The sequence below is a fragment of the Protopterus annectens genome, chromosome 1.part2 (assembly GCF_019279795.1).
Source record: "Protopterus annectens isolate FY-2018-M chromosome 1.part2, PAN1.0, whole genome shotgun sequence".
NCBI classification, from domain to species: Eukaryota; Metazoa; Chordata; order Ceratodontiformes; family Protopteridae; genus Protopterus; species Protopterus annectens.
Genome location: NC_056727.1, coordinates 460,529,207 through 460,673,385, shown reverse-complemented (window position 1 = coordinate 460,673,385; position 144,179 = coordinate 460,529,207).

The following is a 144,179-nucleotide window of genomic DNA, read 5'->3' as shown; positions in this document are numbered from 1 at the left end:
TCCTTACCAATATCCAAACCACCTCAATGCAGAAACTGGAGCAAACATACAACAAAATTGCCAGATTTATTCTAAACCAACCACTCTCTTCACATCACTGCCTCTCACTAAACAAACTGCAGTGGCTGGAATTTCTGCACCTTCTCCTACAATCACAACTCCACACTACCTTTTCCATACTCAACTACCCCTCTGCCTGCCCTGCTCTCTCCTCCCTTGTTACTCCCTACTCTTCCCCCCGGCCTCTCAGGAGTGCTGATCTCTCAGTTTGTAAACCCAAAAGGAATATTGGCAAACTAAGTTACAAACACTCTGTCTCACTGAAGTGGAACAAACTCCCTCGCCATATTAGATCCAACCTTTCCTTTCCCCTGTTTTAAAAAGGAGCTTAAATCCCACCTACTAAACTTGAAATTATGCCATTGCCTTGACCACACGTATTCTTAGTCTGACCTACTGTATAATCTGTTGCATCTCCTAACCTTCTTTGTTAGTAACTTCTGCTTAAACTAACCTCCTAAACCCTCAGCTGTACTACTATAGCCCTGCCATAGCCCTCTCCTTTCTCTCCCCCTCCCATTCTCCACACTATTTATCTTTTCCCCCACTTCCTATCAATGTCTATACATTGTCCTTCTTTTGAACAACAATTATCTTTTTGTTTTTACTCTCATATGTAGTAAATTTAGACCACTGCTATCAGTGCAACCCTTAATGTTCATAATTTTTTCTTTTGTTTTTCTCTTTATAATTAATTTCGTATTTGGATTGTTATAATTAATACTTTTTGTTCTGTATGTTTACGTTTACTTATGTTTGCTGGGGCTCTTTCCCCTTGGGTTTCCACTGAAAATGGCTTGCTTACTATCAATGTAATGCAAATAGCTAATAACCTTTTCTTTTTTACAATTATTTTGTATTGTGATTGTTATTTAATATTTGCATATTGTCACTTTATCTTTACTTATGTTTGCTGGGGCTTTTCCCCTCGGGTCTCCACTGAAAATGGGTTTGTTTTCAAACTCATTTAGACTAACCCGTTTAAGAAATGTAAAATGAATAAATACTGCCTGGTTTGTTTTTCAGGAACCCTACTTGGTGTGTCTTTCTTTTTCTTTCTTTCTTTTTTTTTTTGCCTTTTTTTCGCAGTTTAGGTCTACATTTGTGTGTGTGTGTGTGTGGGGGTGCATTCTTGAGGCTTGTATATCATTTCCAAAAATACTCACTATACCAGTGTGAGGTCCCCTCTTTGAAAGTAGAGAAGAGCAGGCAGAGAGGGGCTATTTATACAATATGGCTGCCATGCCTCCAAGTCATATTTTCTGTGTAGTATTATTACTAATAATTTGTCATCAAAATAGGAATGATTGGTGGTATTGCCCTACAGGAAATTTGGGGAAAGCAGCAGACATTGACTGGGAATGTATACCCTTAACTGCCTTCAGGTCAAATTCATTTGCAATCTAGTAATATGTGGGCAAGGTAAGTCATACCTCCCCAAAGGAGATTCATGGCCAGGAGAAGGAAAATTGTACTCTTATCCCTCACCTGCATATATAATAATATCAGTAATAATAATAGTGCAGATGGCGATGTGCAGCCACTATCAAAGTGGAAAATGATATGCTTGCTCTTCATCTACCTTCAGTCAAATTCTCCTCCATTGTACTGATAACCTTTTGTCAGTAAAAGGCTGGAAGTAGAAAATATCACCTTGGGGTTACAACAGCCAATGACAGACAGAATGGAAAAATCCAAAATTCAAAAAGCAAACACCACCAAGGAGCCAAGCTAACCAGTCTGCTGGAACTTTTATTAACTGTTGTTTTAATAACTTACTAACATTTATTAGAAATTCAAGTTAACCTCCAAATTCAACCCTGGTTGCATAGTCCTATAGTTCAAAATAAACCTGTGTTCCAGTTCTAGCAACTTGTGAATAAAAGCACCAACTCCCCAACTATTTGTAGCTTAGCTAAAACAGTAAAGAAAAAACTCATCCAAACATTTATGAACATGGTGAAAATGCTCTACCACGGACTATCCAGTTTAGTGTTCCTGATGACCCCAAGGTGTTCTAAAATGCATATTTTTACTTTCCTCTTAGTTTGACCTACATACCACCTAGTGGCTTTGCACCCACAACCCAGTATATAAACTACCCCACATGAATCACAGCTGAATTTATCACAAGAAAAAAAAAATTCTCCCATTTATCCTTGTACCAGACAGGTTCTTGATCTTGCTGCAAACTTTGCAACATCCGCATCCATATGAACCTTTTCATTCTCCCCTTGATGGCGAACAATTTTCCCCTTGATGGCGAACAATTCACCTTCAAATTCAGTAATTGTTTTAAATTCAAATATCTGCCATAAGAAAATGTCACCTGTTTGGGAAAAAATGTACCCATCATCTCATCATGCCAAACTACTGGCCAAAGATTATTCACCAGATTTCTCAAAATCCTAGAAAAGATAGAATATTTCGTAACAAAATAAATCGTTCCTTATATTTTTGCACTCTACCTACATTTTCATATACCTCCACATAATTTTTCCATCTTTCTTTCCCTTTACCAGTACTTGAATCTAATATTTTCTTAGCCTTGTCCAGTACGTCAGAAGAATATCCCGTCTGACAACCCACACCTTACTTCTTCTAAATGTCTTTCTGAAAAACTTATTTCTGAAGTATTGTTACTAATACATTTAAATTCACCATAAGGTAAAGAGCTAATCAAGTTGGGGGATGCATATTGCTGGCATGCAAAAAATGATTTACTACTGTAACTTTCCTATATGGGCTGTGTTGCACACACCTGTCCTTATCCACATATAAATCCACATCCCAAAATTGACTCAAACACCTATACATAAGTGAATTTCAGTTCAAAACAATTAATGTTTAACTGATCCAAAAAATATTTAAACTGTAATTCATTACCTTTACAAATAAAAATCAAATTGTCTATATACAGTTTAGACATAACTACATGTTTGGAAAACAATTCTGTGGGATATATACATTTTTTTTCAAATTCTCTCATAAAGATAATAGCATAAGAGGAAGTTGATGATGCTCATATAGCAGTTCCCTCTTTTTGCAAAAAGACTTCTTTTTCAAAACAAAAGTAGTTATATGTAAGACAAAACTCTAACAATTAGATGAAAAACGAGGGGCATGGCCCTTCTTCTGACATATTAATGGCATCCAGATCTCATTTCTTCTTAATGCTAGTATATAAGAAACTGACATCTACAGTTACCCAGTAATAGTCATCTGACCAAGTTATCCCTTTGACAGTCTGACAAAATTCTGCAGTGTTCTTAATGTGTGCTGGAACTTTCTGAAGATGCTTTTTCAAATGAAAGTCCAAAAAAAAAAATACCCAGATTTTCTAAATATGATTCTGCTCCTGATATTATTGGTCTACCTGGGGGATCCAGCAGATTCTTGTGCACTTTTGTAAAAATTAGGGTCTTTAGGTTTTTTAATATGCAATTTTTTAACATCTTGAACTGATGAAAAACCTAGCCTTCCCCTTGTTTCTAATATTTCTAATAATAATTTGTTATACTCAATGGATCTTTTGGAAACCTGTCATAATCTTCCTTATTCAAAAACAAGTCCAAAACTATTTTGTTGTGCTTGCTTAAGACATTGTGACCTTATTTCCCCCTTTATCTGCCTGCCTAAAAACATAATCATTGGAAATATTTTGTAGATGTTTAAGGGGTAAGTACTTCCCCTTCTGTAATTTGTAACTCCTAGTTGTTTTCATGAATTTCAAATATTCCACTTCCATTTTTTTAACACAAAATTCTTTCAAAACTACTTAACGTCACATATGTTTTAGGTTGTATGAACTTTCTAGTATTGGAAAACTCAGGAACAAATATCCTCCCATACTCCGTGCAAAAACCTTTATGCTTATTGCCTACTGAATCTAGGCATGCATTTAAATCACATTCCAAATATCAGAAAAGTTCATTTTCATAAATTGAAACATTCAAGAGGAAATTATTAGAATCCAGACTATCTAAACTATTGTTCATGCTATTTTTCACATCCTTATTCTCAAAAAATACTTTTAAATATAATTTTGTACAAAAACATTTAACTTCTAATAAATGTCTGCTGAAGATGGCGGATTAGTTGATGCAGTTATGAACCTTTAGACAATAACAGTCTAACATCTTCCATGATATTTAAATCAGATTAATTATATTGAACAAATCATCCTCTTTCATGCACTTACTGTGAGAAAAATGAGCATTAAAGTCACCTAAATGAAAATTGTCCATGACATGAGTAACAGTACTGCAAAACAGTTTTAATTCTTTCTCCCTCGTTTTCTGTTCTTCTTCCACAACCGTTTTGTTGAAAAACCCTTCCATTGCTCTGTTTCTAATTGACCTGATGCCTGGATATTATCGTCTCCATTAATATTCTCAAACAATGCACTTTTATTACATAAAGTTGTCTTTGCTGAAGAAACTGAGGAATCCCACGAAGCAGTAGATTTACTTTCAGAAGGATTATCCTTTGACCTTCCCTGATGTGGTTTTCTGTGCTAACAATGTACAAGGTCACTCTTAAAGTCCCCCATATCTCTGTTCAATTTTTTCTTTTTATGAGCAAGGATATCAGTGTCCGCTTTCTCAATTTTTGTCATAATCTCTTTCATTTTGCTGAAAATAAACCAGAAGTAGAGGTCTCATTGAGCAGAGACTCTTCTAACTGCAAAATGCTGTGCTGAATTTTTTCATGAAACCTTAAATTCCGTTTGAAAAGCACCCAGAGAACAACCCAGGGTGCATTCCAAAGAAACCTGCTTCCATTCATCCAACAAGTCAGATTCTTCATCAGTAAAATCCCAGGCTGACGAATGATCTACTCTAAGCCCCCTCGGAGTAATGTTCAGAGTAAGGTATTTTTCTAGCAATTTAGTGCCATAGAAGAGTGTTATCTCAATAAACAGTACACATTTAAGTTACTCGAGTTTTAACTGTTAATCATCACCATTGACCGATGACCAAGGATCATTGGAGCTAGCTTAACTTCTCTCTCTCTTAATAAATCCTTGAACAGGAATTTTTCTTGTTCACCTGCGGTTCAAAAAAACATTAGGAATAGCTTCACCCCCTTCTAAGGACATGACAAACATGATGGAAAAGTGCAAAATTCAAAAACAAACACCACCAAGGAGCAGAGCGAAACAGTCAGCTGGAACTTTTATTAACTGCTGCTGCTTCATTTACTAACTAACATTTATTAAAATTTCAAGTTAACCTCCAAATTCAGCCCTACAGGTTGCATGGTCTTGTAGTTTAAAATAAACCTGCTTTCCAGTTCTTGTAACTTGTGAATAAAATCACCTCCTCTGATTTAAAGTGATTTATTTTAAACTACAAGACCATGCAACCTGTAGGGTTGCATTTGGAGGTTAACTTGAATTTCTAATAAATGTTAGTAATCAAAGCACCAGTTAATAACAGTTCCAGTAGACTGTTGAGCTCGGCTCCTTGGTGGTTTCAACAGCCAAGCCTGTTGGGCTTCAGTGAGTTGTAAGAGGAACCAACTACTGTCTCAATTATCACCTTTCCTTCTCCATGCTTTCAGGAAATAAAGGTAAATTAATTTATTTATTGTTAATAAACTTGCTGTTGATTTTATTTTGTTATACCTGAATTCCATTTGTGCTTGATTTATGCTTGTTTTACATGTGCCATTGGGATGTGTCATAGGTGAGAATGGTCTTTGGACAAGCGTACCTGCCTAGTTAAGTAAAACCATGCAAGCAAAGAAGGAACGCTGCCTTTTGGTCATGTAATTGTATACTGTTTTGAAAGAGAACATGCTGAGATTCATGTCCTGAATGCATTCTCCAAGTATGGTCCTAGTCTTTATTTATTGCTTAGCTTGTCCTTTGGGAATGACTACCCTTTTCTGAAACTAGTCCCTACAGGGTGCAATTGTTCCGCCTTCTGATGGCTAGAACATTACTGTTTGCCCAAGCTGTGATATCTGTGGCAGCTATTAATAGCATGGCATTTCTTGTCATTAAGTTTGAATAGAGATAAAAAAGAAAACAGCCTGAAGTCTTTTTGAACCAAAAGAGTCGAGGAAGTCCATAGACAAAATGACTGGTAAGACAAGAAAAATATATTTATGTAAAGTAGGGATGCAGACAGTAGAAATCGGGGTGTGAAAATAGTGAAGGAGAAGTAATGGAAGGAATACATTTAAAGGAGGTGTCTGTAAATAGACACCAGAATACACAAAGGAATAAATTATAGAGGAAATGCGTAAAGCATAAAGAAGTGAAGTGATATGGCAACCAAGGTAATAAGGAATACAGCATGTTAAGGTCAAGTGAACTTGGCCACAAGCAACATTAAAGTATTAAGTAAGTGATCAGAAGGCAAAGAAAAAAACAAGAAAACAAAATAAAAAATAAATAAATAAAAATTTGATCAGACAGGAAAAAAAATAAATAAATAAAATCTTTGCCAGACTAGTAGTGCTGTCTGTACAGAAAATGAATACATATGCTGTGGGACTGAACAATAGGTTAACAGCATCCTTTTAAATAGCTGCAAGGTAGAAGTATAAATGCGTATACTAGGAAGCTACTAAACATTGCTTCACCATCCTCTTTGTGATCTACTTTCATAATAATTAGTGTTTTATCATCAAAATCACAAATCATGATACATAGACAACAATGATTTGTAGCAGTATAGTGGCACAGTGGATAGTTCAATTCACAGCTGGGGTGCCTTCTGCGTAGAGTCTGCATAGCCTCCCTGTGTTCTTGTGGGTTTCCTGTGGGTGCTTCAGTTACCTCCCACACTCGAAAGACATGCAGTTGGTGGATTGGACACTCTGAATTGTCCGTAGGCGTGACTGTGCATGCAAGTGTGTGGTATGGAAAAACTACCGTGGCAGGGCTAGTCACCTAATAGTGTAAACCTTGGATCTAGATGATTGTCAGTGTTGAAGTGACACCCTGACCCCCTTATGTAAAAATGGGAAAAAGGAGTTGTGGATGGGTGAATTTTCAGCAGTATAATTTTTGCTCATTACAAACTAATTTACTTGAAAAAGGAAGCTGATGTGCATAGTTATGTCAGTTGCTCGTCATGTTTTTTTTATGGGGGGTGGGAATCACTGTAGTACTCTAAAGTCATCAAACAAAATAAGATTTAAGTGGGTTTCAGTAAGTAGTTTGTAAACACCATTTCTTTTTTAATGTTTTAAAAAACTGCTAAACAGTAGTGGGGTGAAATAGCATTGTCTAGCAGAGGTGTTTTATCTCTTAAACAGTAACAAGGCTGAAGTCAGCAGGATGCAAGCTGCACATTCAGCCAGCCAGGAAAAATGGATCTGTTAGCAGCAGTGTCCACTTCTGTGTCTACAGTCGAACACTATGACTGGCCATGACACTGTGTAGATGCTATTTATATAAAGTCTCAGGCAAACAGAATCACAGCGAACATTGTGCCTTAATTATATGATCACTGCTAAATCCACAGGAGCACAATAAATGTGAACGGTGCACATAAATACAGTACAGGAGTTCTCTGTATACAGATACAGGTGGACCAAATAAGTCAGATCACCTCAAAGTCTACATTTACAGAGGGATACCTGCAAGATGTTATGACAATGAGCTCCAATAGTGTACTTGTTGTTTGGAGTGATAGTGTTCTTTAAAATAAAAGCCTATGATTCTGTCCCTACAGAGTGCTGTGTTTGAATTTGTACAGTAATTATGTGCAGGTCATTCCCCTTCTAACCTAGCCCCTGGTCAGTGACACTGTCAGCAGTTTTTGTGATGACAAAATGTGTAGTTGCTGTGATAATGATTGATGAAAAGCAATATCCTGCAGTCGTTGTATTCCCCTTTTAATAGCCATGGGGAATTGCAATGTGCAGAATCTGTAGTCCCTATGGTGGGGGGTAGGGATTCAGTATTCATAGAACACAACTTCAGCTGAGGTCCAAATTCAGGCTGTGTTTAATGCAAGCTAGTCTTCACTTACAAAATCAGGTACAGTTTCATTCCTTGCAAGTCTCTCAATGGCTTTGTATATCCATATCACTTACTGTGACACCACACAATGTCTTAGGTCATGGCCACTGTAACAGCATAGAATTTGAACTGCAGACTCAGCAACAGTGCTGTATTCAGTCTGCATTTTTTTCTCTTTAAATTATATTAGCCTAATCTGTGTGTGTTTAAAGAGATTCTTCAGCACTATTTTACAGAAGGAAACATAAAGACATGGCTGTAGCTTTTATTTATCAGCTTTGCCTCTTTACAATCATTACCATTTTTTTTCTTCATATGAATTGACTTTCTATAAAAAAAAAATCTGTTAATTTTAGTTTCTAACATGGCTACTATTGCTGGAACCATCATTATATGAAATATGCCTTAGGAAGTAAATCCTTTGCTATAAAATATGAGGAGGACATAAAGAAATCTTGGCCACACATACCAGAAGTGTGTTTCATTTTTATGTTTTTGTTCACTATTGGGCACAGCACACTAGCAACAACTGTATAACAAACCAAAAAAAGACATTTTCATTTCTAAAAAGATTTCTATCTTGGGGTAGCTTGTCTTTCAGAATTGCATATCAGTTTGCTTCTATGACAGTTTGAGGAGACAAGACATGACTTGTTTAACAAAAATAATGCAATCCCTTTTACACCAGTGGTACAGAAATGAAAATGTGCAACAGATCCACCTTTTTCCCATAAGCGTCCCAGTTTAACACCAGTTGCTAGGCATCACTCATGTGCCTTCTGACCTTCTCAACTGGTACTACTAATACCAAAGAACCAAATCTGGAAGGAGAAAACGAATGAACAACTGGAGTGAAAATAGCGTAAAAAATCCTTTATTTCCGCTTTCGTCAACAGACTACTAATAGACCTCCAAGAATGAGCTGTCACTGAAGGGAAGGAACAGAAGAGGAATGAAGAGCCCCAAAATTGGTGAATTGGGGAAGGGGAAGTGAATAGCTACTTGGAGTTAGCAGAGTACATGCTATTATTTGTCGAGGCTTTTTTTTTTAATCCTCTCTCCTGCTGACATGCAGTGCTTATGTCATTGAGATGGACATGCAATAGTGTCAGTTGGGAAATGCCTCCATCAAAGTCGCAATGTGTTCCTCATTTATGATGCCTACCTACTGCAATAGTGTCTCTTGTTTATGCCCATGGTATCACCACTGAGACTTGTGAACTGCCTGTACTCACTCCACGTCCTCACACCCTCCTCGTTTCATAAGCTTAATGTAGTGAACATTCTAAGTTCTGAGATTCAGAGTTGTGGTCTCAGAAAGCAGTGTTTAGCGTTCTCTACAATTTCACCAATGACAAAATAAAGTCAAAGTAAATTTTTTGTTGTCATTTAGAACTACACACATGTAGCCTAAGTGAAATTTTGTGCATCAGCTCATTTCTTGAGATTACGGACGACGCAGTGGTGCAATGGTAGCATTGTCGCCTCACAGCACCCAGGTTCAATTCTCGGCAGGAGAGCCTTCTGTGCCGAGTCTGCATGCCCTCCTTGCATTCCTGTGGGTTTTCTCCAGGTGCTCCTGTTTCCTCCCATGTTCCAAAAACATGCATCTGGGGCGTTTCTCCACAGGCCTCCACTGAAAATTGGCTTCATTCCAAGTCAGACTTTCCCAGTTGACAAATGTTAAATAAATAAATAAATAAAGTAATTAATTAATTAATTACAAAGGAAAGTGAAACAACACATACAAGTAAAGGAATAAACATAACTAACAAATATAATACTACTTCCAATACATGCAAGAAAGAGCAGAGACATTTACTAACACTCATGTATGAAAAGAATACCCTCCCCTGAGTTAAATTAACTACCCTATTTAAAGTAATACAAAGCACACTACAGATTGAACAGTATCTACATTATTTGTCTAATATTGCTCTTGAGTGGGTTAAATAAAACTGACTATGGATATAATAAATAAATATTGCACTTACTTGTAATATATGTAAGTATATATTGCATAAATAAATAAAAATTGACTTATTATGTGTCCAGACCCCTAGGATTAGTGTCCAAGTTCAGAATTCTAATCACTGTAGGGTAGAAACTACTATTGAATTTTGTAGTCCTGCAGCAGATGCTGCAATATCTCCTGCCCGATGTCGGATGCTTAAATAGTCCATGTGCAGGATGTGTGGTGTCCTGTATTATTTTGGTGGCATTTTGGATGCTTCTTGCAGAATAAAGTTGTTGTATCGTTGGAAGACTGGAACCTGTTACCTTCTCTGCAACCCTCACAACTCTTTGTAGCACCTTCCTTACTGTAACTGTGCAGCTTCCAAACCACAGTGTGAAGTTGCTGGTGAGGATGCTCTGTATTGCACCTCTATAAAAGGTGGAGAGAATATGAGGGTGAAGCTTAGTTTTTCCAGCCTTCTTAAAAAGTGGAGGCACTGGTGCACTTTTTTGACCAGTTGGCTGGTGGTTCCTGACCCTGGAGTTGATATATAAAGGTAGGGGGGTGTGGGGGCACAGCCCCCCACATTGGGGGTGTGTGGGGGCAAAGCACCCCACCTAATTTTCTTTAAAAGAAGAAAATAAAAGAAAATGTGTACACAATGTACACCCCCCTACCTTTGTATATCAACTCCAGGGTTGCACGACTTTGGGGAGGGGGACAAATCCCTGTTAATTGCCATGAATACTGGTTTTCGATCAAATGTGCTGTTGATCAAATGAGTTTCAGTCAAATGTGCTGTCGATCAAAAGTAGTAGTTCTATATACATATATATATATATATATATATATATATATATATATATATATGCCCTCACATTATTTCCTTGTGAATTGCTTATCCAGTCTCTCTTCCCAATCTTTTCTAACCTCCTCTGATTGATTTCTATAGTTATTGTGCAATATTTTATATACACTACTAATTACTCTTTTAACAGCAACTTCTGTTCTAGATTAAACTAAAAAGACTACCAGAGCAGATCTTTCACTTAGGATTCCCATATCCCTTTTTCTTCGTCAGTACTCAGATATCAAGCCCTGATATGGAAGGCAGTCTCTGGCCTGCAGTCCAAATGTCTTCTTGGCCACTTCCCATTTTGCTACCTTTACCTCTCTAGTTATTTGCTCCAAATACCTTGGCTTCTTTGCCAGTTTTCTCCGGTATATTCCAGCCCCTACTTGCCTAATCTCTGCACCCCTAATATCAGTCATCCCTATCGTCAGAATCTCCTTTTTGCATTCTCATGCTGGCTTAGTTTTTAAAATACTTTCTGTTACTTTATGAATATAGTACTCTATATGTCTGTTGTTCTCAATAAGGATCAGTATCCAAAAATCCCACTCTGTCCTTATTTCTTGCACCCCCCACCCCTGGTTCATCATCATCCCTTTTCACTTTGAATTATAACTTTCTGTTTATTATGTATATGAGCCTTAAGTGTGTAGCTCTAAAATATCCCTTCAAATCAAGTAATCCTAAACCACCTTGTTGTATTGGAAGGATGAAATTATTCCACTTGACCCCTACCCTCTTCTCTCCCAAATAAAATTCAACTCTTTATTAATCACTGTCCACAACTTGCAGTAAATATGTCTGACCTGTATATAAAACTAAAGGGATTAAAACATTTTCATTGCTTGTATCTTGCTATCAATATCCATAAACAAGACTGTAGTTTTACAGTTTTTATATTATCTTTTGTTTAGTGTCTTCCCTTATACCCTTAACAGAATCCTTTTTAATCCTTACTTCCATTGCTCTACTCTTAAAATCCCAGCTTACCTTTAGACTTGCAATAATAAATGCATTTTATACCTTTTGCTGCGGTAGCGTTGTCGCCTCACAGTTAGACGTTGCCCGTTCGATTCTCAGTTAGAGCATCTTCTGTGTGGCGACAAGTGTGAATGGGCATTCCTTAGTTGAAGGTTGTGCGTTAGGCCCGGCAAGCCAGCACATCAAAAATCTACTGCCAGTCATTAGCAGACCGGAGTTCCGCTGTGGCGACCCCTAACCGGGAAAAGCCGAAAGAAACAAACAAACAAACAAATTTGTGCCTACTGTAAACTGCTGTGGAGGTGCTGCCTTAGCGTTGTCGCCTCACAGTAAGACGTTGTCCTGTTCGATTCTCAGCTAAAGCGTCTTCTGTGTGGAGACATGCATGAATGGGCGTACCTTCGTTGAAGGTTGTGCATCAGAGCTAGCAACTCGGCACATAGAAATCTACTGCCAATCATTAGTGGACCGGAGTTCCGCTGTGGCGACCCCTAACCGGGAAAAGCCGAAAGACACAACATTTGTACCTACTGTACATCTCTCTGCCAGCATGCATGCATGCATTAAACATATGACTTTCCACTGTTCTTGGGCAGCAATATCCCTGCTCTTTCAATAAGGTGAAAGTCAAAATAAAGGACTAAGTTACAAAATTATAGTAGGTTTCCTTTACCATCTAGAGCCCAGTGCCACTTTTGCATATTTTAATGATTTCATCATAAAAAGTTTAACAAAACACCTCTGCTTATTGTCCTTCAAGGTGGCTGTGTCTTGGATTACTAAGAGGCTACCAAAATGAATATTCATTAAAGTGCAGGACTTTGACGTTGTGACACAAGCACGGTGTGCCTAATAATGTACTTTGATTCTTACCTACTAATTCACTGACTGACTGAGCTAATAAAATTAGATTTGACAATGTTTGACAAAAAACATTCCACTTAATGAACGTCTATTTAAGGGCTGAAAAAAAAAACACTCATGAGCACACTATAGCATTTTTATTTATGTGCAGAAACAAGGGAAATTGTCTAAAAATGGGACAGTTTCATTTCTTACTCTTGTTAACAGTGAGACAGTGAACAAAAGATACAAATAATGACTGTCTTTCATAGAATAAGATAGGTGGCAACATTAAGCTTGGCCTTTCTGAACAAGACAAATTGCACTTTAGCATGCACAAACTATGAATTTCAAGGTTTGTGTTGCTTCCACTGACACATCAATAATAGCTGATGTGCAAAATTTCTCTATGTTGTTTTATTTACTTGTATGTTACTTTGTTTTAGATTCATGGGTTTGTATTAGGGAATCAGTCCAGCAGACCATTTACAGCCCAGCCTATGAAATTCCCACTACTTGCTCCCTCTATTTATAGGGGCCTGAGAAAACAGACCTAAAGTAAATTTACACATCCCCTTCCACTCATCAAGGTTGACATTAATGAGGTAGGATGCTACTTTGTTTAACATGGAGTGGAAGATTATTTCATAGGTGGGTAATCTTTTGAGGAGATATCTATTCTACCAACTAGTTCTGTTATTATTACAATGCATTTTAAGGCCCTTAGAGTGGGTGTTGGTGGTATTGTAGGAAAATAAGTCCATAACAAGATGGGGTAAAGTGACAGAGCTTTTCGAGGCTCTATATAATTTAAGGAAATCACATCACAGATTTTCTTGGTTAAGAAACAGTGCATTTTTTTTTTTCATGCTGGGCACTGTACTGGATAAGTACATGCCAAGGGGGAATTATATTCTATTATGGGTCTGATTTGAGAAAGTTGAGGGGAGGAATAACTTCTTTGGTTTTGTAAGACATATCTTTAGTAAGTAGTTGGGTAGGAGGGATAATTTCCTAATAATTGTCAATACAGGGCAGTCAAAAACGAGTTCATTGTTAATGAGTATGCATAGGTCTTCAGTGATTATATTAACTTTAATTCATTTTTTATTCATTTAGTTTTGTGAAACTAACAAGTTGCTCTTTACATTTTTTAATTATCAGTATCTCAGCTATGGTGAGATCAGTGATTCCTTGCCATGTTTCCTTCCCTTAAACTATACGAAGAATGACTCTGGTGCTTTCATGACCTCGATAAAGAATAATGGTGCTTTACATCATTCTGTATATTGCAAGGACATGTATCTCACACTGCAAAAGGTAAGACCAATGGCTAAGTGAAATGCCCCCAGTTGTTGTGTCTTTCGGCTTATCCTGGCCAGGGATCACCACAGCGGAACTCTGGTCTGCTAATCTTTGGTAGTGGATTTTTACGTGCTGAGTTACCAGCCCTGATGCACAACCTTCAACGAAGGCATGGCCATTCACGCATGCCTCCACACAGAAGACGCTCTAGCTGAGAATCGAACGCGACAACGTCTTGCTGTGAGGCGACAACGCTACCACAGCACCACTACCGCGGGTATATCAGAGAATATAGCTAACTGTTGGGAGAAAAATACCTTATGTGCTAGGAGACAGCATTCTGGCATGCTAGAGACTTTGACCTTTGTCTTGGCAAAACAATGTACAAGGACCAGAAGATAGGAAGTCTGCTAACTTTGTATGAGGGGGTAGGAAAAAAAGAGATTGTGGGCCTGTGAGTGAGATGAATGGACAATGGCAGCTTTCAGAATAATAATCAAGGGATCACTACAAAAAAAGTTGTATGTTTAATCTGAGCCTGCTATATGTATGTGTTATTGGGCAAGTTGTTTTGTGTTATTCCAGATAATGTAGTTTAACTATAGCTCGTTATTTTATTTATTTATTTATTTTTGATTCTGTACCATGTGTGCATTTATTAGTTTAATAACCTGGAGTGAGTCATCACTGGAAGGTTCCATGCAAAGCGTTATGGTGAGGGGAGTACTATCAGACGTAAGGGTAACTAATGGGATACCTCATGACTCTGTCTTGGAGTTAGTACTGCCTTGGGTCCTAGTACTTTTCAGTGTATGTTTTTTAAACAGAACAAAGTATGTTTGTTTGTTTGTGTCTTTCGGCTTTTCCCGGTTAGGGGTCACCACAGCGGAACTCCGGTCCGCTAATGATTGGTAGTTGATTTTTACGTGCTGAGTTACCATCCCTGACTCACACCCTTCAACGAAGGTACACCCATTCACGCATGTCTCCACGTAGAAGACGCTCTAGCTGAGAATCGAACCGGACAGCGTCTTACTGTGAGGCGACAACGCTACCGTAGCACCACCAACAATGTATAATACATATAATTGACCTCTTTACAGATTACATCAAGAGTGATGCAATCACAGAGGATGAGGAATGTATTTGAAGAATGAACTTGAAATGGGCAGAAAGATGGCTGTTGGGTTTAATGGGGAAAAATGTGAAGTTCTGCACATGACACACACTTGTCCTGCTACTTATTATTAGCTGGTTAGAATGGAATTGCAAGAACAGAAATAAAGGAATGGTTCTATGATTAGTTATTACACCCAGCTTAGGTTACCAAAGGCAAAATGATGAAACCCTACCAAAAACACATAAAATGTGTATGCAGTAAACAGAGTCTAGAAGTAAAATGACCACAGCAGCAGGCAGTACAGTGCTGGAGGTAGTTCTACAGATCATTTAAAGAAAGAAATACCCAGCCGACTGCTAAACAATTCCACCAGAAAGGTAGATAGGATGGGAGGAAAGCATGAGAAAAGAAACTTAAGACATTATGACTCTTCTTATCCGAGGAGAGAAAGAAGCATAATATGTTTGCAAAAGATTATTTAAGGGAACTGTAATGAGATTACCCAAACAAGCAGCATTGAGTGAAGATGACACACATCAGATTGAAACTTCTGACTTCTCTCTACATGTGAGAAATAATTATTTCACAAATAATATAGTTGATTGATGGAATACCCTTCCAAAATGGGTAGTGGAGAAATACCCCCCTTAAACATGTATGTATTTATCGATTTTTTTAACTGGGAAGATGGGCTGATCAACAGGCCATGTTCAGCTATGACCTGGAGCCTAAACCAGTTACTTCATGATTAGCAAATACAAAAGATGTTTTACACAGAGTTATCCAGTATTTAAATGTAAATACTTCAAATATTAACATACAAAGATGCATCACAGTGAAGTTATGGTACAGTGTAAATACGTGGAGTATTGACATACAAATAACACACTGTTATGAGATTTGAACACGATATTATGCAGTCTACAATGACAAGGAATATACATCAAAGCTTTGACAGAAACTTATGATGTGAAATTAGCAAGGATATCCTTCTGTTTAAGTCTGCACAATTAGTGGCCATGTGACATAGATGGCCATTGTATGCATTTATAGGTTTTCATTTATCACAGTATTTGCATATTGCAGAATATTTATACATATGTACCTACAACTGTGATGCAATTTCACAGTGTACTAGGAAGATAATTAATTTTATTTTAAAGTGTACATGCTGCTTTGTGTTGTCTTGTTAACCTGTGCCAAAACAGGAATATTTTAGTTGATTTACTGTTTTCTTTTTGAATATATTACAATTTTAAGTCTTCTGATATTTTATCATAATGAGTTCCAGCTCTTGGGAGCTAATTTGGAGAATGCCTTCTGACCTATGACTTTCATAACCAAAGGAGGGATTTTGGTTATAGCATTATCTGGGTTTAATATGAGGGTATAGTAGGTGTCCCTTTGCTTTTGTTTTGATGTAAGGGGAGGGGGCAGTAATAACAATGGAACAGTTTGAATGCTGTGCAGTTTATTAGGAGTGTTGTCTTTACTCTCATCAGAAGTCACATAGCTTTGTTTAATGTGGTGCAGTGATGTGCATTTGAACTGTCCTGAGACATTAGATTCTGTTTACAATTACATGCAACGTTTGTGTTTTGTACTGAAATGAGTACAGATACTAGCGGACACAACATTATCTAAGGAATAATATTTGGATTGCTGCTGTTTTCTTTGCAGTTTGGTAGCAGGTTAGAGTAGTTGTAGGCTGTCCTAAGTCGGTTTAACACTTGTTTTGTTACCCATTCTATCTGCGCTGAAAAGCTGAGCTGTTAGTCAAAGATAATGCCTCTGTACATTTGTTTGGTTATATTTGGAAGGGGTGTGCCCTCTGAGCCAGTAATATATAGATTTGTTTTTTAAGCCATTGAAACATAGTGCTGGGCTTTCTGCAATTAATGACTAGATTAATATGAAGCAGCCAATTACATATGTTTGAAAGCATTTTGCAGATTTGTTGCAATGTGGACAGAGTGGTGATATAAAGTGTACTGTGCACTGTGGAAATGTCAACTGCTAGCTAGTCTGTTTATGAAAAGTGGTAAGAGTGAAAGGCCTAGAATTGCCCATTGATGAGCAATCGCTGAGATTTTTTTTCTGGTATTGTTGCCATGTTTTATTATGAATGTTCTACCTGTATGATATGCTGCAAACCATCTTAACATTGAGTTACTAATTCCAAAATTGCTTAACAGGACTGAAAGTTTCAGTGACTCCAGTGCTTGCTTTAAGTTTGTAAGTAGTGTCCCTGTAAGTCTGCTTTATTCTATTGCTTCATAGATATAATTGACTAATGTGTATAACACTGTTTATCTGTTGTGTCCTTTCTTGAAGTGATGTTGCTTATCTGAGAGTAAGCCAAACGTCATTCTCAGGTTTTTTGATTGCATAGTAACTTCTTCATAAATTTGAAAAGTAGGCAAAGTATGAACAGTTACAGTTGTGGATTTTATGGGGGATTGTAATCATTGTTGTCTTTTTCCAGCTGTTTAGGATTTTTCCTAGAGTTATGGTTAAATTGTTGATGTGATATAATGGTTCAATATGCAGTGAGCTGCCATTTAAAAAAAAAAGCTATGATTAGGTGTTGAATATTTAGTTGATTTGTAGGTACCAGTGTTTTGTAAAGCTTTTTCTGCCTGCATTGATCTTACACTTGTAAAATAGATGAAATATTGTTTGTTTGTGTCTTTCGGCTTTTCCCGGTTAGGGGTCGCCACAGCAGAACTCCTGTCCGCTAATGATTGGCAGTTAATTTTTACGTACCGGCTTGCCAGGCCTGACGCACAACCTTCAACGAAGGTATGCCCATTCACGCATGTCTCCACGCAGAAGACGCTCTAGCTGAGAATCGAACCAGACAGCGTCTTACTGTGAGGCGACAACACTACTGCAGCACCACCACCGCGGGTCTATCTAAAATAGATGAAATATAATTCAAATAAATGGAATAGTGATTTTTGAGTATTTGTATATATATTGGAATGAAGAAGGGTGGGAGTTACTGGCCAAGAATTAAAAAGGTAGACAATGCATATAGGGGAGCAGTTGAAAACTGAGAAGATAAAGAGCTCAAAAAACATCAAGAGCCGAGGAAAACATATTTAAAATTTTAGACTAGCATATGAGAATCCATTAGTAATAAGCCGCAGTGGTGCAGCGGTTAGCATTGTTGCCTCACAGCAAGAGGTTCTCCCGTTGATTCTCGGCTGGAGCGCCTTCTGTGTGGAGTCTGTATGTCCTCCCCGTGGTCGAGTGACGTTAAAGACATGCAGGTAGGTGCGAGCATGAATTGCCTTCGTTGAGGGTTGGGCATCGGGCTGGCAACTCGGCACCGTAAAATCCACTGCCAATCATGAGCGGACCTGGGTTCTGCTGTGGCGACCCCTAAATGGGAAAAGCCGAAAGAGTAAGCATATGAGAATCCATTAGTGGAGAATGGAAAAGTAGACAGGGTCAGAATGAGAAGGAAGTGAAAGCAGTAGGAAGAGTGCTGCGAGGGGAAAGTACTGATAAAGGAAGAAGGAGGAGGACAGAGAGATACCAGGTATGCAACAGGATACAAGGCAAGACAGGACTATACTGGGCAATATGACAGCAAGTAGACTTGGTGCACAAATGGCCGAGCATAGTGCAGATGCAAAAGTATAAGTAAAAGGTACAAGGATGCTTTCTGATACTTGTGTGGGAGGAATCTCTTATAGTGTATCAGCATTTTAAGAGCACTACATAAAATAACAACAGAGAGAGAGAGAGATTCAGGAACAAAACAGTATGTATAAAGTACAAAATTAATAAATATTACCTGTGGCACGCACCATTTTTAAAACTACAGCCACCCTTTGAGCACTTTATTCTCAGTCCTGCCATAAAACTTACTAAAACTTCTTGAACTGGGGCACAGCTAACTGATAGTTCATGGAAATACAGGGTACCTACCTGAATCTCCACATTCAGTATCATATGTTCTTATATCAGCTTACCCTGTTACCTGATTGTTTCCAGCCCTCTCATAAGAGCAACTAACAGGGTCTCTGCCCACTTCGCTCCCCACCCTGCACCCAATTCCCTCCTCCCCACAGTGGTCCTACCTTTATTACACATGCAAACCCCTCCTATCTTTCCAACAGCCAACCACTGCCCTAAACCCAACACTACCTCCTCCATCTTCCCACTACTGTCACACCTCCTCAACTAACATGTATGAGCATACCTTACCTATGCTCACTGCATGCACTCTCCTTACATATCTTATATCCTACCAAAGCTCTATCATTCCCACACTCAACCACTACCACTGCACTACTACTCACACCACCACTCATGTCTCACCCTCACTCAGCTCCCCTCCCACCAAATCAAGAACCATCCCTATTCACCCCCTACATATTCTAGCAACTATATGACTCAAACAAAAAACATCCCTACAACTTAACATAGTAACACTCCCACCATACCTATTACCCACAGAGCACAATCATAAAAGTTTCCCTAATAAAAAAACACATTCAAAAACTGAGAAAACTAATAACCTCATGCATATCAAAACTATCCCTAAGTGGAGACATCCACCCCGGCCCTAGCCCCACCATCTCCAACTCCACTCCTCATAATCAGACTAGAAACCACAACTTCTCCCAAATCACAGCCAATAGAAAGCCAAGTGACCTCCTTCTACTAAGCCTAAATATTAGAAGTATATCCAACAAGGTCCATGAACTGCATGCCACCATAGACTTGTACTCCCCAGATATAGTCATCCTGACAGAAACCTGGCTAAAACCTCACATATATTTATATATTTAATATTCTATGTATGTATGTATGCATGCTTTTAGGCACAAACCCTGCAAGGATGCACAAATTGAGTGAATTCAATTGAATTTAATTAATCAATTCACTATTTTGGCGCCTAATTGGACATTTAAGAACTCTGTTTGGGAGCTTCTGGGTTCTGATGAAATCTGCTTCGCAGATGAAAGCGCTCAACCTTGTGGACCTTGTGTGTATTGTGTTTTGTTGCAGTACTTAGCACAGCCTTGTGCTTATGCTTGTGGAGTGGATTACGAATAAAGCAGTTGGACAAATCTTTTTGGTACTGTGCTGTTCCTTGTGCATCAAGCCAATTCGTGGAGTTAAAACCTCACATTACCAGTGAGCAAATCCTCCCTACTGGTTACGGCATACTAAGATTAGACCGGCTAAACAAGAAAGGAGGCGGTATAGCTATAATATTTAAACAACATCTAAACATCCAGATCTTAAAATCATCAGCTCCATAAATAGGCAGTGAAGGAATACTATATACCAACCTCAAAATAAACCAAAATAAAACCATCAACACAATTGGATGCTACTTCCCACCTGGCCAAAACATCCCTCCACTAGAAAATCTCCAAAGCTGGACTACCCACCATCTCCCCCAAGAAACTATAATTTTAGGTGATTTCAATATTGACTGGCAATCCTGTTCTGGCAATCATCCAACCCATCATCTAAACCTTCATGGTTTCACCCAACTAGTCCAGTCACCAACCAGGATAAATAAAAACTCCAACAAGCACACTACCCTGGAATGGATACTAGTCAGTAAGAGCCCTGTCATATATAGCAGGCTGCTTATCGGATAGCCTCAGTGATCACTCCCCAACATTCCTACTCAAAAAACACCTATACCAAGTTAAACCTGTCATCTACCGTCAAATACGTAAAAAACTAAACTTTAACCCACTCACATTCATCTCATCCCTCAAAGAATGTAACTAGCATCCTCTAAAGTACCTCAGTCTTGATGACACAGTTGAATTTTTTAATACTACCTTCCTGAGCATCCTGAATTACCACTCCCCCCATAATACTTTCCAGAACCAAAGCACAACCCTCCCCATGGCTATAGAAAACCATTAAGTCAGAAATGAAAAACAAGGATAAAGCCTGGGAGCACTGGCGCAAAACCAAAACCCCCTCAACTAGATAGAAATTCATAGAACTATGCAATAGAGTCAAAAAGCTAATAAAACAGGACAAATTCCAATACTACCAATCTGCCCTAGACTGCTCCCAACACAACCGCAAACAACTCTGGTCCTCCATAAACTCCATCCTCCACCCAGGTAAAGTCAGTACCCCTCCTCCTAACATCCCTCACTCCTCCAAAAATATTGCTACCTCATTCAACACACACTTCACGCAAACCATACTATCACTAGCTAGACAACACAACTCCCCTCCCCTCCAACCCACACCTTCAACTAGTAATTTCCCCACTGTCTTCTCTTTTTCTCCTATTCCTACCTCCAACATAAAAAAAAAACTCTTAACTAAACTTAAGCACACCAAATTAGCAGCAGACAACTTCCCAAGTGAATACCTACAAATCACAGCTGATGCTCTAGCCTACCCAGTATCCATCTTGATTTACCGATCTCTGTCAGAAAGTTACGTTCCCACACTATGGAAAATATCACATATACTTCCCCTCCACAAAGGCGGCCCCTCCACAGAACTAACCAATAACTGCCACATAGCTAGTCTCTCTCCACTCCAAAATACTAGAGAGATGCATTCACTCTCAGGTCTCAGACTACCTCCTTACTAACAACCTCCTTTCCAATACTCAGCATGGTTTCTGACCAAACCATAGCATCACCACTGCCTTACTCTCCTTTACTAACACTATCCTTCAGCATAAAAACAATGGCTTTCTCTCCTCTGCTACATGCTTAGACCTATCTAAAGCATTCAAGATGGTCCCACACAAACAACTCATCTCTGTCCTCAGTAAGCTATCCTTCTCTCAATCAGTCATCAACTGGTTTCAGAGTTACCTGTCTGGCCGCCAACAGTCCGTTGTATGGCAGAATGACATAACTCCCCAACTACCTGTCTCTATAGGGGTTCCCCAAGGATCCATCCTTGGACCCCTACTCTTCTCTGTTTTCACCAATAATCTAGCCTCTGCCACCAAACATGGCACACTCATACAACACGCAGATGACTCAACCATCATCTGCTCAGACCAGTCCCTATCCAAACTGCAAAAAGTCACACAGGAAGCCTTTTCCTCTATGAAAACTTGGTTATCCGATGCCCAATTAATACTCAACCCAAACAAAACTAAACTACTCATCTTCCAACCCACCAAACATACTCAAAACAACTCCCACTTTAACATCACAGCAAAAGACAACACTACTATACACCCAACTGAACACACCAAATTGCTAGGAGTGGAAATAGGCAATAAACTAAAATTTGACATTCACATATCCATGACCATAAAAAAAGTCCACAAAAAACTAGGAGCGTTATACAGAAATAAGCATCTTCTCACCAAAGCAGCAAAGATTTCAGTAGCAAATTCCCACCTTATCTCCACCCTACTTTATGCCTCTCCAATATATACCAACCTAAGGCAATGTGATCTAAACAAGCTCGAGACCTGCTACAACAAAATTGCCAAATTCGCCACAGGGACATCGTACCATAGTCACTACTGTCTCTCACTTGCTGAATTCGGCTGGCTTGAACTCCCTCACCTCCTTCAGTGGTATCAACTCACACTCACCCACAAACTAGTAAACCATCCACTAAAAGTCCCATCCCTCCAGAATCTACTCCAACCCTATCACACCACCAGACCACTAAGATCCAGCAACAAAAATCACTTACAGGTCACTAAAGCCAATAACCCTGCTGGAAAAGCACTATTCTCTTGCGCCATAGCCAAATTATGGAACTTCTTCCACCCACAATTACCTCCGTACCATTATGCACCCACTTCAAAACTTTACTAAAAGCGCACCTAAAAACATGATGTTTATGCCCTTGCAACTCCCCCTCTAATATCACCCACCCCATCCACCCACTACCTTTCTTTCTACCCCACTAACTACCTTGATTATAGCAAGCTCAGATGCTCATAAGCCTAACTACTTATTATACAGCAGGAACTTCTTATTGTAACAATTGTTAATGTCTGTTATGTGCTTCGCAGATGATAAAGATTCTATTTGCCTACTGATGTACTATGTTTTTCATCTGTAACTATGTTTGTAATTGTTAATTGCTATGTTGATCAAATTGCTAATTGCTATGTAAATCCAATGTAACTACTGTCTGTATATTTTAACTATGTAGCTTTTCTCCCCAGGCTTCCGCTGAAAATGGACCTACGTCCAGTCGGATGCTCCTGGTCAACAAATGTAAATAAATAAATAAATAAGAAGTAAGTTAACAGTCCTTCATGGTTTTAAGACTTTAATTTGTCTCTGATTAGACTTCAATGAAGCAGGTTATAATGTGTATAAGTTCTAAAATGAGGGAAAAGTTGTTAGCCTAGGTGCTTAAATGGGGTAAGACTTTAATATACAATGGTCTGTGTGACACATTATATGGATTAAGATATGTGACCAGCCTCTTAGAACAAGGTGATGTGCTGTTTTATCACCTAATATTTGTGCCACAGCATTGTGTGCTGAAATAACTCAGTTTCACTGGCATTTTAAATTAAAAATGTTATTATGGCTTAAAGTACCCAGATGTTCTAAAATTAGTTAAGGATAAAATATTTTGTTTTTATCCCTGTGAGTATACTAAACAGTACCCAAATAAATAAAAAAAATCACATAAGCTGAAGTGAAAACTACATTTTGCCATTTGCCACACATTCTGTTCTCCATCCTGTGACATGGATATATGCTATCATTTTATGACATGTTACTGTTTGGGACAAGTAGTGTTGCTAGTATTTATTGTGTTTGCTCTTGATTATTTTGGAATACTTGGGTAGTCACACTTACACTCCACTCCTAGGATAGTTTTCTCTTTTATAACAGATTTTTTTTTAATTTATAGGAGACTAACTTGTGAGGCACAAAAATTCAATGCCCATTTCACTGAACATGCACGCTTACATACGTGTGTGTATGGGCCCATATAATATAATATATATATATATATATATATATATATATATATATATGGTTTCACTTCATAATCTGGAATTACTGAAATCCCGAATTTCAGTAACCCGAGACTATAAAGTTGAACCATTCACAATACCAAAATCCACAATCCCAAATCAAACAATCACGAATATACATACACCATACACCACATAACACACATACCGTTCTACCCACAGCACACAAACCACACAACCCTACACTACGTATAAGCAGGGGGGCAAGCCCCCTTGCACTCCCCATGTGGGGGGCTGCCCCCCCCACTTATATATACTAACTCCCAGGTCGCATATAACATAAAAAAAAAAAAAAACTCGCACCACACCATCCTCCACTCGCTCGCACACTAATACAGATCACACATACACAAACACCAACAAACCCAACACTCACACTTACACCTCCCTACCCTTACCCACACATACAATGTACAAAAAAACACACAAACATTCACTCACCTGCAATCTCAGGCACCATAACACTTCACGCGACATACCGGAAATGCATAATTTCATAATGTATAGGCAGGTATGACCCTAGCCCTGAGTAGCATCCTGCCATCACCCAGAATGATACCACAGTACAAGGACAAAATGATTGACTTCAACAATTGGCTAAGCTTCTGGTGTCATTCTAAGGGGATCCAATATCTGTCTGCTTGGGATGATCGACATGACATGATCGACAAACCACCATGCTTTGCCAGAGATGGCCTCCATCTTTCGCCCTTGAGATTCCAGATACTGGCTAAGGCTCTTCCCACCCCTATAGTGCCTTTTTTAGGCAAGATTCAAATGACAAATTCACCACTGTAACAGGTACAAGCATCAAGCAAAATCTGAGGGTAATGCTACTTAATGTTAGAAGTCTAAACCTCAAAATGCACACACTCGAGGCACTGCTTAAAATGGAGAACATCGACATCTGTGCAGTAACAGAGACCTGGTTCAAGGCTTCAGAGAGCACCCCTGCATTACCAGGCTATAATTCATACCACACCTTTTGACCACTTAACCTGGACCGAAGCACTAAAGGCGAGGCGTGTCCATATTCATTAGGAATATCCACACCTCCAGGCTAGTTGCTCAGCATAATGCATCTGAGATTATCCAAGAGCACCTAACTCTGGGCAAGACCACAATGAAAATTGTAGCTTGCTACAGATCCTCCACCATGCCCCAGGATTTCCACTCCTCATTTCTTCATACACTGGAAAAGCGCTCATCTGTTATTTCATTAAATTATTTTTACTTGGATATTTTTCTTTGTGGTGGTCCTTCCTTGTCTGTTTTTTCAATATCGTGGTTTTCATCTTGGATCGGACCTTTGGGCAGCTCTATATATTGGTTTTGCTATACACTGGAAAATATTAAGGTACAACCTAACACCCTAATAATGGGTGATTTCAACTACCCCACCATTAACTGGGAAAACTACTCATGTACCAACTCTTGTGCTCAACGTTTCCTGGAATTCATAAATTCCAATGCCTTGAATCAACTTATTCACACGCCCACCAGGGGCAGCAATATCATAGACCTGGTCATTACCAACATGGGCAACCGGTGTTCCACACCAGAGGTCAATTCCTCGTTGGTCAGATCCGACCACAAGCAAATTACCCTAGACATCCACATCCCACCCCCCCCACCCCCAATTAGGGAAACCACCGTAAAAATTTTCTCCAAAGCCAACTTCACGCTTCTTAAGACAGAAGTGGCAAATTTCGCGACACCCATGTTGACGGACAATAGAGGTACGACTGCTGAATCCTATACAATTGCACTTTATAAGCATTTACACAAGTGCATGGATCATGCAGTCCCCAACAGAACCAAGATGCTATCCTCCAAAAAAAGGAAGCCAGTCTGGTGGTCCCCTGCTATAAACAAACTCTACAACAGAAGAAAGAAACTGTTGCAAAAAGAGTAAAATCCCATGATTGGAAGAACTCCGTGGTCAGCCTCAGTAAGAAGCTGAGATCCCTCATAAAATCCTCCAAAGCTAGTTACAAAAACAAAATTGCCACTGATTCTAAAGACAACCACAAAGCATTCTATAGCTATGTCAAGAATCTCAATGGCAACACTCAGATCTGAGTTATGGCACTAAATATACAGAACCAATTGATATTGCCAACATCCTAGCAGATAGGTTCAGTGTTAACTTTACTCCTGTCTCATCCCCTAAAGGACCCATCTCTATACCGGAAGAATGCAAAGTTCCTGTAATCACGGCTGCACAGGTAAAAAACACACTCTTCAAAGCCAAGAACACAGCATCCATGGGACCTGACAACATCCCAGGCTGCATTCTACATGAACTACAGAACGAACTGGCACCACCTAAGTACCATGTTCAATCATAGCCTCACCTCAGGCTTTGTGCCCACTGAATGGCGCACAGTAACGGTTATCCCACTGCACAAAGGGGGAGCCACCACGGACCTCGGGAACTACCGCCCTATTAGCATGACGAGCTTGGTCTGCAAGGCTATGAAACGTATCATCATGGAACTTATAAACAGTGACATTGGTAATCTCCAAACTCTGGACCCTACCCAGTTCGGGTTTGTAACAGGCAGGTCATGTCTGCTAAACCGGATAGACTTCTTTGAAGCAGTCACCAAAGCCGTAGATGAGGGTAAGGTGGTATACACAGCCTATCTAGATCTCGCCAAAGCTTTCAACACCATCCCCCACTCTGGAATTATAGACAAACTCACTAAACTAGGTATAAATCCCTATGTCACAAGATGGGTTGCCAACTAGCTCACTGACAGAACCCACACTGTGAAAGTAGCAGACTCTAAACCCAACTTCAGACCAGTGACAAGTGGAGTACAACAGGGTTCAGTCACAGGTCCTCTCCTGTTTGGTATCTACTTCTCTGAAGTACAGGCTAATACAGAAGGACTTTGGCTAACAAAGTTTGCAGATGACTGCAAACTAGGAGCCATAATCAAAACTGCTAATAATGTGGACATCCTACAAAAGGGCCTCACTGAGACAGATGCCTGGTGTCAAAGTCATAGCCTCAAGCTCAATGCCAAAAAGTGCATTGTCATCCATTTTGGTAAAAACTCTTTACCCATGAACTACCACATAGGCGGTAGTCTACTTAACACCGAAAGTGTGATAAGAGACCTTGGGACACAGGTGGACAGTAGTCTCTCCTTTGATAATCACATTGCCACAGTAGTCAGGAAATCCTTCTATGTGGCACACCTCATCACAAAAGGTTTCTCATCCAGGAAAAAAGAGGTCATTGTTCCCCTCTACTCATCACTCATTAGACCCATTATAGAGTACAACGCCCCTTTTGGTATGTATCTCACAAGACATCTACAACAACTGGAAAGGCCACAGAAATACCTCACAAAGACGATTACCGGCCTCAAACTGATGCCCTACACAGACCGTCTCAAAAAACTCCAGCTTTAGTCTGTCGCATATCGCCTACTCAGAGGCGATCTCTGCCTAACATACAAAGCTATGTCAAACCCAGAGTTGTTGGACATGCTTCACATAAAGAAATCCCAATCCCTCTGTGCTGCATGCTCTAGGGACCTAAACCTTGTCACCACAATAAACAGAACATGCTGAAGGGATAGATTCCTGTCCCAGAGACTTCTCATATTCTGGAACAAACTACCTATCTATATCAAACAAAGCTCCTCATTAGCATTCTTCAAGAAAAATCTTGATGATTGGATGGGAGATAGGAAATTCACCCTGGGGATCACTTCTGTGGCTCTGCTTGACAGGGGCACAGGAAAATAATTTTCTTGGGTGGCAAGAGCTGGGGTGCCATTTGGCTGGGCTTGTGTGGGCCCTGGGGCCGGTAGCCTGGAGCCTGCCTATGAACCTATAAGTGTGGATTTGAGATATTCGAATTCACTCTTATGCACTTTTGGCATTCTGGTTTTCGTCTTCATGGTCTCGGGTTGCTGAAATACGGGATTTCAGTAATTCGAGATTATGAAGTGTAACTATATATATATATATATATATATATATATATATATATATATATATATGGGTCCCCTTGACTTCATCGACACGCCGAAACACCGACACTAAGAAGACCGAGTCGAGAAGACTGACGAGACAGATGATCGACAAGGTGAAATCCCGACAGCCGAAACACCGACATGGGCAACGTGTGAGCATGAGTCGGTAAGTGTGGGATAGTGAGGGATTTAGCATTAGGGAGCGGACAGGTAAGTGTGTGATAGTGACGGATTTAGCGTTAGGGAGCGGACAGGTAAGTGTGAGATAGTGTGGGAGTTAGGGTTAGGGTGCGGGAAAGGTGAGTGTGCGGTAGTGTCAGACTTAGGGTGCGGGTAAGGTAAGTGTGCGATAGTGACGGACTTTAGGTGTAGTGGCGGGTTAAGTGAGTTAGGGTTAGGGTGTGGGTAGGGTAAGTGTGCGATAGTGACGAAATGTAGGTTTAGTGGCGGGTTAAGTGAATTAGAGTTAGGGTGCCGGTAAGGTACGTGTACGGTAGTGTCGGACCTTAGGGTTAGGGTTTGGGTTAGGGTTAGTGCATGTATAGTTGTGTGTAATGTGTAGTTTACGTTTTGTGTGTCGGTGTTTTGGGTGTCAGTGTTATGGTGTTCGGTTTTGTGAGTTGCCGGTTTTGTGCGTTTTCGGTGTTTTGGTGTCGTTGTTTTGAGTGCCGGGTTTGTGGCGTGTCTGTGTTGTGATAGGGATCCATATATATATATATATATATATATATATATATATATGTGTGTGTGTGTGTGTGTGTGTGTGTGTGTGTGTGTGTGTGTGTGTGTGTGTGTGTGTGTGTGTGTGTGTGTGCTCCTGTGTGCATGTGTGTGTGTGCGCACTCACCCCTGTGTGCGTGAGCATGTGTGTGTGTGTGTGTGTGTGTGTGTGTGCGTGTGTGTGTGTGTGTGTGTGTGTGTGTGTGTGTGTGTGTGTGTGTGTGTGTCTGGGTGAGTGTGAGTGCTCCTAGGTGTGTGTGTGTATTTGTGTGTGTGTGTGTGTGTGTGTGTGTGTATGTGTGTGTGTGTGTGTATGTTTGCATATCTCTGCTCTCCATTTCACTTAGTGAAGTATAACTGCTCTACACAAACTAGAATGCATTACCTGTCCTATTACTATGTTTATTGCACTTATTTGATTTTAATCTGCCCTTCAAGGCTCTTCTATTCTGCAGTCGTTAACCAACACGTATAGTTATGTACAGCATTGCATTATAAAATATGCTGTATTAAATGAAGATGAATTCAATATTCTCTCCAATTCTCCACAAATAGGTGTACATTTTCTTTCTTTACAAGTAAGCAATTATCTTGTGATGGTTATAGAGTAAACTCTTAGTTAACTGGCACCCATGGGGATTGGTTGCTGGATAAGTTTAGCTTCCGGTTGCTTGAGAGGTACTATTAAAAGGGGGTCCGCGTGTTCACGAAATGCACACACACTCACACAATTACAGGAGTAATAGTAACTTCTATTTTACATTTTCATCTGGGCCACCTGTTTCTGATTTAATAAAATCTAGAACTCTTTCGTCAAGCAAAAGTCCTTTTCGAGCTGTTTGAATACACCTGTTAGAACCAAATTCATTGCATCTCTACTAGGTAGAGGTTGCCAGAATTAAGAATGACTAAATCCTTGGCTGAACAATGTAGATAGCATGGCTATTGTAGCTGTCCATTCTTTGTCAGTGTCAGTACCAGCTCAAACCTTTAACAACAATAGTAGAGTTGCGCATTATAATTATATCCCACTATGGTGCAGACAGTTTTCTACTGTTTAAACATCACTGTCTTGCCAGCACGTCAGCAGACAGTGCATTCTCTGAACTGACATTCCTTGCTTGCTGCAAAAATGCTATGGAAACTAATTTACTTCTTAAATAAATCTTGAGGATTCATGTTTGTTTTAACTATGGTTTTATTTAGATGAAGGAGTTCAGGATCATTCATAGCATGGAAGACTAAGCAATGACCATTCCAAAGGGGTCTGTATGACAATGAGTACAGATACAGGTCTTTCAGGCCATCAGAGTATCTAAGGGTACTGAGATTGCAGATGTTTTTGGTGAGAGAATCTTGAGGTCTCTGAAGCTGGAGTCATTGTTTAGTGAGGTAGATGCTGAAGGGTGCATTATACTTAATGATGAATCGGTTGTTTAGTGAGGTACATGCTGAAGGGTGTATTATACTTAATGATGAGTCGGTTGCTTAGTAAGGTACATGCTGAAGGGTGCATTATACTTAATGATGAGTTGGTTGTTTAGTGAGGTACATGCTGAAGGGTGCATTATACTTAATGTTGAGTCGGTTGTTTAGTGAGGTACATGCTGAAGGGTGCATTATACTTAATGATGAGTCATTTGTTTAGTGAGGTACATGCTGAAGGGTGCATTATACTTAATGATGAGTCAGTTGTTTAGTGAGGTACATGCTGAAGGGTGCATTATACTTAATGATGAGTCGGTTGTTTAGTGAGGTACATGCTGAAGGGTGCATTATACTTTATGTTGAGTCGGTTGTTTAGTGAGGTACATGCTGAAGGATGCATTATACTTAATGATGAGTTAGTTGTTTAGTGAGATACATGCTGAAGGGTGCATTATACTTAATGATGAGTCGGTTGTTTAGTGAGGTACATGCTGAAGGGTGCATTATACTTAATGATGAGTTGGTTGTTTAGTGAGGTACATGCTGAAGGGTGCATTATACTTAATGATGAGTCGGTTGTTTAGTGAGGTACATGCTGAATGGTGCATTATACTTAATGATGAGTCGGTTGTTTAGTGAGGTACATGCTGAAGGGTGCATTATACTTAATGATGAGTCGGTTGTTTAGTGAGGTACATGCTGATGGGTGCATTATACTTAATGATGTGTCGGTTGTTTAGTGAGGTACATGCTGAAGGGTGCATTATACTTGATGAGTCGGTTGTTTAGTGAGGCAAATGTTGAAGGGTGCATTATACTTAATGATGAGTCGGTTGTTTAGTGAGGTACTTGCTGAAGGGTGCATTGTACTTAATGATGAGTTGGTTGTTTATTGAGGTACTTGCTGAAGGGTGCATTATACTTAATGATGAGTCGGTTGTTTAGTGAGGTACTTGCTGAAGGGTGCATTATACTTAATGATTAGTCGGTTGTTTAGTGAGGTACATGCTGAAGGGTGCATTATACTTAATGATGAGTCAGTTGTTTAGTGAGGTACATGCTGAAGGGTGCATTATACTTAATGATGAGTCGGTTGTTTGATGAGCTTAATAAAGGATGAGTAAACTGGGACTATAACTTCTGTGGACCTTGTGGAGATAACACACAAGACAAGCTGCACATAGCAGAAGAGATGCCACAAAGGATAACCTCCACAAAGTGGAAGGATTTTCTAAACATATCAGTAAACATACACAAGTATGGTAAACATTAGGGATGCTAGATTTACCAGAGAAGCTATGCTACATTTATTGGTGTTTAGAGTAAGTCCATGATTAATACATCAAAGACACCAATCATTTGCTAGTTATAGCCCTTACTGGAGAATGTGAATATCAAAATGGGATTTGGTAACTGCCCCCAGTTTGCAAACTTCAGGAAACTTGGTTAGCGACAGTCTCTTGATATGTTTTTTTTATCTCAAAGTATACGAAAGAAGAAGAGGCCTAGATCCAAGCCCTGTAGTACACTGCTGGTGACATTTTTCTTTCTAGGTCAAATACCCTGCTGTACAAATATGTTACACGCTATTGTATGATTTTAGAGTGTTAATGGTTTCCTAGTATGTAATCATTATGTAAAATATTCTGCAATGTAATTAGACCGTTGCTTAACTTTATATAACCTGTACCCTTCTGACATGTTGTTGTTGTTGTTGCCCTAAGTCATCACTGCCCATAACTGGGACTTTGACCTGACTTTTTACCATTCTGTTCTGCTATCTGTAATTCTTTCTACCTTGTTGACCCTTAGCTTCTTTGCTAAACATATGCTGAATTTTCTTTTTGAGTAATGGGTGCCGAAACAAATAGAAAGCTAGATAGCTAGATGCATAATATTTAGGCAAATCGCTTCACTTGTCAATAGAGCAGTATAAATGAGTAAATAAATAATGACCGAAAAAAATGAATGATCAGATGAATTACTTAGTGACGAAATGCAGCTTGGTAAAGTGGACTGTGGTTGAATGGTTCTTTTGAAATATGCTGGGTATGTCACGTTTTTTTTTTTTTGTTAAACAGTAAAGAATACAAAAGATTCAGCAGTCTGACTTAGCACTTATTGTTTGTTAAAATCACATTTAGTGCAGTTGCAAAATCAAAACATTCCTTTCACTTGTGCATTTAATCGCATTGAAGAGATCTGTGAACATTTCACCAAAGCAGGCCTTCCAATCCTAGATAGTTTCACACCTCATTAGTTAAAATTCCATTAAACCTTGTCTTCAGAAGTAATATAAACTAATCCACTTTACCGTTGCTGTCAGTAATTTATTCATAAGTTAAATAATCTGTAACTGATTACTAATTATATTGCTCTGCTAATAATTAATGACCATCATTGATGAAATTTTAACAGTAGCTTACCCAGTGTTTTCACTGCTCCACAACAATGATTATGCAATGTCACATTCACTTCTAAGTCCTGTAGGCTCCGAGATAAATGGACCATTGGGAAAAAAAAGACCAGTGATACAATACACATCAATGACATGACCATCCATTTTGTTCTTCATTCATTTTTGTGTTTAATGTGAATGATAATGTAGAAAATTGTGTTATAAAAGTCGAATACTGCAGCAACATTCATTGTACTAATGAAGAGCAGATTTTTGTCTAGGATATCACAGATAAATTATCTTGTTTTTATTTATTTTGAAAATTAAACAAAAAAAGCGAAATGTGGAACTGTGAAATTGCATAAACAAAATGAACCACAAGAAAATTGCAATTGTCCCTATGAAATCACCATCTGGAAATGTGAATGTCACAGGCAGTCGATTTAAGATGATTGATATCAGGGTGTATCACACACCCCTGTTCTTGTCTGAGTAGATCCATTATGTGAGGAGCTTGTGGTAATTGCCCATGTACATTTCCAAAATAAGGGAGAAATACAGTTGTCTGGACCTGAAGGGAGTCACCACAATGATCTTATGGGATTCCTTCTGACTCTTAAGAAGTAGCTTGGATATTAGTGGAAAGACATACTCAAACATTCCTGTCCAAAGAAAGGAAGAGTCATTGTTCTTTCAGGCCTTCTTCCATGCAGTCCTGGAACAGAATTTTGCCAGTTGATTGTTCAGAGAGGAGACAAACAGGTCTACTTGAGGAACTCCAACAGATCAAATCATGAAAGACCCCCGGATCTTGTTTCCCATTCACATGGGTCTGCCGTGGCCCTGCTCAGCTTATCTGCCACACATTTTGCTCTGACAGCATATGGGATGCCAGGAGAGTGAGACTATGCTGTGAAGCTATACTGCAAGCTAACATGGCTAGTCTGCAAAGGGGATATGACCTGGGTCCCCCTTGATTGTTGATATACCACATCACTGTGTTATTCTCTGTAACAACTTGAGGAGATCCCATGGACCAAAGATGGTGCAGAGAATTGAGTGCCTAAATGAGGGCAAGCATCTCATTGATATTTATGCACGTGCATCTATCCTTGGTGTCCCCCCTACATTTTTATCTCTCCTGAAACTACTCCGCAAGCAAAATATGAATTATCTGTGGTGACTGGCTGCTTTGGAGAAGGGAGGGAGAAGGAAAGACCTTTACTTAAGGATTTCTGTTGTTTCCTCCAAGTGTTTTCTCTTCTGATAAACCCCAGTACTGGGATGTGAAAAGAAAAATGATGGTGATGCTGGGACCAAAGAAATTTTAGATACCACTATATCTTTCTCATGTGGAGTCTTGCCAGGGGTATAATGAGAATCATAGTTGTCATGAGAATAAAAATCTTGAGGTATTTCCTTATAGTGACGAAAGTCTTAGTTGAAAACCTTAGCAAATGATCTCAATAACAATCTATTTTGTTCCAGTGGAAGAAAAGCTCTTTGAACTGAGCTGTGAAGTTGACATTGCAAGAGCACAGTCTTGTGTGAAGGAGTCAATAAACACTTTTGAATGCTCTCTTGGAATCCCAGTTTGTGCAAGAGATTTCTCACCCAAGAGAGAGATTCCTGTTATTATGAAAAAGACTCTGAAAAGATAAGCAAGTCATCTAAGTACAGAAAAATGTGGGTACTCTGTATAACGAAAAATGTGCTATAACTGGAGCTAAACACCTTGAACATTCTTTTTTACAATAGTTTTTTTTATTTCAAATAAAACCAAACTAAATCCGTATAGATCTTTTTTTTTTGTTAAACGTGAAACATTTTTATTAAATTGTCCCTTATGACATAGCCAATCATATATTTATATAGTTAAAAACAAACCACATTGACATAATCCCAGCTGCAAGCATTTTACATTACAAATAATATTAACATAATCCTAGTTGCAAACATTATTTATTTTTATTTATTTATTTACATTTGTTAACCGGGGGTGTCTGACTGAGCCGAAAAGGCCCTTTTTCAGCAGAGGCCCGGGGAGAAAAGCTCCACAAAGAAAAATTACAGACACATTTAGTTATTTAGACATGATCAGTATACACACAAATTACAAGAGACATCTTTTTACAGTGATATGCAGCACATAAACAGTTACAGTGGAGAGAACAAACAAAAAAATATTAATTTTAAAAATAAAGGTAATTAATAGATTTGTGGTGTACAGCTGAAAATTGGAACATAGGTGGAATACATACATAGTACACAGGTACAGTACATACATTGTAGATTAGCCAGTGTTTGTGCGTAAGATTGAAAACTATTATCAAGTGCTCTAGATTTAGTATGTATATGTTATCTGCTTTCACTAGCCTGGGGAGCAATCATGGCACTGCCATCTTTGCTTGAGATGTTGCCTGATGAGGTCTTTAAAGGAGTCTTTGGATGATGTGTTTTGAATGCTAGTAGGAACAGGATTATACATCAGGATTATGCATCACTTATAATCTACCCAGTCATTGTCAGTCAAGCATTACATAGCTCATTCAAGTCCTGGTTTCTTTCAAACCTCATTCCTCCCCTGTATATATTGTTCCCACAATTCCCATTTTTACTATGTAATTTGCTCCTACACTTTTTTAAAGATCCCATTTCCAGTTGTTTTATGTCTGTCACTATATTCACTACTTCTAGTACAGTTGGTTTAGACTTTGATTTCCATTTTCTAGTAACTGTTTTTTTGGCAGCCACCATAATTAGATTCAGCAAGGCCTTACTATGTCTAGGCAATTCCAATTCTGTGTCATAGCTAGAAAAATCATTTCTCGAGTTACACCAGTTTGCACACCCAGTATCTCTGATAGAGTACACTATAGGGAATCTTTAAAGTCTGCCAACTCATTACACTCCCAGAACATATGTTCCCAATTACCTGTTTCTTCCCCATCATACCTCCAACATTTTCTGTCTACCTGAAGACAAATTTTCTGGAGTCTATTTAGGTTATAAAAATATCTATGCAAATATTTCCAATCAAAAATCCTAACTCTTCTAGATTTTCTTGCATATTTGGGACGCATACATATATCCATCATTGTTTCTTTGTGAATTGCTTATCCAATCTCTCTTTCCAATCCATTCTAACCTCCTCTGATTGATTTTTATAATTATCATGCAATATTTTATATGCTCTACTAATTATTATTTTTTTAATGGCAACTTCTATTCTAGATTCTACTAAAAACTCTACCAGTGTTGGTCTTTTGTTTAGGACCCCCCTATTTCTTTCTCATTGCCTATACTCTGGTATCAATCCTTGATAGGGAAGGGAGTCTCTAATGTGCAATCCAAATACCTTCTTGGTGTCTTCCCATTCTATTACCTTTCCCTCTCTAGTTAGTTGCTCCAAATACCTTGTTTCCTTTGCCAGTTTTCTCCAATAAATTCCAGGCCCTCTTGCCTATTGTCTGTATCCCTAATTGCAGTCATCCCTATTGGCAGAATCTCCTTCTTCCATTCCTGTGTTGGCTTAGTTCTTAAAATACTTTCTGCTACTTTATGAATATAATATTCTGAATGATTATTGTTATTCTCCTTAAAGATCTGCATCTAAAATCCCAGTCTTTTGTTGTTTCTTGAGCTTCCCCCCTATTTCATCATCATCCCTTTCTACTTTGAATTATAGGTTTCTGCTTGTGTTATGTATAGAAGCCTTAACCATGTAGCTCTGAAATACCCCTTCAAATTGGGTATCCCAATCTGCCTTGTTCTACTGGAAGAATCATCTTACCCCACTTGACTCTTACTGTCTTCCCCTCCCAGATAAAATCCTTCAGCTCTTTATTAATTGCTATCTACAGCATTTCCTTTGGTTGATAAATGTATGCCTGACCTATGTATAAGACTAAAGGGAATAAAACATTTTAACTGCTTGTATCTTACTCTCCATATCCATATAACAGATCTTCCAATTTCTCAGTTTTGGCATTATCTTTTGTTTAGTCTCTTCCCACATATCCTTAGCTGCCACACAGGAATAATTGTTAATCCATACTCCTAAGTACTTCATTTTATCATGTCTCCATAAATATGGATATTGCTGAACCAAATCGTGGATGGGTACATAATTTACTGCTATTGCCTTTGTTTTAGCTTCATTAATGTTTGTATCCTGAAAAGATATGAAACTGTCTCAAAATGTTCCACAATACTGCAATGTCATTTTCTGGTTTTGTCTGGTATAAAATAATACCATTTGAAAACAGAGCCAGCTTTTCTTGACTACATACCAATTATATCCTTGAATTTTTAAGTCACTTATTTTCTTTGCCAATGGTTCTAAATATTATGCAAATAACAAAGGGGAGGAGGACACCCCTTCCTGGTTCTTCTGCACAATCAAAAATTATCAAAGAGAACTCCGCCCACTTTAATTTTCCCCTGCGATCCCTCATATATCCTCTTAATCAACCTTATAATTTTATCAGGGAATGCAAATGCTTCCATTGCCCAGTCACAAAATCCCAGCTTACTCTGTCATATGCTTTCTCTGCATCAATACCCACCAACAGTGTTTTTAATTACAATCTGCTTCCCCTCTGGATCATCAGTGTTCTGTTAATATTGTCAAATGTTTGCCTCCCCTCCACAAAACCACATTGATCCATATCTATCAATTTTGGCATCTCTTTTGTCACTCTGTTTGCCATGACAGACATAAACACTTTATAATCATGGTTTAGATTTGAAATCGGCCAGTATGAAGCTGGATCTGATGGATCTGTACCTACTTTAGATATTACAGCTACCACCACTTTCTTCCAGGATGTTGATACTTCTCCTCCTCATAAAATACTGTTAAAAAAATTCCAGATATTTATCTGTTTTCCCTCCTAGCTTCCAAACTTCCACAGGAATACCATGTATACTTGGAGACTTTCCTGTAGATTGGTTATACATCACCATTTTTATCACACCTCTTCATAGCCTAACTACCTCTAACCCTGGCATATTTAATTTTTCCATAAACATTTCCATTTGTACCTTTTCTTGATTTCCATACTTCTCTGCTTTATATAGATTTTCATAGAATTTTCAAAATATTTCTAATACCTCTGCAGGATCTCTTCTCATCTGCCTTATTATAGGATCCATAAGCTTGGCAACAGCTCTTTCTACTTTCTGTTGCCTGAGGAGTTGTGCTAAATGTTATTGTGCTCTATAGTTATTATTAAAAAACATTTGCTTAACAGCAGTCTTTCTAAACTCCTGCATATTATCAAGGTAATCCCTTATTTTTTGTTTAGCATTCTGCAGTTGCTCCTCTTCTTTTTCTGTGAGATTCCCCCTATTCTGTAATACTTTAACATTTGTCATTTCCTATAAATAATTCTTGTTACTTCTTAACCATATCTCCCTTTCTTTTATTTTCACAGCATTTTTAAAGTCCACTTTAATTTTTATCCCACTCCCTAGCAATATTTTCAGAAGAAATTTCTGTCTTGTCTAATAGCTCCTGAATAATTTCCACTACTCATTCCTTAAATTCCACTCTTTTCAACAGATGGGTAGGAAAGTGTCAGTGTTTCAGTTTTATTTCATTGCCATGTGTTTAGTTTAGTTACTATTGGCACATGATCTGAAATAGTTATTGGGTGTATATATTAAGACTTTCAATGAAATGCACATGTTCTTGTGAAATCTAAATTCTGTCTAGCCTTCCCAGTTTTTGTATCTTGGGGAATAATATATAAATTCACTCTAAATTCATAGTACTGAATTCACATCTTTCATGCCAAATATTTTCATATATTTCTTCAAAAATCTACCCTCCTTTGTTATACTTTCCCTCCTTGGCCCCCTAGACACATCTTCACTGCTACAAATCAAATTCCACTCCCCTCCTGTAAGTAATAGTCCTTGCAGAAAGCTGATTATTTCTCCCAGAATTTTCTTAAGCCCCACAGTAGACATTTTAGGTGGAATATAAATACATGCCAATGTAACTCCCCTTGCCAGTAGCCCCTTGGTACTAGAAATCTACCATTATTTTCTTTTTTTATCACTTTCTATTACTATTGCAGCACCTCCTCCAATCAATACAGATACTTTTCTTTTCCTTTGTCACAGGTATTCTGATGAATAACCATCAAGAAAACCTTTTTCTATCAAATTCAGATGTTCAATTCTAAGTGCGTCTCCTATAGCATACCTGTTTGCACTCTACATTTTTATATAGTTCACTATTCTTTCTTTTTGTATTTATCTACGAGACCATTGACATTTAAATACATTACAGAAAGCAGCATTGTATTAAAAAGTTATTATTCCTACCTTTTATGTATTACACATTTTTTTTGTTAAATGTCTAGTTGCAGGTTTTGTGTTACATGAATACACTGTTTGGCAGGTTGAAATTTTATACAGTTGTTTCTTGTCATATCCATATTGAAAGCCCTCAAACAAAAAAAGAACACACCCCCAATACTCCCCTAAAACCTATTAATTTAATACTAACACACAAAACTATGTACATCTTCAAATATTGAAATTATACCCTCCTAATAAGAGCAAATATCCCAAACTGTCAGGTACACTCATAGAATTGAGTTAACCTAAAAGAAAGGTTATCCATGCTAAGACGCATGATGCAGCTTGTGCTTCTACTAATTGCTGTCTGGTTTTGTCTTGTCTTTATAGCATTTCTAGCTGGGAAAGTACCTGAATGCTTTCAGAGAACATAATCTTCTAGCCTATTTCTCTTTTTTTCAGCCAGTTTCTCATTGTCAGTTTGTAGACAATTTTTCCTTATCAGATTTCTCCATGGAGATATGAGGACCAGACACAGAATTGCTACTAAGCATACATTTATTTGCTATAAAAAAACTTATAATATTCAATATTCTTTTTCATTTACTTTCTTTCTCTTAAAACATGTTACTAGATCAAGCTAAGAGCCTTAATCCAGTCATTTCCCCATGCAAGAATGAGAGAAAGCACATTCAGTTTTCTTTTGTCATGCTCTTTTAACCAGACTTTTTTTACATTGCAGTGCCTGCATTTCTTAAAATTGAACAAGGAGAAAAAGCGAAGAAGGGAGAAAAAAAAGAATAAAAGGGACAGCCTGCTTACAATAGTATCCCCATTACACTTAAAACTTAAAAACAACTGAGAAAACTTTACTTTATAGCACACAAAGAAAATCATACACTATAAAAATAGTACTATTAAGAAAAAATTGTTTTATTTACAGTTAACTTTCTCCCTCTTCTTCCCCTCCCCTAAGTATTTTTCTGAACATTAATGACATGAAGTAGGGCAGAGTCCCTCAAGTCCAATAATGTCCAAAATATTCCAATATTTCTAGATTTTATTGTTCTATCATAGTTTACAAATATAATTATTCCTTTGTAATCCCACATTTGTCAACTTCCAAGTTACTGGTTTTATACCAGGTCATCACCATCTCCCAAATCCTGCCTCTGCTTCATTTCCAATGTACTCTCAATTCTTCTAGCCAACTGCCTTGCTCCGTTTCTTTTCTCCAGCATTTTTCCATTGAAACAAAGGTTTCACTGGCACAGTCTTTCTGTGGTCTATATTATCAGAAGAACAAGAATCAGAATCTCTGTTTGTTTCACAGCTCACTTTTTGTTGGACAAATATTTGTATTTCGTCCATAGCATGTACTTTATCAAAAATGTTTTTTTTCTCCAAGGAAGAATATTTTGAAGACAGCTTGGTCCAGCAGTTTGAATCCCATGCCTACTTCTAGATATTTTGCAAATAGCTGGGTACTGGAGTTTGAATCTCATACCTGCTTACTTGACTTTCCCTGAACAGTGGAATAATTTTACTCCTTTTCTGCCTGGTGTACAATGAGTAATTATTCTCTACAAATACTGTGTTGTCTTCCACTTTTAGTACTATGTCCTGCTGTCACAGTTTTTTCAGAATCAACTCCTGCTGGTAGGATTGCATCTTTACTGTTAAAGGAATAGATTACTTTTTCATAGCCAGGTTTGAAGCATATACATGATGTCCCTTTTCAATTAGCAACTCCTGCTTGGAATAGCAGTTGAGTTGCTTATTTGTGCTTTTATAAACACAGTCTGTACCTTCTTGCTTCTCTGATACAGATAAAAATTTCAGGTTTTCCCTACATTCTCTGTCCTCTAATTCTATTAATTTTTTAAACATTTCTTCTTGAGCAGTCTCATATTTAGTCAGCCTTTTCTTCATTTAAACCACTTTTGCAGTTTTTCGTACCTCATCTGAATATCTGTTTAAAGCTTCTACGAATTTTTCCAGCTTTTTTTTTTGCTTGAGTTGATATACTCCATCTGTGTTTCTTTTATTTTAAACAGGTCTGTGTGCAGTTGTCTGAAAGTCATGTCTGGAGCTTGCACTGCTTTTTGCTGAACAGCTGCAGTACCTTTCCCAGTCAGTCTTTTTCCTCACCTTTTGTAGCTGATTTTCCTTCAAGTCCTCTGTATTTCTTTCTTCCTAGCATCCAGGCAGTGCACTTACTTGCCAGTTACTGAAATTTACCCAGAAACACAAAAGTCCACTGGCCTTCTCTGTGGAGTCTCAGCTTTAACACTGGGAGAGCTAGAATTATGCTGTTACTCAGTTTACAGCTATCTTGGAAGTTAACACTGTGAACATTGTTGGTGCAGCAGATAAAACAAATGGTAAGGCAAAGAACTGATAAGGTGATCCAGACACACAAAACCTTAAGAAATGCCTGAAGTCTGGATGAATAGGAATGTGATGATGAGCATCTATTAAGTCTACTGCTAGCAGGGGAAACCGGTGGAATGGAAAGCAATTGGTCAGGTGCCATATGAAGATATTTTAGAGCCTTCCACAGGAAACCAGTATAAACATTCACTTGAAGCTGGACAGCAAGGGAAGGAACAGTAAACTGTGGAAACTCTGATGCAGTCAATGTGGAGGAGTGATAGTCCAGTGAGTTCCCATATGACAGAGCAACGGATGGCACAGGATGAAATTGAACAAAATGTGTCACAGAAAGATAATGGAGAACTTTCTATAGAGTGCCCGCAGGAAATCGAAAACAAAAAATGTGCCCTCAGTTTAGAAGAAAATGAGCTAAGACAAGAGGTGTTTCATTTAATAGACATAGCTAGGCATATTAAGATCAATAAAATAAATAGACTGCAGAAGGTCAATAAAACCCAAAAAGTCAGAAGTCTGATAAGACAAATGAACACAGTAATTAGGATTGTCCATAGAGATCCATGCAATATAATAGAAGTAAACAGGATATATTACTGTGCAGCTAAATGAATAACTGATAAAGTTCTACAGCAAGAACACAGGGTAGTGAGGGAAAGGAAGGGAAGAAAGCGAATATCGTTGTGGAAGTATCGAATAGAGAAAACTATAAACAATTAAGAAGTGTCACTGTTAGAAGAATATAGAAGAGGAAACAGATCAACAAAAATACTAAGAAAGATAGACATGATAAAAGTAATACACAGTATTAGAACAGACCAGGATCTATTATGCACTATTGCAAATAACAAACTACAAATCTCAGCACAGGAGAAACAACTTCGAAGATATGGAGATAAATATAAAGGAAAAGTACAAAATAAACAATTTATTGATGACCTAAAAAAGTTTTATAGAGAACTGGAAAACAAGGTAAAAGGAATTGAAAGGCCACCAAAAAGAAGAAACAGATACATTTTGGAGAAGTTGTTGTTGTGTCTTTCGGCTTTTCCCGGTTAGGGGTCGCCACAGTGGAAAGCCGGTCCGCTAATGATTGGCAGTTGATTTTTACGTGCTGAGTTGCCAGCCGTAACGCACAACCTTCAATGAAGGTACGCCCATTCACGCATGTCTCCACGCAGAAGGCGCTCTAGCTGAGAGTCGAACCGGTCAGCGTCTTACTGTGAGGTGACAATGCTACTGCAGCGCCACCACCACGGATACATTTTGGAGAAGTATCAATGAAAATCCTGGAGCTGGATGTGGCAGAGTTAAAGATGTTAAGATTTGCACTGCGTGTGATGAGGGTAGACAGGATTAGGAATAAATATATTAGAGGGTCAGCCCAGGTTTGACGGTTTGGAGACAAAGCCAGAGAGGCGAGATTGCCTTGGTTTGGACATGTGCTGAGGAGGGATGCTGGGTATATTGGGAAAAAGATGCTAAGGATGAAGCTACCAGGTAACAGGAAAAGAGGAAAGCCTAAGATAAGGTTTATGGATGTGGTGAGAGAGGACATGCAGGTGGTTGGTATGGCAGAGCAAGATGCAGAGGACAGGAAGAAATGGAAACAGACGATCCACTGTGGCGACCCCTAATTGGAACAGCTGAAAGAAAAAGAAGAAGAAGAAGATCAAAGAAAATCCTGTGGAAAATAACAAAGATGTTAAATGAACAGAAGAAGTAAAAGAAAGAATAAGAAGTTTAAAGGTACAGGATATGAAATGGGATAAAGTAACATGCAGAGAAATTGAAACAAAGTTAAGAAAAGCCTCTAATTGGAAAACCCCAGGAATCTGCAAGCTACCCTAAAAATTATAGACTAATAACGTGCCTTTCGACAATATATAAATTATACACAGGAATTGATGCTGACAGAGTTTATAGTCATTTAGAAGAAAACTCAATTATAGCAGTAGAGCAAAAGGGCAATAAAAGAAAGTCATATGGAACAAAGGATCATTTGTTGTTAAAGTAATAGTGGAGAGCTGTAAAAAGGGGAAGAATCTAAGTATGGCATGGATTGCCTACAAAAACGCATTTGATAGTATCCCACATTCATTGATAAAAGAGTGTTTAAAAATGTATAAGATACACCCTACACTAATCGACTATATTACAGTGACCCTGAAACAGTGGCAGATCACTTTGCAATTAAGCCATAATAAAGGGCAATTTAGTATCCCAGGGATAAAAATTCAAAGGGGGATATTCCAGGGTAACTGTCTGTCACTGCTGCTATTCTGTCTTGCCTTTAACCCATTAAGCTGTCTACTTAATTTAGGCTATGGCTATAATTTGGCTCCTAGAAAACAACAAAGTGCAAAGACTTCTCATCTTCTCTTTGTCGATGATTTAAAACTGTATAGCTCATCAGCTGAAGAACTAAAAATACAACTGCAAGTTGTCAAAACTTTTTTAGCTGATATAAGAATGTCATTTGGTCTTGATAAATGTGCAAAAGCAACCTTTAAAGTAGAAAAACTGCAGCACCAGGAAAACATCAGTTTGGAACAAGAATGTGATATAAAAAAACTTGAGCAAGAGAGAGTATATAAATATTTGGGATTTGATGAAGGGTCAACAGTAAAACATGAACAAATGCAAATAAAACTTAGTAAGGAATACTTTAGAAGACTTATATTAATCCTGAAAACTGCATTGATATCTAGGGACAAAATCCAAGTTATAGATTAGATAGGAAAACAAGAAGGATGCTTCATGCTCACCAAATGATTTATAAAAATCAGTGCATATGAAGATTATATATTTCCCGTTCTGAAGGAGGTATGGGCCTCCTTGAAATTGATTACATGTATACTGCAATCGTGAGACTCCACACATATCTGTTGATCCTCCAAGACCCAAACCTAGACATGAGGAGAATAAATCTAAGATGACTCTTTGCTTATTGTAGCAGAAGCATATCAGTGTCAAGCAGGAATGGAAATCAAACCAGAAGTAGATAAAAATCAGGCAGCAACTGAATGCTCCAAAAAACAAAAGAAAGAATATAAGGTGACGGACCAGATGAGAAGGCAAAAAATGTGGAAAATGCATAAATATAGTTGCAAGCATAGAAAACTTCTGGAAGAACCTCATGTTGATCAGAAATGAATGTAGAAATAATTAAGGAGAGGCAAATTCAAGTCAAGAGATGAACGGTTAATGTTGGCAGCCCAAGATAGTGGGCTATGTACACGTTGGTTTACAAAGTCCATTGAACATTTGGAAGAAACAGACAAATGTAGGTTTTGAAAAACCGAATTGGAAACAGTCGCACACCTAGTTGCTAGTTATGGCATACTAATGGCAGAAGGACTGTACGCTGAAAGGCATAACAATGTGTCAAGACTGTTGCACTGGGTATTGTGCAAACATTATGGTGCCGAAGTGGCTGAAAAACACTGGAAACATGAGCCACAAAGCATCATAGAAAATGAAGTTTACATCACATGGGATCACCCGTTACCAACAGTTCAAGAGACAGATGCTAGAAAACCAGATATAGTGGTCCATGAAAAGAAGACAAAAGTAGCATTCATCATTGAAATCACACACCCAGTGACCACAGTGTCTTGCATACAGGAGGGACACAAAGTCATAAAATATCAAGATCTGCAGGCAGAAATGAGAGCACTGCGGAAGAAAGATACCCAGACAGTTCCAACAGTAGTAGGAGCAACTGGTCTTATAAAAAAGAGTCTACAATCGCATTTAGATATGTCACTAAATACGTGTAACCCCGTATGAATTGCAGAAGCCGTCATTACTGGGCACATTGCTGGTGTTACAAAGAGCACTTTTGGCTGACATCAAAAATTAAAACAATACCATTTTCATGAACTTTAATTGTACTTTGACTTAGGAATAGGGTCCATTCCCATCATTGTTTTAGAAACCCAAAAGAATTGGAAAAATTAAAAAAGGGAGAAACTATATGATATCCATAAAGTAGCAGAAGGTCTACAAAAACTATGCGAACTCTGATTGCCAACTCGGAAATGGAGAATGGAGGTTCTGCTATTAGGGGTGAGTGCAATTAAGGCTACAGGGAATAGACAAGAGGCAATAGGAACCAAGGTATTGGGAACAAATAATTAAAGAGGAGAGGTAATAGAATGCGAAGAGGCCCAGAAAACAATTGGATTGTAGGCTAGTGATTGCCTTCCCTATCTGGGATTGATATCAGAGTATAGAAAAAGTGAAAGGGATAGCTGAATCCTACATGAAAGACCTACACTGATTGAGCTTTCAATTGAATTTGGAATAGAAGCTGCTAATAAAACAAGGATACTTAGTAAGGCATATGAATCAGCCTGAAGAAGTTTGAGAAAATTGGGAAGAGAGATTAGATATGCAGTTCAGAAAGAAACAATGAGAGGACATCTGTATAGATCCCAAATAGGCAACAAAGTCTAGAAGATTTAGGATTTTTGCCTGGAAGTGTTTGCATAGATACTTTCAGGCAAAATTTGCCAGGCATATTTGGAAAGACACTAAGCAGACTCCAAAGAATTTTTCCTCCAGTACATTGCAAATGTGGTAGGTGTGGTGTGGAAGAAAGAGGTAACAGGGAATATATGTTTTGGGAGTGTAATTAGCTGGCAGACTTTAAAAATTCCATGCAGATTTCTCTGTCAGAAATATTGAGCAAGCAAATGAGTGTAACTAAGGAAATGATTTTTTGAGCTGGGATATAGGATCTGAATTGCCTACATGTAGTAAGGCCTTGTTAAGTTTAATTTTGGTGACTGCCAAAAAAGAAATGACAAGAAAATGGAAATCAAAATTTAAACCAACTATACTTGAAGCAGTAAATACTGTAACAGAGATAAAAGAACAGGAAGTGGGATCTTTAGAAAATGGTTTGAATAAATTACATTAAATAAATGTAGAAATTCTGGGAACAGTATATGCAGAAAAATGTTTTGGATGAGGAATGAGATTTAATAGAAGGCAGGACGTTAATAATTTATGTAATGTTGATTTGATTATAGGATATATAATAATATATATGATGTATAATATTTGTAAATGTGATCATGTGGTCCTGTTAATGTGGTTTGATTACTTTTTATAAATGTATCTTTGCCTGCATCGCAAGTGATAATTCAATAAAGGTGTTTAAAAAAAGTGTGAAGAAAGGAGCAAGCTGATCCAGGGAATCTCCTCATCAAATTTTGGGGAAAAAACAGCCGCAGCAAAATACAGGTAAACAGATGTTTAAGAAAGTGTGGCAAAGGAGTTCTAAAAAGAATCCTCGAACTTTCCAAAACAAAGAACAGTTCAATACGTCTGAATGACTATTCAAGAGACCTTGTGACCCCTTCTAACTCTGGCCCCTTTTTTTCTTCCATAAAGTCTGAATCTCCACTTTTTTCTTTGGCAAAATATTATTTTAGATAAATGAATTCTGAATATCATTCATCAAGGTTACAGAAGGCAGTGGGAGGAAATTCCTCTTTTTCAAGGGGACATTTCTCATCTTCCATATCAGAATATTTTCTTTCCACCTGTTCTTTGTCACTTGCTGTCCCAAAGGGAATCATTTCCCTCTTGCCAGATGATGAATATTTTATTCAGGGATGATCCTGGTGCCAAAAAAGAAAAATACTTGGAGACCAGTTCTGGATCTTTTTTCCTAAACAAATCACTCCACAACCTGTTGACTCTTCTTCCTTTTTAAAGTTTCCTGGTAAGGCTTGACTTAAAATATGCTGATCATCACATTCCCATCCAGATGTTTCTTACGGTTGTCTGAGTCTGAATCACATTATCATTTTTCTTTCTTATCCATTGGACTAAGCACTGCACCAAAAGTGTTCACAAAGTGCCTAGGTCCAGTTATGGTTCATTGCAGGCTACACGGTATCCACATTTTTTCATATTTAGATGAATTACTTATATTTGCAGACTCTTTTTCAAAGTGTCAGAACTCTCTCTGTTACACAGGTTGGAATTAAAAGAGAACAATCAAAAGTCTTTATTGACTTCTTCACACAGGATTTTGTTCCTGGGATACCAACTAGACACCTACGTTCAAGAAAAAAACAAATATTTAGATTAATTTCCAAGATTCTCCACTCAGACTGTGATCACTGTGAGGAAATACCTCAGGATTTTGGGTCTCATGGCATATGATTCTCATGATACCCCTGGTAAAACTCCACATGGGAAAGATACAGTGCTATCTGAAATTTCTTTGGTCCCAGCATCAATACCCTTTATCTTTTCAAATGGCAGGGCTTGCTCAGAGGAGAAATCATTTGGTGGAGAAAAAGATATCCTTATATTCAGGTTTCCCCTTCTCCCTCCCTGCTCCAAAGCAGTCGGTCACCACAGATGCTTTGGACTTTGCTTGGAGAGCAGTTTCAGGCGGGATAAAAGTTCAGGGTGTGTTGGACACCAAGAACAGAGCCAAGCACGTACATATCAAGGAGATCCGTGCCGTTGCCAAGGCCCTCAAATCTCTGAATCATCTTCAGTTCCCCGGACCTCTTCAAGTGGTTACAGACAATGCCAAAGTAATATGATACATCAACAACCAAGGAGGGACCAGGTTGTACCCACTTAGCAGACTAGCCATGTTAGCTTGGAATGTAGTTTCACTGCACAATCTCACTCTGCAGGCATCCTACATGCTATCAATGCAAAACTGTGTGTCAGACAAGCTAAGCAGGACCAAGGCAGATCCTTACAAATGAAAACTAGATCAGGGTGTCTTCCAAGATTTGATCCATTTTAGGGAGTTCCTCAGGTAGACCTCTTTGTCTCCTCTCTGAACAATCAACTGGCAAGATTCTGTTCCAGAAAGCCTGGAAGACAGATGCCTTTTCTTTTCCTTGGACAGGAATGTTCCTGTATGCTTTTCCACCCTTTCCCCACTAATATCTAGCGTACATTTGAAGATTCAAAAGGAATCCCCCAAGATCATTGTGGTGACTCACTTCTGACTGAGGAAACCATGGGTGTTCTGTAGTCCTATCTCTTCTTCATTCTTACACTTGGGGATCAGAGCTGAACCTTGGCACTGACTTGGCTATTCTCTAGCTCAAAAACGTCTGGTTGGCTCATGGCTAGGAGGTATCCCATAATGCACCACTAACGTATCCCAGATCTCATTTGCTGCTGTTTGAGCTCAGATGTGCTTCTTCTTGGCAGTGGCTAGGTGAAACATTTTCTATATGTTTTTCTAGTTACGTGCTTACTAAGAATAATTGTATTCTCTGGTTTAGTGTTTTATTACATTCCGTGTCTGTTTTAGACATTTTGCTCCTTTGTTTGCTCTGTTTGTACTGTTTGTGCTTTTTTGATTGGCCATTCTTCTGTTGGCCTTGTTGTATCCCTGCATCGCTTTGATTTGCTGTGCTAATTGTTTAATTGTTATTGTCTTTCACTTTTACCTAGGGCTAGGCCCGTTTAAGTTAGAGGACCTAGTCCTTGGTTCTGTTGTTTGTGTCTTCTTCCGGGGCTAGGTCCGTTTAAGTTAGAGGACCTAGTCCTTGATTTCTTTCTATATTCTTCTCTTAGGGCTAGGCCCGTTTAAGTTAGAGGACCTAGTCCTCTATCTGTCTTTTTGTCTTTGCTGTTGCCTAAGGACTAACCGTTAGTGGAGGTAGTCCTTGTTTATTCTTTCATTAGTTGTTTATTTTACTATGTCTAAGAATACTAAGGATCACAAGCCTTTGGGCTTTAAAAAGTGTACTATATATGCCCAGAAATTGTCTTTGATGGATGGGTACAATCTTTGTGTGTACTGCTTGGGTGCTATTCACCTCCAAGAGTCTTGCTTGTTTTGTCATGCCTTTAGTCCCCGTGTTCTTCAAGAGAGAAAGAACAAGGTTATCTTGAAAGGCCTGTTAAAGCATTTATTTTGAGGATGAGTTGGTGTCTTTTTCCTCCAGCTATAAGTCTCCATCCTCCAAGAAAGACAAAGCCAAATCTACAAAAAGGCGGTCTCCCACTCATTCTGTCTCGTCAGAGCCACCAGACAAAATTGCCAAACTGACAATATCCTCGTCGGCTCCACTGGTCTTGGTGCCAACAGAGGCTTCTATTGTGGAGCCATTATTTTCAGCTCCAGGAGTTTCAGAGCCGATAACTGAGCCTGTGTCTCGGAGCCGGTCAGCTGAACTCCGTCTGGTCTCCCCAACTCTTAGGTCATCTATCTTTCAGCGATTTAAGTCCCCCACTTTATCCTCCAGGTTCTCTAGGATCCTTTCTGATGAGGACATTGAGAGAGTGGTGCACAGACTATTACAGACTTCGGCGCTGGCAAATTTACTTTTGGCTCTGTCCCAGTCGACTCCAGACCCTAATGTGCCCATACTCCCTGTCGATGTTCCTCCTCCGAGCCACTCTGCCACTTCGGAGCCGGATATGTCGGTGCCTCGGGTTGTGGAAAGGTCGGTTCCAGCTACCTCAGTTGGTCTCTCAGTTCCGATATCCACTCTGTCCCCTTCGGTGCCGTCCGTAGGGTCTAGGGTCCTTAGCTCTCTGGTCAGGCTCAAGGGGGACACTTGGACCCAAACTTCTTCGGTTCTGAGCCTACCTCTTGGTGCTTTGGCTTGGTGAGTTTGGACCCCACATCTGCCTTGGAGCCTATCTCCTCAGCGCTGAGGACTGCCTCTGCACCTTCAGAGCAGGGGGCATCCTCGGAACTGGGAGGATCGGCCTTCGAGGTGATGAGACGTGTTCTGTCCAGGTCTTCAGTTCCAACCAGAGGTACCGACACTCATCCCCATAAAGCGCCAACTTCAGTCTCAGCTCCCTTTCTCACCCAACACAGCAGAGACTCGCAGACTCAAGAAACCTCCATGAGTGGTCCCCAGTCTTCTGAGGTCTCCCCAGAATATCCTTCTGAGGAGCCCCCTCAGAAGAAAACTTGTAAGAGGAAACATGTTGACTCTCCCGATGAGTCCATTAAATTAGACACTGACCTCGAGGAGTCAGAAGGGTTCCCCAAGTCATCCTCTGATGATATCTCCTTTGCAGATATCCTTGAGATCCTGAAACAGAGAGGTGGCTGGCCCACCAAATCCCCTTCTGATGAGAAGTCAGTGTACCTGAAGGCTTTCGGGTCTCAACCCCCCACCTCTTGGGTGTCTCCACCTTTTGATGAGCTACTGGATCTAGTGAGTCGAAAGGTGTGGGAATCTCCTGATTGTATGGAACCAGTTCCTAGAAGACCTAATAAATTTTTGTCAGCTCCTCAGGGCACAGACTTTCTTGCTAAGGGCATGCCAGTAGATGCCATGGTGGAGGCAGCAGCCACCAAAAAGGAACTTGCTGAAACTTCCTACACTGTCCATCCACCGAACAAGGAGTCTCGAATGATGGATAGGTATGGGAAGTGTATCTTTTCTTCAGCGTCTTTTACACTTAGATTGCTGAACTTTTTGTCTCATTTCACAAGGCTCCAGAGCGATCTCCTAAGAGAACTGGGAGAGACTCTGCAAGGTAATGTAGCTGAAGCAGTGTCTGAGAAGGTTAACGCACAGATGTCTACCTTAAATTCTGTTGTAAACTCCTCCATGAGGCAGATATCTTACGCAGCTGATGGAGCGAGTAGGACAGCGGGTTCAGGAGCTTCTCTTAGAAGACACTCCTGGATGCACTTGTGTAACTTTCCAGAGGTCTTTATGTCTACATTTACTAACACTCCCTTTGATGGAGCCTCATTGTTTGGAACCAAGGTAAAGGACACACTCACCAGGTGCGAACAGGAAGGGAATTCCCTGTCTGCTGTGGGAGTCCATTTTTCCATACCTTCTAAACCCTATCCCAAAGGTCAGAAGGGCGGTAAAATGTGGTTCAAGAAGTCACAGAGGGTTTTCCAGGACACACAAGGTGATTCCTTCTACAGAGGCAGAGGAGGAGGAAATAACAGTAAATGCCACCCTAGAGGCAGGGGAGGCCCGCAGAACGAGGGAGACCATGATTCCTTTTGTGGTCGTCTCTATCAACGCTGTTGGAAGGAGGCCTGACTGTGCATCTCTGGAGCCAGTCGGGGGTCGTATATCCTTATACCCAGAAGCCTGGCATGATATCACTCAAGACAAGTGGGTATTAAGGATAATTACCAGAGGTTACCATATTCCCTTCTCTTTTCCCCCTCCACAGATCAGACAAATCCCAGATGTTCCACCCAATCACAGGGATTTAGCAACTCTAGAAATCCAAAAGTTGCTCGTAAAGAGAGTCATACAACCCATCCCCGCAGACTAAGTAGGATTAGGGACTTACTCCAGATTCTTTTTGGTGCCAAAAAGAACAGGCGACTTGAGACTCATCTTGGATCTCAGCAAATTGAACAAATGTGTACAGAAGTCCAAGTTCCGAATGGTCACCTTACAGTCGATACTCCCATTGTTAGAGAAAGACATTTGGATATGCTCCATAGATCTCCAAGATGCGTACTACCATATCAAGATGGAGAGAGCATCAAGGAGTCATGTATGCTTCCTGCTGGGGTCAGTCATTATCAGTTTCTCTCCCTGCCCTTTGGTCTCACAACAGCCCCCAGGGTGTTCACCAATGCATGGCAGTGGTAATGGCTCACTTGAGACGTCTTGGATTCCAAGTGTTTCCAGACCTGGACGAGTGGCTCCTGACTGCCACCACCAGGCATCTACTGTTATAGGCCAGGGACGCTACCATTTCAACTTGCTTGCAGTTAAGGATTACAATAAATTGGCAAAAATCTGCATTATCGCCCTCTCGGCATGTGAATTTTATTGGCACTGAAATAAATGCCATCTCAATGAGGGCTTACCTTCCCATAGAGAGAATTCAAAACCTCAGGGAACAAATTATGAGCTTACTTCCTCTAAGGAAAGTGAAAGCAAAGTTGGTGCTCAGGTTGTTAGGGACAATAGCCTCTACAATAACATTAGTCCCATTAGCCAGACTGCACATGAAGGTTCTGCAGTGGTTACTTTTTGCTCAATGGTCACTGCAGCATCTACCTCTTTCTCACTCCATCCCGATAACAGAATTGTGCAAACAGATTCTTCGCTGGTGGACCCAGTCCAGCCATCTGACCACAGGCAGACCATTTGTTCTGTCCCCCTCTGTCACCACTGTGACCACGGATGCCACCCAGATAGGGTGGGGGGGGCAGTATCTAGGGAGAACAGTCCAAGGCACATGGCAGGAACATGAGGCTCATTTGCATATCAATGTCTTGGAGATGAGAGCAGTGCTTCTGGTGTTGCAAGCACTTCACAGCTTTCTCCCTCTCGGGATGATTGCAATCCACTTGGACAATATGTTGGTGGTGTGGTACATAAACAAGCAGAGAGGGACCAAATCTTATCCCCTTTGCAGAGAGGCCCTTCGAGTGTGGGAGTAGGCAGTGTCTTCCCAACGTCTTCTGGTTGCAACGCACATTCCAGGGAAACCAATGTGATAGCCGACAGGCTCAGAAGGGCTATTCTGATGCCTCAAGAGTGGTCTCTGAACACACACATTGTGGAATGGATTTTTCGTAAATGAGGTCAGCCTTGCTGCAATCTATTTGCCACCCCCCTAAATGCCAAATGCAACAGCTACTTCATCCTAATTCCCCCGGAAGGGGAGGCACCCAGAGATGCACTCGTTCACGATTGGCCCTTGGGACTTCTCTATGCATTCCCACTATTCTCCCTGATATCGAACATAATTCAGAAAGTAATATCCTTGGGAAGCAAAATGATCCGAATTTCTCTTTACTGGCCTCGACAGATTTGGTTCCCATTCCTCAGACCTTATCTAATGGATGAACCGTGGACTCTGGACCCAGTGCCAGATTTGCTGATGCACATGTCCGGAGTGTTCCATCCCTCTCTCCACACCCTCAATTTGGCAGCCTGGCTTCTCCAATTCCATCCCTAGTCAGGCTTTATGACTTTTCCCCTGATGATGTACATATTCTGCCATCTTCTCACAAACCTTCTACTAGAAAGACTTATACCAGTGAATGGAAAAGGTTTTCATTTTGGGCCCGTGAGAGAAACCTCGATCCTTATACAGCTCCCACTTCTGCCATTTTGGAGTTCCTTACTCAGTTGTTCCATCAAGGTTCAGCAGCTGCCACTATTAAAGTTCAACTGGCAGCCATTTCTACCTTTCACTTGGCTAATGACCTTAACCTTATCGTGCATAGACTGTGTAGAGCTTTCCTTAAAGGGGCCTCCTTATTATGACCTCCAGTCATGGATCTGGTGGCACCCTGGGATTTGAATGTTGTACTCCATAAACTTACTTCAAGCCCTTTCGAACCTTCAGCTACTTGTGACCTCAAGTTCTTATCATGGAAAACTATATTTTTAGTGGCTATCACATCTGCAAGGAGGGTCTCTGAACTGCAAGCCCTTTCCATTAAGCCCCCTTATTTGGTGTTTCACAGAGATATAGTCTCCTTATGGACAAACCCTTCTTTTGTTCATAAGGTTTCTTCTCAGACCAGTATTAATCGGTCCATTGAATTACCTGTTTTCTTCTAACAAGGCAGAGTACAGATTTCACCAGCTTGACGTGCATAGACAGTTGTGCTTTTATCTTGACAGAACTAAGAATTTCAGAAGGTCAGATCAGTTGTTTATTTCTTTTTCAGATGCAAGGAAGGGCCTTCCAGTTTCTAAAACCACATTGTCTCACTGGATTTCCAGCTGTATTTCCTTTGTATATACATCCAGTGGCAAAGATCTTCCCTTCAAGGTGAAAGCTCACTCTACCAGATCTGTGTCTACCTCGGTAGCTTTTCAAGCAAAAATTCTTATAGATAACATCTGTGCAGCAGCAACATGGGCTTCACCTCATACATTCATTACTCACTACAATTGAACATGGCTTCCAAGAACAGGTCTTCCTTTGGTTCCACAGTACTCAACTACATTTTCCAGTGAGCCACCCAAGATAAATGTGCTGGGGATGCTGTCCCAAGTGTAAGAATGAAGGCGAGATAGGACTACAGAACATAAAAAAGTTATGTACTTACCATAACGTTCGATGTTTGTAGTCCAGCTTGCCCTTCATTCTTACAAACCCTCCCTCCTGCCTCCTCCTTGAGGACGAGGGGGTAGAGTGACTACTGCCTTATAGTTATGTTGAGTCCTTTCTACATGGTTTGTTCTTTGTCTCTGTATATTTACTCCTTGCAGCAAACAAGATCTGGGATATGTTAGCGGTGCATTATGGGATACCTCCTAGCCACAAGCCAACCAGGAATGTTTGAGCTGGAGAATATCTGAGTCAGAGCCGAGGTTCGGCTCCAATCCCAAGTGTAAGAATGAAGGGCGAGATGGACTACAAGCATCGAACATTATGGTAAGTAGGTAACTTCTTTTTCTCCATTCTTTGGAAATGGCCAGGGGCAATTATCACAAGTTTCTTTGAAGAACAGATCTACCTACACCAGAACAGGGATGTTTGATATACCCTAACAGCAATCATCTTCAGTTGACTGTCTGGATGATAGGGTCTTAATTCCTTTTTAGGCACCTGTTTATTGAGAACATTCAGGAAGTAGCAATGGAGGCAAGAAAGCCTGCTACTAGAAAGCCACAAATTAGCAAATGGAAAAGGTTTTCTAATGTGCGCCAACAACATAACCATCACCCAGCTGACTTGAGGTTTTTAACATGGAAAATTGTTTTACTGATTACTCTGACCTAGGCAAGAAGGGTGTCTCAGTTGCAAACTCTTATGGTGAGTCAACCCTATCTCATTTTTCATAGGGACAGGGTTTTGTTGAGAACTAATCCTTCTTTTATGCCTTAAGTGGTATTCAAGTTTACTTTAAGCCAAACTATCAATCTTCTCATTTTCTTTCCTGATTCCAAAAATGAGGGAGAAAGGACACTCAATATTTTGGATGTCCACAGACAACTCAAGTACTATCTTGACAGAACTAAATCTTTCCGATCTTCTGATCAATTTTTAATTTCTTGTGAAGGCAAGAAGAAGGGACAACCTGTGTCAAAACAGACTATTTCCAAGTGGTTGTCTAAGACTATTATCTTTTGTAATACTCACCCTAACAAAACTATTCCAGGCAGGGTCAAGGCCGAGTCTATCAGAACCTTGGCTCAATCTTTGACTTCTAGAAAATGCTACTTGGTCCTCTGTGCATACTTTTACAAAACACTATAACTTTGATTTCTTCTCTAGGTGCATATCAGGCTTTGCTAGGATCATTCTCCAGGGTGCCCTGGACTCTTCTCCTTCCACCTCCAAAATGTAGCTAGCTATGGTAATCCACCCATATAGCTAAGGTTACACCATAACAGTAATGTTCAAATAATCATTGCTGTAGTAGCTGGTCCCTTCATACATCCCCCTTGTTTTGTGGCGTGTTTTTTTTACACCAGGGTGTGGACATTTATTTATTTATTTATTTATGTATGTATGTATGTTCCTAGCATTGTCCTTTCAGGGCTCAGCCTCCCTCCCGCTCTCTGTTGTTGTGAAACTCTGAAGGGCTTGGCACCCAAACTTGTCTTTTAGTAAGCTCAGCCCATGCTGCCTGACAGTTTGGGTGCATAGGAGGTGCCCTGAAGCTTGGGAAGTAGCTGGATGACTGCTATATTCTTTGCAGGATATAAGCCATATGTCTAAGGCTACTGCAGCATTGATCATTTGAACATCTACTGTTATGGTAAATTTATTTACAAACCACAAAAGCCTGCTTCAGCAAATACTTAAACATCGACATATATTGCGTGAACCGCGAATACACCGAATGCCTTAAACCGCGAAATTCAAAATCTCGAACCGGCATAGTTGGCCAACCCCACTGCTCGCTACATGCTATCCACCCAAGCAAAATAAATAAACCACATGCATACACTAACCAAAACCCTACTTTTAACCCTAAAGTAAAGCTTGCATATACTACCATGTATGCACTTACCTTAACCCGCACCCTAACCCTAAGGTCCATAACTATCGTACACTTACCTTAATGAGATATACCCAAACAAAATAAATAATCCACACACATACACTTAACAACATACACTTAACAAAACCCTACTTCTAATCCTACACTAAACCTTACATACATTACTATCTATGCACTTACCTTAACCCGCACCCTAACCCTGAGGTCCGTAATTATCGCACACTTACCTTACAAAGCTATACCACAGAAGGGCCAACTATGCCATTTCGAGATTTTGAATTTCATGATTTAGGGCGTTCGGTGTATTCACGGTTTGCGCAATATGTGTCAACGTTTACATATTCGCCGAAACAGGCTTTTGCAGTTATGATATAGACCCTTTCATTTGAGTGCTAAGCAGTGGTGGGACTTTTGTGGGTGAACTGCAAACTTTCCTACTTTGTTATAGCATTGTTCGAGCTTTGAGATATGAGAGACTTGTACGTTAGTAAAAGTAGGAGCTGTGCAGAGAGGTTTTGGGAGTTGTAGGGTAGAGTCTAAGTGTTTTCTGGTTTGATCAATGAGGAAACATTTTGTTCTATGTTAGGAACCCATTTTCTGATAAGTTTTCTTTACTGAATGTTGGATGTGGTAATCAGATTTTTAGTTCTTGTTAATGTAGATGCCAAGCAGTTTAGTATGTGGTACCATTTCAATTTTAGTTATCAAAGGAGAGTGTCTGGGCTGGCAGGTGTCTCAGGTTAAAAATAATAAGTTTGCTTTTTTGAGGTTAAGAAAAAGTTGTGAGGCAGTTAGCTAGACTTGAATGGATAAGAGGTATTCTTGAGTGATTTGTTGCAGGTTGTTAAGGTTTGGGGTACTACATATGGGGGTGGAGTTGCTGGTGTAATGAATTATTATGACTGATTTGGAGGCATCTGGAAAGTTATTAATGAAGATGTTGAAAAGAATGGGCTCAAGAACAGACCTCAGTGGAATGCCTGTGGAGACTGGGAGGAAAGGGGTGGAGTCTTTGCATCATTTTGTGACCTGTGATGTAGTAGCATGATAACTGCTGAACCATTTAGTAGAGGTTTTATCAAATCCTAGAGTTGTGAGTTGTTATAGGAGAATGGGGTGTGAGACTGTGTCAGAGGCTTTGGAAAGGTCAAGGAAAAGGGAAGATTATAGCCTTCCTTCATTCTTATGCATATTTACAGTATTACTGAAATGTAGCAGGGCTGTGCTAGCGCTATGATGGGGGTGGAAGTAGTGTTGGGAGGGGCAGAAGAGGTTTTTTTTGGCAAGGTGTTGGGAGAGTTGGAATTGAATCCATTTTTCAAGAATTTAAGATAAAGGGACAGGATAGCAATTGGGTAGTAATTACTAAGTTTGATGTTTTTACTTTTTTATATAGTGGTAGGATATCATTTTTATCGTTACTGTTATGTTGTATGATTCTGTGTTAGAGTAGTTTATGGAAATGCAATAGGCTATAGCCTTGGTAGCCATTTTTAGGTATTTGGCAGGGAGATTGTGGGGTGCTAAGATGGTGAGTTTTTAGTTTCAAGAGAAGCTTTTTAAAGGTTGAGATGGGAACTGGTTGCAGTCAGAAGAGAACAGATTCACATGTATTGCTGGAGATGGAGGGGTTAGTAAGAGGGGTATGGTGTTTGATTAGGGATGTGATGGAGTTTATGAAGTGTGTAGTAAAGAGAATGTCTGTGTTTTCTGTGTTGTTGAGCACTGTGGGTTTGTATTGGGTGGCATGGCCTGCTTTACGGATTTTGTTAATAGTTGGCCATAATGTGTTTTTGTTTTGATGGTTTTTGAAATGTAGGTTAGTATAGTAGTTTGTTTACCTAATTTAATTTGGTATGTAGTATGATTTATGTGTTTTCAAAATATTTTGTTCATTGGTTTGTGTTTTATTTTGATCAAGGAATTCCAGGCCTTGTTTTTTAGTTTCATTAGATGTTTTGTAGGTCTTGTCAGTCAAGGAGCTGTTATGGCTTTAGCATGTTTTGTTCTGGGGGGGGGGGGGGTAAACTTAATGAAGGGAAGGAACAAAGAGGAAATAAACTTAAGGAAGGGAGAACAAGGGTGACATCCTTGAAAAGCATGCAGTGTCACTGAAGAAAGACAGGAGACAAATAATGGGATTAGCAAGTCTGGGAAAAGTGAAGGAAGTACAGGGGAAATAAATAGCTGTGGAGTAAGGAGTAAAGTTCAAGTGTCTGTGGAGGATGGTTTTCAGACTGTAAGGCTATTAATTAGAAACTAGGGCTTTGGAGCACTCATATGAAGAGTAGCCACTGTGCAGGAAAATATATATGTGGAAAGGACTGTATGCTTTACGTAAAGCACTATGGCAGAGGCGGTAGAGGTGGTAGAAGATTCTGTCCAAAATAAATGGTGGGTGGATGGAGCTGACTCAGACTGTCTTTTGGATGAGCTTGCTGTGTGTATGCTTTAGAGATATTTCCATTGAACCTCACTGCAACTCCCATGCACCCTGCTGGAGAGAGACAAATAAGGAAGGAAGGAATGATCAGGTTAAGCAAAAAGCTGTATCTTTCAATTATGTGGTATGTGTTACTCCTGTTCAAGCAGATGCATTCATAGGAGACCTCTGTAATTAGGTGGACAGCTCACTCTCTCTGTATCCCTCTCATTCAGTCATCACATTTCCACCATAGACAGGAGATCTTTCTATCTAGCCTAGTTAATTTCCAAGGGAAAATCTTCTATATCCAAAGAAGTTATCTCACCACTGTGTCTTTCCTTATTAGACAAATCACTGAATACATTGCCTTCTTTGGTATGTACAAATCCAAACATATTGCACAACTTGAAAAGTAGGAACAATTTTAACCAAAAAAAATTAAAGGCCTCAAATCCTTCATCTATCCCGATATATTAGAGCATCTCTCTTTATATTTAGCAGCCTACCAGCTGCTTCAAGGTGACCTATGTCCCACTTTTCAAGTGGTAGAAGACCCAGCCTGTTTGACCTCCTATATATTCATAAAACCTGAGCTCTACAAACATCAGTAGTAGGTGCCTAAATCTTTTCCAACAAGTTGGACAAGACTTGCTAAAGGACTAGGTTTGTATCTCACTGTATTCAGAGCCAATGAAATAAATTGTCACTGCAGGTCAAGCAAAGCACTACTATATGTACGTATGTGAGACAAGTGGACATGCTCATGTCTCACATAGATGTTAAGGAGCAAATACATGCGTTGCACATATTTGCATTGTCTTGCAATACCATGATCATGGGAAACCTGTAAACAAGTATCTCTTTATCATATTCTTAGTATTAATTGCTAAACATTAGATTATATTATGCACTTACATCATAGTAGATTGTTAACGTGACTTTATGAGAGAATGTAAGTAATATTGTTTTCCATGGAATTATTATACAATCTCTGCTAAAAGCATAGAATTTTGGCCTTCTGATAACATTGATAAATGAATGCATATTACAGACAGTAGTTTTATGCATACCTGGTTTTCTTTATTGTGGTTTCCAGAAATGTAAAATTTATAAAACCTTGGGCATTAACTTGCAATTTGTGTGGACATAACAGTACTTTAGTTCCTATACTTTATTAAGTACAAATGTAAATACTAATTTATTTAAATGTAAGTACTTTATTAAGTACTGATAGAATTAAGACAACTGTACGTTTCACTGCTAAGAACACATTGGACAGAGTATTATAATGTCTGCAGGTTGCTGTAATGCATGCAAATTGTACACAACTTTGTGATACTTAAACGATACATAATTTATAGGTTATAGGAGATGTAAAATGTACACATCCTTTTGTTAGATAATTGATAAGTGATTACTTTGTTTATAACTTGTATACTGTGCAGGTTTTAAGACTGAGTCATTATAGTGTATGTACCGTCTATTTAAAGATTAAGTTAATAGTTAGTAGTTATACTTAGGGTTTACATTTACTAGCATGATTAGTACTGTAGTCATCAAATACTATTCTAAATTATTTTGCATAAATTTTATTTTGATTATTGCTACAATGGACTCTTTAAATTCATATATAGTTTAAAAGATTTGATGATAAATATATACATTACAGTGATGTAACAGTTCTGGGTTATATATTAACTGTACCTCACAAGATCTCATTTTTTTGTTATAACTGTATACAAATATTACAAGTTTATAGAATTATATTTGGCAAAATGTTAAATGATAAAATTGACTGTATTTGTGGGAATGGTTTAGCCCTAAGGACCTTATTTAAATTGATAAGTGAATGTCTTAATGAATTAAAAGAAAATGCTAGTAATATAAACCAAGACAATCACAATATTGAAAGAATAACGTAACTAAAAGTAAAAAAAAAAAGAAAGATAAATAAAACAAGCATTACAAGCAGGAGTGGCCTTAGGTCAACTGGTGCCCTAGGCAAAAGGGCTCCATGGCCCCCACCACCACACCATCTGGTGCCCCCATCTTGGTCTGCCTACACCAAACAAATACTGGAAAAGCATCCCTGCTAGAGTTGTGCCCTAGGCAGTCGCCTAGTTGGAATATGCCTTAAGCCAGCTATGATTACAAGCACAGCTGGTCAATCATCTGTCATTATCTACAAAGAGAAAAAAGTTCTAGTCGGGAATAGGAAGAAGTGAGGTACAAGAGTCTGAGTCATTTATATTGGAAAATGTTAGAGGACTGAAAATTGATAACGAAAACTTGTGAGTAGGTGTTTCTTATATTACTAAAATTACTAAAATTCATAGTGAAGGATTTAAAGAGCATATTTATCTCATAGATGCCCCTTAGCAACCAACTTCTTTAAATGGTGCAGTACATAGGGTGGCCTAATGGTTAAGGTGTTTGCCTTACAAACACAAGGTGCAGGGTTTGAGTCTCACAAGATGAATCTATGAAAGAGTAATAACTTCAAAGGACAATAATTTATACCCTAAAATTATTATACAAAATAATAATCAGTTTTAGGTATTAATCATCTGTTTTAAACATCAAGGAAAGTAATAGGTCAGTTACAGAAATTCGTATCAAAGCATATATTTTTCAGATCTAGGAAACTCACCCGAAACACAGGATAATAGCACACAGGAAAACATCAGCAACAGGATTTAAAAAGAAAAGAAGAAACAGAAGCACGTCTAATGTTGATCCAGATGGCTGGCATACCATCTTCAAAATGGTCAGACTATTTACAAAAGCACACATTTTCAATAGCTAGTTAAGGAAATTGTGCCTAATGTACAATGTCAAACTAGTAACATATGGGGAAGACTGTATATATGATCACTATATACAACTGATAGTATGGATCAACATTTGTTGCTAGCAGAATTTCAAAGCATGTCAAAACTTTGTTTTCGTATTAAAAAGGGAGTGAATACATAGCAATAGTTACAGAAGATCCCATACAGCTCTAAAATGCTTATGTTTTATTGCTCAGACACTTGGAAACAAATTTGATGAGCTAACTGGGTAATGTACACTAACAATTATGTCATTATTGCTATTGTTGATTCATGGACTACAGAAAGCTTACATTTACACAATTACACCAGGCATGAAAATCTACAAAAGAACATGAAAGGAGGTGGTGTAATTTCAAGTGTTCATAACAGCCACAATTTTGATAAAATCTTTAAATGAACTTTAAGGAGTGCTAGTTAAAATTTCTGATCATAGTGAGAACACCTCATTAAATATTGTATTATGTTATTGTAGGCCAGATGTTCACCATGAAAAGCACTCACAGTACTTACCCATACTGAATAAAAACTTCAAACATGAAAAATGCTGTTCTTATGGGAGACTTCAATTAAGTGAAAATTCTAGGGACAACATTATCTCTTACAAAACATTTTGAAAAATAATTTGTAGACATTATCTTATTGCATGGCATGATGTTGATGGTAAATGATAATATAATAGGGAGCAACCTTATAGACATAATTGTTACAGACAGGCCAAATCTAATATGTGATTTAACAGTGACAGACCCTTTGAGCAAATCATATAATAATTCATTGATGCTTAATTTGAATTTTATAGCTTCCAACTTAAAATTAGCTAAGAAATATAACTGAGGACTTATTTATTACACTGAATTGAATATTACTATTAATAACATTGGAGTGTATTCATTCAACTTCACAAGTCGGACACGATGGTGCAGCAGTTAGTGTTGTTGCCTCACAGCAAGAAGCTCTCCAGTTCGATTCTCGTCTGGAGTTCCTTCTGTGTGGAGTCTGCATGTCCTCCCTGTGATCGACTGAGTGTTAAAAGACATGCAGGTAGGTGCGTGAGTCTGTGTGTGTGCCTTCTGTGAAGGTTGGGCACCAGGCTGGCAACTCGGCACCATAAAAACCCACTGCCAATCATAAGCGGACTGGTGATCCGCTGTGGCGTCCCCTATCTGGGAAAAGCCAAAAGACTTTTTAGTAACTGATCTTGTTTATAGTTTGTTACAAAATGTGTTAAGTAAATGCATTAAAGAAACTAATTATAAGAGAATAAATTCTTTGATGATGGAATACCGAAATTTGACAACTGTATAATAAAAAGAAGAAAAAATATAACATTTATAGGAAGTTTCCAGGTAGAGCAAATAAAAGAACTTTAAACAGAATTACCAGAGAATTAAAATTGGGAATCAAAAAGTGGAAAATGTGAAAATAAATAAGTAACAAACTCCATAAATAATAAATACTATTGCAAATATATAAATACAATAAACAATTATAGATCTCATGTGCAACAGTGAACATTAATTACTCTAAAACTACTGCATACCAATTCGACATATAATTTACTACCATGTGCACAGAGATTAAATTTTGTAACACAGCAACACTGAAAAATATATCACTACAGAAGTCTGTCCAATAATTACTTTTGTGTTTACAAAAAGGCCCCTGAAGAAGTCAATAAAAATGGAGCTGCTGTTCCCGATAAAATCCCAGGAGCTTAGGTGTCAAACATTGAACAGAAAATGAGCCTGATTCCAAAAGCCTTGCTCTCAATTTGAGTGACTACTGACATTGAGAGCTGTTTTTTGGAATCTGGCCCCCCAGTGTAAGCCTTTTTATAGATAGGCCTTACACCAACACAAGTCAATGTTGTCAGAAACGGGGCAGACTTATACTGAAAGCTGATCTGTTGGAATCTGGCCTGATAATTCCCATTGTACATCCTTTTTCAGTACATTGTAATTCAGTGGTGAAGTCTTGCAAGTGATTACATATAACTCCAATATACAAAAAGAATAATAACTATGATATAAAAAGTATCAAGCCATCAGTCTTACTATTTTTGTTTTAAGTAAACATTATGAAAGATGCGTTATACAGCATTAGGAAAATAATATTACAACACTTGATACAGAACAGCATGAATTTGTAAAACGTAAATCAATATTAACTAATTTAACTTCCATGATTAGTTGACATTAGCTCTAAAACCTGGGTTGTCACCAGGAGTTATACATTTAGATTTAGCTAAGGCATTCAGCTCTTTGCTACATAAAACTATACATAGATGTTTGATTATATACAAACATCATCACTATTTAATAAAATGGATATTTTTTGATTAACTGAGAGAAATAAAAAGCCAACATCCAAGGATTGCAATCAAAATACATATCAGTTCATCAGAAAGTGCTGCAGGGATTAGCACTGGAACTTGCACTCTTTAATTTTGCATCTGCATCTCTACCCAGGAATGAGAATTTATGGATTTCAAAATATGCAGATGATTGATTGTAAAACTGAACTTGTGATAAAGGAGCCTAAAGTTGAAAGTCTGAATAGTTACTTGAAACAGATAGAAGTATGGGCTAAGAACATTTGAATAAGTTTCAATTTGGAGAAATTGAATATTATGTATTTTAGACATCATAACATAAAGAAAGACATAGGGCTATTATCACAACCTTTGAAAGAGGTAATTGAATATAAGGACCTAAGAAAAATTGTTTCTTCAACACTATCGTTTACTATAAATGCTAAGATGATAGCAGTACAGCAATGAAATAGATGGAACTTATGTTAAGGAACCTTTCAACTATAGACAGGCAATCTTTGACTTCTTTATATAAAACAAATATAAGACTGACAATAGAGTATAATAACATACTATGCATATATTCACTTGGTCAATTAAAATGTCTTGAAAAGGTTCAAAGGAATAAATGAAAAGAATAACATCATTTAAAGATTTAAACTCTATGGAGAAAAGTAAACATTTAAACCCAAATACTATACATTGCAGATACATAAGAGAAGGTATAATTTTGGTGCTTATAGAATTTTTAAAGACCCAGTATTAGAAATCTTATTAAACATGGAAATATATAATACCAATGTTACTCATAAACACAGTAATATAAATTTGGATTTAAAAGTATCCAAAACAATTGTGTGACATAATTACATTAATTAAAAAAATTGATATGGTGTGGAATAAACTTCCACAAAGGATTTAAAGGTCAGAAAATATTAAAGTTGTTAAAACACTTTAGATGTGTGGATGGTTAAAAAATATTTGATATTAACAGCATAAAATGTAAACCAACACCTACAGCCAAAATCTAAACTTATATTAAAATATTTAAAAGATGTGTGTTTTCGGGATTGAACCCTTCATCAGATCTAATTTAGGCATTGCAAAACTCAAATTTTAAATACAATGTATCCAATTGCAGCATTCAAACAATCATCTTAGCTACAAAACTTGCTTTTCTTCAGAATCGGTTTTAAAGAAACCAGTGCATTTAAACCGGGCAAACTATACACATGCAGTCTAGCAATCCATGTCATTTCAGTAACTTCTGTATCAATCACTAAGTCTGCACCTCTTTGTTTTCAGATACTAATTGTAATACCATAAAACTAAAGATATGTCCTGGGTAGTCTGATAATATGTTTTGGTAATGCATTTAGTTGATTATTTTTTTCTGATGTCATAAATATGTTGAAGTATCTGCTGTTTAAACATGGAGTTCATTTTGCCAGCATAGAAATGGTCACAGTGGAGGCAGCTTGCCAAATATACTAGATTTTTTTGGAGCGACTGTCAGCATACAAATTAGGCTGAATTTTCGTTCCATTCACTGGATGAATACAATAATTATTTTTCATGCTATATTAACATACTCTACGTGATTGGCATGGATATGTGCCTATTGTATTTGAATTCACATGTACATTTTTATATGAACCATAACATAACTGTCTCTTTAAATTTAAGCTATTTTTGAAACAAAAACTATTTCATCCTGGCATCAGAGAATCAATGTTCCTTGTTGGCCTTTAGGCCTGAACTTTGTAACTTAACTTATAAACTTATTCTGATTTCCTTTAGTTCTGTGTGCTTCCATCCATGCTTACGAGTCATATCCATCTCCTGTATTGACCTTGTGAACAGCCATCATCATCCACAGAGCTTACTAGGCAAGGAAGGGGAGTGCAAGTAGATTGCCAGGCCTTTCTCCCAAATCACACACACCTATAGACGGTTTCTAAGCTTTATACCTACCTACCACATGGCTTTGGAATGTAAGAGGAAACTGGAGCACCTGAAGTAAACCCATGCAAGCATAAAGTGGACATGCAGAGAAGACACCCCAGCCTTGAACCAAACTAGAGACCATCTTGTTATAAAATAGCAATGCTAACAACTGCACCATTGTGCTGCACCTGAGACCATACCACTTTTTAAATTAGCATTTCTCTATATTATATATTATACTATTATATTATATTTTATTGTATTGTATTGTATTATATTATATTATATTATATTATATTATATTATATTATATTGTATTGTATTGTTTTATATTATATTATATTATTATTTTATATTATATTATATCATATCATGTTATATATTTTTATTTACTCATTTGAAGCTAGCTAATGCAAATACTAAAACTGTACCTTTTTTAATTTTTTTCTTTATTCTGAATATCAGAGAACTGAAGAATCAATGTAATGAGGAAGCTAGGGTCTGGCAGGTAGACTCTTTTGTGTCTAGACCAGACTCATCCAAATCCTTTAGCTCCTGGCACTGCAGCATTATGAAATTAACTACCTGTGCTTCTTTAATCATTCTGTAATTCACCTGCCTTCTTGACTCTCAATACCTTCAGTACTATCTACCATCTTTCATGTATACCTGGGAGTATCTGTGATAGGCAGCTTATCACTGTAACCAAAAATATATGCTTAATATACAAAAAATATGTGGGAACATTATTAGAGCCAGTATAGTTTGATACCTAAATCATTGCCAGGTTATGTGTTAGCATGCAGGTGTACTCAAGTAATCTTTGTTCATGGCGTAGAAGTGTGGGCAAAGCATTCTTTTCATAGGTTCATAGGTTCATACTAGGCTATCTGCCCTGGGGCAATTATAAGCCTAGCCCGATTCTGTATGGCTTACGCCACCCCTTGATTTGAGTATACTGTGCCCTTTTTAAGGTTTAGTTTAGTGCCTCTGTCTAATAGTGACACAGGAGTAATCCCTGGGAAAAACCTACGATCCTCCATCCACTTATCGAGATTCTTCTTGAAAAGATTCAGTGAGGTGCTCTGCCTCACATGAACTGGAATTCTATTCCAGAGCAAAGGGAGCCTCTGGGTTATGAACCTGTCCCTCCAGCAAGTTCTATTTATTTCTGTGCTGAGGTTCAAGTCCCTCGAGCGTGTGGCTCTAAGGGATTTAGATTTACTGAGGTGGAGCATGTCCATTAATTCTGGATTGACATAGCTTTGTATGTCAGGCATAGATCGCCTCGAAGTAGGTGGTATGCAACTGAGTAGAGCTGGAGTTTTTTTAATCGAGCAGCATATGGCATCTGTTTGAGACCCATGATCCTCTTGGTGAGATACTTTTGGGGTCTTTCTAATTGCTGCAGGTGTCGGGTAAGGTACTTCCCAAAAGGGGCATTGTATTCTATGATGGGCCTGATGAGGGATGAATAAAGGGGCACGATTACCTCTCTTGATCTAGATGTGAAACCCTTTGTGATGAGGTGGGCTATGTAGAAGGTCTTTCTAACCACTTTGGCAATGTGGTTTTCAAAGGAGAGATTGCTATCAACTTGGGTCCCCAGGTCCCTAATAACTTTCTCTGTACTTAATGGGTTTCCGCCTATGTGGTAATTTGTGGGCACATTGTATTTGCCAAAGGGTATGACTATACATTTTTGGCATTTAGCTTTAAACCATGGTGCTGGCACCAGTTATCTGTCTCTGTGAGACCCTTTTGAAGGATGTTTGTGTCAGCTGGAGAGTTGATTATGGCGCCTAGTTTGCAGTCATCTGCGAACTTGGTGAGCCATAGTCCTCCCACGTTTGCCTGTACCTCGGAAAAGTATATACCGAACAAGAGTGGTCCCAGGACAGAACCCTGTGGGACGCCACTTGTGACTGGTTTCGAGTCTGACATGGCTCCAGCAACTCTCAATCTGTGGGTTCTGTCTTTGAGCCAGTTTGCGACCCATCTTGTGACATAGGGGTTTATATTTAAGCTGGATAGCTTATCTATGATGCCCAAGTGGGGTATTGTGTCAAATGCCTTTGCAAGGTCCAGATAGGCTGTGTGGACTACCTTCCCTTCATCTATGGCTTTGGTGACTGTTTCAAAGAAGTCAACCAGGTTCAAAAGGCAGGATCTGCCCTTGACAAAGCCGAACTGGGTAGGATCTAGTGTCTGTAGGTCCCCAATGTCTTTGTTTATGAGCTCCATGATGATCCTCTCCATAACCTTGCAGACTAAGCTAGTCAGGCTTATGGGGCGATAGTTTCCAGGGTCCGTAGAGGCTCCACCTTTGTGGAGTGGGACCACTGTTGCTGTACGCCATTCTGTGGGCACATATCCTGTAGTGAGGCTGAGATTGTATAGCTGTTTTATTTGAGGGATTAGTTCCTCTTGTAGTTCATGTAGGACACAACCTGGGACGCCATCTGGTCCCATGGAAGCAGTGTTTTTTGCTTTGGAGAGGGCAGCCTTCACCTGAGCATCTGAGATGTTTGGGAGGCAGCCCTCTGCCGGGATAGATACTTGCTCGTTTGGGGGGTGGAGAAGTTTGCACTGAACCTGTCTGCCAGGATATTGGCAATGTCTGTGGGTTCAGTGTATTTTTTGTCATTTAGAATCAACTCAGAACAAGTCTGGGAGTTGCATCCCAGGTTTCTAATATAACTGAAAAAAGCCTTATGATTGTCGTTGGTGTTCTGTGCAATTTTTCTCTCGAAGCTGGCCTTGGAGGATTTTATGAGGGATCGTAATTTTTTGCTAGTACTGATCAGAGATGCCTTCCCTATTAGGGATTTTGCTCTATCATGTAGTAGCTTCCTCCTTCTGTTGTATAGTTTATTTATGGCAGGGGTCCACCAGACTGGACGCCTGCCTTTGGATGATTGGGTCTTGGTTTTGTTTCGGATAGCATGATCCATGCATTCCTGGAGATGTCTGTAGAATGCGTTTATATAGGATTCTGAAGTTTGGGCCGTAGTTTCCACTTACCCTGGGGCCTTGAAGGATTCCACTTCAGTTTTGAGAAGTGAGAAGTTAGCTTTTGAGAAGTTTTTCACTGTGGTTTTCTGGGCTGGGGGTGGGGTCGGGATGTGGACATTCAGTGAAATTAATTTATGGTCTGATTTTACCAATGAGGGATATACTTCTGGTGTGGAGCATAGAGTCCCCATGTTGGTAATGATCAGGTCTAGTATGTTGTCCCCTCTTGTGGGAGTAGTGACTAGTTGTTCCATAGCATTTGAGTTTATAATTTCCCGGAATCTTTGGGCTAAGGTGCTGGGGCTTGAGTAGTGCTTCCAGTCAATGTTTGGGTAGTTGAAGTCGCCCAATATAATGGTGTTCGGAGAGATCTTCATGTTCTCCAATGTTTTCAGGAAAGCCGAATGGGATTCCTGACTTCGAGAGGGTGGTCTGTAGGATGCTATAAACTGAAAAGCAGTCTTGCCCACTGTTAGTTTCACATGGATGGTCTCCGATACTTCGTGCAATGCCACTAACCTGGAGGTGTGGATATCCTTGATAAATATGGAAACTCCCTCCTTTGTGGTTCGGTCTGGGTTTTGGGGCCGAAAAGCATGATATGAGGTATAGCCTGGTAGTGCTGGGGTGCTCTCTGGAGCCTTGAACCAGGTTTCTGTCACTGCACAGATATCGATGTTCTCCATACTGAGGAGAGCTTCGAGTATGTGCATTTTGAGGTTAAGACTTCTGGCGTTTAGCAGCATTACCCTTAGTTTCTTGTTCCTTGTGCTGTCTATGGGGGTGGGTTTGACTTTTGAACCTTGCCTAAAAAAGGCAGTATGGGGTGGCAAGAGCCTTTGCCAATATCCGAAAGCCCAGTGGTGACAGGTGCAAGCCGTCTCTAGCGAAGCAACGTGGCTTGTCGAGTATGTCATCCCAGGCTGACATACACTGGATCCCCTTTGAATGACACCAAAATTTTAGCCAATTGTTAAAATCGATCATTTTGTCTTTGTACTGTGGCATCATTCTAGGTGAGGGTAAGATGCTGCTCAAGGTCAGGGTCATACCAGCCTGGGCTACATGATCAGAGAGCTCCTCTATGTCTCTTTTCATGTAGTCCAGGGAGGTACGGGTCATTCACACCAGCATGTACAATGACTGAGTCATATTTGTATTTGCTTTGGAGTGACCTGAGCGCTTGCGTTATGTGTCGGATCCTAGCACCTGACAGGCAGCTCACCGTGACCTTCTCTTTATTCAGCCTGGTGAGCGTGATGTCAGTGTGTCTGACAATAGAGTCACCTATAACAAGAGTATCAGGTGTGTTATTCAGCCTTAAGGGCTGTGGCTGCTTGGCACACTGACTTTGTGGGTTATGTGTTGTGTGTGTTTTGTTTTGAGGTAGTGTTTGCTTGGATGTCTGCTTTGGAGGTCTCTGTTGCTTAAGTAGATTTTTATTTAGAGCCTCCGAGTATGTTTTTGTGTATTTATGTGTTTGGTTCGCTGATGTGGTGGGACTATGTGATACTGGAAATGTGTTGTGTGAGGTTACCTTCTCCTCCTGACTGGTTTCACCAGTTTTGAGATGAGAGAGCTCAGCCTCCAGTTTGGCTAAATAGTTGCATCTCTCACATATATTTGAACCTGTTTGGAGGAGGAGAGGGTTGTCCGTGTACATGAGACAGTTGTAACATTGCCTCAAAATTCCCAGATTCACCAGCTGGACTGGAGAGGAAACCATTGACTGACTTTTGGACATGCTAGAGTAATAGGGAAACTGAATTTAAGACAGACCAATAGAGGACAGGGTAATCGTAGAGAGTATAAGAGTAAGTAGTGCTTATGGTTTAATAGTGCTAACTTGTAGGATTACTCAATTGGACCAGTGAAGGGCCTTAGAATGAGAATATGGTGTTTAAATTGAGAGATAGAGCAGTTCTAAGGGAAAAAGTGAAGAGCAGACTTTGTGGAGACAGGAATAGTTTAAACCCAATTAGGCGGTGCTGCCCGCTGTTGCGCTATGCTCAAAAACATGCAAAAACATGCAAAAGAGGGTTTTAAGAGAGGAAGATGAAGGAGTTTTGGAATTGACCCAAAATGGCCAATAAAACTACATGCCCACCTTTTTACATACAGATATCCGCCCCTGTTTATTAGTGTCATTGTCGATAGTGTCTGTCACCTACTGATTAGCCTGTGCAAGCCAACACTAGTTAGGAGGGCTTCTTCAGGCTTATACCTAGCTGGATACCTGGTTTTCAGGTCCAACTGCTGCAACACCAAAATCATGCTGCCTTTGTCTTTCGGTCATAACCATGTATTTCGATGCATAACTTTGGCTAGCATTGCTATAGCTCTCCCTTAGCTGCAGCTTTCACTCTCTAAAACCATCATTTCTATCATCTTGGCCATTGTGCTTTTGGGATAACTCCAGACCTCCCCTGTACCATTGCTGTCCTAAACCCTTTTCAGGGCAAACCATGCAAAACCTTCTGGACCATGTGTCATCATACATGCAGACTCATTGTGTAGATACTGAAAATACCCTTTAACCATCCCCAATTGTTATAATTTAGGAAACTTACTAAACATATTCACCAAATGTAACCTTCTACCAAGTAGTCTTACAAACACTCAAACCTCTTCTATGGTTTGAGTGTGTGTGTGTGTGTGTGTGTGTGTGTGTGTGTGTGTATATATATATATACACACACACACACACACACACACACACACACACACACACACACACACACACACACACACACACACACACACACACACACACACACACACACACACACACACACACACACACACACACACACAGTGGATATAAAAAGTTTACACACCCCTGTTAAAATGCCAGGTTTTTGTGATATAAAAAAATGAGACCACACTAAATCATTTACAAACCTTTCCCACCTTTAATGTGACCTATTAGCTGTACAATTCAATATATACATGTATTTTATTCTGTAGTGCTTGCCCGCATATTAATATTCTGGATTATCATGCCAAGGTAAGTACACTTTTCTCTTCTACAAACCAATATTTTGCAGCACCAATGCCCCAAGGAAAAATTTTTAAAAAAATCAATTCACCCTTAAAATGCAGCCTAAATCCTCTTTTTTAGGTGTTCCTTGTTAGTGTAAATGCATCTAACTACATGTCAAATGTCATCATAATCTATAATTACTTGCAATGCCTTCTTGCCACATTCCCATAAAACATCTTGTATTAAAAGTTTTTACTTTATTTTCACCCTATCTTCACCTGCATCTATATACCCGGACGTCTTACACCTTTTTCATAGTCAAAATTTCAGCATAAGCGATTCCATCCTAATTTTGTCATTTAAACAATATTCCCCACTTTCATTCTCAAGCATGATAAGTTACTGGCAGAAAAAGCTTTTCAGTGGGAAACCATACCAATGAAATGAGACAATTTAAGACATAAAGCAAATCAAGGATGAAAGCACTATATCTATGTATAGATGATGGATATATTTATTTATAGTAGTGGAGCAATAATTGTCTACAGTGGGAGAAGTGTACTGTAGGTCATATTGAATATAACTTCTTTCTTCTCTTTTTTCCTTTTAAAAAGGATAGTGTTTTTAAACTGAGTAGTGGAAAATACAGTGGAAATAAATCACCCCAATAATAATAAACTTTTTGGACATCAAAGACAGATCTTTCAGTAAAGTAAATTTTATAAAAATATGCTTATGTTGTGATAAAGTGCTTGCCGTCTATCTGAACTAAGTATTAATTATTTCAATCTTATGATGTTCCTCCCAGTGTATTAATCTGACTAATATAATGCATGAGACTTGTTACTGTTAACAACTGGTGCTGATATATACTCAGATTACTGTAGTAAACAACTGGTGCTGCTGTATACTCAGATTACAACAGTTAACAACTGGTGCTGTTAAGTACTCAGATTACAACAGTTAATAACTGGTGCTGCTGTATACTCAGATTACAACAGCTAACAACTGGTGCTGCTGTATTCTTAGATTATTCAGATTACAGCAGTTAAAACTCATATTCATGTACTCAGATTACAACAGTTAATAGCTGGTGCCACTGTTTTACTCAGGTTGCAACAGATAACAACTGCTGCTGCTGCTATATACTCAGATTACAGCAGTTAACAACTGCTACTGCTCTATACTCAGATTTCAACAGTTAACAAGTGGTACTGTATATACATATCACAACAGTTAACTGGTGCTGCTGTTTACTCAGATTACAACAGTTAGTAACTGATGCTATTGCATACTTAGATTACAACAGTTAACAACTGGTGCTGTTATGTACTGAGATTCCAACAGTTAACAACTGGTGCTGCTGTATATTCACATGACAACAGTTAACTGGTACTGCTGTATACTCAGATTTGAATAGTTTTCAACTGGTGCTGCTGTATATTCAGATTACAACAGTTAATAACTGATGCTATTGTATAGTCAGATTACAGCAGTTAACTGGTGTTGTTATGTACTCATTAAAACTGTTAATAACTGGTGCTGCTGTATACTCAGATTACAACAGTTAAAAACTAAAAAAAACAAAAAGAGACTCTGCTGATAAAATAAACCAAACCAAAGAATATATCAGTCCAGGAAGACCTCAACCACGCTCTTTATTAATGCCAGTAAATACAAGTACATTTTCGTCAAACACACCTTGACTTCATCAGATACTCAATGGTTGATTCAAAACAAAAACAACTTAAATACAATCATCCACATCGATTAAACAATTAACCAATTAAAATTTAAAAACATATATATAAAAACAAGATCTACTTCCACTATTAAAATACGCATAAAAAACATCCCAAATGCTCATGTGAATGTCATGAAACATTGCATGAATTGAAACAAAAAATATAATATATGACCTCAATGAATTATACAATAAACATTATAAACCATCATTGGATCATATACTAACTGGAAGTAAAAATAGTACACCAAAAATGGTTATAATTTCCCTGCCTTTAATTTAAGGTATGGCGCTATGGAAATAGTATCATTTAAACCAGGACTCTTGTTTGCTTCAAGCAGGATCTGCCAGAACGTTTCCCTGTGTTCTAACTGTGTTTCCCAAGGGCCTCCCCTGTTGTCACGGGTCAAGGACTCAATAACAAAAAATACAAAAATTGCCCCAGGACAGGCCAAGGAATGTCTATATAGGGCATTGTTGGAATTCTGTTTTTCCATTTTATAATGGTGTTCATATATTCTCCGTTTAAGGGGTCTCTCGGTTTTGCCAACATAAAATGCTTGACATGATTGACAAATAACCAGATAAATGACCCCTGTGGTATTACAATTGGAGAATGTGGTAACCCTGATCAATCTGTTTCTAGAGGGGAGAAATATTTTATCAGTGTGCGAAATGTATTTACACTGGGAGCACGAACCACACCTATTTGTACCCTTGCGTAAATTAGAATACATATTTATCCTGGGCTCATGTTCAAGTATGTTTTTGATATTATTACCCTTTCTATACACTGTTTTGACTATTTTACCTTTTAAATTACTCAAATCTGTGATGTCCTGAAAGGAGTCCCATTCACGCTCAACAATGTTCCTAATATAGCCAGCATTTGCACTATATTCCATGATAAAAGCCTTGTTGAACCCAGAAGGGGATTTGCCTACTCCGCCATCATGTTTAAGTACCTCCAATTTGCCAATACCCAGAATGGGTCGAAATCTGGTCAGCCTACCATCCTGTACTTCATGTTTTACACAAGATATGAAGTCATCCGGATAACCCCTTTCTTTAAACATAGCTGTAAACTTAACACATTCAGTTTGATATTGTGATTCATCAGAGGTCATACGTGATGCTCGGACAAACTGGCTCTTGACAATGCCCTTCTTCTGGTACCTAGGATGTGAACTCAAAAAATGAATGTAACTGTTTGAAAATGTAGGTTTTCTGTAAATGCAGGATTGGAGACCAAAATCACACTTATTTAATGTCACATCTAGGTATTTGACCCTTTCTGAGTGTACTTGATAGGTAAAGGTCAAAAATTCAGTGGTAGAATTGAGATAACAAATAAATTCCTCTATGGTGCTAGTAGAGCCCATCCAGAAAATACAGATATCATCCAGAAACCTGGAATAAAATATCCAGTTGCTCCTGAATCTACTGTTGAGAACAAACTTCTTCTCCCATACTGATAAAACAATATCAGCATAGGTAGGGGCACAGTTAGCACCCATAGCCACACCCCTAGTTTGTTTAAAGTATTCCCCTGAAAAGTAGATAAAATTGTTGTATGACACCAATTCGATCAATTCCAAAATGAGGAAAATATCATTTTGGTTAGCCTGGGAACATTCCCTGAGAGCTTCCTCAACCCAAAGTAATCCAATGTCATGGGGTATTACAGAAAAAAGATCAACCACATCAGTAGTGAGGAATTGTAAATTGGGTACATTAAACTCGGGTTGAATCTTACATAAAAATTCCCAAGAATCCTTAAGTAAATGATGTTCCCTACCCCACAGATTTTTTAATTTCCAATCCAGATATTTGGATTAAGGGTGGGTCTTGGAATCCTGAGCTGAGACAATGGGCCTTAAAGGTGGATTCCCTGGGTCCTTGTGAATTTTTGGTACCCCAAAAATCGTAGGTACTCTGGGATTCACATTTTCTAAGAAACGATAAGTACTAAAATCTATAACTTCCTGGTCAAATAGATCCTTAATGGCCAAATCGATTTTCAGGTTCCATAATCCTCACATTGGGATTATGGCCAAGTTCAAGGAGCAGTTCATATTCTGCCTTAGTCAAATTAAAAGAAAAGTTGTTATTGGAAACTGCTTTTCTGATTTGTCTTTCTAATCTACACTCCAAATTCCTCAATTGGGGATGTATAAGGGGATTGAATGTACTAGACCTGTTAGGGGTGAGATCCTGACAGTGTACAGTGTGGCCAAGAATGTTTTCCAAATTGAGTTTTCTAATAAACAGTTTAAGATCTAAAATAACCTGTACGATGTTACTGCTCCTCTTGGGCACATATTTAAAGCCCTTTGTGAATAGGTCGAAGAATGTATCAGTGACTGAAAGGTCACTATAATTGTATATGTGATACCCTGCTTTGGTATGTATACTATAATCACCCCCTTGGAGTTGAGTAATAGTAGCAGGTATTTTGTTTACCATTCCTGGTTCCTGTTCTGCCTCCTGTCCCTGTCGTACCTCCCACCTCCCCTGTGAGGGTAATGACCCATGGAAAAAGAATTAGGACCCTGATAATTACGTTAGTTATGTATTCTTTCAGACCTCCTGGGTAGGGGTTCATTTCCCTGCCCGTTATCCTGTATGGTTGCCTCACCTTTGGCTACCTCATCTACATGTTGTAAGGGTGGTTGTGGTTTAAATAAACCTAATTGATCATTACCCCCTCTGGAAAATCCAGACCGAAGAGGTGGTGGTGCTGGATATTGTCTACCTTCCTGGTATTCACGAAGGTCTCTATTAAGCTTTTTGTACTTTCTAGAAAGTACCACTTCACATTTCTTATCGATTTGTAATCTAATATCATTATACTTTTTCTTTTCCTGTTCTACTGTAAACATGAGGTCGGAAGTTACGATATCATTGTACTTTTAAATTTCTTTATGTAAAATATAAATATCTTTTTCATTTTTATTTACAATGGCTTGAACAATCTCGAGTCCACAGTTATCAAAAGCTCGTATTAAGTCCTTGTTTTTAAATTTTTTTTGGTTAATTGTTTAATCGATGTGGATGATTGTATTTAAGTTGTTTTTGAATCAACCATTGAGTATCTGATGAAGTCAAGGTGTGTTTGACGAAAACGTTGTACTTGTATTTACTGGCATTAATAAACAGTTAAAAACTGCTACTTGTACTCAGATTACAGCAGTTTATGACTGGTGCTGTTATGTAGTCTGACTGCAGCAGTTAACTGGTGCTGCTGTATACTCAGATTACAGCAGTTAAAAACTGATGCTGTTATGTACTCAGATTACAACAGTTAACTGGTGCTGCTGTATGCTCATATAACAGCAGTTAACAACTGGTGCTGTTATATACTCGGATTCCAACAGAGAACTGGTGCTGCTGTATGATTAGATTATGACAGTTAACAACTGATGCTATTGTATACTCAGATTACAAAAATTAATTGTTGCTGCTGTATACTCAGATTACAGCAGTTAACAACTGGTGCTGTTATGTACTCAGATTACAATAATTAACAACTGGCACTGCTGTATACTCAGATTACAGCAGTTAACAAGTGGGACTGCTGTATACTCAGATTACAACAGTTAACAACTGGCATTTCTGTATACTCAGATTACAACAGTTAACAAGTGGGGCTGCTGTATACTCAGATTACAACAGTTAACAACTGGCATTTCTGTATACTCAGATTACACCAGTTAACACCTGCTGCTGATGATTTTTTGAGGTTTAGGTCTATGTCTTCCCGGAGCTTGGTTGAGTTTTTGGGTGTTGAAATACAGAAAATCTTAGAAGGTCTAGCAACAAGTGTTTATCGAAACAAATGTGCATTCTAACCAATATACACATAAGAATAGCATGCATGCACCCCATATTTTGGATGGTATAGTTAAAAGCAAATGTTGAGGGTTAGCAGACTTAACACAGATGAAACCAGATATAAAGAACAAATGTTAGAATTAGTGCAGGAGTTTAAAGAGAGGGGGTATAATGAAGATACTTTACATAATATTATTAATGAGATGATGAGAAATAGTGTATGTAAAGCAAGGCCCTTCTTTAGGAAAAGAGAGGGGGCACAGAGGAATGAAATTAGAATAAACACAAGACATGATACATTAAGGTGATCAGTACTGATCCCTGAAGGAACTTTTCACCGAAGCGCAAACAGCCGGGCATACTTCTGTGAAAGTGCTTTTTACCAAAAAGCACCTTCGTGGAAGTATGCCTGCAGCTAGAGGGAGTCGTGGGGAAATGACTGTTGCGGAGATCTTACTACTGTGCGGATAAGTGAATAGTCCCTTTTCCTCACTGTAGTGCCATCTCAGAGTGAGAATATTAAAGTAGGGGGGTGTGGGGGGCACAGTCCGCCACATGGGGGGTGCAGGGGGGTTTGACCCCCTGCATAAAAGTAGATTTATTGTTTTTTTTTTAACATACTTTAACGAAAGCACTTTTTTGGTGAACGTGCTTTCGTTAAAGTGTTTCGGTGGTTGTAGATTCGGACTATTGAACTTTCGTTCAATAGTCCTACATCCACATTAAGATATGTAACTACATATAATAGTAGAACAGCAGAAGTTAGAAAAGTAATATCGATGAACTGGCATATTTTGAGAAAAATGCCTGGTATGGAACAGCTGATTGCAGATAAATTGAGTTTTGCCTACAAAAATTGCAGGAATTTAAAACAGAGGTTATGTTATAAAGAAATGAAACAGCTGTAAGTTAATGAAGGAGCTACAGGTGCGAGGCAGGGCACTTTTCCATGTTACAATTGTAGTTGTTTTAAACATATTTTTACCAACAGTAATGTTTGTATACATCCTGAAACATTAAGAGAATTTATATTTCATTGTTTAGCAATGTGCAATTCTGTAAATGTTGTGTTCCTTGCAACCTGCACTAAATTTACTGCATTTTATGTAGGCAAATGTAACCAAAGACTAAAAGATTGTATTACTGAGCATCGTTCTAATAGAAATATTTCTACTAATGCATTAGCCAATCATGTATTAGGATATGGTGTGAGTCATGATTTTAAATATAGGGTCATAGATATGTTTATGAAGAAAACTAGAGGTGGTAATTTTAATAATGCTTTGGAAACTAAAGAATAGGAATGGATGTTAAAGTGTGCAGATAGATATCTAGGTATTAACGTAGCAGTTAGCATAAGACCAATTTTAGTTAAAAAACAAATGCAGTACAGATAGTGGATTCATAAGTGTTTTTTATAAATATGTTTTTTATAAATGTTTTAATTCTATAAATGTATTTGTGAATGTTTTTTGATAAGAATCTTTTTTGCTGTTTGTATTAATTAATTAATGAATTAAGTAATGTTATTGGTGGGTTGTGTCACATGTTTTCTATTGGAAGAATTTATATGTAGCTGGTAGAGCTGATTGTTGATTATGCACTGAGGAAGGGCTATGCCCAAAAGCTTTGCACGTCTAAGTTAGCTATTTTAATAAACTTTCTCAGCCTGAGTTTTGTTTTGTTGTATACTCAGATTCCAACAGCAACAATTGGGGCTGCTGTATACTCAATTTACAACAGTTAACAACTGATGCTACTGTATACTTAGATTACAACAGTTAATAACTGGTCCAGTTATGTACTCAGATTACAAAGTTAACAAATAGTGTTGCTGCTGTATTCTACAGTAAAATTAACATCACTCCTTCAGTATGAATAAACATGATGATTAATAATGACCATATTATATCATTGTTACTAATAAACACACACAGAATTTTGTCACATTACAGCACATAAAAGTTTATTTTTTATTTTGTTTTTAATTTTATTACATAATAGAAATGCAGTTTTCTTTCAAAATCACAAGTAATAAGGGTTCACCCCATCACCATCACACCACCACTCCAAAAATAATATTGCTAAAGTCATTATTTCCCATTTGCTTTTATGGATTAAAGTCATGAGGCATTACAGATTTTAGAGTTGGTAGGTGTGAGTGTGCCTAGCAGTATAAATCATTTGACTTGTGTTACATGCACTAAGGGACACATATTTTATAGAATTGCATATCTTCTGGTACAAGTGACATGCTAGTATGAGTCATGAGTACTGAGTGTTCCTGACTGGATAAGGCAGTTAATTTCTCTGGGAGTGACAGCACCTATCTATTACAGAATTGTAGATTCACATCAATGAAGATTTGAGGGCATGAGTCTTTTTTAATCATGTTTCATTGTGAGTCAGAACACAATTCAAGGCACAAGTCTGAAGTAGTGCATAAGCTTTACACTCTAGGCAAATATCATAACAAATGGAAACCTGGACTTTCTCTATACATCACCAAGTTTGTGACATTAGTGCTGCACAGAATTTATAAAACACTGCATCAGTGCCTTTGTTAACTTTAGTAATGATGGAACTAAGATAGAAATGCATCCTACAGAAAGAACGGAGACAGAGAAGTCTGAGAGTAGATGTTTTGTGTTAGTCTACTGATAATGTGGATGGTGTTGATGACTGCTTTATGTCAACGGCATAGGTTCATAGATTAGTACTAAGCTAACTGCCCTTGTGAGCCTTTTTAAGCCTAGCCAATTATCCCATGTGAGACTCAAATCCTGCACCTTGTGTTTGTAAGGCAAACACCTTAACCATTAGGCCACCCTCCCAACCCCAGGCTGTGTCATACTGTGACATAAGTATATGCCACTCAGTGTCAACATGTTGTTCTTATGGTGTTAGTTTAACCAAAGCACACCTTGTTACTATTCCTTCACTTGTGCATTGCTCACATAGCTTATATATACTTGATTATTTTTGTTTACTTTATCTTATGGGCATTAGAGTAATATAACTTAGGAAGTAATATGTCTTGCAGAAAGTTGTATTTTCCTTGAATCCTACATGTGCATAATTGCAAAAAATTTAAGTTGCTAGAAACTGGCTAGCAACTTAAGAATCCACACAGGCATCTGGTGGAGTAGAATGTAATATCCATTGGCTTGCCAATATCAGGAGGTGCGAAACGAGATTACCCAATGTTGCATCAGTACTTGTAAACCAAAGAGAGAAAGACAATGCAGCATCAAGTTATAAAAGGAACCAGAAAGCATTGTTAACGAACAAAACACTATTTCTCCTGAGTATCTCTACATCTGGAAATTAAAAAAAAAAATAAAATAAAGCATCAAATTTGTTTATTTTAATATTTCAGTTGCTAGAATTGTTTTAAAATCTTTTACTGTGAGTGCATTAGTTCTTTAACTGAAATAGTTTTTTCAGTCAGGTAGTAGTGCTCACAGATTTGTAGTACATAACCTTTGTGAGAGTGATGTTATTCCTGCAAGTTTCAATGTCTGATTTTGTCTAGTTTGTTACAGATATTTTATTTATGTATTTTATTGCATTTGTTTACCGGGAAAGTCCACTGGGCCAAAAAGAGCCCATTTAAAGTGGAGGCCCAGGGAGAAAAGCTCGAACAAGAACATAGATACAGAAAATAATTAAACATTAATCGGTATAGAAATAAAAACAGATACATAGTGATTACAGTAATATATACACAATATATACATAAAGCAGGCATTTAGTTGGTTAGATTATGGTAATATATACAGAATATATACAGAATAGCAGGAATTTTGCTAGATGCCAGATTAATTCAATCAGAGATGCATAAACAGATATATATTAATCAGCATTAATGTACCAGTATCAACAAGTGATGAAAAAATAATTAATATGGAGAAATATCATTAGTCAACAGTAGCAAAAGGCATAGGAGTTTAGTGATCATAAAAGGAGAAGGAAGAGGTTAGGATATAGAGCAGGAACATAGCCAGGAAGGGTTGTTATAGAGCAGGAACATAGCCAGGAAGGGTTGTTATAGAGCAGGAACATAGCCAGGAAGAGTTGGGAAGATTTTTCAGTATTTGTCTGAAAGTTTTGGTGCTGCCTGTGTTTCTTATAGAAGGTGGAAGTGAGTTCCATAGTTTGGCGACAGTGAAGGAATAGGGGAGTTGACCAGTAGGTAAAGTGGGCTTTTCTGCTTTTAGAAGTAGATGATTTTCAGATATTAGATATAATTTGCTGATTTTTTTTCCTCAACCTCATATCCTGATCCTAATGTGACTTTAAAAGTTAGTGTCTCTGTTGTTGTCTGCCCTTAATGTTAATTTGACTACCAAATTCCCTTCCTCTCCTTTTATTGGTATAGAACAGTATTAATTGTGTACGCTAAAAAATGCTGTGGAATACAAAGATGTGTGTAGGCTGCTAGAGCTATGACATTCCATCTTACAAAGGTGTTAATGAATTAAATACTTTTACCCTCTCATTGTTTTCAGTAGCTCTGGAAAACTGAGTATGCTTTTAGCCAGTCAGTGTCGCTGTTGAACTGAATGCCCTTACTATAAATTGTCTTGAGAAACTCCTCCCAGTCTTATCTTATTTGCTTGTACTAGTGGGCACTGGTAGGACAAACTGGGAAGTTTCTTCCTTTAGACTGGAAGAAAAACAACTAAAGAAATGCCATGTTGGTCCATTGACAGAAACCACAAAAACAAAGGAACACAGATGTGATGTAATATAGCAATAACAGACGACTGGGTGTTGTATATTGACAATGCTATCATGCAATGACATTATTTAAGAAAAAAAAATCTTACTTTTCGTAAATAATGTCTCTGTATGATGGCACTGTGGTGTTCTTCTGTGTTCTTTCCATATTCTACTGCTTTGTTGATGCACTGTTCATGCGTATGGGACATGCTTACGCAGTACATCAGTGCTTTGGAAGGCAAACAAGGGAGAAAGGAAGATCTCTGTTGCTTCTTTTTTTTAACTAAAGAAACTGTGAAATCCGGACATCTTAGAGGTACAAGAGATGGTAAAAATACAAGGCTAATCAGGTATGTTTCTATAGTTTTGTATAACTTACCTGATTGTCTGTCCTCCATATGTGCCTCTCGACCTCTTAGCTCAAGAGAACTGCAAAGCCTTAGCATACATTAGTAGAAGAAAGTCCAGGTGACCAGACTTTTGCTACTGGTATATGCTCAGTTTGCAGTGGGCATGGTGATTGGGCTGACCCATCAGTGTGCACGTTTTTGAATGTTAATGAACTACCATTATATAATACCTATTATTTGACCAACATGGATTTTGTAATTACTTGAGCTTTCAAGCTCGCTTGTGCCTTTCACTGGGAGTTATTAAGTTATTGATATTAGATGCAGTGCTTCTAAAAAGGGAAGTACATAATTTATTTTCAACTGGCTAAAAAAAAAGAAAACTTGAAAAATTTTAGCGTGGAAAATAATGCAGCTCTGACTACACCTTAGAGACCCACAGTGTGTGTGTGTGTGTGTGTGTGTGTGTGTGTGCACGCGTGTGTGTTTGTGTGCGTGCTCGTGTGTGTGTGTGTGTGTGTGTGTGTGTGTGTGTGTGTGTGTGTGTGTGTGTAAAATACCCCGCTAACCTAAGTGATTTGTGTGTGTAAAATTCTCCATTTAGCTAAGTGACTTGCTTCGAGCCAAATCCTGTACCCTAGATACAGAAGGCAAGAACCTTAAATCAGCTGTGGTGTTGTTTTGTTAACTTTTTAAGTGATTTAGAGTAGTGTGTTCTTATCTCTCTGGTTTTGCATAACATCTCTGATTTTGCTTCATATCTATTCTTTCATCTTGAAGAAATGGAAACAGATGATCCGCTGTGGCAACTCCTAATGGGAGCAGCCAAAAGAAGAAGATCTCTTCTTTCATCTTGAGCAAGAAACTTTACCGGACAGTGCTTTGACGCATCTGAAAATTTGGGATAGGCCCCTCAGTGGTTCTCTGGACTGCATGTTTATTTACTGATTAAGAAATAGAATAGAGTATTGACAGTGTAAAGGAAAGAAATTGATTGTAATAAACTAGAGAACTGTCATATTTGCCATCTTCTTTGGATGTCATCCTTGGTTTTCTTATTGCTGACTTTGTGTTTATTATGTAACTGCAAATTGGACAGCATGAAGTGTCTGAGTTTTTTAAGTATGAATAAATTTGTAATTTAGCTTGGTTTTGCAGGCATACAAGTGTGAAATGCAATGTTTAGGCTACCACAATTTATCTAGCACTTAGTTTAGAAGAGTAAGGCTATGAGCTGTTAAAGAGCTGCTTCCTGAAGTACATGGTTTGATTTCCTCAGCTTTCATTTGTCTTTTATAGCACCCTGACAAATTACTTCACCAGACAGTAGTCCTGGGCTACTCTAGAAAAGAGACACTTGTATCCAGTGAGCTGTCCCAGGTTGCTATCAAATGCTTTACACATTTGTTTTTTTCATTTCCTGCATCCTTCACATCAGTGCTAATAGTACTTCTCTATATGCTATTTGAGTATGAATCTCAGCACACCTTTTATAGTTTAATTGATTGCCAGCTGTATTTTCAATAAATATACAGAGGATTATGGTCAGGTCGCCAGTCATAACCCGATTATTAAAAGTTTGAAACATGGATGCCAAAAAGCTCTGGAGGTGAATCTTGGTATCCATGTTGAGAACACATAATTAAAAGTTATGACCAGAGACCTGATCATAATTCTTTGCAGTACAAACAGCTTTATCTGCTCCATGTATTACTTGTTACAGAAAAAAAATACTAAGTGTTTTGCTGGCTTTCAAAACCATAAAGCACTTAGTGAGCCCTGCCAGAAGGATACTGTAACATAGTCCCATTATGTTTACACTCACATTACCATGCCTCTCAAATGTCAAGATTTTCATATAATGTCCAGATTTCTGCCTCATACATATGGTCTGTTCCTCATAAAATCTCTGGTTTTCAGACAAATCTCTGAAGATTGAAGTCACTAAATAATGACGTATTTCAGTTTCAGACTTTGTGTCCTCCAGAAAATGCCCGTAAACACACATTCTGTTATTATATCTACTTTCTAAGTTTACAAGAGAAAGGGAAACCTTATTGGTATGGACAACAAGGGACACCTTGTCGGTATGGACAACAGGCAGAAACAATTTTTTTTTTTGCAGTACTGTCTTATGCTGGTTAGTACTAGCAGATATGATTGCCTAATGTGAGACACAACCTTAACAAGTTAAGCAAAGGATGTTTAACATTTATTAAGATCGGGGCATGTGCTATAGTAGCACTTAACTGATTTGTCTTTTTTATCATAGCATAACCACTGTGCTCCATGCACTACATGTGTTTTTATTTTTTAATTTCTGTCAGTGCTTTTTCTGTAAAAATTGAAATAAATGAAATCCAAATCTCTGTGATAATTTTAAAAGTAAAGAAAAAATATTATGTCCACTGCAGAACAGTGTTTATGATAATTAGAGAGAGACAGCAAAGTAATGGGATGTTGGTATGGTTGGCATGTCCTGATTCATTACTCTGCACAGGGCCCCAATTTCCAGGATCCAACTGTGTTGACTTTGTAGGTGTAAGCTGCAACAATACAGCATTATTAGCCATTTACTTAGGTCAGATTTCTACTGAGTTATGTCAGAGGAGACAGTTATTCTTGATGACAGAGAAGACATAAGGAGGTCAAAAATAAGGTCTAGGTGTCCTGCAAGCATGTACACCCCCCAAAAAAACTATGTTGCATGCAGTAAGATTTCTGACTTTTGTATGACCTGTAGGTTGTTGAAGAGAAACTGCTGCAGCATTTATATTGCTTTTAATTGTTTTACTTTATTAATTCCAGTAAAGGATCAATTAATTTATTAATAGGAGTAGAATGTATAATAGGCTAAACATGTTGCATAATCTGAATGTTACATTTTTTTAATATATTTTGCAGTACCTTCTTTATAGCATCCAGCATCTGCTAAGGTGTTGACATTTGTCAGGTCATATTTGGAACAATGATCAGAATCCTCTGATCTTGAGCATCCATTACATAGTCATTGTTTCATATTACTGTGATACATAGTATTCCCTACAAGACTGGATTATAAATAATTTCTGCATTTAGTTAAAATTGTTACTATAACAGCTGGCACAGAGGACTAAATCCTTGACTTGTTAATGAGCTGCTTCCTGCTGCAAGGGTACAGGTTTGATTCTTTCTACTTTCATTTACGTACTGTGTGATATTGAGCAATTCACTTAACCAGACAGCGCTTTGGAATAATTAGTAGTTTGGGCTAGGCTCCTTAAAGATCTCCAGGACTGCATGCCTAGTAACTATGAACCTGTTGCCATTGTTTGCCAGCCATTCCTGTTGCATAGCCTGTCTTGTTCAGTTAGGGCATCATCACCAGCACACCGATTGTTTTAATACAACATAGGCAATTTATTCTTCAAGGGCAGCAGGCACTGCATTTGTAGATGAGGAACTGAAATGCAAAGTTTTTTTTTTTTGCTAGCAGCAATCTCTGCATTTGTAATAATTCTCTTTAATGTGGAGTTATTCAGATGGCTTTTACTTCTGTAGAAATTGTGCATATTGACATAGCATATGTTATCAGGTGGTTGAAATTTCTCTTGCTGTCATCATCGGTACTGTTCTATTTAAACTTTGCTGCACATGGATGGGTCTTATGATGCGATGCTAGTGATCTTAATACAATGTAATACAGTTCATCCAAAGCTACCAATGAATTACAAGTGATTTATTTCTTTATAACAATAAGGGTTGTACACGGTCAACAAAGTGGCTATAACTGCTGGGGGCAGCAGGGGCTCTCTGTGGATGAAAGTACCGTATGGTCTTATCATCTGGACATTTTAAAGTCTTTAATCTGGTTTTTCAGTACTAGTGTGTGTACATGGATTAAGTTGGAATACTTTGGCTACTGTGTGTGAAAATAATTTGAAATATGTGACTTTGGTCAGTATTATTATTATTATTAATTTTTTGGCACACATCTGAGAAGGATGCAGTCAACAACATAGCTATAATTGTTGAGTTTAGAGGATGTCTGCCTGGTTAACTGATAAAAGCTAAAGTCATTGGTCTGTCTGACTTGTTATTTACTAATCAGAGACTCATTAAATTAATTTGTCTGAACTAGTCATTGAATACATCAGACACTTGGCACACACGAAAATATAAACCACATCTGTGCATGAGTGTCTTGATCTTGATAATATAAATCAGTGTTTTTTAACTTAATTGTGCATATATGGGTTGGGTGGTATTCCTGAAAAGACTCAAATATTTTGTCATTCAGACCAGCTGTGCATGCATTGCCTTCATTTGATAGGGTTATGGCACAGAAGACAGAAATATGTGTCATTCATAGCACTGTTGCTTGTATTATCTTCCCTGCCTTCTAACCATTCCCATGAAAAGACAGTGTACTAGTCACTCCTTCTCCTCACTCAACCCAAAACCCTGAGAATTAATCCCAGTCAACATCACAAATCAATTTGTAGCCCAAATTCAGGTCTAAACTTAAAATATGCCTAGAAATTCTTCTAGCTTTAAAGATATCAACTCACACCGCCACCCTACACTAGTAGATTGCATCACTTAAAAACACAATTTTCTAATTGTGCTTTACAAAATCTAGACATGTCAAGTCACTGATATTCATGAGAGTTCTCACTTTAACTTTGTCCTTAATACCACACTTTAGGCTTGCTAACTTTATCCCTACACCCTCTTCCTTCACCTAAACACTAAAACATAAATCAATAATAAAGTATACTAATTACATTACAATACAAATTGTTCTGTTTGTAACTAAAAGTAAATATTTGCTTTAAATTTAATGTCCTTTGTTTATAAATTATTTTTATTATTTTATTTAAAATACAACATGAGCCTTATCATATAGTAATAGTGATAATTTTGCCTTGTACAGTATTATAACATTCAACAGTTTTGACTCTATCATTCATTTACCTCTCTCTCTAATAAAGAATTTAATTTTGATCAATACTGGAGAATATTTTTGATTGCAGTTGTATAACTTCCCTTTCTTTTTTTTTTGCATGCTCCATTGTCTAATCTTGGAAAAATCTTGAAAAAATGGAGATGTTTCATGTTTCCATTTTTTTGTTATTAGTTTCCTTGCAATTGCAAATAAATGTCATAATTATTTTTAATTCATCCAGGAAATGGAGCGTTAATCATGATCATCAATTTTGAAAGTGTGTAGTTATTCATCACAATGCTACACAAATAGCTGTATGTTTTCCCAAAAAGTGTTTAATTCTTTGCAATCTAAAATGAGTTGCCAATCTGTTTTAATGTTTCATTACATCTCCAACATATTGTATACTTTTTTATATTTTGTGTCTTTCAGCTTTTCCCGGTTAGGGGTCGCCACAGCGGAACTCCAGTATACTAATGATTGGCAGTTGATTTTTATGTGCCAAGTTACCAGCCCTGACGCACAACCTTCAACGAAGGTACACCCATTCACGCATGTCTCCACGTAGAAGACGCATATATTTTAGTAATTTTATGAGGCGTTAAAAGCTATCTGAGTAAATATTTTCATGTGAATATTTTCCATAACCAGAGCCTGATCCAGCACTGTGTGACCTCAGAAGTTGCCTAGGGCCCACTGGTTGGGAGGAGGTTAAAAAAATACATATTTCTTTAGGGTATTCTTTAAGAATGCCATTACATCCTTGTGTGCATGGATCCAAGCAACACATGAACACCTTGCTTGCTTCTTTTGCAATTCTACATGTGGAATTTAAACCACAACATTCACACAGAGCAAAACAAAAGATATATCATTAAAGTGTGTGTGTGTGTGTGTGTGTGTGTGTGTGTGTGTGTGTGTGTGTGTGTGTGTGTGTGTGTGTGTGTGTTTGTGTAATGCCCTAGTTAACAATAGCAGATTAGTTAATTTACCCAGGCTCAAACCCTGTGCCTTAGCTACAGGAGACAAGAGTTTGAATCCTCTACACCAACTTTGACACCAACTACCTCACTGCATTTTCAAGGAATTGTAAGGTTCAATGCATTTTAAGGAACTGTGAGTTTCAAGAGAACAGATGCTTACTGCTGCTCATGTTTTTATCAGTATACAACTGTTTTGTTTAACAAATGGTCATCACTGGGCTATAGAATTTGAAAGCAGCATTAGTAGCGCAACAGGTAGCATACTTACTTTTGATGCAGAAAACTGTGGGTTCTACTCATACCATATAGACGGATTCCTGATACTGTGTTGTACTTTAAGGGGTGGGGGAAGGTGCTACAGTCCTGAGGGCATCCTCCTTTGGATGAGATGCCTAGTAACTAAGAACCTGTTGTCAGTTTGCCATCTGTTCCCTATTGCAATACTACCAGCTTACCATTTTTAATACGACATGGACAATTTATTCCTTAAGGGCAGCAGGCACTGAATTTGTTGATGAAACAGTGAAATATAAAGTTATTTGCTAGCAGTAACCTCTTCATTAGTCAGAGATTTTTTTTAATGTACAATTATTCATATGATTTTATTTCTGCAGAGATTGTGCATATTGACTAATGCTGGTGGATTGTAATGTCAGACGTTTTAGTGGCCTTTTATAGTTAAAATGTTCTGAAATGGGCAGTTTTGTCATTATTGGTTCATACATTTTGTTTCATTGTATATTGGAAAAATGTTCAAAACTACAATTTTAAAACACACTCTAACGAGTAACGCTGTATTATACAAGGAATATAATTTAATACAATAAGAAAGGTAAATCAAGGAACACATGCATGTATGCTTGGTATGAAAAATGTGTGCAAGGGGCCTATGGTTTGAAAACAGCCCAAAGGTAAGCTTAAATCTGCTGCTGGCCAGATGCATTTTCTTTGAATGTGGGTTTCAGTGCTGTTTCAATGAATGTGAGATTCAAGGGCAGACAGGTTTCCTGTTAATTCTAAGTTTGTTTTTGTGAGACTGTATTGTTTTTAACAAATATCAGTGTTTGTGCTATAAAATTTGAAATAAAAGTTGTAAAGTAAATCTAAATATCTGTATTCATTGTAAAAGTAAATATGAAAACAGTATGCAGACTGACAGTTGTTTTGGGGGGACTATTGTATGGAGGGGCCCGATGCATTATGCTGCGTAGGGCCCCATTCAAGCATGATGCAGCTCTGCCCATAACATGAAAGATGTTATTAAACTAGCAGATTTTAAAATGAATTCCCTGTTTCCTTCATTGCTTTTATTTAAAGTCATTTTATAAAACAAAACAAAGAAAAAAACAAGATTTATCTTTAATATTTGTAGTATTGCATACATTTATTTTATAAAATCTATATAAACTGTTTGAATGTGTTTTTTTCTGTGATGTGTAATGCTGTTTGAAATGCATTTAGTATATGAGTATTGTAGATTATACTTTTATTATTTGTTTTGTTTGCCTGTATGTATGTAATATTTTCTTGTCTCAGGCTGAACCTGAAATAGGTCCACATGGATCAGTGTTCTACCCCAGCTAACAAATATAAAATAATACAAAATAAATAAATAAATGCATACTTTTATCTACTTATACAGTTGTATGGTTGGATGCTTGAAATTTTACAGTAAGGCATATTGTGACCTTCAAAAAATAATAATAATCATCAAAAGAAAACTATTAGATGCTTTATGTAGCATGGATACTGAACATTAGGGGCAAAGTCAGATGTGTGGCTTCACAGTTTTTACACTGGCAAGTAATGATACATATGAGTTTTTCCAAGTGTTATACATTTCCTTTTACCAAGTGGTAGCTTAAAGCATATGGGATTTTATTTGCATACATGACCTCTGTCTCAAACAGTGTCAGTTTTCAGCAATGTCAAGTTCATAGATAGTAACACTTCTGTAATGAAACAGTGTGGGTGATGAAACTATAGTGCTAATCATGAAGATCCTAAATGAACATTAACGTTGAGCAGTTATCACAGCATTCAGTTAGCATATTTTTCTCCCATAATTTTTATTATTCTGTCCTCTGACTAAATTGACTGTCTTCCTCTTTGCCACATTATAGCTGAAAGTAGCACTGAACAAAAAAAAAAATAGAGCAGCAGCGCTTTGAATGCTGGTGTTGCTTATGGCTTTGGATACACTTCTAGTGGAAGTTTATTGCTGTATTCATACTAGAAGTGCTTTCTTGCATTATGATGACTTTAGGTAGGGGCACCTTGATTAAAATTGTCCATTAGGCAGCAAGAAATGCATTGCAAGGTAAAGTGAAGGCATCTGAACTACTGGAGGGACCACAGGCATTCTTAAAAAGTGAATGCATCTGAATTGAAAATAACTCATAAAAGAAATTGTATAACATGTCTGTCATAACAGAAGTACCCTAGCAGTAAGCGATTTTCATGATGACACTGGAATTCAAGGCCATGTCATGATATTTCATTCACTATCTTCAAATGTTTATTGGAAACCATAACTACTTGTTGCAAACAACCCTGCTTCCTCCTGTAAACTGAAAGCTAATCAGTAATCACAGCAAAGTTGGGAGGAACTTGCAATCCTTAATCTACTCTTATTTTTTTCTGTACTTTTATAGTTAAAAATAATCAGTTATGCTTTTGAATTTGCCAGAAACACCCAACAGACACTTGTATAGTTATTTGTGTTGTTATAATTAGTAAGTAAACCATCATTTTTATATGCCACCTGCATGTGTTATCTTATTCATGTGCATGTGTGTGTGTGTGTGTGTGTGTGTGTGTGCATGCATGCGTACGTATGTGTGTATGTGTGTGTGTGTGTGTGTGTGTGTGTGTGTGCATGCATGCGTGTGTGTGTGTGTGTGTGTGTGTGTGTGTGTGTGTGTGTGTGTGTGTGTGTGTGCATGCATGCATGTATGTGTGTGTGTGTGTGTGTGTGTGTGTGTGTGTGTGTGTGTGTGTGTGTGCATGCATGTGTGTGTGTGTGTGTGTGTGTGTGTGTGTGTGTGTGTGTGTGTGTGTGTGTGTGTGTGTGTGTGTTTTAGGTCCATGTCTGTTAGTGAAAACTTAAGTTTTGGCCCTACCATCTTGAAATGAACTGTTTTGTGAAAACATCCCCCACCCCAGCACTCATTTTATTTAGGAAGAACATTAGGAAGGATTGATGTGCCTTTCCATAAAGTTTATTTTGTTGTACTGCTTTAAGGTGTCATCTGCAGAGCACAAGTAAGCACCAGCATCAGTGAGATGAACTTATGCAGCATATAAACACATCTATGTAAAATACATCTGTTACATATTTATCTGTATTTGTAAATGGCCTTTATGAGAAAAAAATGTTTTGATTTCAGAGCAAGAGAGCAGCAGAGATCTGTGCCACTTTCAGAATAGTCTAGGAATTTAAGGGACCTGCATCTGCAGTGTTAGCATCAGCACATGTCATTCTTTGGTACACAACATGGTGCCTAAATAATTGGAGTGGTTAGGAGATGTTATCTCAAGAGGCAGTCTGTCACTGCAGCATATCCTTTAAAGTGCAGGATGTAGCTGTCACTGCTTGGCGGCAGAACTGGAGGATTCACTGAAGTATCAAACTGCAGAATACCGATAGAAAGACTGTGTGCCATCTTAGCATGCATCGTCCTCCCTAGCTCTATTCATAGACACACCTGACATCTGCAATAAGCAAACTAATAGTCACCAAATGTAGCCTGCGAGGAGATGGATGTTGTTCCTTATACACAGCTTTCTGTAAAAGTAAATAGCTGTGCATAACAGAATATATCTCTTCTCTTTCTTCACATTCACTCCACATAGTCTCTTTTCCTTTTGCACTAACATGTTATTTCAGGTAATGTAGAGTTAACTACTCATCAAAATCTGGTTACAGCATAAATTCTAGCTTCCTCAGTAAAACAGTCAGACATTGGTCTAAGGTCAGCAAAATTCGCCACCTTTGGACTTAGGAGTATTATAGTATTTGCTGGTGTCCTAGCAATGAGATTATTTTGTATGAATGGCTTAACCCCACCTCTTGCCAGCAATGTGAGAACTTGCACAGAAGCTGCCTATTCCTCCTCTGTTCATAGATGCATTGACAAAGTTTACTGTCACTAGATTTGTCTGTTAAATCTGGTCACTTCTTTAACACAGTCACCAAAGCCATGGACGAGGGGAAGATGGTGCACACCACGTACCTTGACCTGGCAAAAGCCTTTGGCACTATTCCCCACTCAGGCATAATAGATAAACTCTCTCAACTAGGTGTCAATCCATATGTCAACAGATTAGTAGCAAACTGGCTCACTGATAGAACCCACCTAATCAAAAAAGGGGAAGCCACCTCAAGCAGTAGACCCGTAACGAGCAGTGTACCCCAGGGATCAGTGTTGGGGCCTCTGTTATTTGGGATATACGTCTCTGAGGTGCAGGCCAAAACCAGTGAGCTATGGCTGACCAGGTTTGCAGATGACGGCAAGCTGGGCACAGTCATCACTTCCCTAAGTGATGTGGACATCCTCCAAGAGGGTCTCACCCAAACAAATGACTGGTGCCAGAAACATGGCCTCAAGCTGAATACCAAAACATGCAGCAGCATCCCCTTTGGGGAATGTGATGTCCCCACATATTATCACATTAATAACAACGTCCTAAGCACGCAATCAGTAGTGAGGGATTTGGGCACCCAGGTTGATAGCAACCTGACTTTTGACTACCATGTTGCTTCCGTTGTATGGAAAGTTTTCTACATGGCCCAACTCATAAGTAAGGGTGTCTCATCCAGGGACAAGGTCATAACATCCCTGTGTTCTTCCCTTATAAGGAATTGAGTACAACACTCCCTTTGGCATGTACCTTGCAAGGCACATGCAGCAGCTGGAGAGACCACAGAGGTTCCTTCCCAGGAGAATCCAGGGCCTCAAACATCGACCCTATACCGATAGGCTAAAAGCCCTGTCCCTCTACTCAGTTTAATACAGACTCCTCAGAGATAAACTCAGTCTGGCACACAAAGCAATCTCAGACCCCATCTTAATGGGACTGCTGCATATCCGCAAGTTAAGCTCCACTCAAGTAACCTGCACGCATGACCTCAACCTGGTCTGTGACATCAGTAGGACTTGTTGGTGGGACAGCTTTGTGTCCCAGAGACTCCCCCATCTGTGGAATAGACTCCCTCTCCACGTTAAGCAGAGTACCTCATTATCCCTTTTTAAGTGCAACCTGGATAACTGGATGGGAAACAGAAATACACCCCTGGGATTTCACCTGTGTTCCTGCTGGACAAGGGTTTTAGGTGCTGACTTGTGTAAACATGGGCTAAACTCTTGGCTAGGCTTACAAGGGCTTTGGAGCCAATAGGCTACTAACTTCCTATGATCCTGTGGTAGTTACACCCACATCTTGGCTCCTCATATCATGGCAATCCTCCACTCTCCACATGAGAGAACATGCCAATTGTCCATTGTGTTTGAACTAAGATGACCTGGACCATAGTCACGGCTTAATCCCGCTGCAGAATAATAAGGATACTGAAATGTTATTGGTTAAAGGGCTACATTAAGATACAACTAACTTGCAAATAGTGTTATAGGCTGCTGAATTCCAGTGCAACCTTGTTGAAAGAAAAGTGCTGAGCACAAGGACATGAACAATGTGATTTTGCATATACAGATAGCTCAGACAAATGGGCAGAAAGGAATACTATGACGTATATGTTGACAAGCACAGAGTCTTGCAGGAGCAAGTGGTGTCATGAGTATGAGGGGATATGAAATTAATTCAGTAGACTGAGATCTTCCCTTAAGGAGATGGCATAGCCATTTGAGAGATCTTTGAAATTAGTGCTGTATTTAAGCACAATCAGGCATCAGACTTGCCTGCCTATTAGTGTGTTTTTCTATTCACCCATTTCTGTCAGCATGACAGTTTTTAATATCTGCTTGTGTTAAACACCACATTGTGTATTTTAACCAGTTTGCAGCTATCATGGATTCTGGGAGAAATGAGTTTGAGCATTCAAGTTTCGTTAAATGTTTGCCTGTGTTTGTGTGTGCTATACATATATATATATATATATATATATATATATATATATATATATATATATATATATATATATATATTTAGAGAGAGAGGGAGAAAAAGATCTAGTTACAGATCTATATATCTATAGGGAAATAGAGATACACACACACACACACACATATACACACACACACACACACACACACTACTCCTCAAATAGAATTTTACATTGTAGACAAAAATCGCTCTATATTCATATAGCATAGCTAAATTATGAAACCGAATTCCAATACCACCGAAATCCTTTCAGAATTCAAACTCATTTAAAACAAACACAATTAAAACTTCATCTCTCAGCTCAATGGATCTTGTCTTGTACATATGCAGGTTAAATGTCAATGTTATCTTCAACTTGCCATATCATATATCCAGTTCTGTTCTTTCAGAATCATATACCCTGCAAACAGTCTTCACAAATCCATGAATAGTTTTACTAGCATCTCAAGCTATATACAATATTTTGTGACAGTGCTCACGCCCACCTCTGTACTTCTAATAATAAGCCTTATGACAGCATTATGTATAATTGTCTATGAACCTGCTTTACACCTTCCCTCACCCTTTACTACAATATTAACATTTTCTGCCCTACCTAGTTCTTCCCTCACTTCTATTTATTTGAATTTCTAAGCAGTAATTGCATGAGTCCAGATTCCAAAAGACTTGCTGTCAGTGTAAGGGACTTACTTCAGTGTAAGGCCTATCTATAAACAGGCTTGTATCTAGGGCCTGATTCCAAAAGGCCTGCTCTCAGTATAAGTAGTCACTTAAACTGAGAGAAAGTCTTTTGGAATCGGGCCCATGATCTATTATCTGCCTGACAAATCCACTAATACACTCTTCAAATTTTCAGTGTTCAATATCTACTAATGTATCAGTAATTTTTTATACTGTATTAGTTGCCTCTGCTTTCATACAAATTTAATCTAATTAGCAAATGTATGTGTTATTGCTACTATAGATTATTTAGTGTCTTTTCATGTAATTACTGAATTTCAGTTTAAAAATGTAATATAAGAGAACTTTTCTCTCCAGGCTTCACCATACTTCAGACCATTGAAACACCACAATATCGAATTACAAAACAGCGAGATGGAATCAACGAAACACCATAACATTGACGGATGACATGCTCGAACCATAGAACATTGAAACAAATCTATCAAGCTAATATACCTGATACAACATTTTTGTGGGGGTGAAGCCCCCCTGCACCCCCATGTGAGGGGCTCCCCCCCCACACTCCCTACAGTGGGGTAAAGGTAAATTTCCCAATCCCCAGTGTACCACAATCTCCATTCCATACTACTGTGTACTACCTGACATCCACACTACCTAGATCAATGATCAATGTTCCGTGGTTCAAGCATGTCATCGTCGATATTCTGGTGTTTTGTTGTTTCTGTCTCAATGTTTTGTAATTCAGTATTGTGGCATTTCGATGGTCTGAAGTAGACCCATATATATATATATATATATATATATATATATATATATATATACATATATGTATATATGTATATATATATATATATATATATATATATATATATATATATATATATATATTTATATGTTGTTGTTGTTGTGTCTTTCGGCTTTTCCCGGTTAGGGGTCGCCACAGCGGATCTCCGGTCCGCTAATAATTGGCAGTAGATTTGTACGTACCGAGTTGCCAGCCCTGACGCACAACCTTCAACGAAGGCACGCCCATTCACACATGTCTCCACATAGAAGACGCTTTAGCTGAGAATCGAACAGGACAACGTCTTACTGTGAGGTGACAACGCTACCGCAGCACCATCACTGCAGTTACATTTATATATATATATATATATATATATATGTGTGTGTGTGTGTGTGTGTGTGTATATATATCTATCTATATATATATATATATATATATATATATGTGTGTGTGTGTGTGTGTGTGTGTATATATATATATATATATATATATATATATATATATATATATTTACACACACATACACACACACACACACACACACACACACACACACACACACACACACACACACACATATGCACATAGTGTGCATGTATTGTTAGTGGTTTATAAGAGAAGTAATTATAATCTGTCACTGATGTTGGGGCTTTTTTGTTCATTATTTTTGGCTTTGTCCAGATTTCTTGTTGAAAGGTATGGCACCATTAATTTTCAGCCTTGTAGATGCCACTATATTAGCATATACACACATATGTGTAGATGATTCCACTTAAATTCGTCAACTTTTGTTTAAGTCAACAACTTTTCTGCCTGCTTAATTTGGTCAGCAAGAAAGCTTTTAACGTTGATGTGAGATCATGAGAATACCAGGTATGGGGATTATCTCTTTTTCTCTGTAGTGTGCTGTTTTCGAGTTATTATATTTATGTAGCAGGGGTGTGGCTTACACCATGCAAAAAATATTTCTTTTTATTTTCGTGGTTTAGAGTTATGTCGTGGACCATGGTCAGAGTTGTGTAGATACTTTTTGCATGTTTCGGACATCAGCTGGCTTTAAAGACCCTGTGTTTCTAAAGTGTAGCCAAACAGTCCACCTATGCGGTTCTGACAAGTTCATGAGAAGTCTGAAATATGCATGTCCACAGCTAGTGGAGTTTGGGTTTATTGGCCTGAATGTATCCATGAAAACTTAAAAAGAAAAAGTGAAAAGTCATTGACACTCAGAAGTTATATAGCTGAAACACTTAATGTCCTTAAGGAGTCATTTGCATATATCCCATGAGCCTCTGTTACAGGAGGCTTAAAGTATCATGCAGTGAAAACTTTTTGTAGTATTTATCTAAACATTAATGTCACAATGGGGGGGGGGGCAGTTGGGAGGGACGCAAACGTTTTCATCTGAACATCCTAAAGCTGGTTTTAATTAGTTGCAAAATGTTCACTGTAATTGCTGTAACAGTAAATCTTTACATCTGTGTTTATTTGCCTTCTGATTCTCTCATTAACAGCAAAGATTTCTCTAAACAGTGGCATAATGCCTACTCAACATTTCTGAGTGTAACCGATCCCCGGTCATGATAAAATAATTTTATGTATGTAGTGGCTTGTGTAACTCCTGTGTCTTATTTTCTTTTTTCATTAACTATTTTAATTGTTTCACTTTCTCATGACTTCTTTTGACTTTTTGCTTGTATGGATAAAGGACTGATGTAGGTCCATAAAATTAGTCAACACACTTGTTATGGTAAGCTATTAGCATCCAAAGACTTTTCCTGCGATGTTTACTTTATATAGGCCTTGACTGTTCTGTAGATGAGTATGAGCACAGAACTAAATTTAAAGAAGCAACAAAACTAAGAATGATTAAAGTCTTGAATTAATTTCTTAAAAGAGTCTCCTGAGAGAAAAACATAAAGAAACGTACACACACACACACACACACACACACACACACACACACACACACACACACACACACACACACACACACACACACACACTACTTCTGTTTCCCAAACTGCTACTTGGATTACCATAATTTAATGCCAGGAGACAAACCACTTGGCCACCAATGCTTTAAAACAAAACTGACGCAAATCTAACCCCTCCCCCAACTAAACATAGCAACTCCGAGATCACAGTATAGTGGAGAAAAGGGCAAAGGTCACCATGGCGGCCAAGTGGTTAGTTTCCTGGCGTTAAATTATGGAGATCCAAGTGTTCTTAACTTTTTGGCAACCTTGTCTCTATGTTTTGTCGTTCAATGAATTGGCTGTTCAGGAAATAGAAGTAGATCTGTGTGTGTTTGTGTAAGTATGGCAATTGATCGAAATAGTTAAAATATCGACAGCTCCACCTCTTAGCACAAGAAAGCTTCACAAAGCCTAAAATATTGGGGGAAGGAGGGGAGGGAGAAAAGCCCAAAAATAGGTACAGATTTTAAATACAGAGAACAAACTTAAAAAATAAGGCAGCTTGGTGGAATTCAAACATAAACATATCTTACACCAAAAGGCAAAAAGTCATAGATAAAGTTAGGAAGTAATGTGCCCAGCAGGATAAAACCTCTTTGATTAGGCTAAATAAACAACTAAAAGAGCAAATTAAGTCTACCAAAGCCAATTTTTATGTAAAGATAGCCTCCCAAGCCAGGGAAAACCGCAAGACTTTATTTAGCTATATCAGAAACCTCAAAAGCGATACATATCACTGCATTGAACTGGTTGCTAATGCATCTGCTTAAACAGTGAAGGAATATATAGCAAATCTGCTGGCCAACAAACTAATTTGCAGTTTTACCTCGCCCTGGCCACCCCCCAAGTAATACCATCAAATATATCCCCCCTCCCCAGCTACCAGTAGGGATCAGGTCCTAATTGCATTCTCAAAGGCTAAGAACATTGCATTAATGGGCCTTGATAATATCCCAGGATGCCTCCTAAATAGCCTGAAACATAACCTGTCTGGACTCCTGGAGTCACTATTTGACCATAGCCTCCATACAGATTTTGTGCCAAGTGAATGGAAGACTGCAATGGTCATCCCTCTGTACTATGGTGGTCTGTTAATGGACCCTGGAAACTGCAAACATGTAAATCTGACTAGTCAGTTATGCCCAGCCATGGAATGAATTATAATGGATATGATTAATAATGACACAGAAAACCTTCAGACAATAGATCCAACACAGTTTGGCTTCCTTAAAGGCAGAGCATGTCTACTTTACCTGGCAGAATTCTTTGAAAAGGTCACCAAGGCAATGTATGAGGGCAAAAGGTGCATACTGCCTACCTTGACCTGGCTAAAGCATTTGAAACAATACCACACACGGGAATTGTAAACAAACAAACAAACAAACAAACAGAATTAGGTATTAACCCCTATGTTATGTACTGGATAGTCAGCTGGCTCTCAGATAAGACCCAGGAAGTTAGGACAGGGGAGACTACCTCTACAAAGATGACAGTAACTAGAGGAGTTACTCAGGGCTCAGTGGTGGATCATTCCTTTTTGGTATTTATTTCTCAGAAGTCAAAGCCAATGTCAAAGGACTCCAGGTATCCAAGATTTTCAGATGATTGCCCAAGACACTAACATCCAGCAGGAAAGACTAACACAGGCAAATGACTGGCACTAATGCCATGGCTTACAACTCAATGCAGGCAATGCATAATAGTACTCTTTGGGAAGTTAGACACCCTAGGAAACTACTTCATTGATAACACATCTCTAAGAATGAAAACGGTAGTCAGGGATTTGAGACGTATGTGGATAGCAACCTGGCTTTTGACCAACATGTGTTTAAGGTAGTAAGGAAATCATTCTATTTTGCTCAACTTATAAGCAAAGGCATGGCATCCAGGTCCAAGGAGGTCATCGTTCCTCTGTATTCAGCCCTCATCAGACCCATTATTGAGTACAAAGCCCCCTTTGGTATGTACCTAATCAAGCACATTCAGCAACTGGAATGTCTATAGAGGTTCTTCACAAAAAGAATATGGAGTTTTAACAACATGTCCTATGAAGATTGCCTCAAAGCTGTATCTCTATACTCAGTTTTCCTATAGACTGATGAGAGGTGATCTGTGCCAGGCATACAAGGCATCCTTAGATCCTGCCCTGATGGGCACTTAAAACTGCTATTATGGAACTTAAGAAAATTTTGGGAGAAATAATCAGCTTTCAGCAGAAAATATTACTTATACATGGAGACTGGAACTTGATTTACAGCAGTGAGGGTATATCTGGGGGACAAGGGAAAATATAACAAAAGAAGGCAGATTTCTAAAGAAATTTATGAAAATATTGTGTATGGAAGACGTGAATTCAGTATTTGGAACTCTGAGAGAATTTACATATTATTCCCCAAAGTATAATAACTGGTCTAGACTAGAGAGAAATTATATCACACAAGAACATGCATTTCATTGAACACTTTGGCACACATCAATTAATTATTTAAGATCATGCACCAATAAGAACTAAGGTAAAAATTCAGGGTAATAAAGTAAGAATGAGACACTGGTGCTTGTCCACCTAGTTGTTAAAGAGAGAAATTTAAGGAATGGATAGTGGAAATTATTCAGGAGTTATTAAGAAAGACAGACATTTATTCTGAAGTTATAGCTTGTGAGTTGGATAAACTGAAAATGGAGTTTAAAAATAAGATAGAAATAAAAGAAAAAGAGATATGGTTAAGAACTAGCAGGAATTATTTATAGGGATTGACAAAGGTGAAAGTATTGTGGAATAAGGGAAATCTCGCAGAACAAGAATAGCTGCAAATGCAGAGTGTGAAAGACAAAATAAGGGAGTGTCTGAGAGTTTAGAAAGCTTGCTGTTAAGCAGTTTTTTGATAACTCCAGAGCACAAAAAAAAACTTTTAGCACAATGACTTAGGCAACCGAAAATAGAAAGGGTTGTTGCCAAAATATAGAACCTATAACAAGAAAAATAACCAGAAATCCAGTAAAAGTATTACAGATATTTCATAAATTTTATGAAAGTTTTTATAAATAAGCGAAATGTGGAAATTAAGAAAGAGCACGAATGGAAATATTTAAAGAATACTTAAGTGTGCCAAAGTTAGAGGTAGATGAGGCTCAGTTAAGAAAGGAGGAGATGAGATAAAAATGGTGACATATTATCCATCTGTAGTAAAGTTCCCAGAAATAGATGGTGTTCCTCTGAAAGTCTGGAAACTAGGAGGGAAGAAAATGGTAAAGATCTGGAAGGATCTGTTCAACAGTGTTTTAAAAGGAGGAGAAGCACCAACATCCTGGAAGAATGCGGCGGTGGTAGTAATACCCTAAAGATGGTAAAGATCGATCAGATCCAGCTTCATACAGGCCCATTTTAATTCTAAACCATGATTTTAATGGGTTTATGTCTATAATGGCTAAACGAATGGCAAAGGTGATGCCAACGTTAATAGATGTGGATCAGTGGGGTTTTGTGAAGAGGAGACAAAACATTTGATAACATTAATAGACTGATGATGATCCAGAGGGAAGCAGAATGTAAGAAAGTACCATTGTTGGTGGGTCTTGATGCAGACAAAGTGTTCAACAGAGTAAGCTGGGGTTTTATGAACAGGGCAATGGAAGCATTTGTGTTCCGTGTTAAAATGATAAGGGTGATTAGAAGGCTATATGAGGGATTGGAGGTGAAAATTAAAGTGGGAGGGTTCCTCTTTGACAAGTTGTATCTGAAAAAGGAACCAGAAGGGAATATCCTCTTTTCATTTTGTTATTTGCTTTATATTTAGAGCCACTAACAAAGAAAATAAGAAACTCAGAAATTCAAAGATTTAATTGCTAGGGTAATCAAGAAAAGTTGTCTTTATTTGCAGACCATCTTACTTTGCACCCGATAAAACCAGAAAAGGGCATCTCAGTGTTGTAGAACATTTTGAGACAGTTTCAAGTCTTTTCAGGATATATAAAACAAAGGCTATAGCTGTAAACTATATACCCACACATGAATTGCTTCTACAATACCCATATTTACAGGGACACAATAAAATAAAACATTTAGGACTATGGATTAAAAAGGATTTTATATGGTAGCTAACGATACATGGGAAGACACTACAAAAAAGATAATACAAAAACTGAGAAACTGGAAGCTCTTGATTATGAATATGGATAGCAAGGTACAAACAACGAAAATATTTTTAGTCCCTTTAGTTTTATATACAGGTCAGGCATATTTTTTATCAACCAGATGAGAAGTTGTGGACAATAGGAATCAAGGGTTTAAGGAAATTATCTGGGAGAAGAAGAAGGCAAGAGTCAAGTGGGCTAAATTGATCCTTCCAGTAGAACAATGTAGTTTAGGATTATGTGATTTGAAGGAATATTCTAGAGCTACACAATTAAGGCTCATATAAATAACAGAAACAGAAAGCTATAATTCAATGTGGAAAGGGATGATGATGAAGTAGGGGAAATTCAAGAAAAAAGGAGCGATTGGGATTTTGGATGCAGATCCTTAAGGAGAATAACAGCCATACAGAATGTTATATATATTATTTATGGTTAAAAGAGTGATAAAAAATGTATAAGATACACCCTACACTGATCGGCTACTTTACAGTGACCATGAAACAGTGGAAGACTACTTTGCAATTAAGCCACGATAAAGGACAGATTGTTATCCTAGGGATGAAAATTCAAAGGGGATATTCCAGGGTGACTCTCTGTCACTGCTGCTATTCAGTCTTGCCCTTAACCCATTAAGCTGTCTACTTAACAGCTTAGGCCATGGCTATAATTTGGTTCCTAGAAAACAACAAAGTGCAAAGACTTCTCATCTTCTCTTTGTCGATGATGTAAAACTGTATAGCTCATTAGATGAGGAACTGAAAGTACAACTGCAAGTTGTCCAAACTTTTTCAGATGATATAAGAATGTCATTTGGTCTTGATAAATGTGCAAAAGCAACATTTAAAGCAGGAAAGCTGCAGCACCAAGAAAACATCAGCCTGGGACAAGAATGTGATATAAAAGAACTTGAGCAAGAGGGAGTGTATAAATATTTGGGAATTGATGAAGGATCAACAATAAAACATGAACAAATACAAATAAAACTTAGTAAGGAATACTTTGAAAGACTTAAATTAATCCAGAAAACAGCGTTGACATCTTGGAACAAAATCCAGGCTATAAACCAGTTTGCTCTTCCTGTCCTAACTTACAGTTTTGGAGTGACTGAGTGGCCCCAAAACGTGATGGATAGATTAGATAAGAAAACAAGAAGGATGCTTCATGCTCACCAAATGATTTATAAAAAATCATTGCACACCAAGCTTATATATTCCGTGTTCTGAAGGAGGGATGGGCCTCTTTGAAGCTGATTACATGTATAGATCTGCAATCATGGGACTCCACACATATCTGCTGACCCCACAGGACCCAAATGTAGTGAAAGTTTTGAAACATGAGAATAAATCTAAGATGAATTCTCTGCTTTATCTAGCAAAAGCACATCAGTGTCAAGTAGGAATGGAAATCAAACCAGAAGTAGATAAAAATCAGGCAGCAATTGAATGTGCCAAAAAACAAAGGAAAGAATTTAAGGTGAAGGACCAGATAAGAAGGCAAGAGATGTGGAAAATGTATAAATATAGTTGTAATTATAGAAAACTTTTGTAAGAACTCATGTTGATCAGGAACAAAAGCAGAAATGGTTAAGGGGAGACAAATTCAAACCAAGAGATGAAAGGTTAATATTGGTGGCCAAAGATAGTGGGCTGCGTACACGTTGCTTTACAAAGTCCATTGAACATGTGGGAGAAACAGACAAATGTAGGTTTTGTAAAACCAAATTGGAAACAGTCACATATCTCATTGCTGGTTGTGACATATTAATGGTAGAAGGACTGTATACTGAAAGGCATAATAATGTGGCAAGATTGTTGCAGTAGGGATTGTGCAAACATTATGGTATTGAAGTGGCTGAAAAACACTGGAAACATGAGCCACAAAGCATCATAGACAGTGATGAAGTTTACAGTACATGAGGTCATCAGTTACCAACAGTTGAAAGATAGATGCCAGAAAACTGGATATAGTGGTCCATGAAAAGAAGACAAAAGTAGCATTGATCATTGAAATCGCCACACCCAGTGACTACAGTGTCTTGCGTACAGAGAGACACAAAGTCATAAAATATCAGGATTTGCAGGCAGAAACAAGAGCAATGTGGAAGAAAGATACCCAGACAGTCCCAGTAGTAGTAGTAGCAACAATGGGTCTTATAAAAAAGTATCTACAGTTGTATTTAGATATGTTACCAGTACATGTAACTCTGTATGAAGTACAGAAGGAGTCATTACTGGGCACATTGCAGGTGCTGTGAAGAGCACTCCTGACTGACATCAACGATTGCAACAGTACTAATTTCATGAACCTTAATTGTACTTTGACTTAGGAATGCAGTCCATTCAGTCATGGTATTAGAAACCAGAAAGATTTGGAGAAATTAAAAAAGGAGAAACAATATTATATTCATAAAGTAGCAGAAAGTATTCTGAGAACAAAGCCAAGCTGAGAAAGGCTGTCTACAGTTAGGGATGGAATGTACTGGAGAAAACTGGCAAAGGAACAAAGGTATTTGGAGCAAATAACTAGAGATGGAAAGGAAATAGAATGGGAAGAGACCAAGAAGACATTCTGACTGCAGACTAGAGATGGCCTTTGCCATCAGGGACTAATATCAGGGTATAGACAAATAGAAAAGGATAAGGGAAGCCTTTGTGAAAGACCTGCTCTTGTAGAGATTTTAGGTGAATCTAGAACAGAAGCTGCTGTTAAAACAGGGATAATTAGTAGGGCATATAAAATACTGCACGATAACTATAGGGACCAATCAGAGGAGGTTAGAAAAGATTGGGAAGAGAGATTGGATAAGCAATTCACAAGAAAGTAATGGGGAGGGATATGTATGGCACCAAATGTGCAACAAAGGCTAGAAGACTTGGGATTTTTGCTTGGAAGTGTTTGCATAAGTATTTTTATATCCCATGAAGACTGCAAATAATTTTTGTTGAGGTAGATGGCAAATGTTGGAGGTTGGCATGTTTCAGGAGACTAATGAGTTGGCAATCTTTACAAAAATCACTACAGAGTACTGTGCTAGAAATATTGGGTGAGCAAATGCATGTAACTAAGGATAGTATATTTTGAGCTGGCATACAGGATCTGAATTGTCAAGACATAGTAAGTAAGGTCTTGTTAAGTTTAATTTTGGTGGCTGCCAAAAGAGGAATTAGTAGAAAATGGAAATCAAAATCAACTATATTTGAAGTATTGAATATTATAACAGAGGTAAAAGAACTAGAAGTGGGATCTTTAGAAAGGGTAGGAGCAAAGTACATAGAAAAAATTGGACATTGTGAAAACAATATATGCAGAATAATGTTTTTTCTGAGAAGTGAGGTTTAAGGGAAGGGAGGAACTGAGCAATTTATTTAATGTTGGGTTGATTATAATTGTGCAGTAAACTCTCTGTTAACCGGCACCCATGGGGATAGGTAGATGACGGATAACTCTAGTTTCTGGTTGCTTGACAGTTACTATTAAAAATAGGCCTGACTAATACTGTACCCTATATTATTTGTTTGGTTTGACTTATTCTTAGGCTGGCGAGAGAGGGAATTTATTCCTATCGTCCTTTTTAAAACTCTAAAACTCTAAAAACATAAGGGATGTTTCTGCGGGGGGGGGGGGGTTAGAAAGTGCAACACATGAAAATTGTACTGTATTTCTTCAATTCTTTTTTTCTGGTTTCTTGAGAGTTCTGGTTGCTTAAGTTCCATTTAACTGAGAGTTTACTGCATAAAGGAATGTATGGGACATATAATGTTTGTATCTGTGAACTTATTAATGGGTTTTGCTTTGTTTCATATAAATGTATGTTTGCCTGTGTCTTAAGTGGTAATGAAATAAAGGTGTTAAAAAATAAACTAGTTAAAAAAGAAATGTCTTGGAATGTCTTCAGCTGATCAAAGTAGAAACAAGGCACCAAGCCCAGGCAGGAAACTCAAATGCCAAGACTGAGTAGAAAAGGTATGTACATGATTTTTTGTGTTCCTGGGTCCTTATATAAATAATCATTCTGAATAGAGCTACTGCTTGTAAATTGAGTTTAACTGCCAAAAGTGACGAAATAAATGCTGACCTGCTTGATGATGTTGAACTCTTTAAAGGCAAGTCAATAAAGATTCCTTATTATGCCTTAACTATATACCCAAGGAAGAGTATCTTTCCAGTTTCTCTGTAAGGAGGAAGTCATGTTAAAAATGAATACAGTCTATTCAAGCAGACTGTATTCATTTTTAACATGACTTCCTCCTTACAGAGAAACTGGAAAGATACTCTTCCTTGGGTATATAGTTAAGGCATAATAAGGAATATTTATTGACTTGCCTTTAAAGAGTTCAACATCATGTTAAAAATGAATACAGTCTATTCAAGCAGTACCTGCGGTAGTGGTGCTGCGGTAGCGTTGTCGCCTTACAGCAAGATGTTGTCGCGTTCGATTCTCAGCTAGAGCATCTTCTGTGTGGAGGCATGCGTGAATGGGCATGCCTTCGTTGAAGGTTGTGTGTCAGGGCTGGTAACTCGGCACGTAAAAATCCACTACCAAACATTAGTGGACCGGAGTTCCGCTGTCGCGACCCCTAACCGGCTTAAGCCGAAAGACACAGCAACAGTCTATTCAAGCAATGGAATGAGTTAGTTACAGAGTCTGCAGACTGGTGTGTTTCAGTGCTGTCAGTAATAAAGAGAAATGAGAAAATAAAAGTTTGTGTTGACTTAAAACATCTGAATGATGAAGTCAAGAGGTAGAAGTTCATCCTAGCTACCTTGGAAAACATAGCAAAGAAGTTACTTGGTTCAAGGATGTTCTCAATATTAGATTTACTTAGTGATTTGTGGTAAATACTCCTTGACTAAAACAGCTGAAAGCTGCCAACATCCACTATTCCAGTGGAAAGATCATGTTTTAGACAGTTACCTTTCAGAATCACTTCAGCACCTGAAATATTTCAATTTGCATTTGTAGTGCCCTAAACTGTTATACACATACCCGAAATATCTTAACTCTGTCAACTTATAAAAGCACATCCGTATGCAAATTTGCTAATCTAATCTACCATTTTAAAGTCATCTCCCTACCACTCTGAAATACTTCCACAATATTTAACTAATATTCAAAGCTTAGTATATTGCAACTCAACCATAATGTTACAAGTATTAATAACCACAGTAACATGTTATATACAAACTAGAGAGAGACTACAGAACACAGGATAGCCCTACTAATAAGCATTGTTCACAAACAGCCAGTCCAGGTACTTCCAGTTACCATGAGCTTAATTCACCAGTTTTATTCCTTCCACAAGTAGCAGTCCCTTCAACTTGAAGTACTGTCCATTTGTAAAATGAGTCTGTTCAAAAGTCAGAGCCATGAGAACAGAATCACCCTGAGATGGAAGCACATTAGATGCCCCTTATTTCATACAGTCTCCCCATTATTAGTGTTCCTATTCCAAGTGGTGCGATATTGATATAAACTCTGATGTTACTCCATGTATTGGGGTCTGCAACCAGCATATTACCATGGTAAAAGGCAAGTTATCAACTGCTAACTTGTGAATCCTGATGGCACTGCCAGTTAACTAAATCTGGTGGACCAAAGGCTGTCTGCTCATTCATCTAACACAGTGCTCTTACCAAATCATGGATTAAAGATACTGCATCATCTCTACATCACCTCCTAGCAGGATATCACGCTTTGTCTGATGCCAGGTAAGATGAAGGACTGGAAGCTTAAAAATGCTCCTATCAACTTATGTCAGGAAGCTATGAGAGTGTGGAAATGTACCTTTTGCAACCAAGTCATTTTTAATTCCCATTCACATCCTGGGACAAGTCAGCTATTTAGAAGATGGGGAAAGCTGCTGTTTGTTGTGTCTCCATGAGTAATTTTCATTCTTTCTGCAGCCAGAACAATAGTCAAAGAAATGAAAAAGCCCTGTTGTGACCTGTTTGCATCCACAACCAATTCAAAATGCAGGAACCTCTTTTACATTATTTTTCTCTTGAGAAGATAGCCAAAGATGCACTCATCCAGAAGTGGCGCACTGAACTAGTTATGCTTTCCCCCTATTTCCCTTTATTCTCAAGTTCCTTATCAAATACAAATTTTGAAGGCCAGAGACATTGTAATACCTCCATTTTGGAGCTGAAGTTCCACGGCTATAGTATCATCTCTTGGACAGGCCTCTACATCCAAAGCTATTTAAGAAACTGTTGTCTCACCCTTCAAGCAAGCTTCACCCAGACCTTCATTCCCTATGTCTGACTGTATAGTTTCTCCAATTCCACTGATGGCCAGAGACCCTGCTTACTCAGATTGAGTGGTCCAGATACTTCCGCTCAGTGACCTGACAGAAGAAGAACATATAAAAGTAAACGGAAGCATTTCTTTATTTGGATACTGACCTGGGGCATATATCCCTCTATGTTCCCAGTTCCATCTGAAATTGCTTTTCTCTCCAACATGTTTAACTCTGGACTTAGGTTTAATTCCAACAAGGTTCATTTGTCAGCTATGTCAAAATGTCATCAAATATCTAATTTTATTTCTTTGCTTACGTAGACGATAATAAAATCTTTTTTAAGGCACTTTAATCTTACAAAAACCAAAAAAGAATGGCCAGCACAATAAATGAGAGAATAAATAACAAAATGTTTATTGACCAAATATACTGGTTTTGGCTAAGCGCCTTCTTCAGTGTAATCATTACTCACTCATCACTGAGCGTTAGTTTATAAACACTGCTGCCACTCCAAACAGCTTTGCTTGTTGCATGTCTGACAGTTCCCATGTGGATTTTGTGGTGTATAACTTGCCATACACCTAATTCACCCTTTGACTATGAATCATGGCCTGTTTTCAGAGGTCCTCATTTGCATTTCATTTTGCAATCATTAGACTGTGTATTCATTTACATTACATTTTATGGTTATATGCATACATCATTTCCCAGTTGTTGTCCTTGCTTCTAGGTCGCGCTAGCTGAGATTATGAATAGCAATATGCCCACATGTGGCTGCTGCCTCTGTAGTGCCACACTATAGGCTGAGTATGAATCCAGCTTATGTTGACATTTTGATCCCAAGATCTGCATCATTATTATTAGGACTGCATCACATTACCAGATGAGTTTCAGAGATATTTCTGTGTTAAATGTTTTGAATGTTGGTAAGATTTTCTCAATACATTTAAGTGTAGGTAGAGATTTAAGAAGCAATTTTTCTGATTGGCAATTGTATTTGTTAGCTTTGCTGTATGCATTCTTCTGCTTCAGATATAGAATTATGACTGTTAATCTTTTTCTGGAAAATGTGCTCACAAAACAAAAATATAGGTCGGTCACTTAGTGGTCCAAATAGGGGATTTAATGTACTGGAAGAGTCTAGTGAAAAAGAAACTGCCTACTTATAACACTGAACCCGTATGCCATAACTAAAACCAGTACCTCAAGTCATCATTTGTCCTGCACTTGCTAACTTTGACTGTGGGTTTTCAGAGTCAGCTTTGCTTGTTTACAAATGGGAGTGAGGCAGTTGATCAGAGTTCTATGTATTTCCATAACTGTTCTTCTTTACTGTAGTACTGCAAAAGAGAACAGCTACATTCTCATATGGAAGATCAGTTGAATGGCTTGCTACCATTTGTGTGGAAAATAAATACATAAATACACAAAACCTGACTGAAACATTCCATCTAAAACATGGAGCTTAACATTTTAGAACCTTTTTGTGAGACGTTTCAGGCTACCCCCCTAAAAATACTAGGAAATGTCTGTGTGTGGTTTGTGTCCATGGATTGCTTTGTTAGGCACACGTGTGATGTGGGTGAATGTATGTGTATGCTTCTATACCTGTGTGTCTATGTGTTTGTGTGTGTCTTTTCTTTTCTCTGTCTTCATATGCATGTCTGTGTATGTACGTGCGCATATGTTTGTCTAGGTCTGTGTATATGTGCGTGGGTGTGTTAAGTAAATTGCATGAATTATATGTTCCAATCAGGTCATAAGTTTTATATTTTGGATTTAAAATACTTCCTCTAACAACAGTGATACATCCAGCACCAATTTACCAATTTTCATACTCTAGGCAGAGGAACTATTTTTCATAAAAAATGTAAAAAAAAATACCAATAAAATAAATGCAAAATGACTTAAGAAATTGATAGCTTTCTAAGTGGTTTTCCAATGGAGTCCATACAGGTTCAAATCTCATAGTAGGTGTCGGGCCACACAAATCCATGGGCATTCCATTATTTCTTTGTAATGCACAACCTTTTGGGCAGTATCACATGACTGAAACATGTTAGCATGTATTTGTGCTAGGTATTGTTTGCTGTGTATTTTGCTGTATGTTTATTGTTATTAAAATTTTTCTATAAAAGTTATTGAAAAAGGAATGTGTAGCATTCATTAAATCCAGTGAAACAAAAGAATTGTAATTCCTGCTTTACAGACGCTAGCTTTTCCATTTGATGAGTGAATTAAGGCATTCAGTAGAGTAAGGATAAATCTGTATACAGCACAGTGTTTTTCTTCCCATGCGCTTGTTATGTAATAACTACATTTTAGCTCATTGAATTTACTCTCATTATAAAAGTTATAGTTATTTTAAACATCCATTTGTTTACCAGGCAGGCCCACAGGACACACAGTGCCTTATCAGGGGTGACCTGGCAGCAATATCTGGTTAAATGACTTGCTCATGGTCCAAAAGAAGGCAAATGAGGGATGATGGAATCAAACCCTGTAACACAGAAACTACAGCTCAAAGCCTTAACACTCTGCATGTTTAACTTGAGTAGGAGTAAACCATTTTGAAGGTCAGTATTATATGAAAGTTTAATGTATGATGATGAACAGTAATGCATGGAGTGCAGTGATTACTCCCTGATAATCAGAAAAAGACAAATCAGGTGCTACAGTGGCACAAGACCTGACCTTAACAAATGTTAAGCACCTCCTACGTAAGTTATTAAAGTCTGCCAGTACTGACCAGCAAATGACAGTGGCAGAATAAAGGATTTCTTTCAGCCTGCTTTCCTTCGGTAACATGTCCTAACTTTTTGTTAGAATAACAGGATCTATATTTGGCTGCATTTTCTGAAATTAGGAACTCTGAAACTTACACGTATGTCACTATTTTATAAATTCACTCCTCAGTAATTTGTCTGAGCACCACAGACCTTACGAGGCAAAAATCAGGACATTCTGTGAAAATCTTGACATTTTAGAGACATGGAAGGTGTATGTAAGTGTAAGGGACTGTGTTACACTGTCTTTTTGACAGTGTTCACTGAGTGCTTTATGGCTTTGAAAGCCAGCAAAATACTTTGCATTTTCTTTTTCTTTTTTCCTCTAACTAGTAGTACATAGAGTAGATAAAGCTCAATGTACACCAAAAAATAACGATCAGGTCTCTGATCCTAACCTACTATTATGTGTTCTCCGCATGTATGTTTCACTCTCAAGGTGAATTTCTTGCTATCCATGTCGTGAACAAATAATAAGTCAGTTAGGACTGGTGATCTACTCATAACACTCTATGTTATTACCAATACTACAGTATCAGTGAGAAGAAAAATGCATCCTAACAGGCACTTTATTACCAGCCTAATGGCCAAATGACCTGTATTCCAAGAACTACAGAGAGTGATTGAGCAAACATTAAAAAAAGATAATGTAGCAACTGATTTTTTTTTTCAAAATTATGTTTGATATATATATATATATATATATATATATATATATATATATATATATATATATATATATATATAAATAAAACATGTACACTGCAATAGAAATATAATGATAATTTTGTACTTTTATAATAGCTCTTTGACGTCATCACATACTGACTGTCATATAACCATGTAAGCAGCCACCAAAGTGTGATCTCAGCTGCTTAAATGCATACCAAGATTGCTTGCACTTTAAATCTGGAAGCAATGAGCATCACTGAAAAGCCACCAGTCATGACTGTCGGACTGCTTGTACCTAGGGCACCTGCCACCTTTGCTTCATCCTTGTTACAGCTCTATTGGTGGGCCGTCTTCAGGGTTTTGCTGTTTCCTCCACTGTAGTGCGATCTCGAAGTTGGTATATTTAAGTAGGGGAGTGGGGGGAGGGGTGAAGCCCTAACTTTAGTTTGTTTTAAAGTTGTGATTTTTTTTTTCATGGAGCAGGCATTTTTCTCCCTGGGAAAAAAATTGCTGCTCTGTGAGTTAGCTGTTTAGGGTTTTTGGACTTTTCGGTTCGAACAAAGGGCGTTCGAACTTATCACCATTTGATGTGGTGATATAGACCCACTAATATCCTAAAGAAAAAGTTTATATCACTATCTAAAAGGTTCACAACTCTCTGCTAATTATGATGCCTCTATCTAGCAGAAGCTCATCATATTTAGATCAGCATTTGTTCTAATGCACTGTATTCGCAGCATGATAGAAATTCTCTACAGCACCATGTTTTATACAAATCTGTCCTCATACGGCGGGTATGAGGCATAGGGAGTGTGACCGTATCTCATCAGTTCAGACTTAGCTGCAGACTGCATATACATTTCTCTGCAGAATGACATGCCTTTCAGTCAATGTGTCCCTTAGCTGGTATATCTCTCTAGAGGAAGTCCACTAGTGTATTTCAGCTTGATATAATCAGGGGCAAACATAGATATGGAGATGGCATCCTCGTGAACTGTTTCTTACAAATCTGTAATGGTGTACCTGCCCTGATAAGACAAAAGTGCTGCACTTGTATGCAGATTCTTGGTAAAGGACTATACTGCCTCTCGGTAATTATGTAGATGTGAGCAACCTGCTGGCACAAGACCAGAGAGTTTACCTCCCCTGCTGACAGTCTGAGTTCAACTCTCAACCTTAGCATTGGAGTGCTAGCCTGGCTGGGAGAGGATCATAAGGTAGTTGCCTGCATGGCTGTCTCATGGCTGGGCAGGGAGACTGTTTCTAGAACTGGTATACTGTATCCCTATTGGAGATCAGGGACCTATTGGAGAGCATAAGCTTCTGAAGGGGAGTACCATTTGAAGAATTACGTCTCTTGCACAAATGAAGTTTGCCCTCAAACAAAGACCATTGCACAACTACCCCTTTATTTCAAACCTGTACACATATAAGAGAACTGTGGATGCATAACAAAAAGTGTGTGGGGCCTCTGTGCTTGTAAATTCACAATATTGTTCTCAGGAAACAATAGCAAGATATATCATAGATGTTTTGCCATCCAGGAAGAGTTGCAAATATGTTAATGCAGTATTAGGGAATGGTAGAGCTTGTCGCTGGTACAGGAATCAAAGGATTCTTTTTTTTGGTCTAAGCATTCCTTTCGTGGGTGGCACATTAACACTAAGCCCCCAGAAATAATGTGAGAAATAATGGGAGGCATCAGTTGTCATTTTCCTTACATACTTATTATTCCACAACCTTGAGATAGTTTTGTTAGCAGATGCATGTGGTTTTATCCTTATCCCCTAACATACACACTTCTGTGGAAGCTTTATTAGATGACATAAATTTGAATCCAGGCCCTAAGACACATTCTTGACTTCTTGTGAATTAACACCAATACAAATAATTTTGCTGTCAAGGGACTGAAGGTGACTCAGTAATTTGGAAAATGTTGCAAATAAGAAGAGTTAGTCAAGGATAAGGTACTAAAATTTTCGGAATTACAATGCAGGTCCTGACATACCAAAAAACATCAATTCAGAAAAGGTGGAGAGTGAATATCTGACATCACTCTTTTCCTTTACTATTGTTTTTTGAAAGGGGCAAGCCCCCCTGCATTCTTTGATGTGGGCACAACCCTCCCCCCCACATCCTCCTACCTGTATATATACCAACTCCAAGATCATTATACCTTTGAGAAAATAGGATATTGAAATAAATGGCAGTCTTGCTATTAGTATATGTAAGTCAGGATTTTTGGCCATTCGGTTGCCACATTATGTGACTCGGCATTGCAAGTCCGAATATTTCAAATGTTACTTTACATGAGGCCTAGGCACACTTCTAAAAGTTGCCACAATCCAGCTTGACTGTCTAATGACTGTACTTTTTGATGTAATAGACTTTATGATCGAATTTGTTGCCATTTTAGTTTTTAACACAAATATAATCTTTAGCCAGTACCTCCAGAAATGAACAAGTGCAAGTGTGGCATGGCACAGATTATTAAAAGAGGGCATGCATCGCCATCTATAAGCTCATCCTCATTCTCTTTTCTTATCTACAAAAGCTGCTTTCTTATATTTTCTATAAACTCTCCTTGTGTGCATATAAGGGTGATTTTATTCTTCTTACTGACTTCAATAATAACTGGCTAGGCAATCTAGCCACCAAATCAAAACAATGCCTTTCTCAACACTGCCTAAATTATCTTAACTCTTCTGTAATTAGACCAAATCTGCATACAGGACAACAGCAAATATTTGACTGGATTTTAACTAATGTTCAGAATCATTCGCAGACTATGGTTGATCTCAGCAACGCACATCTTTAGAGCGTTATCTTATCTCCTCCACCTGGTCTTTGAAATGGATGATATTCCCATAGTAGTTAAAAGGACATCTGTTGTACAGAACAAGGGCTATGATGTTCTTTTGGTGCTCAACAATATTGTCTGGTACTATTTGACATCAGGAAGGATTTCAGCATGGGTGCTTGGAGTATTTTTTGAGTGTTTGGTGCAAAAGAGTTACAGTGGTGACTTCATGTGATGTGTGCAACATTTGTACACCTACCACTCCTTTCTGGTATCAGGGAATGGAGGATTATCATGGCAGAACAGCACATTATAGCAAGGGGCACAAGGCAGTGCTGCCCATTATCACCAGGGATGTTTATTATTGTGATGGACAAGTTTACTCTTAAGGTTAGAAGATTGCTAACACAAAACTGTGCAGAAGTCAGAGGAGAGGGTATTTTTTACTGTTTGTGGATGACTGCATTGTAATGAACAGTTATGTAGACAAGGTCCAGTATTGTAGATATTCAGGTACTTTAGACAAGTGTCAGGACTGAAATGCAGTGGTGATAAAATAGTTATGGTCAGACTAGAGAAGATAGAGGAAGTTGGGGAAAGAAGGCTGAATGAAGTGCTGTGCCCTAAGTATTTAGGCCTCATCAAAATGAAAACATAGGAGGATAGATGGTACAGATGGTTCAGACACAGAAACATTCCTACAATGGGGTTAGGCCAGGCTCAGGGGGATGGACTACCTGTTGTAGAAAGGAGTAGTAGTCCATAAAATGCACGAAAAACTGACAGGCCAAAAAAGAGCCATACACATGATAGAGTGGACTACTGACGATAATAAAGTACTTATGCATTGCTACTATTATGCAAGAAGCCCAGAATTTCCAGATAGAAGATACGCAAAATGATTAAGAGAAAAATTAGAGGAAAGAAAAATACTTGCACAAGAAAAACTGTCAAAAAACCTTCAAATGCAAATTTGTGGTCGTTAATACAACAGATCCATGAAAAACATTATATAAATCAAGAAAACCAAAAACGCCACGGCTCAGAAGCCGAAATGTTTATTCCACTGTGCAGTCTGTTTGACTCAGCACAAATAGTCAAGACAATTAGCAGCAGTAAACAACCCAAAGGGTTGAAACAGAACTTCCAAATACAATAGAATAAAATAATTTCACAGTTAAACGCTTTCACCCAACAGAATGTCAGGCTTCCTCAGAACAAATTAACAATATTCAAAGTCCCCTATAAATGTAACCAGCAAATACAAAACATCCAATAGAAAATCACTTCAATCAACCCTAAGAACATTTTTAAAAGAACATACCCACAATTTCCAAATGCTAATAAGAAAATACTTAATAACACATAATAATTTAAAAACATATTCAGTCCAATTTTAACATGTTTGGCTTAGTATTATTATATGTAATTCCATTTACACATGAATGAATTACTTTGTGACTATGACTCTTATAATTTTGCTGATCTCAATTTAAGGACACTACTGATGCTGATATAGTCATTCAACCCCGGGAGCTTTCCAGCTTCTAACTTGATCTGCCAGAACATCTCTCTGTATTCAAGTCTACCCTCCCAAATATCCCCCCCCCCCGGGCATCAGTTGTAACTTGCTGTATGACCATAAACTTGAATTTGTAGTTAGAGCATACTTGAGAATGCTTAAAAAGTGTGTTTGTTTTTTTCCCTTTAAAAATATCATGTGCATGCTCATACATCCTCCTTCTAAGGTTCATCTCTGTCTTTCCCATGTAAAAACTGTTACATGATCCGCACACTACCAAGTAAACCACCCCTAAGGTGTTGCATGTATAATATCTATTACTTTTCACCCTATAGTGCCTTGCTCTTAACACCACCTCATCTTTGTCAATAATATACTTTCACTGATTACACATTCCACATTTGTAGGTACCAACCCTATTTTTTGCTTTATTATGATTCACCATTCCCCTTTCTAACATTTCCTTTAAGTTCATATCCCTCCTTCTAATAAATTGGGGTGTATCAGGTATAAAGTTCTTAGTTTCTTCTTAAAATTTCAAAATTCCCCAATGTCTCCTAATAATCCCCTCTATTTCTATAGAGGTGGTGGAGTAGGTATGAATAAAGGCAGTTTCATATTCTGCCTGAGTGATGTTATGTTTCACTTCTAAATTACCACCTTTTCCCAGCAATGGACGATACTTAACATCCCTGTCTCGAATCACTTCATCAGTTAAACCATTCACCAAATGTAATGGATATTCCCTCTGTATAAACAAACCCTTAATAAATTCCAATTCCTGATGAAATATGAGGGATTCACTACACATTCTTGAAGCTCTAATTAACTGCCCCTTTACAGTGCCCTTCTTCTGAAAATTGCAGTGTCCACTCCCATAGTGTAAATATTAGTTGGAGAATGTGTGTTTCCTAAATATTCTCAACTGGAAACAATTGTTTCCCAGATCCTTATATAAAGCCACATCCAAATAATTTATTTCCTCCAAAGAGACTGTATGTGTAAATCTCAAAAAGGTGGTTATTGTATTAATGTAAGTCAGAAAGTACATCAACTCATCCAATGACTCCTGCCAAAGCAAGCAAATATCATCAAGAAATCTGGTGTAATAAGTTATGTTCCTGTACCATTCAGTGTTTATAATAAACTTCTTTTCCCAGAAATATAGTACCAAATTGGCATACAGGGGGGCGCAAGCCACCCCCATAGCCACACCACGTTCCTGCCTATAATATTCACTGTTGAAAAACATGTAATTATTTGTAAGTATTGTTTCCATAAATTCAATAATCAAATTAATCGTGTTAGCATCCAAATACTTAGCTTCAGATAATATCTCTTGAAACCACTCCAACACTATATTATGTGGAATCCTAGGAAATAATTCCACCACATTCACCATCACTAAATACACTTTAGCACTGTATTTGTCCCCCATGATATTCCTCAAAAAATCCCAGGAATCCCTAGTAATGTGTTCTAAAGATCCCAGTAACTTTTTCAAATGGTGGTCCACAAATACAGCCAAAGGTTCTGTTATAGAACCAGCCCCTGACACTATGGGCCAAAAAGCTAAATTTTCAATGCTTTTATGTGTTTTGGGTATTCCAAATATTATTGGAATACGTGGTTTCTCCACATGTAAAAAATTATATAAATTTTTATCCAATGCACCTTGTAACAGTTGGTCCTTTAAGTAATAATGAATTTTGGCGTATGCGATATTTCTTTCTTTCTTGGATGCTATACTGTATTTCACCTCATCATTCAAAATTTGAAACATCTTTGCTTCATAATCTATCAGGTACATCAGCACAGCCCCACCCCCCCCTTATCAAGTTTCATTACCCTACATTTATTGTAACATAATGTTTGTGTCTTTCGGCTTTTCCCGGTTAGGGGTCGCCACAGTGGAACTCCGGTCCGCTAATGATTGGTAGTGGATTTTTATGTACCGGGTTACCAGCCCTGATGCACAACCTTCAATGAAGGCACACCCCATTCAAGTATGCCTCCACACAGAAGACACTCTAGCTGAGAATCGAACGGGACAACGTCTTGCTATGAGGTGACAACACTACCGCAGCACCACCACCGCAGTACAGATTTATTGTAACATAATATCTCTATCAAATGCTCTTCAGCCTTGGTCAAGTTCTTCACTACGTTCTTTTTCATATTTAATTTCCTGATGTCCTTTTCTACAAGTTCTTCAAAACCCTTTAAAACTGGGTTAAGTGGGGGGTTTAAGGTACTTGTTCTACCCAGAACTTGCTTATCACTTCTTTTCCCTTTAAATATCAAGTTCAAGTTTAACTTCCTTGAAAACATTTTAACATCCACCAAGGTATTTACCACGCTCAAGGGCCTATTAGGTACAAACTGAAAATATGTAGTGAACAAGGTAAAATATACATCAGTGATCACTAAATCAGTGTAGTTGAAAATATTAAAGTTACCGCTTGTAACTTTTTTACCCCCTTCAGTGGTAATAATCCTAACTGAAACTTCTATACATTTTAAAGTTGTATGTATTGCCCTCTCATGTGACTGTTGTTTCTCACAAAATTCCTGTTGTTGTTGCTCCACCCTCTCCCCCTGTCCCCCCCCCCCTTGTACTTGATTGTATTGATTGTAATTGTTGAATTGTCCGTGCTTCTGTGCAATTATTTTAATCCTTCTCTGTGTGGGGGGGGGGTTCTAAATGGTGGGTGTGGACACTATTAGAAATCCCATTTTCTTGAATGAATACCTCCTCATTCACATTCTCCCCTTCACCTAAACCATATTTAAAGATTTTCTTTGGGGGTGGATATGCTTTCCCTTCCTTATATTCCATTAAATCCCTCTACAGTTTTTTTACTTTTCTCATTAACACATTATCACAATGTACATCAATTTCCTTAAATACAGCATTGTACTTCAGTTTTTCAACATTAAAAAAGTCTACAGTAATTCTAATATGCAAAACGTTAACTTCTTTCTTCACAGTTTCCCTTTGTTGTTCATAATTCCTAATCATGAGTTTCAAAAGTTCAAGACCAAATTTATTGAATAGATCCAACAACTCCTTGTGAAAGCTGCTGTTTGTTTCGACATTATTAGGGTACTTATAGAGCCGTAGCCTCTCGGTACCCTTCCCACTGCCACATACTCAGTTAAATAATTTGTTTCAAGCTGTAATGTTTTTAGAGTCAAGAGTTTCTCTTTAAATACCTTTAATAAGTCCTCGAATGTCTCATGTACTTGTGGTCTATTTTCAGAAAAATTAAATCTCCTCTCAGTCCAGTTTTCAAATGTAAAATCCATTCGGTTCACCTCTTGGTTGTTGCCTCCTAGATTTAGAACTGTAGCAGCGTTTGCTGATTGCGAACGCATATCCGCCATGTTAACGATCACCTCCCTCCTCTGTTCAGCTGCCATCTGATTGGTCAACGAAAATGAAATGCCAACGACATCATGTTGCTGGTTACCTTCAAACCTTCAAATGCAAATTTGTGGTCATTAATACAACAGATCCATGAAAAACATTATATAGATCAATAAACTTTACTTTGGGCCATTTGGAAAAAGGAGTGACTGAGGAAGTGTGAAAATATAAAGAACATAACCCAGAGATTTTTGAAAGGTATTAAAAAGAAACATGGATATGGGAAAGAGATATCTGATATGGTGCAATATTTATGCAAAGAAGAAAGCTGAACTAATCAATACAAGCAGCTCCAAAGATATTTGAAGAGAAAAGATATTTAAAGAGAAATACAGGCAGATAATGAAAATTTCACAATGCAAAAAAATCCAAAAAATAAGATCACAAAGCGGGAACATGGAATAGAAGATTAGTAAGCAGAAGGTAAACAGAAGCTGAAGTTATGGAATACCTGCAAAGTGAAGGATGTAGTGCAGAAAGTCTGTAACACAGGTTATGTCAAGGCATGATAGGACAATGAGCCTCCAAAGTAAGGAGAAACAAGTTTGAGCAGGAAACATCTAAAGAAGAAATATGGACACAGGAAAGAAAAAGATGTATAATATGGTGCAATATTTATGCAAATGAGAAAGCAACACTAATCAATACAAAACAGGCAGTACCAAAGATATTTGAAGAGATATAGGCAAAGGCATCTGGATATGGAAAATTTCACAATGCAAAAAATAAAACAAAGGGGGAAGGTAGAAAAGAGGATTAGTAATGGAGAAGTTAAAGACACTGAAGTTATTGATTACCTGTGAAGGGAAGGATTTAGTGTAGAAAATTCATCTCTGGTAATGTCCCAGCACAATGGAACAATGAATCCCCAAATTAGGGAGAAACAGGTGGAATGGGAAGCATCTGATCATTTACCACATGAAGGTACGCTGGAGCCTTCAGTAGGAAACTAGTAAAAAAAATAATTTGGAGTTAAACAACATGGGAAGGAGCAGGAAAGAGTGGCAACTGTGATTCAATCAATGCTGTAGAATGACAGGCCAGTGTGTTCCCTTCTGAAATAGCAATGAGCAATGGATGACACAGAATACAGATGAAAAGAATATGTCACAGGAAGATGTTCTTGAACTTTCTGTAGAATGCCCACACAAAACAGAAAACAAAGAATGTGCCCTTAGTTTTGAAGAACTTTATTTAGGGAAGAGTTGCTTTATTTAATAGAGATGGAAAGACATGTTAAGATCAGTGAAAGAACTAGATTACAGAAAGTCAATAAGACCTAAAATGTTGGAAGTCTGGTAAAACAAATGAACACAATAATCAAGACCATTAACAGAAATTTGTGTGATATAACAGAAGTAACTAGGATATATTACTGTGCAGCTAAATTAATAACACATAAAGTCTTAGCACAAAAATACAGGACAATAATGGAAAGGAAGGGAAGAAATCAGATGCCATCATGGAAGTATCAGTTAGAGAAAACTGTAAAGGAATTAAGAAGTGCCACTGTTAGAAGAGCATAGAAGAGGGAACAGGTCAACAAAAATACTTAGAAAGATAAATATAATGAAAGCAATGTACAACATCAGAACAGACCAGGAGCTGTCATACACTATTGCAAATAATAAACTAAAGATATCAGCACAGGCAGAAAAAAACATAGAAGATATGCTTATAAATATAAAGGAAAAGCACAAAATAAGAAATTCATTGATGACCCAAAAGAGGTTTATTACGAATTGGGATTTGGGAAACAAAGCAAAAGGAATAGAAACACCACCAAAAAAGAAGAAATAGACACATTTTGTAGAAATATCTATGAGACTGTCTGGAACATAAAGATGTTGACTAGACAGAGGAAGTAAAAGAAACACTAACATGTTCAAATGTACAGGATATGAGATAGGATGAAGTAATGGCCAGAGAAGTTGAAAGAAAACTAAGAAAAGCTCCTAATTGGAAAACCCTAGGCCCAGATGCAGTACCTAGCTTCTGGCTAAAAGTATTAACATCTTTACACGAAGATTTAGCCCTGAGTAAGAACTGTTTATATGCACATCCCAAACAGACACCAACCTGTTTAACAACAGGAAAAATGATACTCATCCTTTAGAGTAAACTTGCAATCTATCCTAAAATCTATAAACCCATAATTTGCCTTCTGATGATTTATAAACTATATCCTGGAACTGATGCCAACAGAGTTTATAGTCATTTAGAAGAAATCTGAGTCATAGCAACAGAACAAAATGGTAACAAAGGAAATTCATATGGAATATGAGATAATTTTTTGTCAAAGTTATAATGGAGAATTGTAAAAAAGTGAAGAATCTAAGTATGGCATGGATAGATTACAAAAAAGCATTTGACTGCATCCCATATTCATGGATAAAGGAGTGCTTATGAATATATAAGATACACTCTACATTGATCAATTATATTACAATGACAATGAAACAGTGACAAACTACTTTGCAGCTAAGGCATGATAAAGGACAAATGATTATTCCAAAGATAAATTCAAAGGGGATATTCCAGGGTTATTCTTTGCCACTGCTGCTGTTTTGTGTTGCCCTTAAGCCATTAAGCTGTCTACTTAACAGATTAGGTTACAGTTACAGTATGATTCCCAGAAAACAATAAAATGTAAAGGGTTCTCATCTTCTTTTGTGGATGATTTAATACTGTATATTTCATAAGATGAGGGGCTGAAAGCACAACTGCAAGTGGTCAAAACTTTCTTAGATGATATAAGAATGTAATTTGGTCTTGATAATCAACCTTTAAAGCAGGAAAGCTGCAGCACCAAGACAATATCATCTGAGACAAGAATGTAATATAAAGGAACTCGAGCAGAAGGGAGTGTATAAATATTTGGAAATTGATGAAGGATTGACAAAACATGAACAAATGTGAACAAAGCTAGGTAATGAATATTTTAGAAGACTAAAATTAATACTGAAAACATCCCTGACATCTAACAAACTCCAAGCTATAAAGCAATTTGCTCTTCCTCTTCTAACTTACAGTTTTGAGGTGATTGACTGGCCTCAAAATGTATTGGACCAGTTGGACAAGAAAACAAGAAAAATGCTTCACGTATATCAAATGATATATAAAAATCAGTGTATACCAAGATTATATATATTACTTGTTTTGAGGAGGTATGGGCCTCCTTGAAATTGATTACATGTAAAGGAATTCAGTCATAGGACTGCACACATATCTACTGACCTCACCAGATCTAAACATAGTGAAAATTTTAAAACATGAGGAGAACAACTCTAAGATGACTTCCCTGCTTAGTTTACAGAAGCATATTTGTGTCAAGTGGGAATAGAAATCAAAGTAGGCAAAAATCAGGTAGCAACTGAATATGCCAAAACACAAATTAAAGAATATAAAGGACCAGATGATAAGACAAAAATTGTGGAAAAGGCATAAATATCGTTGCAAGTACAGAACTGGAACAACCTCATGTCAACCAGGCTCTAACGCAAGAATGGTTAAGGACAGGTGAATTTAAGATGGAAGGTTAATGTTAGTGGCCCTGTTCACATTGGTTTACAAAGTCCATTGAACATGTGGAAGAAACAGACAAATGCAGGTTCTATAAAACAGAACTGGAAATAGCTGCACGTCTTGTTGCTGGGTGTGATAAACTAATGGCAGAGGGCCTGTATACTGAATGGCATAATAATGTGGCAAGACAGTTGCATTGGGGATTGTGCAAACATTACAATACTGAAGTAGCTGAGAAGTATTGAAAACATTAGCCACAAAGCATTACAGACAGCGATAAAGTTTGTATCATATGGGATCAACTGTTACCAACAATTCAAAAAATAGATGTGAGAAAACCAGATACAGTAGTGCATGAGAAGAACATTGATCATTAGAATTGCTACACCCAGTGATTACATTGTCCTACATACAGACACAAAGTCAAAAAATACCAGGATTTGCAGGCAGAAATAAGGGCAATGTGGAAAAAGGATACCCAGACAGTTCCAGTCGTAGTAGGAGCAAAGGGTCTTATAAAAAGAATTTACAGTCATATTTAGATATGCTATTGTGGTGGTACAGCGTTAGCATTGTTGCCTCACAGCAAGAGGTTCTCCTGTTCAATTCTTGGCTGGAGTGCCTCCTATGTGGAGTCTGCATGTCCTCCCCATGGTCGAGTGGCCTCCGAAAGACATGCGTGAATGGGCATGCCTTTGTTGAAGGCTGGACGTCGGGCTGGCAACTCAACACCATAAAAATCTATTGCCAATCATTAGCGGACCAGAGTTCTGCTGTGGCGACCCCTAACCGGGAAAAGCCGAAAAGACAAACAACAATATTTAGATATGCTATCGATACATGTAACTCCATATGAATTGTAGAAGAAGTCATTACTGGGCACATTGTTGGTGCTGCAAAGAGCACTTTTGGCTAACATCAAAGAATGAAACAATACCAATTTAATGAACTTTAATCATACCTTGACTTAGGAATGGGGTACATTCCTGTCATGGTATTAGAAACTGAAAAGACCTGGAGACATTAAACAGTGAATAAATCTTTTAAAAACTTAAGAAAGTAGAAGGTAAGTTGAGGCAAGACTGGAAAGCAAAAGTTAAAGTCTTGAATAGTATCTCAGGTAGAATTAAGGTGCTTAATACTATGATTGTGCCACATATGTTTTATCTGTTCAGCAATTTATACGCTGTTAGTAGGAGGCAATAAACAGGTAATATTAAGACACTAATTAATGGATGGTGTGTTGTAAGGAGGGGAGAAGGATATGGCCACTTAAGACTCACGTTCCAGTGTCTTTAGGATGATGGGCTTTGACAGCACTTGCAATTGACATGACACAGTTAATTCGAATGGTGTACCCCTGCTCAGGTGGACAAGGAATGCTGTTGGGAGGTAGAACTGGTCCCATATCACTGTTATAGAATCTGCAAAAGGAAATCATCAAACTAGGGAAAATGGGGAAGATATCCATCAGAAACAATGTGGGCCCATCCAGCTGGGATGAATAGTATTCTAGCTGGGAAAAAAGGAAAGGAAAAAGGCATTTGTAGGTGGACTCAATTGGAGGTAAAGTTCAGCACTGGCGTAATGAAAGCAATTAAAGATTTACAGGGTACATTTTAGACAGATAAAGGGGACTGACTTGTGTTTATAGCAGTTAAGAGCTGTTATAGGCAAGGAATATTTCTGAATTGTGGAGTACAAAAAGAAATAATGGAAAGCAAAGTAATGCTGTGGAGTAAATGGAAGGAGTTAAGAGAGAAAGTACTAGTCTAGCATATAAAGAGATGTTTTCTAAGAAGGGGATGGTATTGTTATGGGGAGGTAAACAAAAATAGGAGCATAGGGAAGGAGTGGAATTCAGTATGGCAGAGTGTAAAATCATTGGGGAAATGGCACAGAGTGAAGGATGAGCATCTAAGAATGCTCGGTATTGTATACCACCAAAGCTATACAGGAAGTGGAGATTAGCAAATAGTAAATGTTTGAGATGTGGAAAGGACGAGACTGAGACTATTTACATGTTATGGGATTGTGAGAGAGCTAGGCTATAGCTGTTAGAGCTTAGGAAGGTGTTTGGGGGAAAACCTACAGACAGTGGATGTTCTGAGTAATGGGAATATATGGGGAGGGGGAGTGTCTTTTGCCTATGATTAAGTCATTTCTGCAGTCATACAGAGTTTTGTCAGACTGCAGCTTGCATGGGAGTGGCAAGATCTAGCACAGATACTTATGCACCAATTCCAGATCTACTTTTCAGGTTTATGGTAAGAATTATTCTGTTGTCTATGTCCTCAGGTTTGAATTTGTGGATTCCTAGTAGTTGGGCTAAGCTATTCAAAGCATTAGCTAACTGATGTTTTAGGGATATATAAGAGTCGGTGGAATGTAAAAAGATTGACAAAATGTTTAAAGAGCCTGCCCAGAACACTTAAATAGTGTACATAGTTCATTTTTTTATTTCAATTTTAAATGTTTGTTATGGTTTGTGCTAACATGCTGTGTTTAATGGGGTTTTAATGTTGTTGATCTGTTCTGTATGTCATTGGTATTCATATGTACTATCTCTACTGTTAAGTTCAGTCAGGCTGATCTTAGATACAGTCATCAAGATCTGTTACATATCGGAGTTCAGCAACCTCAAGCTGTTACAAGTGAATCCGTACACTCATATGACATACCAGAGGAAACAGCAAGAGCACTAGGCTCTGCTTGGATTGTTGTCAGCCCAGGCAAGAGACAAAGGTGGAGAGGACACAGGAAGCAAAAGCATGGCTGCAGGTCTGGCCTACATGCTAGGCTAAGGAAACAGCCTCACAAACCACCTCTTTCCAGCATATTTCTTCCTAATGCCAGAGCCATCACAAACAAAATGGATGAACTTCAGCTACAGATTTCTGAGCCCAAACTTGCAAGAGACTGTTGCATTTTATTATTTACAGAGACATGGCTACACTCATGTATACCAGATGCAGACATTGAGCTTGCAGGCCGCACAGCTTTTTGGTGGGACAGGAATAAAGACTCAGGTAAGACCAGAGGTGGGGGCTTTGCATCTATGTGAATAATAGCTGGTGTACCAATGGAAAGATTGTAGACAGTTACTATTCTACTGATCTGGAGTATATGACAATCAAATGCAGGCCTTGTTATTAACCTCGGGAATTCACTGCTATTATCGTTATAGCTATTACATTCCAACAGATGCTAATGCTTGCATAGCTCTAGGTCACCTGTTTATTGATAGCATTAACTTGCAAAAAAACATTCATCCTGAAGCTGTTCATATCATGGATGGTGATTTCAATCACATGAACTTAAAGTCAGTTCTCTCCAGATTTCATCAACACATCAAATATGCAACCAGGAAGGAAAATACACTGGACAAGGCCTACTCAAATGTCAAGGATGGCTATAGGGCAAAACATGTGCCTCATATAGGCCAGTCAGACCATTTATCCATACTATTGACTCCAGCATACACTCCTGTTAAGAAAAAAGGCCAGATTCCTACAAAGATTGTTAAAATATGTCCAGAAGGTGCACTCTTGCAGCTATAGGATTGCTTTGAAAGAACTAACTGGGACATTTTCTAGGACTGGGATCTGGTTTTGTACACATCAATAGTACTTTGCTGCATAAAAACCTGTGTTGACAATGTCACTGCCAGCAAGCACATTCATGTGTACCCTAATCAGAAGCTCTGGATGATGAAGGCGGTCAGATCTCTTCTCAAGCACTACAATACAGCCTTTAGGTCTGGCAACAGAGTCCTTTACACTGGCTGGAGTCAACCTAAAGAAAACCATCAGAGAGGCTAAAGGGCCTATTAAAGGAAAACAGAGAACTACTTCACCAACAAGGACCCATGATGACTTTGGCAAGGTATTCAGCACTTCACCAACCATAAAACCAGTGTCCGTATGGCTGTTGATGGAGATGCCTCAATGGAAGAGGGACTTAATTATTTCTTCGCCCATTTTAAGGTGGAAACAGCAGAGACAGTTACACCTAAGAGACCAGTAAATAGGCCACAGCAGTCTCACGTCATCTATACTAACCTCCTACACCAACACCTTCACAGTACAAGAACATGATGTGAAATGTCTGCTCAAAGCAGTTAATCCAAGAAAGGCTGCTGGCACTGATGAAGAGACAGGATGGGTGCTGAAAGTATGCAAGGACCAGCTCTGTGACATCTTCACAAAGATCTTCAACCTGTCTCTGTCCAAGTCTACTATTCCATCTTGTCTGAAGTCAACTGTAATCATTCCACTGCCAAATAAACCTGTCATCAGTAGTCTGAATGACTACCATCCAGTGGAACTTACTGCAGTCATCATGAAGTGTTTTGAATGACTGGTTCTGTGACACATCAAGGACAGTCTCCCAGTTGTCTTGGATACACACCAGTATGCTTACAGTGCAAACAGGTCTACAGAAGATGCCATCGCCATTGCCCTACACACTACACTTTGTCATCTTGAGCAGCAGGGGAGCTATGTGAGGATGCTTTTTGTAGACTTTAGTTCAGCTTTTAACACAGTTATACCGGATAGTCTGGTCATTAAACCCGCTGTCCTAGGACTTTCAAAACCTACCTGCCAATGGATTAAAGACATTATGACTAACTATCCTCAGATGGTTAGACTAGGCCTGTACCTCTCTTCCATTCTCCGGCTATACACTGGTGTCCCACAAGGCTGTAGGCTGAGCCCCCTTCTATATACCTTTTTCACCCATGGCCGTGTCCTCTTCATTCTTCTAATACCATCATTAAGTTTGCAGATGACACCACAGTGGTTGGACTTATTTCAGGAGGAGACGAGACAGCATATAGAGTTGAAGTTCAAAAACAGGCTGCATGGTGTACTGGGAATAACCTTGCCATGAACTCTGCCAAAACAAAAGAACTTATAATAGATTTTCGGAGGCACAATGCAGATCACAACCCAATATATGTCAGTGGAGACTGTGTGGAAAGGGTTCCTGCTTTCAAGTTTCTAGGTGTGCAGAAGATTTGTCTTGGTCCATAAACATCATGGAGGCAGTCAAGAAGGCATAGCAGAGACGCTATGTTTTTGAGGATCCTCATAAAAATAACCTGCAGAAGCTACTGTTGTCTTTTTACTGCTGTTTTATTGAAAGTGTGCTGACATACTGCATTTCTACATGCTATGGCAAAAGCTCAATGGCAGACAGGAAAGCCCTTCAAAGGATCATTAACTCTGCTCAGAAAATCATTGGCTGCTCACTGCCCTCTTTGGAGGAACTATTCAGCTCTCTCTGTCTTAACAGGGCAACCAACAGCTTGAAAGATCCTTCCCAACCTGGGCATCACCTGTTTGAGCTGCTGCATTCTGGCAGATGGTTCAGGTCTATTCCATCTCGGACAAACAGACTTAAGGACAATTTCTATCCTATTATTAAGTGCAATATTTAAAATATGTCCCTCTTTGTCCCTCCATCATTTTAGGCTTTGTCCAGATTTTTGCTCTAAGAGGTTGAGAGGTATTTGGCTTTAGAAACAAATAAGTTCTTCAGCTCCTTCTTGACACATTCTTCCAAACAACCATATCCCATCAGTCTGCTCTGAATCCTGTCTGTACTTAACTTAAGCTTTGTACATTAGCTCTGATCATGGAAATCCTTTGTTCCATTTCTAAATGCATAACTATGTATTAAACTGCTCCTAAGCTCCTTATAGGGCAATGCTCAAGTTGCACAGACACACACACACATACACACACACAGACACACATATACACACACACACACACACACACACACACACGCACGCACGCACGCACGCACGCACGCACACACGCACACACATGCACACACACAAGCACAGTGTAGAAAACCTTCTGTGTAAAATGCATTGTTGGAATATAAAAGGAAACTAAAGAATCTCAGGATCCCTATCATTCTGTGCTGGCATCCCTGTCATTATACTAAAATGGAGCATCAAAGCAGTAGAGTATTGAGTTACAACTAAAATCTCTTTCTTTTCTATTTAGGAAATGCCCCGCGAGTTTTTAAGATGAAATTCCACAGACAGACAGACTGAAGCTCACACACACACACACACACACACACACACATACACACACACACACACACACACACACACACAAACACGCACGCGCGCGCACACACACACACACGCAAATGTGCAATAGAAAGCCTTATGTCCTAGTACAGCTCAAGTTTATTTCAATGGAAGTTTATTGCATCTCTAAACCTCAGTCATGTATTTTTAAGTTTAGTCTCACTGTACATAAATTCTTTCTGAATGGAAATGAACTACAGTTATTGCTTCGCCCTCAAACAATTCAACCTAAAGGTCCAGAAGATGACAAACTAGTTGCTGTCCTGCCTGTTCTAGGTAGTATATTTTAGAAAATAATGAATAAACAGCTAAATGATGTTTTCACCAAGTTGAGCATTCTTTCAAGAGTTACAGATGGCTTTAGGCAAGGGTACAGCATATTCAGAGCATTTCTTTCTTTTAGTAATCAGACATGGTAAGCTGCGGTGGTGCAGCGATAGCGTTGTCGCCTCACAGCAAGAGGTTCTCCCGTTTGATTCTCGGCTGGAGCACCTTTTGTGTGGAGTCTGCATGTCCTCCCCGTGGTCGAGTAGCATTTGAAAGACATGGGTGAATGGGCGTGCCTTTTGTTGAAGGTTGGGCATCGAGCTGGCACTTCGGCACTGTAAAAATCTACTGCCAATCATTAGCAGACCGGAGTTCCGCTGTGGCGGCCCCTAACCAGGAAAAGCTGAAAGAAAAACAACAACAAGAAAAACAACATGTTTACTCAGTAATGGGCAAAATAGTATTTTGGACTACATATATTGAGTTGAAGAGAACTTTTATTGTTGTACATAACGAAGTCCTTGTCAATACCTATGTAACATTAATTTTGTTAAAAGAAAATAATTCTTTCATATTATCTGATTGGAAGAAGCATCCATGTGAAAGAAGACTTTTCTAAAACAGAAGTCATGTACACCAGAATTCTTCAAAGTGCTTTGAATCCTCTGTTGTTCTCCTTTTGTATCAGTTGTTAAAGTGCTGACATCAAAGAAGCATTATCACTGTTTCTGGGAACAAAGTTATCCTCATAGCCCACATAGTGCTTGAAAAAATACAAGTAATAACTTTGTTGACTTTTTTCCCATAGATTCGTGTGACAAAAGATTCAGTATGTTTTAACCTGGTACCCTCCTCTTACTTTGCACAATTTTTTCTATAAAAATCTAAATAATAATCTTAGATTGCATCAAGATAGTATGTATTTGGACACTTGAAAATGTCAGAAACATTCATCTCTCATGCAGTTTTCCCCAGTGAACTCAGTCACGGTTTCAACACTTTAGTTAGCAAGATCAAACTGCACTCAGATATAACTGGAAAATTTCTTTGTTATTTTCTTATGCCCCGATATAAACACACACACACAGACACACACACACACACACACACACACACACACACATGCAATTTATTTATTTACTTACTGACATTTGTTTACTGACAAAGTCCGGCTGGGTCACAAGAGCCCATTTTCATTGTGGAGGCCCCAGGAGAAAAGCTCCATTTAATAGAGTAAATATTTTTTTCAACACATTACATAAGAAACAGTTGAAAAGTCTTCATTTCAGAAATAATCAACAATATTGTAAGGCATAGTGAAATACTAAAAACACGTTACAAAGAAAACAGTGAGAAACAGTAAAGTAAAACACTGTATACAATTCTGGAGAGCATCCTTTTGGCAAGTCACACTAGTAATAAGTAAAATTCATGTGTTTAGTTTAACTGGAAATATAATGGGGAGAGAGAAATTAGGATAGATTATTGTAAATGAGGAGGATGAGATAGGAGAAGATTCTGTAAAGTGGCAGTGAAGGTGGAGAATCTGTACAGACAGGGGTGGGGAAAAGTAGATGAGATTGATGTTCAGCCAGGGGTATATCATGAGCAGAGCCATGCGTTTGATAGGTGGCTTTTAAGGAGATGCTTGACGGAAGGATGGTCAGCTACAGTTCTAATAGCCTGTTGAATAGAATTCCATTTTTTTGGCAACGGAGTAGCAGTAAAGGCTATTTGCAATTGCTTTTTCAGGTTTAAAGATGGTGAGAAGCTGTTTCTCATTAGAACAAAGGGCTCTGTTTGGGTGATAAGAAGGAAGAACAGAGCTTAGTCCAGGACATGTATGGGATTTATAGATGATGCCATGGGCAATAACTAGTTATACAAAGTCCAGGTAGTGGGGTAGTTCAAGCCATTTCAAACTTTTAAGGGCCTTGCAGTGATGTTTATAGTATTGCTTATTGGCAGCAAATTTAGCAACTTTGTTATAGAATATTTCAAGTTTAGTTTTAACAGATACCTGCAAGGTGGTAAGGACAGAGCACCATATAAGAGTGAAGGAAGGAGGTAAGTGGGTGCTAGGGTGGCTTTTGCAGAGTTAGTAAGAAAGTTTTTTATGTCTATAAAGCAAGCTGAGTTTCTGGTGATTTTTTTAATATTAGTTTGAATGTGGAGTTCAAATCTGATGTTATCATCAATTGTCACACCAAGCAGTTTTGTATGGGATACAATTTATATCTCTGTATTGATAAGTGAGAGTATCTTGAAGCTGGACTTGTCCTTCAGGTGTGCTTTACAGAGAATAGGAGTTGTTTTTTTTTGGGTTTGAGTAATAATTGGGCATTGTATAGCCAGCTTTCAACAGAGGTGAAGGCTTCTTGTGTGATTTCAAGAAGATATGCCAGTGTGTCAGATGAGCATATTTTTGTGGAATCATCAGCATACCATATAAGTGATGCTTGCCTAGAAGAGGTATACAGGTCATTAATGAAAATGTTAAAGAGAAGTAGACCAAGAATTGAGCCGTGGAGTACATCAATGCTAACAGGGAGGTAAGGAGAGAAAGTATGTTGCCATCTAACAGTTTGCTGTCTTGGCAGATATGTAGCTTCTAAACCAGTGAAGTGAAGGAGGGGATAGGCTAAGATGGTGCAGTTGTTGGAGGAGTTTGCTATGCGAGACAGTATCAAAGGCTTTGGACAGTTCCAGAAATATGGAAGAGATAAGTTTGCCAGAGTCCCTTTTCTTGTTTATGTTACCTAAAAAGGATACTACAGTAATTGTACTATGGTCATGGCAGACTCCATGCTGAGTACTGGTTAAGAGCTGTTCTGAGAGGAAATGGTGAAGAGGTTGAGCACAGATACATTTTTCTAGGATTTTTGAGAGAGGGGAGAGAATCAGAGTGGGAAGAAAGTTAGACACTTCTGTAGAGTTCCCTCCCTTGTGCAGTAGGATAATGTGATCATTTCCAAATACCTGGGACATATGATTCCTGTATGCATTTATTCATTAAGAGAATTACTGAGTAAGATATGGCTTCTGCTGCCATATTAAGGGATTCAGGTGGGAAGTTGCTGGCAGCTGTGGAGTAAGATGTAAGTTTAAGTAACTTTTTGTTCTAGTAGATATTGTTACAAGTTTTAAGTTAAAATTGTTACCATTTGTGGCTAAGGACTGATTGGATTCCTGTTTTTCAGAGGTTAATGTGGGTAGCAGAGGGTTAGTTGGCAATATGTTATGGACTTGTGTAGGGGAGGGTGATGTGCTGTTGGTGGAGGCAGCAATGCTTTCTCTGTGTGTATATATATTTTATATATATATATATATATATATATATTTGTCATTCATAATATCAGCAATGGGAAACTGCAGTATCAGAATGTTGACAGCTAATTTTTTAGACGCAGGAAGTGGGTTGGTGTTGGGATTTGTAATGTGTTTGAATGAGTGTTTGCAGGTTAGGTTACCATAAGGGTAATGTAAGGATAGAGTTTTAGTATTGTATGTGTGTGTGTTGGTGCTTGTCTGCACATTTGAGCATGTCTTGTGCAGAGTTAGTGTTACAGAAAGGGTTTTTCTAAGGTGAGATGCAGGGTAGCATGTGTTAGCATGGTGGGCAGAGTGGTGAAGTCCCCTCTGCCTATGTTACTAATGTGTGTTAACCCAGCACTTTACCTTAGAAATACCTTTTCTGTAACACTACCACCATTCAGAAAAGCAATGTCTTATGGCGTTCATGGGGTCTTTGTTATATATTTTTTTTACTTTGACTGTAAATTGATCGCAAATGTAGACTGTCTTTTTTGCAAGTAAGTTAATGTGGGGTTTGGGTGTTTTTTGTTGATATCATGAGTTCTGTATTTTGATGCATTAGTATTATGAAGTGTTGGCATTTAGTTGTTGGTACTGTGAGAGTCAACATTTTGATATGTCAGTATGTAATATATATATATATATATATATATATATATATATATATATATATATACACACATATACATTCATATATATATATATGTATATATATATATATATATTTATATTTATATATATATATATATATATATATATATATATAAACACACATTATAATCTCGAAATACTGAAATGTCAAATTTCAGTATCTTGAGACTATAAAGTCGAAGTGTTGAAATAGCGAAAGTGCATAATTGTGAATCTGAATATCTCAAATTCACGGTTATGGCTTTATACTACGTAATGTCTGGGGTTGTATGTGGATGGTGTGCAGTGCCATGTGTGGATTTAGGTGTAATGTCAGGTAAGTGAGTGTTTTGTAAGGGTTTTGGGTGGGAGCGTGAGTGTATATGAGTGTGCTGATATGTGTGATGGTTGTGTGTATGTGTGTGTGTGTGTGTGTGTGTGTGTGTGTGTGTGTGTGTGTGTGTGTGTGTGTGTGTGTGTGTGTATGAGGGACTGTACAATGTGTGTGTGTGTGTGTGTGTGAATTTGCTTTTGTTTGCTGTTTGTGCGATCTCGGAGTTAGTACATATAAATAGGGGCGTGGGGGGTGCAGCCCCCCCCATATGGGGGGGGTGCAGGGGTACTTGCCCCTCTGCTTATTCGTGATGTATGTTTGTGGATGTGTGTTGTTTTGTTTGTTTATTTTGTGGTATGAGTGTTGTGGTATATGTGGTGTTGTGGTATATGTGTGGTCTGGTGTGTGCTGTGTGTTCGGTGTTTTAAATTTCACAGTTTTGGGCTTTTGGTGTTTTGTGGATTCAATTTCCTGGTCTCAAAAAACTGAAATTAAGTGAATCCATATATATAAATATAAATAGTTGTGCATACACACACACACACACACACACGCACACACACACACTTACACATATATGTATATGTGTGTATGTACATATATGTGTGTGTATATAATATATATATATATATATATATATATATATATTTATATGTATATGTTTATCTATATATATATATATATATATATATATAGACCCCCTTCTAAACGCGAATCCCATATCATCGAACGTCAGAATGTTGAATGTGGAAATATATCCTTTTCCCCACTGTAGTGTGATCCAGGAGATGGTATATATAATTAGGGTGTGTGTGGTTAGGTGGTGTGTGGTTTTTACACAGGCCAATGTGTTTACATTCCATGTTGGACAAGTGTCTCTTTGCCCTTAGAAAAATATGCTGTTCGTGATTGTGTGTTTTCATTATTTCCATCTCGACAGTCTGACATTTGGTGATGTGGGATTCACAGTTTAGAAGGTAATCCATATATGTATGTGTATGTATATATATATATATATATATATATATATATATATATATGTGTGTGTGTGTGTATATATATATATATATATATATATACACGAGAGAGAGATATTATATCCTTATTTATATCTATATTATATATAGAGTAAAAGGGGGAAGTAGATAGATTGATAGAAGTGTGCATTTTACTATTGTACACTAAGTACACCTCTCTGTTTAAAATTGCAGTCTGAATGCGTATGTCAAGATGTTTGTTTGTTGCAATAGAATTATGTTATTGCAACAGTTCTGATACATAACCAAGACTCATGCGTCTTTAAGACAAAAATATCTGCTTATCTGCTTTTAACATCTGTTCACTGTAAGCGAGATAAATGACCTTCTTTGCCATGAATTCAACAACTGCATTTTATCCTATGATATGATACTTTGATCAAAGCCTGTGTTGTCATTAGAATATGCATTAGATTTTTGCCCCTGTTGTGCCCCTAAACTGCACCATTCAGTATAATCACACTAAATTAAAGGATAAGAAGGAATCAGACATTTTATGAGCTGCCAGCTATTTAATAATAGGTTCTGCCATCCCTGGTGATATCAAGTAAATCTTGAAATCCAGGTTTTATGTCAGCTTTGAAATATCAAATGTTAATACAGTAGCAGAGATTAATTATATGATTGATTCAGGAAGCAGCCTTAACTATGCAGAATGTCAGGGTTTTTCAGAATATATGATATTTTCATGCAGACAGTATTCCTCTTTTAAGTGTCACATAAATGAATGTATATTTAAACATATTTAATACATAACTGAAAAAGAAAAATAACTCAGTATCCTGCTTATGAGCAGAAACAAATATGTTCAGTATTGTCGTAAAGCTCCATATATAAAATCATTGCAGGAATGTAGAAAATGCCATTGGTCGTGACATGCAGGAAATATAGTGCAGTTTGTAAGAGGCTATTTACATAAAAAATACATCCTAGCATGCAAAACATTGTTATATACAGTTTTGCTGTTACATAACTTCATTCATCTTGTATTCTTTAAGGAGAAGTAATAGAGGTGAGGGTTCAAAGAAAGATGTTTATCATTTTTTCATTACTACCCCATGATGTGATGTACATATTTGTGTTCACTGTCCATTACTTGCCTAACTGCTGTTTTGTTTCAGTTCACAAATCCAATGTTCTTGCACACAAACCATTGTTACCTTATATGTCTAAATTAGTAAACACTGCTTAAGTAAACTGTATGATATAATAAGTACTGGTGCTTTCTGTAAGAGTCAGAACTTTTTGTAGGCTCATAGCATCTTTAAATAGTCAGCTCATATGCAGTTTTTTTAAAAAGACTTACCAAGTCTTAACCATGCACACTTCAGTGAGATCAGTTGGTCACCCACTGTGTCCCATTTCTGCTGCTCAAACCAAGGCAGTTACAGTGTGCCAAGTATCCAAGTTATACTATTTGCATCTGTTAATATAATTATTGACTTGCTTCTGACCGTGACTCCCATGATCTCTGAGTTATAATAACAGGGAGCCATGCAGGAGTGCTGATGTTTCACACAGTCCTTATAATGTCAAAGATGAGGAAGCAGCTCAAAAAAGCAGGTCAAACTTTAACCCTGAGTCCAGGTAGAAATTTAGCTCTGTTAATTATTTTATCTGTTGTCCCCAGCAAGCCAACTTTTTTCTTGGGGCTAAGTTATTTATCTAACTCTTTATCCTATGTCTTTACATTCCTTAATTAGGCTAGTTCATTCCTTTTCCAGCCTATCCAGTTTATCATGTTTTATTCTAACCCTTTAACATGTCCATTTCTTTACATTAACTTTAACCCACTGTTTGAGTTCCATTCAGTATTATGCCTCAAACCGTTCCTTCGCAGTTACAGTAAGTACCTGTAATGTTGACCATCTGCTTCAGCAGGTACATAATAGGTTCTGCGTAATGTTTGTTTATTTATTTATCCACTGGGAAAATCGGAATGGGCATTGCCCCTTTTCAGTGGAGGCTTGTGGAGAAAAGCTCCACAAGAAATTATCATTTACTTTACATATATGCAAACATCAGAAAGATAATCTGTTAAATGAAGTGTGCATATTTTTTAAAAGCAGACTGTCTGTATTGACAGATTCATATGATTGAGACTTGGAAGCTTGTGAATTGTTATATGTTTAGTGGGATCTATGTTAGATTATCAAAGTTCCGAAACTTCGAAATTCATATGGCCAAGACCATATGATCAAAGTTTTAAAACTTCAAATATTAAGAAAAAAAAAATAAAAAGACAAAAAAAAATGTCTTTTTTAATATTAATTAAATATATCAACTCCGAGATTTCACTACATTGCAGGAAAGGGTACATTTCCTGTTCCGCACTTGTACTGCGGTCTCCATTCAAAATGTTCAAGGTTTCATAACTCCAATCATATGGTCCCGACCATATGAATTGCAAAGTTTTGGAACTTCGAAAATCTGATAGGGATCCGTTTAGAGGCTGCATAACCTTTTCATAGAGATTCTGCAATCTCTTGAGAACTTGAAGTAAGACATCCCGTGGCCGAAAAAAAATAGAAATTTACTTAATAGTTGTCATAATTACAAAATGATAAAATGATAAAATCATTCAGCCTATGAAAAATGCCTACAGATAAAATGAACAGACCAATGCTCATTAAATAAAAATTCAAAGCATATTGCTAACCTCATCTTCCATAGACTATCACCTCTATTAACTCAAGAGCTTAGATACAAACCCTTATGTCACTTGGTGGCTAGCTAGCTAGTCTATAGACTGGACCCAGGAAGGTAGAATTTGGAGCACAACTCTACAAAGAGGTCATTCACAAGTGGAGTCCCTCAGGGACTGGTCCTGGGACTGCTTCTGTTTGGCATTTACTTCTCTGAAGTCAAGGCTGATGTCAATGGCCTCTGGCTGACTAAATTTGCAAATGGTTGCAGATTAGGAGCAGTCATAGAATCCCCTACCGACACAAATGTTCTGCAGGAAGGGCTGACAAAGACAAATATTTATTTATTTATTTTACATTTGTTTACCGGGATAGTCCGACTGGATACATGTCCATTTTCGGCGGAGGCCCGGGGAGAAAAGCTCCACAAAGACAAACTTACATAGATTACACAGAAGTTAGCAAACAATTATAAAAACAAAGTGATTATATACAATGGGTTAGTAGTGTTCCCTAGTAGGGACTCACAATTGTCATGGACAGACAATTAAAAGTAAGAGACATCAGATTGGAAGCAGAGCTTGGTGATGTAGTTAGAAGTTATGATAATTGCAGAATATGCTTTTAGTTTATAACTTGAGATACTGTTTGAGTTTTATTTAAAGAGACTTTTGGAGGATTGTAGGGTTATATAGTTTGTCAACAAATTCCAGGTTGTGCCAATGAAGTTGGCAAACAGGGATTCACCAGCAGAGTTATTAACTTTGGGGGTTTCCTCACTACTGGTTATTTACTACTAAATAACTGGTATCAGAGCCATGGTCTGAAACTAAATGCCAAGACATGCATAATAGTATCCTACTGGAAGTCATCCACCCCTGGTAACTATCATATTGACAACACATCCCTAAGAGTTGACTAAGTAGTCAGGGACTTGGGGACATGCATAGACAGTAATCTAGCCTTTTACCACCATGTATCTACAGTAGTGAGGAAACCATGCTATGTTATGCAACTTATAAACAAAGGTATGGTATCTAGGTCCAAAGAAGTCATTGTTTTACTGCATTCAGAATTCATCAGACCAGTCGAGTATAAAGCCTCCTTTGGTATGTACCTAACCAGGCGTATCCAACAATTGGAATGTCCACAGAGGTTCCTCACTAAATGAATTCAGGCATGAGTAACATTTCCTGCGCAGACTGCCTCAAGGCCCTATCCCTGTATTCTGTCTCCTACAGGCTTTTGAGGGGAGATCTATGCCTGGCATACAGGGCATTGTCAGACCACACTCTGATTGACCTCCTGCGTATCCACAAAACAAACAGCATCAAAATTACCCAATCTAAAGACTTAAACCTTGTCTGTGATATAAATAGGACCTGATGGAGAGACAGGTATGTATCCCAGAGACTACCTCTTCTCTGGAACAGGCTTCCCTTCCATGTGTAACTTAGACAGTTGGATAGGGAACATGAAATTCGCGTCTATATTATCTTATCGAAGTTTCAGAATATTGAATCTGATATAGTCGACACCATATCATCGAATTCTGAAACATCGAAAGATTAAAAAAAATGCCTAAAAACAAAAATAAATAAACACTTACCTTTGCAAGCAGGGGGACAAGCCACCCTGCACCCACAGCCCCCTATTTAAATATACCAACTCCGCACTACATTGAACTAAACGGAAATCTCCCCTTATGGAGATTTCCGTTTAAACGTTCAATGTTTTTTGCTTTCGCTAATCTGGTGCAGACAATATCAGCTTCGATACTGTCAGCCTTCGACAACGTGAAGTAGACCCTGAAATTCAGCCCTGGTTTGGCATTTATGTCTCTAGTGAACACAGGCAGCCTGTAAATGGTTCATCTCCCAAGCTGCCTCTTACACTTATCAAGGGTACGAGAACTTGTCAAAGCTTTGGGATGCATGGCTAGGCTTAGCCTAATAAATGCCTATGAACCTAATAGGCATGTTCTTTCCAGTGATAAAGTTTCATAATGGCTGTAAACAATATTGTCCATTGTAAATTAATGAATTCTGGCAATTACATTCTGCTAGCCTTTTTACCCCAGAAACATTTACTTGTAGCATATTAAAAAAGACACTACTTTGTTTCAAACTACTTATATTATGCAGACTTTCATTGTGTTTGTAGTACTTTTCTCTGCATCTTCCTAAATAAATGCAAAAGTTTTATCCACATTTATATTTCATAATATTTCTTGCAACTATTTTACATAAATTTTCCACTTTATTTTACACTCTATCAATTCACACTCCCATGCTGTTTTGTATTTCAGTTGCAGCATTTTTCATATAAACTGAAGTAAATTTGTAAATTTCAGCTTACCTGCACATGTATATGTCTGTATACAGATTCACTTCAGAAGCCTGAATGATCATCACAAGCCTGAATCGCATAAACCGGAAGACCAAAAGCCTGAAATTTCATAAGCCTGAAAACTCACAAGCCTGAATCCCATAAGACTGAAAACAGATAGGATGCATATACTGACTGAAGACAACACAAAACAGATTATATTCCACCAAATATAAACAGGGGGCGAGCCCCCCTGCACCCCCCATGTAGGGGTAGTGCCCCACACACACCCTACTATATATATATATATATATATATATATATATATATATATATCAACTCCAAGATTGCACTTCACTACACTAAAGTGCAATCTCGGAGTTGATATATTTAATTAGCAGGGGGTGTGGCGTGCAGAGTGGCTTGTCCCCCTGCCCATACATGGTGAAAACTGCTATCCTTTGTCTTGTATGTGTTTATGTCTGTCATTTTTTGTGTTCTGTACATTTTCATAGGTTCATAGGTTCATAGGTTACTACTAGGCTATCAGCCCTAGGGCCTATACAAGCCTAGCCATAATAATTCCCTGGCTATTTCTTCCCACGCTATTTACTTCCCTGGACCCCTGTCTAGCAGGGCGACTGACGTGATCCCCGGGGGTGAATTTCCTTTCTCCCATCCAGTTGTCAAGGTTCCTTTTGAAGAGGATCAATGAGGTGCTCTGCTTGACATGTATGGGCAATCTATTCCAGAGTCTGGGGAGTCTCTGGGTCAGGAACCTATCCTCCAGCATGTTTTGTTCATTGTGATGACAAGGTTTAGATCCCTGGAGTGTGTGGCTCTGAGGGATTGGGATTTATTTAAGTGTAGCATGTCCAACAGCTCTGGGTTTGACATGGCCTTGTATGTTAAGCAAAGATCGCCTCTGAGTAGAAACACATCATTGAACTTGTATAAGTTAGAACGATGTAATATCGAACCCAAAAGTCCAAAACCACACAATAACAATTACAGAGAACAGTGATTTTTTTCCCCCTACTTAAATATACCAACTCCGAGATCGCACCACAGTGTAGGAAATAGCAAAGCCCCAAAAATGGCCCACTGATTTTTTCCCTGGGAAAAAATCGATGTGCTGTGGCTTTGCTATTTTTGCATTTAGGACTTTTGGGTTCGATATTACATCATTCGATGTTATACAAATTCAACGATGTGATATACCAATATATATATATATATATATATATATATATATACTGGCATAAACTGCAGTTCCTTCATGATAATGAACTGGATAAAGCAAGTAATCAGACAGTAAATGCATGACAGATGAAAGAAAACCAAGCATTTCTCAGTTAAAAGGCTGCAGCAATGCAATAAACAAAAAAATGTATGTATATGGTTAGGAGGTGGTAAAGAATTATGAATCAGAAGGGCCCTGTCGCAAGAGAAGTGCCACTCTATACAAATACTGAAACTCTGAGTCAGATTTGCCAAAACTACTTTTAATGATAGTGGAGTTTTCTCATACTTTCTTTTTTTTTTAATTTTTGAAATAAAGTAGTTCTTCTGTCTAATGTATAGTTGTTGTTGGAGGAAGTATTTTGCATCCATAATGAAAGCCATGTTGGTATTTAATGTATACACACACACACACACACACACACACACACACACACACACACACACACACATATATTCATAATATACTTGCATACACACACACACACACACACACACACACACACACACACACACACACACACACACACACACACACACACACGCACACACACACACACACACACACGCACACACACATTCATGCATGCACCCTAACTTTTTCCTTTATTTACTTTTATTATTCATTCACAAAAAAGCAAAAACACATTTAGCAAGTGTAAAAAATGGTAGACGTTTGCTTTTTTATGACTGAGCTTTACAGCTGCTTAATATGCTTTAGAAAAGCAGCTGACTTGTTGTTTACCAACCTTTATTTGTGCAATAACTCCCTTTAAGGGAATGATTGTTCTCTAGTAGGATGATAATGTATCTTTTGCCCATTCTATACCATATAATGGTATGCCCAATCCAAGAGCCATGTCTGTTTCATTTATATTTCTTCCTTTCCCACATATACCCTGACTGTTGCTGTATATACAATGTACACATTTGTTTAACAGAATCCATATTGGTCTATTAAGTAAGATACATTTAGTAAACCAAGCATAAATAAAATATTGTCATTATGCCTGGAAAATTGTACACCTCAGAGTTAATTTTGCACACAGATTTTATAAGGTGTATATTTACTGTTGTTCCACATTTGGCCATTGCAAATGCTTTTTTGCTTTGCTTTGAGCTATCTATTCACTAGAATTAAAAGATGCTGAACAAATAGTATAGAATTGTCAACAAGAAAGGAGGATGCAGTGATGTTCAGCATATTAATCACTGTTGCAGTAGCCTTAGTTATATGGGTTATATCCTGCCAATGATATAAGAGCTGGCCAGCTTCCAAAGCTTCAGGGCACCTTCGATGCACCCAAACTGTCAAGCAGCTTGAGCTGAGCTGAATAAAAGACAAGTTTGGGAACTGTTTTGCTTTGCTGGGCAGATACGTTCTCTTTCAGGAAAAACAGCTTCCATTTTCTTAATCGTGTTGATGTTTTATTACTTTCCTCTTCAAAAACGTTATTTAAAATATAGGAATGTTATGTTTTAATGGGCTGTCTCGAGACTCTAACACACTTTTAAATGGAGAGCCTGTCAGTTTAAAAGTGGCGTAAAGTAACTTAAATATTTTTTGTGAAGAAATTGTGTTTATTTTTCTTTTGTGGAGCTGGCATCATATTTCAACATGCCTTTTACTTTGTTTTTCTGTAAAAACAAAAAAAAGTAGCTTTTGTGATATGGTAATGTTTACTGGCAATTGCTGCTTGTCTTCCCCTGGAAAGAAGCACCATTTTCAGCTTAATCATAGAACAGACTACTGGGTCCACTGTTGGCAGACTACTGGTCCCATTATTGGTCCTTCTTCCTACCACAAAAAGAAAAAAAATAAGCAAACAGCCTTAGCCATCACAAAAGGAATATTTCTGTTATGTTTTTCCTTTTTTTCCCCCACTATTATCCAGAGTACTTCTGAAGATTCTGGAAGAATCCCCAAAATCATTGTGGTGATAAACTTCTGGTCCAGGCAACCATGCTTCTCCATTATTTTGTAAGTGGCCAAAGTCAGTTACTACAAGATTCCTCACAGACTGGACCTACTCACACAAAAACAAGTGTTTGATACACCCTAACATTAATCAACTTCAACTGACTGCCTGGATGATAGGGTTTTAATTCCTTTTAGGCACCTGTTATCTGAGGATGTGCAGCAGACAATGAAAGTAAGAAAGCCTACTACTAGAAAATCATATATTAGCAAATGGAAAAGGTTTTCTAATTGAACATAACCGGCACACATTCAGTGCTTGTTGTTCTTTGGTTCCGCAATGTTGTGTAAGTTAGCATCCTATGGCCTTACTTATTCCTCTGTCAAGGTTTATTTATCGGCCATTTCAGCATGTCTGCCTATGGATCATCCTCTTTCAATACAATCTCATGTCAAAAGTTTCAGGAAAGGAGGTTTGCATAAAATGCTTCCCAGAAAACTGGTGTCCTCCCCTTGGGATCTTAATTTTGTGTTACAGAAGTTAACACGTGCTCCAGTTGAACTAGTTGATCTGGCTGACTTGAGGTTCTTAACTTGGTAAACAGTTTTACTGATTACTCTGAACAATGCAAGAAGGGTATCTGAATTGCAACCTCTAATGGTGAGTCAACCCAATGTCATTTTCCACAGGGACAGTGCTTCTTTGAGAACTAATCCTTCTTTTATGTCTAAAGTGGTATCCAAGAAATTTAACTTTTTTTGCTTTGGATAAACTATTTGATATTCTCCGTGGCAGAGATATATATATAGTTTACTTGAATGTAAAGAAACACTATGGCAAATTATTTTATAAGTCAATATATTTCCAGGCATAAATGAACACATTAGCATAAAATGTTTTTTAAAAGTATAAAATATTAGGTTTACCGACATAATGTTGAATGTTAAATGGTTGAACACACTATACTGGATGATCAAAATGTTGAAATAAAATTAGTCTAAACACACAATGTTGAAAGCATCACATTTGCCCATTTCTGCACTGTAGTGCGATCTCAGAGTTGATATATTTAAGTAGGGGGGTTGTCTGGGGTGCACCCCCCCATATGGGGGGTGCAGGGGGGCATAGCCCCCCTGCAAAATAGTAGGGTTGAGCTCATTGCTTTTTCAATTAAATGATTGTAGACATTTTGATAATTCAATGTTTTGGGTTGAGATGTTATTTTTCAACCAAATAACTATTAGACATTATGAAATTCAACATTATGTCAGTAAACCAAAATATTATATAGTTTTATATTTTGTAATATCCAGTCATATTATTATTTCTTGGTCTTTT